Source organism: Pholcus phalangioides, unplaced genomic scaffold (genome assembly GCF_987345545.1).
Source record: "Pholcus phalangioides strain wild (caught in Gottingen) unplaced genomic scaffold, Ppha-v1.0 ptg000013l_1, whole genome shotgun sequence".
Lineage (NCBI taxonomy): Eukaryota > Metazoa > Arthropoda > Arachnida > Araneae > Pholcidae > Pholcus > Pholcus phalangioides.
Window position 1 is genome coordinate 27,737,360 of NW_028301606.1, and position 144,179 is coordinate 27,881,538.

Consider the following 144,179-nt stretch of genomic DNA (forward strand, 5'->3'; position numbering starts at 1 on the left):
ATGTTGCCAGACTATATTTGATTGCCAGCGACTGTCTGTTCATATCCTCCACGGACAGAGCTTGGGCCATGTCTGGTCTTACAATGACTGTCTGCAATTCAAAAGAATGCAATAAACGGAAATACTATCCTCCAGTAAACATCCTTTACGAGGTAATATCCCTTGCGATCGAATACATTGTATACCCAACCCTTCACAAACTCACTATATAAGACATTTAAATTCTAGTCGCGAACCGATCCGATTTACTTTCAACCGATTTATTCTTCTTCCACATTTTTTTATTATTATTTCCCATCCAAGAACTTTCGATAACTGTTTCCGTAATGGCATCGCATCCTCTCGGCATATGTTGCAATAAATGGAAATTTCCCCTGCACAAAGCGCCTCTTCTCATGACTTTATAACGCATCTCATTGATACTGTGTATGGAAATCGACTGGAAAAATACAAAATAGTACGAAAAGAAAATTTTAAAAACTTGGAAACTTCATATGTAGAGCATTATGGGATCTTTATATACGGGGTGATTATAAAAAAACTATCCCGACATATGGGCCCCTAACTATAATACCATTCACAGAAACTGAATGAAATTTTGGCATAAGGTATTTTGAGGTATGCGCTCAAGAATGATATGGAAAACAACAGCGTCACTCTAACAGTTACGGTTACAGTGAGAAAATTTCGAAAATATCAAATGGCAACACCAAGTTTTTTGTATTGGAATGCGATCTCCATACTGAAAAACACTAAATAGCGTTGGAATGGCACCTGTAGCACGAAAATCTCCGGAGCTAGGCAAGGGAAAAGTAAAAAGGACTTTGCCGTGCACCAGAGCATTAATGTTCGTTTCATTCGGCTGAGATCCCAGCCTGATTAGTCCTCCACAAGGTCATGTGGAAAATTTGTGAAACACAATAAAATGCTTTATTTTATGCTGCTTCTCTGTCCTTATTGGTTGTCCTCACTTTTAGCCTATCTATCGCCGGTGATTTTTATGCTACAGTGGCCGTTCGAACGCTATTTAGGGTTTTTCACGATGGAGATCACATTCCAATACAAAAAACTTGGTGTTGCCATTTGATACTTTCGAAATTTTCTCACTGTAACCGTAACTGTTAGAGTGACACTGTTGTTTTCCATATCATTCTTGAGCGCATACATCAAAATACCTTATGTCAAAATTTCATTCAGTTTCTGTGAATGGTATGATAGTTAGGGGCCCATATGTCGGGATAGTTTTTTTATAATCACCCTGTACATATATATAGCTTTAACAATAATTTCTAAAACGATCATGTGTAATGTATATATTACGGTAAATGTGATAAATATCGGTTATTATACATAACTAGCTGAAGTAACCGGCGTTGCCCGGACTCAACGATTATTTTCGGGGTCACTTGTTTCATATATTTCGGTGGGGGAAGATGCAGCATCTAAAAGGTGTACATAATTGCAGAATTCAGGATAAAAACACTTAAATGGCAGAAAGAGTTTTAAAAATATTTCCGAGATATAATTTTTGAAAGAAATAATTCCAGAATAACTGAAAGCAATAATTTTATAATTATTTTTAGTAGTCTCAGAACTATTGGAATAAATAATTGCAGAACTACTTCGGAATTTATTTCAAAATTATTTCAGAATTATTGAAAGAAATTATTTCTGAATACTGTGATTCAAAGAAGTAAATAATTCACAACTGACAAAAATTTATAATTGATGAAAGAATCAATTTCATGATTACTTTTGGAAATAATTGCACAATTGGTTAGATAAATATTAAAATAGAATCATTGAAAATTAGTATTTAACGCCGGGTATTCTTAGGAGTACAATTTCTGCGCCGGGTGCAGCGTGGAAACGCTGATTGGTTAAAAACTTGAAATTCAGGTGTTCTTGACCAATAAGAGTTTTCACGCCGCTTGCGCTGTAGAAACCTTCTTCTAGGAAAACCTGGCTCGAGGAAAGAAATATTTTCAAAATAATGAAACATTCTTCAATAATTTTTGGGGGCCATGTTTTACTCGGGTCCCGTGGGCCCATCCGTTAAAATGCCACTGTACATAACATTAAGTCCTTGTGAATGTGTATACCATCTTAATAATTCTAAATACCACAATGAACGCCAGAACTCTGCCATCGAACTTATCCCGTTGCCGAGCTATCTAAATACCACAGTGTGACTTAATGGCCCCCGCGGGCTTCATAGAAAATTCTAATTTGGCTAGCAATGTCTGAAAGGTTGAAGACCCCTGGGCCTACTGTAATCACTTACGAATATAATACCAAAGCTGTATTAGAGCTTTATGATATTTTACGAATTTTGAGAACATTATTTGAGGATATCATCTCGCCGAAATCGTGTTGTAGCCTACGCTAAATTTCAATTTGGAGAAAAACGTTACAAGGCTGAAGAAATTCATAAGTACGAGGGTCGTTTAATAAGTAAAGTAAAAAATGGCGTTTATATATTTATTTTTTAAATTCTATTTAATTTTTTCAACTTAGTCTCCTTCAAGCTCAACACTTTTTTCTCTCAATGATGTTCAAATTTTTTTTATCCCGTTAGAAAATTACATTCTCTTTAAAACTCTTCAAAAAAGTAATTTACATCTCTGCAATGGTCTCTTCATTAGATGAACAATTTTTCTCCATCAAGCAAAACTTTCAACATTGGGGTCAGGAAAAAAGCAGAATCCCCATTTCCTCATGAACGCATTCGAATTCAGTTTGGATCTGGGCAGCTTGTGCAGCTATTTTAGATGAAAATGTTTTTCACACTGCACGACACTTATCATCATGCTTTTCGGAATAACTGCTACAACCCGAACTTGGAGATACGACGCCACGAAATAGATCACAAAGCTTTTTTTGTGCTCTAACTTGTTGTGACAGGTTTTGAAGAGTGATACTTACGGTTAGGGCCGGTCCTAGAAATTCTGCCACCTGAGGCGAAAAATATTTTCCCACACTAAAGATACGAGTTTACCTCTAAAGAGGATTTCGATGACTAAAAATGTGCGAGATTAAAAACACTGTCATAACAAATGTGAGGAAAAATGCCGGCCTAGGCGGCTGCCTCATCACCTCATTCCTGGCGCCAGCCCTGCTTACGGTTGTAGTCACGGCCTCCACATCTTGGAGCAGGGCCTCCAGGCTGTTATCTTCTGCGGGGACCTTACCAGACTTTCACGGGGCCTTTCTATAGTTAATTTATAACGTGAAAAAGGAAATAATTATGAGAAATGTCCCGGGCTCGGGGCAACAGCCCTGTCAGTCCCGCACTTGTGGGGACCATGGTTGTAGTAATTTGAGTTATCGTACTCCAATTTGAAAGGGATTTACCTTACTTATCAAACCATCTACGGATGTTGAATACTTGAAGTATGCATATTAAACTTTCATATGGTTCCCAATCTGAATCTTCTCAGAATACGCTTTGAAATATATCCAACAGTTTTTCACGTTTTTTTTTCTCTCTTTTTTCAATAGACTATATATTTTGAATCGCTTTTCGTAAGAAATCTGATATCGAGTAAATTCCGTCATCGAAACAGTTTCATAAACCTCTTGTACAACGAGGAAATTTCCCATTCCTTTTGAAGCTTTTCCACTACGAAACGCTCATGATAAAAATCATGTGTAACATCTGCTTCACAAAAGCCGTTCATGTCGTAAGAAAACCGTTCGTAAAACTCTCCGAGGACGTAAATGCATACATGAGACGGGGCAGCAATACAGAATCGGCTATGTGCCGAACAAATCTGGAGAATAGAATCGCTACTAAACTTCCATGCAATAAAGTAGACTACGGTGCGTTAGTATAGTAGTTGGCTATAACGGGGCATTACGTCAAGGCTATTTCAGCTCGATAACATTCGTGAATCCAGCTTTATTGCACCATTCTTTCGTAGAAAGTGTGGGGGGGGGGGTAGGCATTATAACCCCGGAAAAAAATATATTGTGCCCTAAAATTAAAAACCCTATCATGCTTCGATGCAAGCGGCATCTATTTCTCCAAGATATAACTAAAAAATGCTTACAAAAAAGAACCTTTTAAATATGTTATACGTAGGTATTTTCGAACCCACGAAAATCATTTGACAGTATTCCTTTATTTCTTGCCGGTTATTTACAGAGCCGCCCTTTGGGGTGCGTGACATGTGCGGTCGCCACGAGATTATAGTTATTAAAGTGAAATATTACACGTGTGAATTTTTTTTTTTCAGTTAGTAAATCAAGGTGTTTGATCTCCAAATAAAAACTTCTTAAAAATGCTAGCTATTCTTCTTGAGAAGGGACCTTTCTAATGAAAGGAAATTGCATTTGGTGCCCAGGAACCCCAACTCACCTTTTTTTCCTTATCCAGAATCCAGAAGAATTTTGTGCAAGAATGTTTACCATCCCAAATGCTATTTGTTTCTAGTTTGGAGCCGAAGGAACCCAGAACCTGTAATTAAACGAAGGGGGAGGAGAAGAGAAATTATACTATTGTCTTTCAATAGTTCTTAAATTATTTCTTTCATTCCGAATCTTCGTCAATGATAAAAAGTCTTCTTTCATTGATTCTGAATTTTCACGATTTTCCGAAACTATTTCTCTTTAATTTATTCCGAATTTTCCCTAATTCTGAAAATTTTTCTTCCATTATTTCTGATTTTTTGTTAATCTGGAATGAATTTTTTTTTTCTTCCATTAAATTCTGAATTTTCATACGTGATTGAATTGTTTCTTTGAATATTTTTCTTATTTCAATTCATCAATTCCAAATTTCCATTAATTTTTTTTTTTCTTATTACTGTTTTTATTGGTTTCAGAATTGTTTTTTTTTTTTTTCAAGAATTTAAAAAAAAAAAATAGTCCTGAATTTTTTCATCAATATAACATTTTCATTCATTTTCGTGTTAATTTACCATTGAACTGTGTGTTTATATTTTCTGTGCGGATATTTTTCGGGATTACTCTATATTATGCAATAATGCATGAATTTTCGTATGCCGATTTCCCTTGGATGTCAAAAATCGAATTTGGCCCGAAGTTTTGGACCAGCAATTATTTTCACACCAGGCCAGCTTACAGTAAGAGTGGCCATGCTTTATTGCGCCATTTTTTTTGTGGAAAGTATAGTTGGCCTTGCTGAATCGTATATCAATGATTCCAGCTCACAATATCCGAAGAAGTAGGGGTATCCTCCTATAGTGCGGTAAAAATTGAAATTCAATTGCCATTTCGCAACCTTAGTGCAGTTTGTATATGTATTGAAAACTGGTGGAGAATCAATATTTAATAAAGCTTCTCGAATAAATCAGACACAAGAATGAAATGAAAATTATATTTAATTACAATGATCATAAGGGGTCATTCAGGTATTACGTCAGCATCGAGGAGGAGGCGGGGGGGGGGGGGGTTTGGAGGATGCTTACGGTATCGACCCTCCTTTATGAAAATATAAAATATTTTTAATGGCATCTTGCTCTGTGCGCCAAAACAAGAGATACCTTTCGATAGTTCGTGGACACCTGAACAAACATTCTCCCTATTAATAAGTCCCCTACAGAGCCACTTTAGTGATCATGTTTCGTCGATTCAAGTATTCTGGAAAAGTGTTCGGGCCGCATGAGTGCTCTGGAGCTGTGCCACGCATGATTCAAGTGATCCGCGCAATATGCCGCGGAACACTTAAGTAATCTGGGAATGGGCCGCGTGTAACTTGAGTGATGTAAAACCGCATTGGTTGCCGCTGAAGTGCTCTAAAACTATGCCACATGTCACTCAAGGGATCTCTAAGTGTGCCGCGGATCACTTAAGTGTTCTGGAACTGTGCCACGGGTCATGTGAGTGATCTGTGAATGTGACACGGCCCTGCTTGAGGATCTGAATATGTGCTACGGGAATTGTGCCACAGAACTATTCAGAGATCTGTAAATATGCCGTTTAGTTCATTTTTACAAAATTAGGTTTGAGGGGAGCAGGCCACATCAGATAATCCCCAGGGCCGCATTTGGTCCGTGGGCCAAGGGTTTATTATATATGGCTTGTACCCACCCACCCCTGGAATCGGTTTTTCAACGAAGGAAAGGAAGGAACGCAAAGTAGTGTACCTACGAGCGGATTAGGACCACTGCAAGATCGGACCCCCCTAATGTATACGCGCCTTTAGAGGAAGGGTAGCAATGTATTTCTTAAAAAGGAATTTTAATTTCTTCAAATAGCATTTGAAAATTAACATAAATTGATTATAATAACATATAAAAGCATTTTTCTTCCGAGAAATTTTAATTTTTTTTTGAATATATGTTTGCATTTTTGATCGGCGGGGGAGGGACATGAGCCCTCCATTCCCCCTACCCCGCGTACGTCTCTGATTACACCAATATGTGTTACGAGGTAGGGGGCAGAGCTGATGAGGAAATTTTGCTGACAATGGGGGAGGGGGGGGGGGGTCAGAGTTTTTCGGACTTTTGCTGACAGGGAGGGGGGGTGTCAAAAATGCCTAAACATTTGCTAACGTAGTACTTAAACTAAATTAGGCCCCTACTACCCAATATCTTTATTTTTCATAAGAAAGTTAGCGCTCTCTATTGACTGAACAGAGAGAACGGAAATAAAATAATTAAACACACGTGTATTGAAGACAACTTAAATACTCGGAGGCCAGTACCTACTCTCAAATTTATTTATCTTTTAACCTAGTAACACATTTTCCAGTAATTTCAAGTTTTTCAATAATAAAAACGTTATGTGTATAGTGATTGATGTGTATTATCAGATGACGATTAAGAGGGGAAATTCGTTGAAATAATCATATTAAGCGGGAGACTTTAACATTTGTCTCTATGGGAGAAATTTTGGCCCCGGAGGATTTTATCAGTTTAAGTGGGGTATCCATTTATCGGTTATCCGATAAAGCGGGGTCGACTGAATCGTGTATAGGAAGGGCTACCAGACTTCCCCTTTTAGGAGGATATGTCCTACGTTTTAGAAATTTAACACTTTTGTGTTCCTTTTTAGGTATCCTGAATTATTTTTCTTCTTTTTTTCCGGATTTTTTTTTTTTTTTTTTCATTCTGAAACGTATTTTCCAAACGTAAACTTCATTGGAATTTTTTCTCAACCACATGCATTTGTTTTTCTCAACCACATGCTTACACACTTTGACCATTCGCCGTCGAAAATTCTCGGAATTCAAGAACTGAAATTGCCTCCAAGCAGAGCTGGTGCTATTTTAACCACAGCTAAGCTTGACTTGCTCCAGAATAACATGAAAAAGACAGTCCGGAGAACAGCTCTTGAAGAAGAAAACCACTACGTCCGCTTTAAAGAATACTGACCATTGTTTACTCACCAACAGCTAATGCTGTATGCTGAAAAGGAGAGGTAGGAGAGAGGGGGAGGGTTATTACCTCTTCCATTCGGAAATAAAGCAAAATAGGATGCAAACACAACCAGGGCCCTGGTCAGCGGAGGCAAGCACGCATTTTGGTGCTACCTTGTAATGTTGAAGGAGAGGTTAAAGGGTGAAATTTGTGCCCCCTCTGGTTCGGCGCCCGGGGCACCAGACCCACGTGTGTCTCCCTCTAGTTGCGGCCCAGCAAACAACACACAATATTGATTCCCAATGACAATTTTTAAATCGCTTCTATCAAAAAAGCAATGCTCCCGAAAAAAACCATTTTCAGCGCAAAGAAAGAAAAACTCTCATCATGTTTCAGGTAAAGTAATAAAACTGACCAGACAGAAGGAACAATTCATTATAAGCAAGGGGAAGACGGTTCATTATTTGTTTTTTTTTCTTTCTTTCTTTTTTTCAACTCGTAAAGTTTAACCATACCAAAACATCGATATATTTTTTAGTTCAGCTATTTGACAAGTATCATCTTCCACCCCCATTTTAAGCCTAGACTGAAAATTTTTGAAAAAAAAAAAAGTTTTGTCGGTATAAAGTCGAGTTGTCAAAATTGTAAAAAATGATGTTGCCAAGGATGCGTGCGCAGGCGTCCTCCTTTCCAAGTTTTCGAATCTGGTAACAGTGGGTATAGGCATTACCAAAATATATATATATATATATATATGTAAACCTATTGTTCTCCAATAAAACAAACCATTTCATGTTTCAGTGCATGCGCCATCTATCTTCCCAAATTATAACTAAAGAAAGCCTACAAAAACGACACTTTTAAAAGTATCACAGTCGGTTACGAACCTACAAAAATCTCTCAGTCCGCGTTATCGTTTTAATTTCTGGTGGGTTGTTTGAGATGGTTCCGTCTTTCCAAATGACTTCTCTGTTAATTTAGCAAAACACCAGGAGTCTAACATTTTTTTCTCTAAAGAAACTCTCGAAATTATGATGACGATACGAGAAAAATGCGAAAGGAGAAAACTGTATCTCACATTCTCGTTAAGTAGAGATCCTGCCATTTCGATTAAATACATACCTCTCTCTCTCTCTCTCCTGGAAAGTCCGCTCCAAGCCACTGAAAACGATAAAAATTCTTGTTGCGTGAAAACTTCTCACAATTTGGCGCGTTATCAAAGGCATCCGCTTGGATAGTTACGAAAAATAAAAATTTATCTTTGCACGAACAGGAGGCATTTTCGAGAGTACCTCCGAAGATTATCTCGGACCTCTTTTTGAACATTAACTTCTGTGCCGAGTAAGTATAATAACATGCCAGAGATCCTTGTTCCCTTAGTGACAATCCATATTTAGATTTTTAAACTGGAAAAAAAATTTACTCTACACATCAAATGCATTTAAATTTTTTTCGGCCAAAAAAATTATGCTAAAAAGAACTAAATTTTAAACATCTTTAGTAATGAGAGAGATAATAATTATTATTATTTCGACTGGAAACACACACACACACACAGCTGTGTTTTTAGCGTTACGTATTCGAAGCACAAAAAGAATAAAACATAGTGGAGATTTTCCTTGAATAAATTTTTAATGAGCTCTCTCTCTCTCTTCACGTTCGTTCTTCTGTAAGAAATTATTTTCGTTTCGTTGCCGTATTCACGTTTCCATAAATTTTCCAGAAAGAGGACAGCAAAAATTTCTATAGAAGTATTTTTCCCATGATGCTTTGGAACCACTCATTTCCCAAAACGACATTTTTTTTTCGCATGTAATTAAGAAAATATTTTTTTTTTTTCAAATTCTTTTTCCTCTCGTAATTTTTTTTTTTTTTTGAATAAAATATGCAGTTTGTGTTTTCATTATAAATTTTATATAATTTTTGTTTTCTCCTGAAACCATTTCCGTATTTTGAATAATGCAATGCTGAAAGATAACTAAATTCTCTTTTTTTTTCGTCGAATAGATATTTTTAGCTCTCTTTAATTAAATTTCTTAAGTTATTTAAAATTTAAAATTTGATTTTCTATGTAACATTATGTACCCCCCCCTTCTTGTTTTTTCACTATTTCTGTGTACCGGGGCCGCCACTAGGGGAGGGGTCAGGCGGGTCTCTTGCCCCGGATGTTGGACCCGAGGGGGCGCAAATTTCATTCTGAAACCTCTCCTTCAACATTACAAGGGGGCGTCAAAATGCCCGCTTGCCCCGGGTGACCAAGCATCTAGTTGCGGCCCTGCTGTGTACAGTGGTAATTGAATTATCAGAATAATACTACCATTTCCTCAGCTTAGGTTTGCCAGATTCCAAAACAGCCGCTGTGGTGGTCGAGTGGTCATAATGACGGACTCGCATCGCGAGGATCCGGGTTCGAACCCCACCGTCTCCATAGTGGTGGTCGGCTGAAGTTGGTTTCCTGTGGTTCCCAACTTCGAGGCGCAAAAACCAACCAATCTCCCCATTAAAAAGTCTCGCCACAGAGTGCAACAGGCCTGCAACGATTAATTATTCAATCCTTACACTTCACTCGTATTAAGAAAAACTGGTGGCAGATGGCAGCACTACACATAACAAGCATTACACAGAAACAAACTTTACGTCAGGTTTCACTACACGTACACACACATTCCCACATGTACCAATTCGTTAGAGGTTCCGCAGAGGAATATGAACGAGAGGTACATGTGTGGTTTAGTAGTAGTAGTAGTAGTAGATTCCAAAACACATCTCAACGATGTGTCGGAATAAAAGATTGATGGCAGCGTCCCCTAACATACAGGGTCTTTATAATTAAGGGAGTGCCACGACCCCTGAAGTTGAATTTTCAAAAATGACTGCAATTGACTTCAAAAATGACACAACAGGTTAAATAAAAAACAATAGACCCCCTTCCCCATCTGGAAAAAAAAAGATCCTTGGTGTAATCAAAATATTAAAAAAAATATTTAGTATTTTTTGTATTTCATAGATGGCAGCACGGGTTCCAATGTAGCAATATCATTTGTACTCGATATGTGAGGGAAAGCGTTTAAAAAAGTAATTGTTACCACAGATTTTTAAACTTGGACATGAGGATGCATGCACACGCATTTTCGGCTTTTTTTTACATATTTCTACACCAGATGGCATACAGTTTTGTGGCCTGTGGGCTATACAAATTTTGCTGCGCTTCACCCATTCTAGTCTAGTTTCCTTGACTACTTATCCCTTCAAATTATCCACCCTGGACTGTAGCCCGCTCAGCCGCCCCCCCCCCCTCCACACTGTCAATAGTCCCCTGTGTCTGTCACTCTTTTGATCGTTCACCTGCTTTCACACCCTGTAAGTCACTGTTTCTTCCCTCTAGCTCGTTAAGTCATTCATTTTGGTCACTCACATGTTTGCACATTATGTAGGTTAGCCATCCAAGTGGTTTGGATTGTTTTAAAACGACACTATCTTGTTAAAAACGCAAAACAAAGATCAGTTTTGCGAGTATCGGCAACAAGTAAGTTCTCTTCTTTGAAAGTTCTCTGTGTAGCAGGAGTTCTGTGTGTTCCATGGCTGAATACCAAGTGGAAATCCGTGCTCTAATCAGCATTGAATAAAAATATCGTCTTCTCAAAAGTGTTTTATTTCAGCAAGGACAAGCCCAGGTATTGTGTGGAAGGATTTCTACTGGGACACATTTCCCATCAATCATCCCCATTGATTTCTCAATAGGACATATTTTATTTTCCCCCACCCCCAAACTTTAATTCTTCTTAAAATGAGAAGAAAGTCTACTCTTTTAAGAAAGATATGAAACTTTACAAAGGGTTTATTGGTTACTGTTATTACGACAGATACGGAAAATACTGGCTGAGTGAGGAGATATAGATGTTTCAGGAAAGGAAAATTCCATAGCTGCGCTCACAGGGACTCAGGAAGCAATTTTTGAGGAATTCTTGAGCCCAATTTATGCATTAAAAATTCCACGCATGCATTTATATAGAAATTTTCAATAATTTTGAGACTCCTCATTCAACTCGGATCTTACTTACTTGGAAGCTTCTCTATCAAAGGAGTGTCAGGAAAATCGATTTCTATTGTGAATTCAGAGCTGTTCTCATCATGCATATCATCTGAAAGTAATGTAAGTTGATACGTTTCTATCTGGAAAGCTAATGCTCAAGTATAATAAGGATTCCAGACTATTATTACATCCTTGTTTTCATCAGCCAGTCTGGAGTGGATTGCTATTCCAATAAGTACAGCATAACAGCGATATTCTCTTCGTGAATCCAGCGTTTCGACTGGGGAATAGTATCTAGTTTACGAGCATAAACTCCATATTCATGTCATATTGTCTCGGAGAGAATGTATGTATGTATGGTAAATGCTATCTTCATGCATATAATATGTGAATTCATATGATACTGGTCAAACCATTCATTTTCATTGAGCCCCTCTCTGAATGTGAAATATTATTCCGGCACAATATTGTTCGAAGGTAGCTTTTATAGAGACTGTGATGTTGGGTAGGTTTCTCGTGTTTTCTTGAGTCATTTGTCATGAGAAATCCTTTGCTTTAACGCCTAAATTTTAGCCGAGTATCTGTCGAGGTGGGATATAAAGCCCTGCATAACTTTAAATAAAATTCATCTCGGTTCTTAGGACGTACGAGTTTTGGAAAATAGGTGAGAAAATGGACGCTCCTATCTCTCCCTCTCATTCCTTAACACCAGAGCTTATCAAATCATTCCTCCGCAAAATGAATTCGAGTGTAAAATAGCTCAACGCCAAGAAATCTCTCGCTCTGTGTGCAATCGAGTGCGTCCAAGATTAACCGAAGGAAACTTTACCGCAAAAATCGACCGTCCAATCCCAAATGCATACTCATATAGTACTGATTTCCTCCCCCCCCCTACTCACTCATCTTCACGCATATATAGATCCATCTCTATCTTAATTTGAAACTGTGAAGATTATGCTTGACGGTATATTTTCTTTCGAAGATCGCGCTCATCATATTTCTAGCAATAATGCTCGATCAGGAACTTTCGATGATCCTCAATATCCTCCTCAATTTCGAACAAGGGAAAAGCAATTATTCATTTTCTTGCGATTTTGTACTTCTACACACGCTACATTTTAGGCTTTACTCCAGTGAAGCGAGTAAATTTCTGGCTCGAATATATTCTCAATTATGAAGCTGATCTTCGGGTTTCGGTCGCAAGTGTTCAAAACATTATAATATCGCACACGATGAACGACAAATTTCACGAAATTGCACAAAAGTGAAGAAAATACTCTTTAATTTTTGAATTAGTGCAATTTGAAACTGTGGTAGTATTTTATTATCCAAGATGTTTTTAGGACAGGAATAAAATCAAAACTAAATTAAAAGTGTTCACATCTTCTGTATTCTCAACTCTTTTTTTTGTTCAGGTGGTTCTTGGACTTCCCTGCAGTCATTGATATTACGCCTTCCTAATGGTCTTACGCTAGGCATTTGCCGACTCGAGTACCCAGCTACATATTATTTTAGTGGTCCATAAAACATTCGAAAGGCATCTTCAAGTTGAAAAACAGAATACAGTCATTCAGTTGAGGCTGATCGATCATGGTCAAATACCTTGTGACCAGGATGCATTCCCTCCTCCTGTATATGTTACGGTAAATATGTGTGATAAATCGATAATAATGCATAATTACCAATTATCTCGGCAAGTTTGATAATTTTCCTACACATTTATCACCTTTACCTCCTAACCAGATCATGGCCCGCCGCTCCGTGTCAAAGAAGAAATATGAGCAGGTGGTCGAAGCAGGGCCGCCCTTACCAAACGTGGGGCCCGGTGCGAAAATCATAGCGGGATCAGAGGCGTCTTAATAATTTCGTTCCCCCCCCCCCCCTCCCCAGCCACGATTTCACATATTCTGTGGATGGAATAGTCTGCAATCTTTGGATTACATTATTTTCCTCTGGCATCCGGAAATTCATACACCATTACAAAGTATGCAGATGATGCGTGCTATGTTATTTAGGCGTTTTTATCGACAAGCAACTTAGCTGGGACGATCACATCAAGGAACAGAAGAGAAAAGCGTCACGTGTTCTTCAGAAGATGCGCCTGATGGCTGGACCACAGTGGGGACTGACACGGGCTCTGAGGAGATCCCTCTACTTGACAGTGGTTGAGCCTATGATAGCTTATGGAGCTTCAATATGGCATTCTCCCAAGGTCCAGATGTTCAGACGGCTCGATTCTATACAAAGACCCTTCCTTCTATATATCTCTGGTGCGTATAGAACTACACCTACGAATGCTCTTCAGGTGATCTTGGGGCTCCCGCCATTATCTCTCAAGATAGAATTCCTGTCACGAGTCACACGTCTTCTAAAGTTTCACAAGCCATGTCCATTGTTAGAGGAAACATTAGTCCCGGACGCCTTCGAGCAAAAAACTATAGGCTGGACCTCGCATCCTGCAGAATCTCTGCAGGCCAATCAAGTATTCCTAGAATCTTCGGAGGATGATACACCTGAGGAGAAATCCGTCGTATATTACACGGATGGCTCTAAACTGGAATCAGGTACAGGAGCTGCCTGTATAAAAACCGTGGGAACGGAGATCGTGCATAAATGGGCTGCTAAACTAAAAGAAAATAATTCAGTATATCAAGCTGAGATGCTCGCTATATTTACAGCAGCTCTGGATGCAGCTACAAACAGGAGGCAGACTGTAATAAGATCGGATAGCCGTTCAAGTCTCCAGGCCATTCTAAACCCGCTCTCTGAAAACGCAATGGCGAGAAAGATAAGGAGTATACTTGTATCTCACCCATCAATACGCATCTCCTGGGTAAAAGCCCACAACGGCCAGTGGGGAAACGAGCTTGCGGATGCGGCGGCCAAAGAAGCGACCAATACCGGAGTCTTTTACGACGAACTCTTATACCCAGCTTCTCACGCAAAATCACTCCTCTGGAGGGACATGATAGCAAATTGGCAATTACATTGGGATATGCCAGAGGCGTCAGGAAGATCAACTCACGAAGTTATAAAGAAAGTAGATACAAGGAGCAGGGGCTGGTCACGAGAGCTCATCTTATTTGTCACCGGTCATGGGCCTTTCCCAGCAACCTTACATCGCTTTAAAGTGATTGCCAGCGATAAATGCTCTTGTCTTGAGCCTGGCACGCCCCTGCACTACGCCACATGCTGTCCAGAAACGATGCCCTTTCACTTCTGTTCGCCGGCTGCCCATTTACACAGACCATGGATGCTTGGCATACTACGTCGAGAAGAATCAAAGGAAAAGATAAGAAAAATGGTGAAATTCCTTGAGGAACATCCCGAGAAGATAAGGGATCCGTCTCCTACAGCTCCTGCAACTCCGGTACCAGCGCCGGTAAGGAGATCGCCGCGTCTTCACCCTGACAGTGCGCTGGTGGCACTGTTTGCGAGCGAGGAGCAGGATGAATCCCAAACCTAATTAATGACGTCTCGGAGAAATTAGACTGACTGTATTGAACTGCCGGAGTGCAATGAGATGCTCTGCCCTTCTTGTCGTTTGATTCAATCCTTAATCGCTCAAATTTCTGATGGCGCCTTTTGCGATACGATTTTTATACAACTTTCCATAACTATTTATTATCCGTGCCCGTTGCACTTTGATTTAACTTGATTAATTTGATTCTTCGATTTATATAATTTTTGATTTGCTTTCACTATATGTAATCTTTGACGAATCAATAAATTTTGGTTTTACCGGAGATGCCCTGTTCCCCCCCTCGGGGGGGGGGGGGCAAAGTGCTTGCGTTGCTTCTTGCGACAGAGCCTGGGTGTCTCGCGGTTTCTCCAGTTTCTCCAGTTCCTGTTAGGACGTCATTAAGTTATAATTAATGCTATTCTTTTAACATTAATCATTCATAATAATGCATATATTACCTACTCTCATTTTTATGTTTAGCGTCAACTATATATCATATTAATAAATGCGATTATATGTTATTAAATGCCGTTAATTATGATTATTTGATTAAATATATATTATCTACAAAATTTGATATTTTGCAGTTGGTCTAATTATTTACACTATATATAGTTTTTTATATAAATTTTTCACAATCCCGGTACTTTGGGTCTTTTCATAACCAGAAAGTTTTTGGGTCTGGAGAAAGCTGATATCTGATCTTTTGGGTAAGTGGATATTTCCCTAAGATGTTGGTATTCTGACTCTTCAAGAGTTTGGAAGAGATTATTAGCCAGCTTTTGAGCAAAGGCGTGTATGGTGGGCATTCCTATATCGTTTCTTATGCTTCTATTCCTGATGAACTAATTGGCTCCCAGCATAGCTCTTATTGTTTTGTTTTGATATTGTTCTAATTTAACCATGTGTTGATTGCTCGACACACAAAAACAAAAAAATAAAATGAAAAATATAAATAAAAAAAACAATAAAAAAATTTTAAAAATATATATTTATATATATATTTATTTTTATTTTATTTATTTATTATTATTATTTTTGCGCGTACTACCACCTCAAAGTTTTTCCCATTTTTTTTAATCACCCTGTATATGCTGCATATGCTGTATATAAAGGACCTAATGAAATAAATTGTCTGAGAGCAAATAAAAATTCAGAATCGATGAATGAGAAACATGTATAATAAATGACAGTGATAAGTTCTAGACATTATGAAAATTCAGAATAAATAAAAGAAATACTTTCATAATTGATGAAAATTTGGTAAAGAAATTATTATTACAGTAAGTTCGGAGCCCGGTGCGACCGTACCTTGGGCATGCTGGAAAATATCACTTTTACCGGTGATTATGCATAATTCCGGATTGAATTGGTAAATATAATAAATATGAAAGAAATTATTCTGAAATATCACTTTAACCACTTATCAGTATCTCCCTTACATGATGGAGGGCACAACACATATTTTGCCATAAAAATTAAATTAAATGAAAATAAGTGTTATAAAGTTAAAAACGGATAAATTATTATTAGTCTTGTAACGTTAGCTTTCTTCACATTTATCAACATTTTTAAACATAATCAACATCACCGATCGAATTCATTAATCCTGAAATTTGTGTAACATGTTTGGCAAATTCAAGTAATTAATTGACGATTTATCACATTTGCCAATGCGACTCAGGGTTAGGCATAATCATTGGTAAATGTGATAAAAAGATATAATTTGTAAATCTCTGGTTATACATAATAAGAAATACTAACGGCAATAGTATGCTAATGTCATACCCAATCGTATGACAAACATAAAACGTTTGATAAAAAATTTTTGCGCGCTTTCTTTCGCCGTTTCAGTGAGTTCTAAAGGCCTATCATTTAATTTCCCCAATTATCTTTTAATAAATGTTAATTAGTAACTTTACATTTTGTGTCGTTTTATATAAACTAATCTTCGATTCCGTTGAGCCATCAAAATGTATCTAATTAATAACAGCAGTTTTGCAATTGTAATTCTTTAATATAAGCTCAACTAATCTTCCCTAAGACGAAAAAAACAGAATAATCATTCAAGAAAAAAAAAGGGGGGGGGGCAACACCAAGTATTAAAAATGTTATTTTCAATCTAGAAAAACGTCATTATTATTTTCCACTAAACAAGCATTAATCATGGTTTAGAATCGATAGAGAAAAAGCAGAAAAATGTGATAAGCTCTAACAAAAATAGTTAAAAAAAAAATTTTTTTTTTCAAAATCTCTCCTCTAAACATAAACGGAGACAGTATCGATAGAGTCAATTAGCTCTCGGTGTTTCCGCAATAATAATAATTAATGATGCTAATGCAAACATTAACCAAAGAACTTACTTCAACTATATTATACTGTCATTATACGCAAAATTTTGTTTTACACGACGCCTCATTTATTATTCTATAATCTCATTAGTTGTTAATAACGCATTAAATAACTCTCCACTTACATTTATTTAATTCTATATAGAAAAAAAGCCATTAATTTGTCCTCTGTAATTTCAATCTAAAAAAAAAACATGAAAAATTTAAATAATACGAAATGAAAGCTTCATGTTTAAAAAATAATGATTTTTATGACTGCTTGAAAATTTAAATTTTATTCATATTTTTGAATAAAATTGAAATTATTTTCGAAATGCAGAATTAAATTTTAGAGATTTAAATGGGACATTTCACTTTGAACAAGTTCGTCTTCATGAGATTTCTTTGAAAACGTACTGCAGTAATTTTTTTTCTGTTCTTTTTCAGATTCCATGCATTACGGGAGATGATAATGGTTAATAAATCTTGATGCGGCTAATCAACGGCTAAGGTGATTTATCTCGTTCTCCCTTAAATAACGTTAATCATAATTATCACTCAGCCACACTCACTCATAGAGAAAGAAAGAGAGGAGAGAAGAGAGATAAAGCAATTTCTTTAGAGATAACAAACATAGCCCTTAGGTTCCATTTTCTTTAGTCCTACCTCTTTCCTTCTTCGATTAGTTTTTTTTTTTCTTCTGACTTACGATAAATGTCCTATTCTGCGACATTCGCGTTCCTAAATAGCCGACCATGTGATCATTATTCTCTTAAGGCGAGGCCCGAAGATAGAAAATTCTCTTGTAAAAGATTATGCACGGAATTTTTTTCTTTTCGAATCCACGTGGAATGTCCATATATGATAATAACATTTTCAATTTCACGTTAAAGCATATCTATCCTCGCTTTCATATTGAAAGCGAAGATGATTAATAAAATATCAATTTTAACTTAATCTGTTCACTGAGTAAGTAACTAATAAAAAATTTGAGTATATTCTGATTCTAATTATTGATTAATTACTCGAAATTTCAAAGAGAAATACGGTAAATCTCGTTACAACGATACCCGATATAACGGTAAATCCCTCTGCAATGATATTTTTTTCAAATCTTGTTTAGGATCACCAATAGTCTAATGTTAAACTTCTTCCGATACAAACCGATATCCTTTACTATGATAGCCCCCCCCCCCAATTTCTTGAGAAGATTTTGAAACTGCTACAAGAATATTTTAATAACTCACAAAAAATCTCTCTTCAATATAGTTTTAAATTCTTTAACAGCTTTTGTTCTTTCGAGGGTATTTAATACCAACAGAATTAGTTGCACCATCTACCCTACTGAACTGTTAATAAGTCGTTGTGAAGCTACTTTCTGTGAAGTACACAAAAATGATGTGCTGTAAACGACTTTACAGTTTGAAACAACCAAATGAATTTACGAAAATACCTCTATAACGATATTTTTTTGAGCAGATTTTGAAACCGCTACAACGATATATTTTTATACTTCGCTCGGAAAATATCCTTCAATATATTTTTAAACTCGCCACGAATTCTGGTTCTTCAGAGGACGTCTAATATATTTGGTATCACATGATCACCGAAAGTGTTGAAGTTTTCGGTATCGCTACTTTTTGTGTTATACACCGAAGTGTATTGCAATAAACCTCTTTATAGGGGCAATATACACACATACACATCTAACTGAATTTTGTTTATCAACTAATCAATTAAAATATTTTGCGACGAATTCAAAAGTGCATTTTTTTGGTGGAACTAATAACACCGATTTAGAAAAGATGCCAATGGCAGCATAAATTTGATGACACGTGACATCATACCGCCTCGCGATGTAACGATAATCCTTCCACAAAGGTATTTTCTCTTCGTCCGCAGAATATATAGGGATTTCAATGTAATCAAAAAATTAAAATGTGTGTGTGTTTTTATGTAAATTTTATTTCAAAGAAATTTATATTTATGTGAGTCCAATTCATTCATTAGCTTCATTATTAAAGGTACGGTAATGACACTCTTTTGAAGCGATTTAATAATGCAATAATATTTAGAATCAGTGAGCTTTATTCAATGAAAATCGCGTCATTAAGCCAGCATCGGCTGGTTCGACTATCGACCGATCCTTGAGAAGCCTTAGACACACCATTAACCCGAATTAACCGATCTCTTTCATAGGACGACAGTCAATGTAAAACGTTTACGAGAGAGAAGCGCGAGAGAGCCTATGCATCCTAGAGAAATAGGACAATACTAATAGTCGGCGAGTTGAGAGATAATGAGAATATTTCTCCGTAATTATTCACGCCTGAAATACAGTGCCCATAAAAATCACAAGAGTAAATAAGAGAGCATCGTAAAACAGCAATCTCATTAAAAAAACATGCAAATATTTAGGAATACACAAAGCAAGTAAAATTGTCTATGCAGTTTCTTGAGAAATTTTCTTAGTAACATACTTTAGAGCATTGTATGTTGTAAAATTCTATTTAAAAATAATCATTGCCGTTAGGGAAATTTTTTAACAATATAGTAATTGGTAGATTTGGACTGGTTGAAATAAGATGGTGATATAAGATTAAAACATTTTTTCTACCAATTTTTCTAGTTACACTCCGAGAAATTGGGAATTGCGGAAGCATTGTTAATTCTTTAATGAGTCAACAAATTTTGTTTCTTTGTTTGGTTCAAGTATCTTTGCATAGAAACGTTCAGAACCGGTTCAACAAGCCAACATAAACACTGTAAATAATTCAGTTTCTGGATAAATGTCAAGGATGTTTTGTATCCAAGGAGTCGGTGGAAAAAAACTGAGCTGAATTTATTTGGCTTGAAATTGAGCTGGAACCAAGACAATATAAATATTTCAGAAACATGTAACGGAATTTTCGAAAATACAACAGTTGTAGTGTGTTTTTACATATAATAATTTAAAGATTTGGTTTTTGCTTGATTTGAGAATCGTATTTATGAATCATAACTTATTTTTATTTATTTTTCTGTGCGGTGCTACAAACCATACTAAAAAAAAAAAATCAAATACTGTGTCACATTTGCTATCTATCGACAAGCACGGAGAATTACGAGATTCCAATTTTGACATTCATGCTAAAACTGGACTACTGCCACCATCTAGCAATGTGAATTTGGACTTCTCTGAAAAATTTTTCCCTCAATTGATACAAAAAATTTGTAATGTGCAAAATCTATCAGAAAGTTGCAGTATTTATTCTACATGAATGATAGCTAGAATTCAAAATACTCAGTTTTTTTAACCATGCTCATATTAAGCGTTATATTCAAAGACTTCAAAACTGATAAATTTTTGAACAGATTGATTAATATTGATAAAAAAAATAAAATAATGAAATGTGTATCGGGGACAAAACATGCTGGGGTGAAATGTCGAAGGCAAAGTGTCTGTAAACAAGATTTCTTATTGGTTCTTATTTGAATAATTATAGAAACTTTACTCTCTTTGATCAATGCTCATCGATCTGTTCAAAAATTTATCAACTTCGTAGGAAATTGGATATGATGTCTTATATGAACATCATTAAAAAGAAATCAGCAATTTTTTTAATTTTAGCTGTTATGTATAGAATTGGTTTATGGAAACTGATCCATAGACATTTTGCTCTTAGCATGTTTCGTCCCGGTACCTACATTTTCTCCCACCCTCGCCATGTGAGTGACAATATAATAAGTGACCAAGTGAGTGGGCGAATGACCGTATGAGTAATCATATGAGTGGGTGATTTATGACCAAGCGAGTGGATGAATGACAGTATAAATGACCAAATATGAGTTTGAGTACCAGGGAGTGACCATATGAGTGATCAAATGAGTGGCATTTACCCCTGACATTTCGTCTGCACTGACTGTATGAGTAATCAAGTGTGTGACAGTCACTCATGCTATTAGGACAGGTGAAGTATACCAGGGACGAAACGTGTTGCAGGTGAAATTTCCAGATCTCAAGAAATCTATTGAATCAGACATTTATTATTTACAGCAGCGATTTGTAAACGGTTTGCTGTTGAGGTTAAACAAATGTTTTGCACATATTTTCTCCACATAAAAATTTGGTAAACATTTATAACATGAAATTACAAGCTTATATGTAAAATGTCAGACCACAAAACAGAAGATCACCGGTCCTCAAAGTGAAATATACATATTTACATAATATATATATATATATATATATATATATAGAAATCTCACATTTTCTCTTTATTTGATGTGGAAAATTTTTTGAATTTCAGAAGATTTATATCTTGAAAAAAATTCCCAAATGGGGCAACATACTGGCATACTTCAAACCAATTTCAGAGATGAACAAGTGACAAAGAACATTTTTCATCAATCCAAAATGATTATGAATTATATGAATGAATTTTGAATTCTTATCATCATATAAAGAAGAAAATCAGAGACATTCGAAGCTGAAGCAATAAATATGTATTTTACATTCGTGATATTCATTTCCATTTGATATGCAAACTGAGAACATCAGTAAATTAAAATAGTATCAAATGTGTCAACTAAAATTTCAATGACAAAATATTATTGCATTTCATTTTACTTCCTTCAAGAAATCAGATAAGTCCTCCTTCAGTTGCAGTAACAACAAATGTGCTATATATATATCCACATCAAAACATGTTACAGAATTTATTTTCCCAAAATGAAAAAAAAAGAGCATAAATTACATTTATCAAAATTTGCAGAGTAAAATGAAGATATGAAAAAAAATGAAATTCTTTTATTGAACAACAATTGATCAACTGCACCATGCATGTGCACGTTAGAATAATTTTGAGAGCATTATTAACATTGAAGCTCTCATACAGGATAGTAAGGAAAGTCCCTATATATGTCACATTTTACTGGGAGTACTATTGATCCTAGAGAGGCATACTTCCAATTAAGAAAGTATCCAAATAATGTCTAGACCTTAGATACGTCATTAATATTATAAGAGATTGTACATTAAAATAAAAACACTAACTTTTTATACAGACACCCTGTCCTCAAAAACTCAATTATAAAGTTGTTACTCTGTCTCTCCTGAGGAGAACAAAATAAATTCTGCATTTTTAGAGTGCACAATGGTATGGGATCTTGGAATGATAAAGTGATTTCTATTATCTTCAAAATAATTAAACTCATGACTCGTGATGAGCATAATTTTTATAGCATTTTATTAATATTACACTTTTCCAGTCATATACATTCGAACTTCTAAAAGGTGTTCAACAATACCAATTAACTTGTCAACTCATGAATATACATAACACATCAAAATACTCATCATATTCTCTTCAAAAGACATTATTTGTGTGTGTGCATATCATTTCAATCAAGGGGGATGTCAAACTTGCAGCTCAGAGCAGATATAACTGCAGCTCACAACAAGAACCTCCTCTTATCAACATAAATTAATTTTTTTTCTAAAATACTGTGGGGTACATTAATTGAAAGCATCTTTTGCTCACAATTATACAGAGAAACAACTTTGCTTATTATTTCAAAGTCAATTTCACTTCATTTTTTGTGAAAAATTATGTCACTTTCAAGTATTGGCGTATGCAGGGGGGGGGGGGGTTATCACCTTCCCCCTTCAGCCAAGATTATAGTGTTATTTTGCAGGAAAAAAGTAACCCCCCCCCCCCCAGAAGCAAAAAAACTGAAACCCTCCCCTCGAGAAAAATCTGTGTACACCTATGCTTTCAAGGGATGTGAAAATAGACCAATTTTCACGAATCTGCAAAAACCCTAAAATGTTTCATCGGATACCACTCTCATGTTTTTATATTCTACCCATGTAGCCCAAGAAATCTAAAATTTTGAGCACGCCCTATTCTGAACCCTGATGGGGCTTATACATTCACATCATCTGTACATGTGAATCGCTCTCTATCAATTGTTCCATTCATTACCATTGTTACCATTCCAATTGTTACCATTTCATTATGGTGTAATTGAAGCACCACTTAACCAACAAATCATTACGTTCAATCACCTCATAACAAGATTGAAAACTTCTGAGATCACTTTCCTGGTGAAACTGACATGAATATTTCTCGCCTTTTCTTTTGAAAGTGGTTTTTCTACAGTACAATAGACAAAACGGTAACATAAACTGCATCGATCTGTGACACTGTCATGATACTTATCTATAATATGAACATCTAACAGATACTCTTTCATCGTCAACATAAGAAAAGCAAAAAATTGCATCTCGTCAAATAAATTATCTATCCAAAAACTAGTATCATGAACATGACAAACAGGATACAAATTCAGTGGCCTAAACATGCAAAAATCACTGCTAGTTTTATCGTAATACGAATTATTGCTGAAAAGAACCTTTTCATTGAACACATGATATCTTAACTTTGAAATCTCTACAACATCAAGTTTCAAGCACCAACATATATTAGGTAATTTCGTGATAAATAAAAGTTTACCAAGATTAATTAAGTGGTCTCTATGGCCCATGCTACTTTCTGCAATGCTAAAATTTATATTTCGATACAATTGATAGCCATTATTGATTTCTGTATCAAATTGAGCATCGACAAAGAATGATTTGCAAAAATTTGTATCACATTTTACATTATCTTTCAAATCAATCTCAGATGTATATCCATCACACGAAATATCTCTCTTTCTTTCCACAGCATTGTAAGATGAAGTATCCATATATAATGGAGAGATTATACATGTACAGTTCTGAAAATCTGCAGAGCAGTTAATGCTCTCAACACCAACAATTGGAAATAATTTGGATAAAACTATCTTAAGGTCATTCACGACATTAGAATTATCAAAACCTATCAGCAAAATGAATTCATGAAAATAAAGTGTCTTTATTCCAGTGGCGTAACCAACAGGCAAAAGCGCAGACATTTTCAGAACAGTTTGTTGTTTATCTGAAGGTTTCAGATGTGTTCTAGCAAGGGCAGAATTTATGATAACTGAGTCTAAATCCATCATTCCCATCACCTCACAGGGTTTACAAAGAAATATATTTTGTTTGTGCAAATCACATTCAAATGCTTCCTCAATTTCTTTAACAGCATTGAAAACTTTTGACACTATCACATTTATTTCATCTGTTATTTCAGAAATTGGATGTCCAGGCTTCAACCAAGACCTGAAATAAAATAAAATGCTCAAGGTCAAATATCAGAACTAAAAATGGGGAAAAAAATCTACACTAGCATAATCTTTAATATACACTATGTCCCAAAAATTTATAGACTCATTTTTTCTGTATAAGTTTTGTAGCACATGGTGTCATGAAATATAATTTTTTCAATAATATAACAAGCATTTGATATAAAATAATAAAAAATTGTATTTGTAATAGTTAATTTCTTCAAGTTATGTGTCTCAAAAGTTTATGGAAACTAGTGATTATGTATGCAAATTCAAAACGCATAATAGTGGTGAACAAAGCTTGAACCCTATAAATGCAGTAAGGCGATATAAAGCGCAAGAGAGAGAATCTTTTGTTTACAAGACTGCAAAAGTGACTTAGCTTTCCGTGGACAAGTTTAACAAAATTTCGAGATTGAAGTTGCTAAGTAAACCCATTGAATATTATTCAAAGGCTTCAAATCATTACAAAAGCATAATTTATCGCGCTTTAGCCAGTAAGAAGCATTGCACCCGAGTGGCGTGGTGGTAAGATGCTCGTCTACCACCATGAAGATTGCTGTCACAGTCCCAGGTTCAAACCCAAGGGAGGATATAGATAAGATATTTTCCCTAACAAACTTGAGGTGACCACCGATTGACAGTGCCTTCATTTACAATCTATCTCATTAATGACAGTAAATTGCAATATAGAGATATCAGATTTGGTGTTTGGTGAAGTAGTAAGAAGCGTTGACATCCAAAATCAGGTAATGGAACACCTTGATCACATAATAATAGGTTGATAAAAAACAGAGTGCCTATCCAGGTGATGTTTGTTTGTTTGTTTGTGAATTACTCTGGTCTTTGGTTTAATATATCGCCAAATACGGCTTCAAGAACTATAACAACTTGTTTTAATGCTCATATGAAAATTGTCTGTCAACTCTCAAAGCACCATATTCAAACACATAACACACCACATTTTGAGAGGTTAGAGTAGGCTCAAAACCACATGGCTTATAGAAACGAATGCATCAGTGTTACTTTCAGTCATGAAAAAAATATAACATAGACAGTCCCAATGCAAATATAAGGCATTGTAGCAATTTGAGGGGGAAAAGTATGCTCATACTTTAGCAGACATCAGGGTGCATGTTCTGTGATGGTATCTGCGGCCTCCACGTTCAATGGAAACACATATTTAGCAATCCTAGGTAAGAGACAGGATGCAAAAAAATATATACAAGCACTATAAAATAATTTCATTCTTTTTGGTTAAATTTTAGGGAGGAGCAGAATTGGTGTTTTTCATCATGATAATGCTCCCATGTATATGTCATGTCAAACAAAGAGAAAACCTATTTCAAAATGAAAAATGTGGCTACTAGACTGATATCTACCAATGTCCTGATCTCAGTAAGGTAGAAAGTGTACGGAGCGTAATTACTCATAAAGTCTACTTCAATAGGCAACAGGCAGTTCAGCTTGGTTAATGCCTTAAAACATGCCATGAAAACTGAATGGTATAATTTGGGCCCACAACTCCTACACAGTTTACTGAAAAACAACTTGAGATTCTATAAACTTTTGAAACAGAGTGTATGGTCAAGCCCTGTTGTAATAAACATCATGGAACTGAAAATTTGTTTCACTATATTTAGTACAATAACAGACCATCCTATAGAATGGTACCTAAAATATCAATGAGCATTATAACCACAGGTTTATTATAAGCTCAGCTCATTATAATAGGGTTTGACTGCAGATCCCTAGAATTGACGTCTTTGTTGAGCAAATAACTGCATGAAATAAAAAATTATAAAATGATTGGGAATTTTTGTTAACTCAAATTCATGTGAAGTTAAAGAATATGGTGTTATCAACTACCAGTATAATTTGAACAAATCTGTCACTTAATGATATTATGTTAGCAAATCATTTTTTTAGCATGGATTATAAAAATCTGGTACGTTACATGTCTGGTACGTTACTTGATGCTTGTCACAAATCTAATATATGCCAGTCAATTCGGGGGAACTGTAACTTTGTTTTAAAGCTGTTCAAATATAAAGCCCAGAGCTTATGCAGAACCAACTGTTTGGGAAGCACTCTCGGTTTGGATGGGGTGCAGGAAATCTCTTCCAGAGAATAATTTAGAGTTGCCTACCTTTAAAAAGCATATAAAATCAAAATCAACAGAAAATGAAAAATAAGCAGAAAAAGGTATTCTATTTTGATGCTACAATTTTTTTAATTTTTGATTGCCTTGAAATGGAGGTGGATCGACTCCCACCCCCTGAATACACCTCTGGCTTTAGCTTATATAATTTTAAAAGTGAATATTTAGCTCTTGCAACTAATTCAAAGCCACAGCTTTTATTCAATGACTATTCTTTCTGGCATTCTGACTTTGAGAAATTCTAAATAATTCCTGGGAACATTAATTTAATTTTTAACCACGTTAAAAAATAAATACTTATCTTTTGCTGCAGGATATTTTCTAATGCATATAAGTAGTTATACATATGATAATGTTCCCAGATGAAATGCAAGTTAAACATGCAATCACTTTGAGTTTTCTTTTTATTATTCTTGTATGAGACCTATGTGCAGTGTATGCAAAGATGCTGAATGTAAGAAGCTGCAATATTTATATAAATACCCCCATCTGGCCTGATGGACAGCATGATGATAGGCCATCACCTTAATTGTGTTTATAATTTTGATTGCCCATTAAGGTAGCTTGTTTATATTTATCTGTTATATGCTTTCAGATTGATGATGGCTTATGTTCCAAGATGATTATATGACTTTATGTTTTTTGTTGCCAATGCTTCAATATCTCTCTGAAATGGAAGTGGGGTGTGTCTGGTGTTCAAAGCTCAACACATTTATATAAAAAACTTTTATTTTTCTATGGTCATTTTCCAGTGTGGCTTATACTTCCCAGTAGTTTATTTACCATAAATTATGGTACATGTTTTATCAGTACACATAGAAAAATTCAAACCACAAGTGGATGTGAAATAAAAAACAATCAACAGCATAAATGAGTTATAGCCTCCAAAGCATCATAGGTAAGACCTCTTAGAAATATATATATATATATATAACTTTTATCATCATAATACGGCAGACTCTCCCTAATATGGCCCATCTAGTAATCCAGTATTTTTAGGCAGGTTTTCTTCCAGCACAGAAGAGAAAAACAGCAGAGGTTTATAACATTGGAATGGTTTTTTTTCAACTAACTTTCCAGCACGCTTTGTTCTGATATGTGTCAGATTAGTTAATTACATTTTTTATATTGGTTTCAAGCAAATGGTGCTTCCCTATTATTTTTGAAGTACTAGCATAGAAATTACTTGAATTACAGTCTAAGAATTCAAGTTCAATTTTAAGTTAGAAAAATACCCCATTTAGAAAAATTCTGAAAAAAAATACAAAATTCCTTTACCTCTGACTGAAGCAAGACTCAATCCAATCTGACAGAAATTTCTTTTGGTCTGCTCTTGATCTGTCGCCAGCCGTTTCTGGAGATGATATCAATTCTGGAATCGGTTCACCTTGAACAAATACAAATGTTAAGGCTCCATCAGTGCTGAATCTTTGATCTTTACCTCTATGGAAATTGTAAACCACAAATGTTTAAAATTATGACTATCTATCTCATTATTATTAACGCACATATTCATTGTTAATTTATTAACCACTGTCTTTTTTTATATATTCAAAAGGCTAAATCAAAGAGACTTCGAAACTTAACTCACAAATGAAAAACGGCTATATGAAGACTGAAAGTGTGAATCACACTGGTAGAGGGGATCGGGTCTAGTTGTAATAAGGGGCAAGTTGACATACAGCTTCTCTTTTCCACCATAGTGAGCATTGAGTGCTAATATTATCACTCTCAAACCACCTGAGGGTGTTGCATTATTCATTGTAGTTTGAGTATGATCAGAGCTCATATAGAGGAACAGCAAATTCCCTGATTTCCTGCCAGGAAAATTTATTTTATTCATTAGCAAGCGAATGACAGTATACAGTAGAACTGCTTTAACATGAAATTCAAGGTTCTACTGAAGTGTTTCATATTAACCAAATTTCATGCTAACCTATAAGCATGACGGAAAAAGAATTTTAGGCAAATTCTAATATTTTAAATGCATATTTTCCCAATTTTTTATGATTTTTTCCCCATTTTTCAGCATTTTCAAATGCATTAAAATTTTTAATTTTTTTGCGTATATTTTTAATTTTTAGTCTGAGCATACTTTTGTGTTGATATGCCTAGCTGTATTTTTTTGCCCATTTTCTGCACATATTTTTTATTTCATGTCATAGCTCGGCTTTTTTAAATACAAATTTGTTTTTATGTTTTTAGAATATTCCTGCTTTTTGTGTAAATTTTAGCTTCTTTTAGTGCATATTTCAGTGATTTTTGGTGAGTGTTTTCCCATTTTTTTTAGTGCACATAATACAGGCTCTAGCTATAAGCAATATTTTTAACATTATTTCGATATTGCAAGCTTTGATACAACTGATACTTCTTGATAGCCAATTGTAGTATAGGTGGGCTAAACTGTATTTTCAATGTGAATAATAAAAGGAAGACATCAATAAATGTTGCATTCTGTGGGGTATTTAATTTAAGGTGAATTTTATGTGTCGAACATTATTACTGTCTCCAAATTTAACCAATCGTAATTTCAGGGTCATTTGATAATAAAACAGATCATAGTAACCTGTATCCACAGCATATATAACCTTGAAAATCATCTCTGTTGAAAGTATGAACGTTCTTTAGTATCAAGTCGCCACTTGCTGCCATATCTGTGACTTGCCATGTATCTTGCCATTTCCGATCGGGGTTATCTACAGGTGTTCCACTTTGGCCTTGGCACAGAGTGACAAGCACTTTCCCCCCTACACAAAGTACTTCTACGGCACTGCAAATGATTAGAAAAACAATTTCATAATCAATTATGTATTATTGCGGGGAGGGGAATTAATTAAATGAATTGAAAGAAGGGATATTAGAGTGATTAATTAACATACAAACCTCTCACCTCGTAAAGAATTTTTTCAGCAGCAATCGATTCTGACCAAGCTTCATTTTGCCTTTAATGTGGGGGAAGTTAAAGATGACTGCATCATACTGGCATTTACCAATATCAGAATGTTCAGAAAGTCGAGTTGCATCAACACCAGTAACAATGATACCTCCTGCATAGAATAATTGAATATAACAAAATAATTGCTTCAATGGTCCATCGAGTAGACCTAGATATGAAATGTAACTAAATTGTTTGTGAACTGGGCCATGATTCCATAAACTAGGTGAATTTCAACTAGGCAACTTATTTCTCAACACCAAGGTTTCTAATAGATGGCTAGGAATTTTTAGATTTTCAACTTGTGAGCATCTTGCTTTTCAATTTTTGTGCTTGCAAGTTTAAAATCGCTGTCATGGCATTCATCACGGCCATGAATTTTGGATGTGATTGTTCAAGCTAATACATTAGAGTCTTAGTGCCAAGTTCCGGATAATTCAAGCTCTGCAGAAATTTTTCAAAAAATTTTTATTTAACCCCCTCCCACTTAAAATATATATTATAACTTAATATACTTAATGCTACATATTACATACACTAATGGCCACCTCCAAACAACAGACAGATCTGTCTGTTGTTTGTCTGGGAACATCCCAGAAGTACTCTCATTCTTAGTCATTCCGAGATTCTAAATGTCCATATTATGTAAGTTTATTAGCCATGAAAAAATGGTGCCTTTCTTAGTTAGTTTTGTCCATAACCAACAAAATGGGTAAAAAAAAATAAATTTATATATGTCTATTAGAAAATAACTATACAGTACATCCTGTACATCCAATGAATATCTTGAGCCTTTCCTTGGAGCTTATGTGCACTGAACAGGACCGTATATAGAGGATTGGACCTAACTCAGACCAAAGCTCACAATCGCTGACACTTCCACTAGGTGGTGACTTATCCGAGAATGATGTCACTCCCCGCTCTCCATACGAAGGTTTTCAACAGCTGGCTGATACGCTGATGATTCCCCACAAAGCAGTTGAATTTTCTCTCTTCCCTAAATATATCTTCGCATCAGCCAGCTGTTAAAAACTTTGCACAGATAGCAGAGAGTGACATCATCCTATGACAAGTTGCCATCTGGTGGCAGTGTCAGCAACTGTAAACTTTGGCTTGAGTTAGATCTGATCGTCTATGTACAGCCCTGTTCAGTGCACAGGAGCTTCAAGGAAAGATAGAGATATTTGTTGCCTTTGTAGTTTAGTTGTCTAGCGCATTCATTCGGAAAGTGAAAGGACATGGGTTCAATTCCCGCAAAGGCAGTTGAATTTTCTCTCTTTCCCAAATATATATTTGCATCAGCCAGCTGTAAAAAATCTTTGTATTACTTCGCTTACTCATAGGTAACTCTTTTTCTGTAAATAACAGAAAAAAATTCCATGATGGCAGTGATGGTATAGTACACACAAGTACAGTAAAACCCATCTTTTGCGGACACCGGCAGGACAAAATAATTTGTTCATAAAAGAGGGGAGGAGGTGACTGTTAATCAAGAGTTTGAAATGCATACTTGCATTACGTAACGGAAGTTTTTCTATGATCAATGGGTTACTGCATTAAGAGGGTCTTTACTGTAGAGCAGTGATTCTCAATCTTCTATATTCTATGGAGGAGCAGAGTAGGCCTATTTTTTATTTATTCATTAGAGTTACTGTTTGATTATTATTATTCAAAAATGCCTATAATTATTTTTTCCGAATTTACTGTTTTTTGTATTTTTTTCGAGCTGCCGCGGAGCCCCTATGGAGTTCACACGGAGCACCGGTTGAGAACCGCTGCTGTAGAGGGGCTTGCTGTTACGTGTATTTTAATTGTATTTATTTAATGCAAAATCTCAACCTATCAATCTTTTACATGGTTTAAAAACGACCTAGAAACAAATTAATGGAAACATCACCTAAGCTCCTTATAGCCCTCATGTTTCGCAATTGCACGTCGGAGAGCTCATGTTGTTCGTCGATGCACGTGCTTGTCATCGCGACATCTCTCAATTTTTTGATCAAACACAAGGAAAAAGAAAAATTCCCTTCCCCTACCAATAGCAAATTTTTGCAATTTATTATTTCCTTCAGCATCGTGTCCTATAATTTAATCGAGCTGGAATACAGTGGAGCCAAATTCATCGACCACGTAATTCATAACGACGAATTTAAAAACCGTTTTATTTTTGTTTACTACTTTTACTCATGTGTTGGGGAATATATTCCAGGTTCGATAAAAATCATAACTACTTGATAAAGTCGTAGATATAAGTATAAAGACGGTAAGAAATCGGCTAAATTAGTACATTTTGCGATGTTACCAGACATTTTGATGTCCTTCACTTGACCATATTATGTCAACAAGATACGGGACATTGCCAGAAAATATCGACAGCTGCGAGAAATATTGCCAGATATTGATTTAAAGTGCACAAAAGTAGCCAGAGATTAGGAAATCAAGAGTTCTGTCAGTCAAAGTGAATTTAAATGGTGTTTTACGTGAAAAACTTCGAACAATAAGACATTGAGTATGAGATCAATATTTGTAATTATAATCGTAACTGAAGTTAAAAACTTACGATTTTTTCCAATAGTTGCTTAAATTATGATAGCAATCATGTAAAAAGTCATTTTCGTTTTCAGAAAAATCTGAATCATCAATCCCTTAAAAGTTGGTCATATGGTCATAAATGTTTCCAATGGGAACCTGATGATTTTCAATCATGCTTGGGGAAAAATTACTAATTATAATTAAAAATTTAAGTCAATGTATTCAAACATGATGGTGGTTCATGACTTCGCGTCAGCTCATAAATAATTTAAATCATCATAACTTTATTTGTTTGTTTTATTTTGTATTTGGCGGCAGGACCACCGGCCATGATTTCTACACAAACACTCGACAAACGTCTTTTTATTTTATTTTATTTAACAACATTAACTTATCATTATATTGGTCGTTGCTCTCAAATTATTTAGCAGGGCGTCAAATTACCGTTTCATTTCGAATAGCAAAACGGTTATTGCATTAGCGGCTAATTAATAATAAAAACAATTAGCTGATTGGCAGATAGGTTAGTCAGCCATTTTCTTTTATTTATGTTTTGTTTTCCTGCATCAGGTATTCAATACTTTTCAATTAGTGTGAATGATAGATATGAGAAAGGATGGACCCCCATGGTATGGTCCGCGTCCATTTTAATGATCGGGATCCGAAGCTGTGATGGCGCATTCAATTTGGGTGGTGGGGGGGAGCGTCAACACTTTGTTTACGTCATATCCTTTCAGTAAATCGTAGACATCGATGGGGGTGGGGGACACTCCTATAATGCTGGATGTGTTTGATCCTTTTGGATTTCTTTACTTCCAATACGCTGTTTTGAGATCCTTATTAAGTAAGAACTGCGATGACAGATTGATATGATGCGAGCTTAAAAAAATATGTCCTTTTAAAAGGATTGTCGTTATATTAAGAGGAGGGAGTTTAATGTTACAATGAGGGCATTTCCAAACAGTCCTTGAAAAAAAATATCGTTGTAGAGGGATTTATCGTTATCAGTGGTCTGGCCAGCCGAAATATGGGTCTGTATTTGGGACCCTTCACAAAATACAAATCAGTGAAACAAATTTGGCATTTCATTTGTTTCCTGAAAATCACTTATTTTTCACAAAGTTGATGACCCTTATCACTAAAACAGGACCCTATACAAAAAAAAGTGAAGACCCCTATTTCTATGGATTCACAGATTTCACAGTACAAGTAAAACAGATGCCTCAACTGTCACCCTTCTGTGGCCAAATAATTTCTCCTTATATAATAATAATATGCATTTCAAACTCCTGATTAATGATCACCCTTTTTATATGGACAGGTCCCATCGGTGTCCATAAAAGTTAGGTTTTACTGTATTATTAAATCATATCAAGGGTTTACAACAAGCCGCATTTGGCATTTTAACCAGCTCCATTGACCACCAGTCCTATAATACACACATTAATATACAGTTTGGCAAGGCATGCTTTGAAGACCCTTTGTCTTAAGTCCTATTTACATGCATTAAGTGATTTAGTAGTTAACTAAATTTTAAGTAATAATGTATTAGTTAATTAGCCTACTAAATCACTTAATGCATGTAAGCAAGCCTTTAGATAGCCTAAAGCTCTGCAGGAGTCTGCCCCGACTTTTTTTTTTTTTTTGTAAGGTCCTGTTTTTATGAAAATTGTGCATATTTTTGTGAAAAGGGTCGTTTTGTGAAAAATGAGTAATTTTGTGTGAAGCGAAATAATCTAGTTAATTTATCACAAAAGAAATAAAATGCCGAAATTATGGTTTCGTTTATTTTTGTTTCATGAAGGGTCTGTTTTTCAGATCCAGAATTTTAAGTCTTGAAAATGGGCTTAAATTTTTGCTGAACAGACCCTTGCTGTCCTTTAAACCAGCTGTTTTCAAACTTTTGTCACCCTAATCCCAACAACGGTTATTTTCGGCTCCCCAGAATAATTTTACGAAGAATCATTTCAATGCACTGAATAGGTTCATATCAATGTTGACAGCTTGCCCTGATGTCTCTGACAAAGTTTGGCAATGCCTCTTGGAGCTTTAACACGTATTTTAAGAACCACAACTGTATCTAAGTTATTGGAATGCGAGAAGTTTTTAATCCAAAAGCGGCTCGTTGTCAATATGTCCTGATAAGCTTTTCGTAATTTGAGTATTGTTGATCCAAAGTGTGGTGTTTGTGTGACTCCTATAGAAAATTTGTGTTATCATATACAAATAGGTCGATAAGATACTCGCCTAAAGTACCAAAGGATGTTAAGAAATATCACAAGTTCAATATCAATTTGTTCTTGTCTGAAACATTCTTGATGCGGGGTATGGAGCAGAAATTTTGATAACATGACCACAGGGAAAGATTGCTGCCACAAGATGTCTTGCAGACCAACCTCTCCGAGTATAAAAATTCAGAAATGCAAAACGCTGCTGTTTGAAATCAGCATTAAACTGTAGGCCCCATTCTAGTTAACCTTCTGTGTTAAGAAAATCACTGTGATGTAACAAAAATGATCATTATAATTATTTTCACTATTTTGTAGACTCTCTGATGTGGCTCATATCAGACCGAAATCATCGGATTACTGCCTGTTAAAATAATTTTAACTTCTGCATACACACATGCAGTGACGTATTTTGATGGCATGTGTTTCAGCTCCCTTCAGAAAGTCGCAGAAAATTTCACTCCATCTGCTGTACCATTGGCTATAAATTATAGATGACCTATAATGACCGAAGATTATTTCCTCACTAACACGCTAATGTATATTTCATTCCTGGCAGAAAATTTATTGATTATTAGTATTTTTTCTCCCCCTCAAGGAAAATATGGTTGCCGAAAGCCCACTCAAAATGAATTATAAGCCCAATGCACCAGCTGGTATGACGGCTAGAGAACTGTGTGAATATGATGACCTGGTGACCAGTCTAGTCTTGGACCCTCACTTGAAATTCACAACTCACAAAATGAACACAAGGTAAGCTTTGATATTTCCATTACATGCTTTAATATTGCTATTACATATTTTGATATTTTTACCCACAATGTAGTTGTTTGTATCATTGTTTGTTGTTTGTTCATCTATCACAATTGGGCAATTCAAATATATATGCATTTCAATTCCGCTTTGAAAAATTATAAATGCTTTTAATATTGTCTTTCTTATGCCAGAAGTGTGAATGTGCAAATTTCCAAATCATGGAAAATGAAGTTTGAATGTTTATTCTATGAGCGTCATTTCTACTGATAAGCCTGGTTCCCAGGACAATTTCTGTGATTTTTTGTTTCTTTATACTACATATTGACTATAAAGGGGAGCCTTACAGCAAGTGACCTGGGGCCCCACCAAAGATCCCAACCCAGGAGTCCTAATGAGCATATATATACAGGGTGGACAAAAGTATGTAGGAACTTTAAAAATGAATAAAAACCGGAAAAATAACTGAAATAAAATGGTTTGTAAGGTTAGCATCGCTATAGGGTGCAGGAATTTTTTTAAGACAGGAAAAATAAAAATTGTGAAACAGCCGATTGATGGGACTGGTAAGAGACTGGTATTCTGTTCGTTATTTGAATATTTTTTCTTTGACTTGTGTATGGCAGTGCCACCTATTGGATGTTTTTTGAGGTTCTTCGCCCCCCTCCCCCCATCTTAAAAAAATTCTAGTGACCTAATGATGCTAATCTTGCAAACCGTTTTTATTTCGCTTATTTTTCGCTTATTTTTATGAATTTTTTAAGTTTCTACGGACTTTTTGCCCACCCTGTATATGCAGGATTAAAGTTTCACTTTGAAATGACCATAAAAAAAACTACTGAACAAAATGTTATCATACTTGTAAATAGTTTATAGGAAGTCATGGAATTCAATTTTCCACAAAAAAAAGTAAAACATCACCACCAGCGGGGAATGCCATAGTATGTAATATTGTTAACTGAAATAAGTAAGACATGATGACATTAGCTTAAAATGTTTTTAGTAGTTTCTAAAGCATGTTCAATGTGGCCTACACCATTTTCTCAAAGCAAGTTAAATCGCAATCTACGTTCTCATCAGTAGCTCTTAGCATATCGGGAGGAATGTTATGGACATGTCTGTGTATCACATTTTTCAATTCGACCAAAACCCCACAAACAGTTTCGTTTTAGAAACAATTAAAAGCATTTTAAACCAATGTCTTCATGTCTTATTTTGTTTAACAATATTGCATGTTGCACCATTTCCCCACTGGTGGTGAGTTTTTGAACTTTTTTTTATTCAAATTAAATCCCGTGACCTCCTGTAAACTATTACCAAGTATGATAACATTTTGTCCAGTGGTTTTCCTTTTATAGCCATTCCAAAGTGGAACTATTATTATATAGACCCTGTATTTTCTTATTGCCCCAACAAGAGCTTGAGGCAACCACCGATAAATTGTGCCTTAATTTCCAACCCAATTCATTATGGCAGCAAATTGTGATATAGCACTATGGCCAGAGTTGATATTGGTGTGTGTTAAGTAGCATAGAGGAAGCCCGACTGTACGATGTGAGGGAGGGGGTGCCATGCTCGCAATAGCTTTTTTTTTTCCTCATTACCCATTCAGCACAAAAAACCGTAGCCTGTTTACTTCATTTGGAGCCCCATTCTTTGGAGCTTTGGGCATAGTATAAATACTATTTCTATAACATACATGTTATATAAATACATGTATTTATGACTTTGTATAGATAACATTGATTTTCGACTTTGTGTTCAGATTTCGACCTCCAAAAGTGAACAGAGAAGAACTGAGGCGAATTATTACAGACTTCAGAAATGATAAGGATTATGAGAAAGCTTATGAAAAACTGGTGTCTGGAGACTGGGCGACAGCTTATTTCCATGTGAAAAGCAAACATCAGCTTCGTATGTTCAAAGAACACGTGAGCATTCACGAACATGACTTCACGGAAATCTAAAATATTTGAATCAATTCTGAAATAGTTAATTTGATATTTTTGCCTTCATTAATTTTTCATTGTTCTTTTATCTGCAGGTATTTCGTTATTTGAGAATTTTCGATGATGACGCTGGCTTTGAGGTCAAGGAATGCAAAAGGTACTCGCAAGAAAACTATGTTGGAGCAAAAATATGTGCAACAAGAAAATGGTAAATGTTTTGAACAAATTTTAGGCTCTGACGTCTGTTTTACATGATTTGTTCAGAAACTATCACACCCATAGTTCTTCATGCATGAACGAATGAAGCTAGTGAAGTGTGGTTTATTGCATGTATGTAGGCAATCCTAGTGTGCATGCTTAGATTTTTTTCCTGCTTGCAGAATCTGCCAGTTGGCAGCAGACCACTGATAAGTGGGGAAGTCTGAGTCCCGTCACACATATATTTGACAAAATGGCAGGGCATGGTAGCCTGGTCGATAAGATACTCGCCTAAAGTACCAAAGGATGTTTAGAGGTGTCGCGAGTTCGATACCCGGTTTATCCTTGTCAGAAAACTTTCCTGACACAGGGGTACAACAAAAAACGGTGACATGACCACAGAAAAATTGCTACCGCAGGGAGTCTCCCATCGAGGGGTTAGCGTGTCAACCTCTCGATGAGTATAAAAAACAAGCATGCCGTTCGGAATCAGCAATAAATTGTAGGTCCCGGTCTAATTAGCCCTAGTGCGCAGAAAATGACCTGGTGCGACAAAAATGATCAAACAAAATGGCAGGAAAAACTTGAACAGTGCTACTCCATTAGTCATAATGAAGCTGCGAATTGTGATGCAGAACCTCTTGATAATACCCCTTGCTTATGGTCGTGCTGTGCATAACTTGTGATGAACCATGCCACTGGAGTCATAGAAGACAGTCAATATATGACTTAGACATTGCATCTTATGGGGGCCAAATCATCAGTCAAAATGGAATGAACAGATCCAATGCTAATGCTCGCCTTGTCTAAAAGTTCTATGATCATGATTTGATGACCCTGCATCACCAGGGCCCTCACTTGGTCAATAACAACCTCATTTCTAGATATCTAAATCCTACGAAAAAGTGCTTCACTGTCCATCAATGTTTGGCCATGTTTAAAGCGGTTTTACAACTTCTTTATTGGTGTGGTGCCCATTTCATCAGCACTGAAGGTCTTTTGAATCTTCTGAATTGTTTCCACTTGAGAATCACCAAGCTTCACACAAAATTGCATGCAGTACAATTAAGGATTTTGCTGCCATTTTGTCAAAAACAATCTCACAGCACACACTCACATGGTAACAAACTTGCATCTCGAGGTCCTGGGTTCAAACCCCACCGACGCCACAGTAGTGAACCTGAAGACGGTTTTCTGTGGTTCCCAACTTTGAAACACGAATGCAAGCCAATCTCCTTGTTAAAAAGTCTTGCTGCAGCAAGCAACAGGCCTACAAACAGTACAAATATTCACTCATTACACTTCACTTCTGAAATACAGGTAGCAGCATTGAAAAATCAGACACAACATTAGATACACACTTGGACTGTTAAGTACATACGCTTACACTTCCGGCACAACTCATTTTGTAGTAAGGTGCCCATGCGGTAGACCTGAGTTGTTCTCGGTTAGAAAGGAAGAAAAGAAAGTGCTCGCTTATATGCACTTCCTCATTCATAAGGGGTCTGCCTGTGACTGGCAGCTTCTGCAGACAGGAAAGAAATTCAAGCCTACACCCTAGGATAATGCATATTTGCACCAAACCATGCCTCCCTAGCTTCTATCGTTCGTGCACGAAAAATTATGGTTGAGCACTTTTTGAACAAACCTCATAAGTATCCCAATTTTTATTCATATATGGATAATATTTTTTCCTGGGAGTCTTTTTTTCCATTCAAAATCTGAATAATATTGTATGGAAATCGTTCAGTTCTCCAGTTCACAAGATCTAATTACATGTGGTGAATTTTTAATTCCCTTTTTTTCCCAGCTTTTATGCTGAAAAGTTCTCACATTTATTAAAGTAAATGAAGCAAGCATTCATTGAATATAATTTAGTGGATTGTATCAATTACAATCCGTCCCTTTCATTGCATTCAATGGATCACAACCAAGTTTAATACTACAAGCCTCTGATTTTTTCCCCCCCATCAGGTGCAAAAATGACAAAATACCATATCTTGTTGGTTGTATTGCACAGCTTAGCGAAGAGGAAGAATCTTCTATGTTGAGACCTGGAGAGAATGACTTCAGTGTGATGTATTCTTGTAGAAAGAATTGTGCGCAGCTTTGGCTTGGTCCAGCGGCTTTCTTGAACCATGATTGCAGAGCCAACTGTCAGGTAAAACATCTTAATTTTTTCTGGTTTTTCTACTGTTTACCACCACTACACTACGTCAAGGCTGCACACAAAACATTTCTGTATATACCGATTCATTATATATTCTGCTGAGGAATGCATATGAGAACATGATGAACACAGTTTCAATGTATTCATAAAAAAAAGAATTCAATCAAGAAATATATTTTATTAGCTTCAAACTTTCAAAATATTGAAGAAAAAGAAAGAAAAATGCTCGCGTATATCCGCATAAAAAGGGTCACTGTGGATAGCTCATTGAGAAATTAACTGGCCAGTTGACTGGTTCAAAAGATATTTTTCTTCAAACTTTTGATATAACAGCTTCCCAATATAGCACCCATTTTTTATGGAATAATGTTTGTTGTTATAACAAGCTTCCGCTGTATGTTGCCACCTTGGGACCCCAAAAAGAAAAAGTTATGGTGTAAGCAGAGACATATTTGTTAGCATGGGAAGCAAAAAGAGCAGCTATGCATCGAGGTAGATGCTGTTAACCTCTATTGTTCGATTCTTCAGTCAGGAAATTTTTAAAAACTGACTGTATAAACACGATTGATGACTCAAGAGGAGTGAGGGTATTAAGCTGTTCTTCTGTACCTGAGTTGTATAGTCAAATACTATTTTGGGAAATTGGAATCATGCAGTTATAGAAATTTTTACACCAGTGTCCTTTTTTTATTTTTCTAGTTATCCTCTACTGGTCGGGAAACGGCTTGTGTGGAAGTTTTGCGAGACATTGAGGTTGGAGAGGAAATTGTATGCTTTTATGGTGAAAGTTTCTTTGGGGAAAAAAATTGCTATTGTGAATGTGAAACATGCGAAAGGTAACTTAATGAATATGCATTTTAACTAGTATAATTTTGAGTGACTATGAAAATCCTAATGAACATCTGTATTTCATCCTGTGTGTATATGATGCAAATGGATGGTCTAAGTATAAGAAAGTTTAGTTTAAAGAACTGTGCAAATATGCACACAGTATGGCCATCAAACTACTTGTAATATGATTTAAAATTGGTAGACTGTGTTTTATTTTGTGTTTCAAATTTGCATGGCATTAGACTGCTTATTGAATGTCCATTTTTTTTTAATTTTGCCTCAGACATAACAAGTAACGGTTAACATGAGCAAACAATAGATTTTTTTTCGCTGCTCGTATTAACTGAGTTTGACTGAATATTCAGGGTTCCTGACCTGGAAAGTCAGGGAGAAATGTAAAATATTTGGCAAAAGTCACACACACAGGGAAATATATGTTGCATATATGTTGCAAACATTTGTTAAAAGTCAGAAGAAAAGTTCAAGGGGGGGGGGAATTTTTTTGAAATTGGGAAGGTTGTGTATATATATATATAAAATTTTGAATTAATTCTTTCTTCTGGAGTCTTGGTCAGGGAAATGATCAAGCAGATTGTGTGCTGGGAACCCTGATATTATTTTGTAAAGTGAGCATCAAAACACTTGCTCAAATATCAAAAGAAAATCCTTGGATTTTTCTATTCATGTCAGATATACATGTTATATTGCAGACGAAAAACTGGTGCATTTGCTAGCAAAAATGACAAAAATGCTGATGACTCGCATAAAAATTACACTTTACGAGAAACCAACAAGCGATTATCAAGGACAAAGAAAGAGTCTAAAGTTATGTCTGAATCGCCCACAATTCGCAAGAGTATGAAAAGTGAAACAATCTCTAGTGAGTTTGCTTTTGGTTTTCTCTGAATTGTTCCTTTAATTTCAGTTGCAATACAGTTATTTTCCATTGGGAAGGTAATGAAATACTTATTCATCTTTGTCATTAATTTTAATGTATTGTGTAACTTTTTGGAATGAATTATCAGGTAAAGGAAGAAATTGGCAAACTTCAAAATATCCAAAAATGTAGGAATTTGGTTTTATGATTGATTTTTTTTTTAAATCAAGCATGCAAATTCAAAAAAGACAGCAGTTCATTTGAAAAGGCCTCTCCACAGAGAGCAAGCAGGCCTTCAACATGATACTTACATAATGTAAAAATTTGAGCGTTTACCATCTTCACTTCAAAATATGGATGGCAGATGGCAACACCAGCAAGAGCAAAAACAGTTCTCACACAACATAAACACGTTAGGGGGTACTGATTCCTTAGAAATTCTGCAGAGGAACGTATACGAGGTGCATGTTACGGTAAAGTAGCAGTAGTAGTCAAGCAGAGAATTTTATGTGCTGTAACAAGTAAATACAAGTTACTGTGTTTCAAAAACTTTTGTGTTAAATTAAAAACTTTTGTAGATTTTTTTTTTCTTTGTAAAACTTTCTCCCATTGTAGAATGCAACATCTTAGAAAAGGTTTATCTTTTTAAATAAACACTTAATATACAAAAGCAAATGAAACTGATCAGTTTCTTATTAAAATACTTGTTATAAATTTATGTTTATGTTCAGTATATCAAGATGTGTAGTATATTTCAGACTTTGACAAATCCCAGGTGTCAGGTCGTCACCGTGATTAGAAAATCAGTATTGTTCCTAAAATTTTCTATTTGGGATTACCAAATTGAAGTCTATGGATGATACAAAATCTTCTGGTATTGTTACATTTCATCGTTTAAAATGGAGTGAAATTATGTTTAGTTCCTGAAGGGTAAAAAATTATGCTTGGCTCCTATGAAATTTGGCTGGTGCCTAAATATATTTTGTTTGTCAAGCACTGGTTTATTTCTTTCCTGTCTTTCTCTCACGAATTTAAGTTTGGGATTTTAGATAACTCATTTTCGTAATTTTGGATTCTAACTTGACCATAAGTCCTTTTTTTCAGCACAAAAAGATACTCCATTACTGTTGAATTTGAATCTTGAATTCTTAAGATAGAAAAAAAAAACAAAAGAATCTACATTTTAAAGAAAAAATATTGTTCATAGCAGTAAAAGATTAACTTTTCATTTTTCAGATCAAACAAAAATAATAAAAATTGCTATCAAAATTAATCTTTTGATTCATTGGCAGTTGCATTCTCAATCAACTCTCATTTAAATAATGGATTTTTAATTAATTTTTTTGTGCTCTGTATTAGTTATCCTGGGAGTTACATTAAAATAGTCAACTTTATACACTGCGCCTGATGTTCGCATAAATATAATTAAAAACCCAGTTATGTAAAGATATGAACGTCATGCCATACGAGTTGATTGGGTTAAGAGGCGAGATTGAATATTATGAATAATAGTACATTAATTAACATGAAAAATGTCTATGTAATGAAATACAAGAGTCATAATTAATCAAATCATAATTTTTTGTCTTCAATAGTTTATGTTCAGAATTACAAATATAATTTAAATCCTCTGTTTTTTATCATTTCTCTTACCCACAAAACTATTTAGTGCTGTATCTCATCTAACCAGAATATTTTCAACTGCACTAAGGGCATAAAACCAATATATTTGTTAGAAATTTCATATGAAATGACCATTTGTAAGCAAAATTAAAAGATACATTACAGTAGTTTTAGGGGTAATCAAGCTCATTTTATTCAGTCATGTTTAACCTTTTGCGGTGCATAAAAAGTAAATAGTTTCATAATTCATTGTAAAAGAAACATTTTTGGACAAATTTTCACACTTTTGGGGAGGTAAGTGTTTCTGTTTTTATCTCTTTATAGCTTTAAAAAGTTTGATGTGTAACCTGTGGTATCAAACTTGATAGAAATGACCAGCACTGTCTTCTTACTCTCTTGTTTATGTTATTGTGGATCCCCCAATGTCAGGGAAGCTTGGTTAGAAATTCTATGCTTAAGGGTAAGTAGGTTGTGTGAAGGTAGTTTGTGTTTACTCGAATTTTCTCTTTTTCCGGGTACGTTTTCAGATGAGGGGAAAAATATGAAATTAGACCATCTTTATCAAAATAGTCTTTGTGCAAAGACATTATTTCACTTCAGAAAGTTCATGAAATCTGCATTTGTGGAACAGAGACTTCTGTTTTATGTGTGAAGTTTTTTTGTTGTCTAGTGCATTATCAAGTGATAAAAGTAATTTTTCTTTTCATTTGATAGCCTTCCTGAAATCATTCTTATCTTAACCAGTTACTCATATATTTATTATTTGGGATAGGATTTTATGATCTAAAAAATAGACAGAATATGTTTCATGAAAAATGCATCTTATGCCTTAGAAAACTAAAAATATGCCATAAAAACCTAAACATATGCCTTTATAAATAGGCTGACCATATTTCCCCGAGAAAAATTAGGCAATGACAATCATTGTCAAATATGATGCCAAAGGTGCAGAAATAAAGTTGCCGATTGGTGCAGATGTCGCCAAAAAATTGCCAATCATTGCTAAAAACTATGCCAACGGTAAGTAAAAATGCCAATTGTTGCTAATACTGCCGAAAAATAGCCAATTGTGGGAAATGAGGCTAAGGAAGAGAAAGCTTGTGGGAAGTGATCCCTCTTTTGTTCTGCTAAAATGCAAAAAAAAAAGCTTTAAAAACATGGAAAAATATAGCTTAAATTCTGAAAATCATGAAAAAATCCATCATGTAAAAATAGCAAAATATGTGAAGTCTAAAAAAATTTGCAAAGTCAGAAATTCCAGCCCTATTTATTATATCGGCACATTCATATTTTTACTTGGTTACTGATAGCATGGGTTTTAAGATATAATCAGATTTCTTTTTTTTTTTTCATTCTGATAAAATTACGTTCAAAAATGAAATAAATAAGTGAATATTGTTTTTTATTGCTGTCTGTGATGGAATACTTTTTTTCTGGTAACTTGTTTTTGAACCAAAATACTTAATCCAATCAACATATACTTTATGCATTAGGAAAACACAATATGTGAGGAGGGGAAAAGTATTTCAAAGAAGCCAACTTAGTGCTTACTGGCAATCAATATGTTGACAGAAATTTAGCACAGTTATAAAAGATAATGATTGTGGCAATAAATTAGTTCATAAAAATCAATGTTTTTTCTGTAACCAGATGTTTCTAAATCTAACATTTTCTGGTGGGGGGGGGGGGTGGCTAATTGGGTAATGTATATGTATAAAGAAGGGGAATGTAATTTTCTGGAGTGAGGTCTAGTTGAGTGTTTTGTTCTGTCAGAAAAAAAAAAAGTTTCTTTTTTCTCTTTCAACTCTTGCGTTATGTTTTTAACTGCTGCCGTTCACTGTGGCGAATGACTACTCACTTCATGAAGTGGCTAGATATTATTGTTATTACATGCACTTAACCTTGTAAAATAAGTCTTATTTCAAATTAACAATGTCTATTCATTCCGTCAAATAATTATTTTATGAAGAATAAATGAGAGGAAATTTGTGATGTAAGAAAAATATTCAATGTGAAATAAATTTTTAAGAATGTAAATGATTTTCATCTAGATTTTGTCATGTAAGAGACTACTGCAGTTGTTTTCAAAGTTTGGTTACCTGCAGCTCTCTTTTTTCAATTCATGAACCTCTTTAAACTATAAATAGGCACACAAATCAATAACTTCAGATTGCTTTGACGCCTCCCTACAAAGGTTGGCGATGCTTGTAGAAGCTGTGATGCACACCGAGAAACACTACTCTACTGTATTGAAAATATTCCAAGTTTTCTGATTATGCAATGTCTACCCATTAGCTGATCTAATACGACCAACCCGTATCTTTATGAGTTGAAGCTATGTATGAATGTATTCTGGATATTTTCATAGTTTGATGAAAACCATTGGTGTAATATCCAATTATCCTTCAAATGTATAGAATAATAGTGTTTCAAAAAAAAAAAATCAATTTATACAATCAAACCTTGTTATAACCAACTTAATGAATATGAAAATCCAGTTGCTATGTCAGGAGATTCCGGTACAATATGATTTAACAGTTACTTTTGCTAAAAAAATTCAATCCAATGTTTGGATGTTTGCTACACCTGATCTCAGAGAAAAAATCTCATGTGGGATAAGACTAAAAATTTGTTCATTACTTAGAGATTGGCTGTAGCATTTAGTTACCTCTGTGTGTGTTACAGATCAGTTTCAAATTTTTTATCCAGGTTCCTTTTCTAATTGCTCTGAGTTTCCTGATATTCAATTGAATTTTATTTTGTATAATTTCATTCAAGATGTGTGCTTTATACCTTGTTTTGAAGAACATTTCTTCAATCAAAATATTATAAATTATAAAAAACTTTTAGTATTCTTTGTCTCTAATGCTCTTCATTATTACCTTCTAGTTCGGAAGATGAATCCTCCTTCTAGAAACTCGGTGGCAAGAGCAGAAAATACATCAAGTGTTGCAAAGAAAATTCAGAATGCTCGTAAATGCAAATCAAGTATTAGGTCACAGAAAAAAACCCCTAAAGTTGCTGGTGTTGCGTCGTCCAAAAATTCAAAAAAGTCAGTTGTCAGACGCAGTCCTAAATCAAATCCGTTGAAAGCAAAAGTACAAATCCAGGCTGCTAGTGCAGATGACTCACTGCATGTCACTAATAAGAGCCAAGTCAGAAAGAATAATACACCTATAGCAGCAAATAGCAAAAATTTTGCTGATGATTCACCGGGAACTAGTGGTATTGAAAAGAAATCTCCAGTAGATGGCAAAAGTGGACTGCCAAATCCTGCAGCCATGTTGACCAGAGGTCAGGTAAAAGCCTCAGATTTATTCCATCGGAGAACATTGCGAAGTTATCTCAAACAGAAACCTCTGAATCGGAGGCCATTAAAAAACAAAATCATTAAGAGATCTGTCAAGAAGACAACAGATAAAGAACTGCCCATTCCCAGACCTGTTGCCAGTAAAGTTGCGAAGAATTTGTTTACTGAACATTGTGAAGAATCTATGAATTCAGATACACCCAGTTATCAGGAGGGCACATCTATAGATATGATGACCTCTAGACATTCAGATAACTATATACAGCCAAATCAGCCTCGAAATTGTAGACGAAGTTCTTTGGTTGTTGCTGAACCCTCTGTCCACTTTTCAGAGGATGTCAAACCTGATGTGAATATTGCTAAAGACATGACTGTAGCCAGCCTCGAGGTCAAGACCAATTCTCAGCAGTGCTCTTTGGGGTGCTTGAAATTGACCATTCGAGTGAGGGGCAATCCTGCTGATGATGTTCAACCATCAGTGTCACAAAGCAGTGCTTCTCTACCATCAGTTCAAAGTGAAGGAATGGTGTATGAGATAATACCAGTTAAATGTGATGGAAAGCATATTATTTCATCTGCTGATGGTAATGATGAAAATAACAGAAAGCGACGCAAATCAAAAGCAAATGAAACACCTATAGTAGATACCTCAAATTCTGCTGATCATTCTGTAAATATTAGTATATCATCACCCTGTTACTCACGTTCACAGCAGGCAGAGGAGTCATGCCTGTCTATGAGTTCACCCATGAAAGCCGGAACTAAAAGATTAAGACTGATCTTGGGTAACGATTCCATTGATATTGATATCCCCCCTTCCAAGAACAACAATGGCAATGCTTCCTAATAATTTATCTCCCAAAGCGGAATGTAGAATAAGTTGATAGTCACTTATTGGAAATGGTATTTCATATAAAACAAATGTGTTCATCTGCTAGAGTGGATTGTAACCTCTAGTCCATTTTGATACCGCTTTAGTGTAACATGCCTCTCCACATCATTTGTTTCATGTCGTTTCTTGATAAATTAACGGGTATCTCATGTGAAAAAGTATCTAGATATAGGCATTCATTCCATTTCTCCGAGCATGCTGGCCATGTATTCCATCCAGTAAGACTAGAAATAAGTAATATTATTGAAGTATTTTCTGTTGGATATTGTGGCTTAACTGATTTTTTGATTAAATGGATAAATGTGAATTTTTCCTCATCTGCACTTGTATAGTAAAGTGTCTTCTCTGACAGCACATATATTTTTTAATACCATCTGTGTTCTAAACTCGTAGTTTTATAGAACATTCTCTGTATGTGTAATTTGAGCATAACAAAATTGTGACCAGCACTGGGTAATATGTAGAATGTAAAAGAGAGTGTGTGTATATGTGAAGTACTTGTATCTGCTGCAATTTTTTTACTTTGGGCTTTGTGTCTGCTGTGTCTGAAAAAAGAAAAATCTGTGTTGCAAGTTAAAAGGCGAGAAATTTTTGTGAGGGAATCTAATATTGAGTATTATAACTACTACAGGTTATGCATATCTTTTGTTTTATTTCTTGATTATGGTTTTGAAGTTTTTGTATTGAATTTAATTGGGAAACATTTTCCCCTTATATACACAAGTTATTTCATTTTATGGTTGTTTTTTTTTAATTGTACTTATATGAATATATTTCAAACTTGTAAGGAAAAAAGAATTTTATATAGTTGATCAATTTTGTGTTATCAGTCAAAAAATTTGGTTTTTTTTTTTTCCCAATACACTGCTTGGCCAAAAAAATTTAACATTTCACTTTACTTGAAAACCTTAACACCCTAACAATATTCTACTTCACCCATTGTACAAATGTTGTGATCTGGAACTGTTTCTGTTGTTCTGAACTAAGATCATCGCTAAAATCAAATCTGCTGAGTATTTTAGCATACTTGATGACCATATCCAGTGGCATGTTGAATACGTGAACTTTCCTAAAAAAACATGATAAAGTTCAATTTCTTCACAAACCTTCATCTTATACTCCCAAAAGCTGGTACCTGTGTCTTTGAATAATTAGTGCTTTTGCTGGAATCTCTGGAAGAATTTTGAGAAATGGGGAAAAAAACTCTTTCCATGTTTTTCCAACTAGTTTGAGAATTTTTTACCATAAAACATTTTCGGTCAGTTGAGAAAACATTCTGCTTTGGGGGCTGTCTATTTTTACTTATTAAGAACTCTGGGTCTTCAACAACTGGGTACTACAATACTTAAAAAATACAAACTTATTGGTAAACATTTTCTTTTCTTAAGGTGATGGTATGTTCCAGAATGGTGATGGCAATTTTTCTCAAACTGTGAAAAATCTGTTTAAAGGACTTGAGTCATCATTTGAAATCTTGGATTGTCATTTGGTAAGTCCCCTCATAAGTTTAATCGAGCATCTGGGTTACTTTTTTAGAAGAAGAGTGTGATTTTTTTCTTCAATATACTTAGGAGTTTCAAACACTGATGCAAACATAAGTGTTGAGATGTTGCATGACCTCATTAAATTACTGTCACTGCAAATGTATGTTTAATTCCTGTTGAAAATAATTTGATGAAAGAACAGTGTGTTCAACTTTTTCTTTGGTCAGGCAGTGTATTTGTGATGAAACAAAAAATTCTTTATAGAAAATATTGTCTGCTCCTTTGTATGAATTTTAGTTTAATTGTTTTGAAGATTGAAGACCCCAGTTGAAATACATCATAATTTTTTTTATCATTTCTTACCATGAATGCCTGTTTGTGTTTGAGTGGTAAAGTGTAGTGTGATTATTTTCAAATTTTCATTGATCTCTTTCTCTGTGTGTTAACTTTTCATTTCAAAATGAAGAGTAAATGTTTTTCCCCAATATGGTTTGTGTTTTTATGTGTACATTGTGTGTTGTGATAGTTCTCTATTTTTTTTTCTATTTTTTTTACTATTGTTTGCATTAGTTAATTGAAATATTGCTCAAAAAAATTGTTTGATTGTTTTGTTGATTATTGTTTTACTTCCTGCTACCCTGTTTTCATCTATTATGATTATTATGTTAAGATTTCATAGCACAACAATATTGCTCAAAAAATTTTTTAGTTTCTAGTTTTTTTTTCGTTGTACTAAAACATCTAAAAGATTATTCTTTTTATTACCTACGCATGAGAAGTAATGATAAAGCATAAGAAAATTCCTCCAAGCATAGGCAGAGATAAACTTCAAGGGCTGTTGGGCACAATTATGATGGATGATGCCAGTACATAATATATATCAGATCAGTTGGTTACATCATAGATGCTGGGAATCACTATGCCCCTCTCTTCAATATCTCTGCCCATGCTTCCAAATTAATGTTAGATGTATGTCTTCCCGTCCCCCTTATTGATAATAAAAATAGCCTTTCTTTGTCTGATAAATCTATATAAAACTACATTATATTATAACACTAAGCCTGTACTGTAAGATCTTTATTATTCATTTATAATTATTTATTCATTTGTAATGTTTTAAGCTTCAGCTTTTTTATTGTTTGACCTTTTATCTATCATATCATGAAAAATAAGATGAGAATAAAATTATAAATATAGTGATACAGTTAAAACCTGTCTCCAACGGAATCGCAAGGGACTGAGATTTTTCCCCATTTAACACAGGTTTCTGCTTAATAGAGGTTCAATTGATATAATGTGTAATATAATATGAGGGTCGCGTATGTAATTGAAGTACAGTATAATAAAAGTTAAACTAATTAATTTAAATGTACATTATTTACTCTATATTTACTAAATATTTAGATTTTCACAGCATCTGTATGAAACTTCACCCCCACACCGCCCATCTGAAATGACTACATTTATTGTTTTTGACCTTCTCTGAAATTTTCAATGAGGGTTTCAATATCTCTCGTGTCAGGTTCAGCTTTTTTTTTTTGCTTTTTTTTGTACATTGTCGTCTATATTTATGTAATCCTCAGCACCAGAGCCGTAACTAGAAGGGGGACAATTTCGCTGCCCTGACCACTGTAAAATTAATTATTTTCAAATGTAAACTTAGCCACCTCCTGAATTTTGCTGAACGAAAAATTGCCCCCTCCCCCCTTCGCCTTCTATAATTCTGGCCCTGCTCAGCACTTGCGATCATGGAAAGCAGCTTGCATACAATTTTGTAAGTCATTTTGACTTAGAAAATTGTATGCATCAATTGTATATCATTCAGAAATCTAACCATTTCACTGATTGTTACAATTTCAAAAAGCAACTGCTTCAGTACATGTGGCTTTTAAAAAAACATATTAAGTATGGTAACGGGTTTCGTTAAAGGGTAAAATTTTCCTTTCCGTTTCTGTGTTAGACAGGCTCTGTTTAATCCAGGTTTTTAATGTGTATTTTGGCATTAAAATCACAGGACCCCGATTTTTCCCCATTAAAGGCAGGTTATCGTTCGATGCAGGTTCCGTTGGAGATAGATTTCACTGTATTAGTAAACAATTATATAAATTTTTGGTATGTCATTCTAAATACAAACACAAATATTACAGCAGGCAAATTGCTTAATGAGTCCCCTTACTAAAAATACTGGTGTCCCCTTGTCAAAGCAGTTGATTGATGATGTATTACTAACTCATGGTCCATCATGTCCATTCTACTGAAAATTTTGAACACTTTAATCATATCCCCAACACCTGAGTTCCTCCACTGTAAACATATTCAAGAAATCTGGTTCGGCATGGATGTTTATCAACACTAACACATTCCCTGGACAGATCTTACGGATCTCTTGGAATTCTTTATCAAATACATGAGGATTACATTAAAAAAAATCAAGTCTTTCTTCATAACTCAAGCCTTCATGCCAGCAAGAGTATGCTCTTCTCTGCACCCCCTCCGCCTAACCAAGTCTATGTCCCTGTGTAGGTAATGTCTCCAAAACCTTATGGCATACTCCAGTCCAGGACAAACTAAGCCTTAAAAAAGCAGAGTAATGACTTTAGGAGAATGTGAAGAAAACTTTTTAAGAATGAAACTGAGCATTTTAATCTGTCACTGAACAATGTTGAGAAAAGCTAAGCTGTGAATGGAAATTCCCAAATCGCTGATCCTAGTTTCGTTCGGATTGGTAATTCCATTAAACTCATAAGTGAAATGGGTTGTTCGAACCAAAATGAGCGACCATGCTGTTATAATATTCAAGTTCATCTGGAGCATCTTCCTATTCCTTGGATTCTTGTTTACCCCTACAAAAAAATCTAAAAGTATTGTTTTTAAAACAATTACCCATTACATAAATTATCTAACCTAGTGCTTTAAAGTACTGCCAGTAGATAAAGGGTTAATGTATTTTGAATCAAATAAACTTACGGGGATGTTACAATTCAATTATTTTGATCTAAAGTTATGTCTAGTTACCTCATTCTTTATCTAATAATATTCAAATTAGTGCAAATGGTTTTCATATTTTAATACTAGAATGTTTGAAAATGATATATGTCCAAAGTTATAGTTTTTTTTTTATATTCTTGTGGTATTGACATGTGTATGATAGAATTTTTGGAAATTTCACAATGATCATATTTATTTAATACTTTTTTTGACATGTGCATTGTTGCACCTATAAATCTTTTTATTAGTAATGTGAACTACTAGGATTTACAGACACATTCTCTACTAAATTTCATTTCAATCAGATTAGTGTCATAAAAAAAATTTTCTTTATCATTATATTATACAAATTGATTATTATGCATTATAAAAATTTACATTGTTTGTAAACTAATTTGTGATAACCAGTTGTTCAATAAGTGTTGGCCAGTCATGCATACGAAAACATAATCCTCTTTTATAAAATATACCAGTGGTGCCCCAATAATCTGAAACAAAATTGTCAGAAGTTGAATTGAATTCCAAAATTCTGCTTGTGGATAAAAGTTGGTGCTATATCCATGAAACTTGCTTATTATGGGAATGAACAGCTCATGTTCAAGTAAATTACATCAGAGAATGTCTAACAGCTTAGTATTTCTGGGCTATATTGGAAGATGTGTAGTCAGCTGTGCTTATAACAATGATAGTTAATAAGAACATTTCATTCTTCCATTTCTTTTACACCAAACTTAACTTTTTAGTTTGCATGGGGCATTTGAATACTGGCTTGGGGGGGGGGGGGGTTAATGAATGACATTTTCCGATTACACATGAAATTATATTGCTATTTGATGTGTGACTGCCAAAATTGTTGAGGTTAATATTGTTTCTGAAGATTTTTGTAACCTACATTTATTTTAGATATTTTTTCTGTTTGAATGTTAAAAAAATTATTGAAAGCTTAATTCATGCACGTATTTTGAGAAAAATTTCCTCATATCAGTTGAAGTTTCATTTGAATGTTAATATCACAGAAGGAAAAAATGAAAAGGGCAAATATAAAAGAAAAACCACAAAATTTCCTACACATTTTCAACATGCTCTGGGTGCCATCTTCAAAGAATAAATATAACCACTAATGCTTGCAGGGATGGTTACATATTCTCTCAATTTGTTTGATTACCAAATCTTAACTCTCAATTTCTCAGTGGAAATTATACATCCGTTTAAGTCAGATGTTGTGGTCAGAACTTGAAGCGTGTTAGGAATTTAGGTAATAAAATTAGTGTATTTCATTCATTGATTTTTATTTGCCTTTATTGTTATAGTTTCTTTTTTCATTATATCAGGTTATTACTCCTCCATGCTAACTATAAGCCATGATCTTGTGTCAAACAAATTCAATTGTATATATTCTTGACTGTGAAAGTATTACAAAATCTGCTCAAGTTCAAATCATCATGACCCAATCTTCTAATGTATCTTGATAGTCTGGCTGAATATGCAAGGAACAAAATTTAATTTTTGCTATCGGATGTAATTGTTTTTTTATGTGAAATAATATATATTTATTTGAAATAATCTAATCCTCGCATATCCCAGAGAGTATGGTTTGGTCCAGAGAATTTGAATAATTGTAATCACGTTCCAGATTTCAAATGGGAGTGTTAATTTTAGGAGATACTTATTTCCACTTTGAGCTCTTCAAAGTCTGTTTATGGGTATGTTGAAACTGAACTGGTCCTTCGATTAATCCCTACAAATATCAAAGTGACTCAGTTTAAATATTCTCTGAACAATGGCTAGTTATACTGGCTCAAAGTTGAGATAGAGCATACTTGAAAGTTGCAGTGAATAGGTTAGAAGACTGCATCATTAGATGTGACACTTTCTTATGAAGTACAAATTCATTTATTGTATTTATTATATGAATGATATCAAAATACTGTGTCTACACATTTGTTGTTTTTTTTCCCTATACCTCATAAAGTTTCCTTCATTGTAAATCATTCATGTTCGAATGTGCGCTAGGGACGAGGCATTTCTCTTCATTTGTTATCAAATTATTATTTAGGTGTTGAGAAATTGTGACTTTTTTTAAGGGTTTAGTGCAGTCATTTCAGTTACTCAGTGTACATTTGTCATGATTAAAGGTGTTTTTTTTCTGTATAACTGTCATAATTTTCAAATTTCAATGACCAGTTGTAGTGAGAATTAGACTTTGATTTTACGAGGGCTTTATCAAGCGAGCATTGGGATATTTAAAGGTGTTTAATAAGTCCGCAAAATATATTCTTAAATTTCAATTCAAGGCACCCTGGGCAAATGTTTGATTTTGATAAAATTGAATCAGGCTTGTCATAGTGGAGAAACTGACGATTTGTCAAAGCAAATTACATCTGCTGAGCAATGTGCCTTCTATTTTTTTTAACCTGCGTGGACCTGTTACTATGTGCGCAACATTTTGATATCTGCGCGGAGTGACAAAAACCATGCTTTTCATACTATACAATGCAGTAATTTCTTGTGCATAGACGTATTTTTAGCTGTGCAGCTTAGAGGGAATATTGCTGCCGAGTCTCCCCGCAAATACCAGTTTTGTGCTCCCATCTACAAGACTCCCGAAAAATTCCTCTATCTCCCGAACTTTGTGTGATTGGTATTGCCAAAAAAGAATCCCTACTTTAGGGATTTTTATTTCCCTCAGAACGACTAAACGGGACTAGAGTTTACCATGAAAATCTCCCTGCCTCCGAAAATGACGTCACCGTTTAGGGTTCCCAGCGACTTTGAAAGTCGGAAATATATGCAAATAAATACAAAAATTCCGAATTGGGAAGGTTAATATTTTGGTTTATATTTCATCCGGAGATTGGAACTGCGAACCCTGCAGTCCTAGAGTAAATTGTCGCAAAAAAGTTTGTCTTTTTGGCGAGGAAAAGACAAATTTCGTTAAGATGACCTGTCTTGAATGATCATATGTCCCGTTTTAAGTGTCTGTCCATTAACCTCTCGGAGGTAATGGTTTGAACCACTTTTGGGCGTACAGGCGATTTTTTGCCGGCGTGATTTTGAATTGAGTGTAACGATGATAGAGGTAATTTAACGTACCAAGGGCGTAGTGGGGGGGGGGGGGGGGAGAGACTTGGGTGGTCTGCCTTTTTTTTCGGAAAATCCCTTGTATTTTGAACGAATATACAGTGTCCCATAATTTCAGTTTAAAAATGCATAGAAATTGAAGGTATGATTAATTGCAAAAAAAATTCTCTCGAAGCGGGTGGTTTTCTTTTCTACAGTAAAAAAAATCATTCCATATTTTTGTTGATGGAAGGCGCTGCGCGAAAGAAAATCACTGGAAATACGCAAATCAGAGCCGTGTAAAATACAGGGTGTACGATTAACATCTTGTTTCTGAATTTTCCGTGACTGGCGCTATTTACTATTGGTGAAGTTGTTTTAGCCACGAATCATCGGCTGAAGTTATACAAACGTTTCGGATCAGGCCCGTAGCCAGAAATGTCGTTCGGGGAGGGACCAAAGTGATCGAACAATAGATCGAGAATCAATAGTCGAGTGGTCATAGTTCCATTCCCGGGTTCGAACCCCATCGTCGCCACAGTGGTGGTCGGCTGAAGTTGGTTGTCTGTGGTTCCCAACTTCAAGGCGCGAATGCGAGCCCATCTCCTCCTTTAAAAAAGTCTCACCACGGAGAGCAACAGACCTACAAACAGTACAAATACACTTCAATCACATCACTCACTCCACTTCTGAAATATAGATGGCAGCACCGACACAACACGAAACGCTCAATAAAAGACTGTTAGGTACACACACACAGTTACACTATCACCCATAGATGGTGATAGACCTGAGTTATGCTCGGTTTGAAAGAAAGAAAGACCCGAAGTCCCCCTTCCCCCTTCGGTCATAGAATACAGTCAAACCTCGTTAGTGCGTCACCCGGTTAACACGTCACTCCGCTAACCGGGTCACTTTTTGGAAGTCCCAATTGTCCTCAGGCAGGAATTGGCTCAACTATGGCTTACGCCGTTTAACAAGTCACTCCGCTTACTAAGTCATATTTTTGCTCTCCCAAGAGTGACTCATTAACGAGGTTTGACTGTATATTGAAGAGAAACTTGGGTCCAATCACTCCAGGTGGACTTCTGTGCAGCGCGTGGCTTCAAAGGTGGAGTCGACCGATCTAATTTATATACAGTCACACCTCGTTAGTGCGTCACCCAGTTAACACGTCACTCCGCTTACCGGGTCACTTTTTGGAAGTCCCAATTGTCCTCAGGCAGGAATTGGCACAGCTATGGCTTACTCCGTTTAACGAGTCACTACACTTACCAAGTCATATTTTTGCTCTCTTAAGAGTGACTCATTAACGAGGTTTGACTGTAATATATGAATTGACATCATCACAATCGTGCCCCCCCCCCCCCCCAGTCTTCCAGGTCTATCTCCACCCATGGTGCAGCGCCATCTATCAACAATCTGAACTATTTTTTCTGTACCAAAAAAAACATTTCCCCCGTGAGAATAACTTTTCCTCAAACCGCGTTTATATATACCTATGACTTCCATTTTTTAATGGACACCCTGTATTTGCGTGAAAATTTTTTTCCCATTCTCAAGATCAGCTATGATAGAAAATCGTCTTTTATTTTTGTTACAAAATTTACAGAATAAATTCAACATTTTTTTTTCTCCATCGCATCAGTAAAAAAAAAAAAAAAAATGTACTTTTTTTCAATTTTTCAACATTTCATCTTTCCTCGGTGCAAAGAATGTAAAATGTGTGCTCGTAAGTGTATATCTACTGCATAATTGTCACTTCACTTTCATAAGCTGGGGGAAAAAAACCAGTAATTAGTTCTGTGGTTGGGAGGGGGCTGGGGGTTAAATCATGTTTCCTCTTTTGACATATGAAAAGGGATCCGGTGTTTGTATTGTTTCATTCCAAGGAAAATAAATTATCAGCTTTCTTTGATAGCTCATCCCATTAATCGATCTTCCACTGAATACTGTGGTTTTCCTCTCTGATGGCACTTTATTCACTTTTACGCATGTTATGATCTCGAGACAGTTCCGGCACGATTCCATTATCGTCACTGATTCACGTCGGTCGTGAAACATCATTGGTGACCGTAAATTAGAAGTTAATTAGTTGTGTGTGTGATGTGCTCTTTCTTTTTCTACTTATTTAGCTGCTGGATACGGATAAGCAAATGGCACAAGTTGCGGTTGGGCCGTGATCACTGGCACTTCTTTGGTGCTGGTTATGGTGAGGGTTGTCGGATAGACTTTCGAGCTCGTGACCGTCCTGAATTTCGTGCTGAACCCGTTGTATATAAGGGTGTAGATCCGCGTGCTGTAGCTAGTCGCCGTGGTCGCCGTCGTGTAGGTCGTGGTCAGCGTTCGGAACTGCTGCTGCTGGGGCGGTGTCGGCAGCTGACTCGGCGCGATCAGCTTCTGTAGCTGCTGCTGCTGCTGGTAGGCCTGAGTGTTTATGTAAGGGTGTACTTTCGTCACGGTCGTCGTTACGGTGCGCTGTTTGGTCGAGATGGGATCCGACATGGTCCTGTACCTAGTCGACCTGCCGTCGTAGAACCGTATGACTTTCGTGCTGTATATGGTGTCGGTCGTCAAGAAAGTAGACGTTTGCGTGACCGTCGAGTACAGCGTCATCTGCGCGTTCAGCTGTTGAAGCCCCAAATAGACCGCGGCCAGCGGGTTATTTGATAACGCTTGCCCGAATGACAGGATCGGGTTACCTAATCCGTTATTGGTAGCCGGTATGGGAACTGCGGCGATGGAAGGTTGCAGGATCTCCGGAATCACTGCGGACATTTGTTCCGGTGGCAGTTTCTCGACGATCGATGGCTGGACGTTCGCGGCAACGTCGAGAGCCGTCACGTTGTCCGTCACCAATTCGATGTCTGACTCTACTGTATGTGGAGCCGCTAGAACCGTGTAATCCGTCGGTGGCAGAGTCTTATACGCTGTGACGATCTTCATTATAAATAAACTTTCCGTGAGGGTGTGGTAAGTTGTCTGTGTTCCGTCGTATACGGGAACGACGGATGTCGTGTGAGTTCTCTCCGTCGACGTGAACGTCCTGGAGACTACGGAATGCGTAGCAGGAGCGTTCTCTTCAGCTTCGTTATCGTGTCTGAGGTCGTCGGAAGGTGTCGTCGTCGTCATTGCGGCTTCGCTGTCTTCTGTGGGATTGATCCTCATCGGTACTGAGGTCGTTATAGTCAAGGTCCTGATGGATTTCCTTCGACCGACGTGTAGAGTGACCTTGCTGGTTATTGTAGTCTCCTGATACACGACGTGAGCTGGATCGACGTCCAACAGCATGTCGTCTTCTGTCGTAGTCTCCAAGCTCATGTCTTCATCTTCAGGTTCGTCATCGGGATCCATCGTCTCGTCTACAGATGGCGTCGTCATGTCACCGTCCGTCGAATTGTGGCGCAGCGTCAACTTCACTTTGAAGCGATTCAGTTTTACCTGCAATAAATGTTCATGTCAATTGGAACTGACGTATTGGAAGAAATTTAATATTCTGAGAATTTCACTTTCAATAAGAGGAAAACTATTTGTTACTTATATTTATACCGTCGACCACTTTCGAGTTGATGCAAATCCCGCCAAACTTGTGGTTTAAAATATATGTGTCATTTAATGTTGGCACTGGAACGAATTTAGGTTTACTTACAGTCAGTTAGCGTCTTGGCGTCCCCGGGGGGTTGCGGAATGACGGATCGATGCATGCCATCGCGTCAGCTTAAGCAGCGAGCCATTATGTTGAAATATAAGCAAATTGGTGTCACCTATAACGAACGATTTTCTTATCCTACCTTTAATGGGCAACCTTACGTGCTATGCGAGACAATGTGATCAGTAAAATCCGTTTAACGGCGAGTGACCTAATGTTGGAAAAAGCGTGGAGCCTATTTTTTTTTCAGCGCAGTAAAAGAGAGCGATCAATAACGCTCATGGGCAGGCCGTCTTAACAGCTCCATCCCTACCCCACAGCTAGTAATACCAGCTTACCAATATTCATTCTTGCTTTTGAAAATCGCACCACTAAATTTTATTATCACGAGTCACCCACCCCACAAGGGCCATGCCAATGCAATGGTGGAACCATGCGACGAGCTGGTTATGGTCTCAATGTAAGGCCACCATGATCACCTTTCATTACAAACAACACTAATTACAGCAAGGTAGCAGGGAGCTGAATGTTACCAAGGTGCCATTTCAATGATTTACTCAAGAGCTTATGATGTCGTTAAGTTGACCCTGTGAATAGGGGGTATATAGAGTCATCTCACCCCCCCCCCCCCACTTTTTTTTAGCTGCTAGTGGAGTTTACAGTGTACCGATATAAACTTGCTGTAAAGTCCATTTCAGGAGTGAACGATACAGGGGTATTATATTAATTATACTACATATTCGGAGTATTAAATTCTACTTTCGTTCGATAATTAATGAACGCATAAGCACATTCATTAATCAGATGAGAGAACTAGGAAAAAAGAGGGGGGAAAATAACTTTTTCTTTTCTTTCTTTACCTACTTTCAATACGATTTCATTTCGCATTCTTTTGGGGTCATCTCTCGAACGGAACGATGTTTGTTCTCCGAAAATGAACGTTGGCTGATCGGAATTCCGATTCGGACGCGTAATTTACTGAACGAAAGGTCATTTTCGAGTCATCGGGTATTTCGATACTTTCGCAAGAAACGATCCTTACGAAAGGCGCGCGTGATCGAAATTTATAAACACAACGTTTACAAACACTCGTTTCTTTTACTCCTTTTTCGAACACAAATCGATATTATTTCAAGGCAATATATATTAGGTACGATCAAATAGACAGATGAACAGTGTGGGCGCTTACTTCACATTTTGCATGGAGTTTAGTGTAATGTTTTTGTTTAACGCAATGTCGGAGATGTTACGCGTTACATCACTTGCTACTGCTTAATCGTGCATGCACATTCTTCTGGAAAATATTCATGAGGATGTTGAGTCGAATGTTACCGAATCTAACGAATCGGTATATGCCGGAATGTGTGTTCTGATTGTATGTGTAGCTCCTCGTATTTATGTTGCCAGAAATATGCGTGCTTCGCGTTCTACTGGTGCGCTGCCATCTGTCTTTCACATTTCAAATTGAAATGGTAAAATGCCAGAATTTCATGTTATGCAAGTATAAGGTTCGCTTGCTCTCTGTGGAGAGATTTTTTTTCAAATAGGAGACCGGCTCACATTTGCACTTTGAAGTTGGGATTACATCGCGCGTTTCGCTAGAGGAGTTATAAGAAGCAGTTCGAGTAAGCTAGACATATCTCCAATTCGCACGCACAACCCCAGTTTGATAATCGGCGCCTCCGGCACCCAGACACCATATCTGTCTGTTATATGTCTGTCACCATATCCCACGATCAGGAGTGGTATGTTCCTTGGGTGTACCTTGTCTCGGTCGTTGGTAATTCCTCGAAGATTGGCTAACGACCTCTACTGACTGAGTTCGTCAAAGGACTCAGTGGTGTGTTAATAGAAACAACAATTTTGGGCTGCTTTAGGATTACCAGGCACCCCCCCCCCCAAGTGCTCAGCGAACCCCCCACTAAGTTTATGGAAAGGTGGGTGAGGTGATTTGAATTTAAGACTTATAGCTCGTCTACATCTTAATACGATCAATGTTTAAGAATGTTGAGTGTGGTTGTGTTTTACCATATGGATTACGCTAAGCTTGTTTGTGAGGAATGCTTATTGTGTGTTTTACAAATGCTGCCGTTTGTCTTCCGAAGCAAACAAGTCGGCGAGTTACTTTGCCGGCTGTATCACGCGAGAAATTTTTGAAGCTCGGGCGTACTAGAACACTCGCCTTACAATCCGAACTGGTCGTTTCTAGTCATTTGCCCAGAACAGCGTATATCAGGAATCAACATCTCCAACTCCTACTAGTGATTTTGAAGGTGTGCAGAGGTGTGGATGATGCGGCACAGCGAATGGAACAACCCTGCTGCAGGTTGTATCAGTTGTCATTAGGAGGTCGCTTAAATCTGATTTATCTCAAAAGTGGCGTATGGGAATCCTAGAAAAGTATACCTCATCAAATTATATCGGTTATCAAGAAGAAGATAACCGATGAATGTAATTTATGTGATTTATTTACCATCATGTTTGCGATTGTGAATAGTTTTTACACTTGTTCTCACTGGTGAATGATCAATGCCCGTGTGCATAAATTGTGTTCAAGCCTCCAGTGATTGAAGACACAATTGTTTTCTTTCATCAATAGGTTTCAGGTTTCCAGGTTTGGTAATTGAGTTCCCCTGGCACAATGCGCTTACATCACCTAGTGTGACAGATCCTGGGTATCTCTCGGTTCCTATCGCTCTATCATTCATTTTCTCCACTCCCTTTCTTAAAAAAAAAAGTTAGTCTCAGACTCTGAGAGAGAGAGGTGTGAAACACATTATAAAGAATTGGTAGGTGTCTTTTTAGAAGCAGTGGCGTCGGAAACGGGGGGGGGGGGGTATGGGTGCTCGGCCACCGACAGTGATTTGCAGCACGAGATGGAGTCCCTTCAGAATCAGTTCAGAAACCAAAAACTCCCTCGCAAAGATGAAGCCGAACTCCCACAGGTCTAAAACACTTCCTGCGCGCTGTCGAGAATATATGCACATACACCGGCTGATAAAACAGTGGGATCTCTGCCTTCTGTTCTAACGAAGTTACTTTTAACTGGTTCGTGTATCTGTCGTTAGTGCCTCTGATTACCTATTCATTTTGTGAAGACCTTAATAGATCAATTTACTCACCGACTGTGACGGTCGCCGAGGAGCTGAGAAACGAGTCCTCACGGTGGACGACAGCCTCAAATTCGAGCTTTTCAAGAACACCGTCTCGTAGTCCTCGTCGGTGGCTGTACTGCTACGTGAGAACGTCCTTGACGTCGTCGACATTTTTAGAGTTGCGAGATCCAATGTTGGCGTTTTTTTACCCGACTGCTGCGACGATTTCTCAGTGTCTTCGATCGCACTGAACGATGAACTCAGTTTTGGCGATGACGTAAATGATGATTGCAGCTGGGGTCTGAACGTATTTGTCTGAGGTTTACCCGAAGCGCTTTTCATCACCCAAGACGCTCTGCCATGAGTAACTGTTGGAGTCACGGTGGACATGTAGGTTTTAGACTTACTAGACGTTGTTTCCGGGGAGCGTGAACTTGTCGTGACAGGTAAAATGCGTGACGAGGTAATGGGTGTCGGGAAGTACGAACTTCTGCTTGGTGTCACCTGGGACTTTACAACGGGCGTTTTGGGACTGTTCGACGTTGAGATGGTTGATTGAGGAAGTTGCGATGATGCACTGGTGGGCTTGAGTGATGGTGAGTACTCAATGGACTTTGTAATTGTTTCACTCGTACTGGTTGGTACTGAATGAGTTTCAGCAACTGGTGAATGACTCTTTGTGGATGTCAGTAGACTCTCCATAGGTTTTGTGTCCGTAACTGATTCCAGAGACGTGATGGTAGATCCAACACTCCTGTAGGAGGGTGTATAAAAAGTTTTTGGTACAATAATTTTCGAAGTGCTCTGTAATATCTGCGCATATTTGCCATCGATGTAAGTGCCTATCACTTTTGTTTCGAAGATGGTCGTCCTGCCATCTTGAACCCGGGTACCGTCGAGGACGGTGACCAGCCCGGTCGGATAATGGTTGTACGTCGACGAGTCTTTACGCGCCGAAGACGTTTCGAGATCGTTGTCGGTGTGGGCCGTCGATGGAATCACCGCGTTATCGGAGATGTGCTGCAGTGCATTCGCTTTGTGGTCGAGGTGAACGAGGTCGCCTATGATATCGGATTGCAAGGGGTCGTCGGACCGTCGGGTGAAATCGAGCTCCTGCATCTGTGCGGGATCAGCGACGTCTCTGGATTCGAGGACGTTGCCGTGAGGTACTATGAGGTTTGTCGACAACACCGACGGCTTTTCGATCGGTCTCGTTGTCTGTTGGATGTTCTCCACGGTCTTCGGTAAGTCGGCTGCTGGAGTGAAAACAATGACGGTCCCACCAACTGTCGTCTTGAAGTTCAAGAAGCCGCGGACAGTCACCGTTGGAAGACCCACGGTCGATTGTAAATCGTCCGCCTCTTCGCATCTGGATATTGTTATTGCGACGATCATCAGCAAAACTGCAAAATTATAGCAAGAAATTAAAACAATTTTTTTTTTAAAAACCAATAAAAGATACTGAAATCACTACACCTTTTGTTTTAAAACTGGTTTTATCACAAATAGCAAAAATATAGTGGCCATGCGTCATTTTTACACAAATTACAGTTTTTGCATCATTTGAATAATTCTCACATTAAAACTTTCCGTTTTTTGATAGATTCTGGAAAAAAAAGGCGGATAATTTTTCAGATAATGAATCCACGAGAAACAGTGACGCACCCTAACCTTGTACAGCAATTAGATAATTAGTATATCTAAATTGATATGATTGAAGTGTTCTCTTTGTACGCAGCGTAGCCCCAGTTACTTACATTCCGATTTAATAAAGGAAATTTCTAGCGGATGCTAAAGTCAGTTTGTTTTTGTCTGAGGGGATCATATCTCAACTCATTTGCTTCTAATTTGTCCAGCCTCGATTTCGGTTTCTTAGGGGGCCCATTTCCAAGGTCAATGTATTCGCCTGAGTTTCTTAACCCTTTCTTCCTCATGCATGGCTTCATTCGGAACAAATTGTTTTCTTGTCGACCCTGTGCTAACCAATGCCCTCATACATCCAGGAGTGAGACCCTTTCTATGGAATTTATTTCGTAGTAAATTTGTTGCGTATACAAATTTTATAAGCATTGTTGATTTTTTTCTGTAACCCCTTGGACGATACCCGTCAGACCCCTGTTGTTGGAGATTCCATGGGTAGTTCTATACTATTACTACTTAACCGTACTTTGTGTGGCTCCCAACATATTTATGTTATCAGAGTTGTGTTTGTTTCTTATTTTGCGAGTGCTGCCATCTCCTCCATATTTTGAAGTGAAGATGGTAAATATTTGAATTTTCATGTTGTGTAAGCATCATGTTGAAGGTCTGTCTGCTCTCTGCGGAGTGACTTTTTTTTTTCAAGTGAGAGACCGGTTTGCATTATTTGATTCACAGAGTCTGGAAAATTCAGGAATAGCTAGACTCAAGGAATCGATTGAATTGGATGATTAGAACCTCGTCTGGTCTGTTCATGTTCTCATAATTTCGCAGTGGAAAACGTAACATGTTTCTTCAATGTCTCAATATTGAAATAAATAAAATAAAAAACAACAACACGTGCTAAACACAGTATCTATATTTTGTATTTAACCGGCGATAGCCAGGTAGGACCGATAAGTAAATCCTCAATTTTGACTGTCATTATCAAATTCCTGGACAAAACACGTTTTCTACTGTGAAAACTACCATTTTACCCCGATTTGTGCATTTATTTATCATTGAATATAGATTAATATCATCCTCAGAATATATCACTGACCCTCACTGAACCTCGCTATGCCGGGAACGAACCAAATAGGCTTTGACGTTCAAAAAGCTGGCGTCCCCAGATTTTTACGACATGCCGGATAATGCGGAGGAATATGGTAATTCCATAACGAAAAATGCCTCTCTCTCTTGGAGTTTATGTACGAATATCCCTTAAAATTAAATTTTCCCTTTTTCATTAGTTTTGAAATACCCTGTATACGCATTAAAAATGCCCGAAGAATGAGATTGTCCCACATACAAACATTTATAAGGTGCATTATTTCGAAGCTGGGACAAATCATATTAAAGATCTTGAACGCTCTAACCTTCGTTATGCGAAGGAAAACGTCGTATATATACGATATTTTAAAAAAACCACATCCAGTTTATATCCGGTAAACCAGATAAACGAAGAGGTAAAAGATAAACTAATAAAAGTAAGAAATATAATGGCCACACCCTTAAAAAAAAGACGGCATTTAAAAAAGATCTGCCATCATTTCTCTCTCTACAATATATAAAAAATAAATAATATATATTTTCTCTCTCCATTTTCCTTTACCCCCTTCTTTTCCGTATATTTTACGTGTATGCTTAATATTTTTCGATCGTAAACATGGCCGTGCCCTTCCCCAAGTGTAAAGAAATGAATGGGCGGGACGGTTTTTCGATGGGAAAAATAAAATAAATAAAATTAGAAGAGGGAAAAAACATATATTCTTCGTGAATAAAACGGGCACGCTCTGATACAGCAGTCGCCTTAGAGCGTGCGATCTACCGTGAAGGCCATTTCGCAAGGTGATGCGCAATCCAGAACAAAATTCGGCATCCATGATGTACGAGAGACGTTGTAGATGCTGAGATTTTTCACACGTACGGAGTTTCTGATGTTATGTATATCCAATTTTTGGATCGGAAGTAAATTCTGAATTAAAGTAGTTTTTTTTTTTTTTAAATAATTATAACACACACATCCAAGAAAGTTTGTGAGTGTGGTTATTACAATGCTGAATTTAGAGAGCCACATTTCACAATTTGCCAGTACTTCTTATTTGACGCTTCTCCAGAACATATCCATGTGAAAAAATATATTATTGGACGTGTCCTACACCATCCAAAAAAACTGTCAAATAGTTTAGCATGTTAGTTAAAAAAAAAACTATGTGAACAAAAATGCTTTATTAGGGGCCGTTCAAGTATTACGTAAGCAAATTTTTAGCCATTTTTGACAACCCTCCCCCCCCCGTAGGAAAAGTAAGCAAAACGCTTACCCCCCCCCTCCTCCCCCCCCCTTTGTCAGCAAAATTTCGTCATCATCTCTGCCCCTCTGAATCCTAACTCATATTTTCATAAAGGGTTGTTGATGACGTAAGCAATATCCAAACCCCCCTCCCTCCTTGTCATCAAAAGTCAGCAAATCGGAAACCCCCCCCCCCCCCATCGATGATGACGTAATACTTGAGCGGCCCCTTACGTACGAATCTAATGTAAATGAACAGAACTTCTATACAAATACTAGCTGTTACCCGCGGTTTTCGCTCGCGTGAATTTGCTAATCCGAAAATTGTTCCGTGAGACCCCCTCTAGGGAACGAATTTTGAGAAATCCCTTCTTAGCGAGTCTTTGCATAGTAAAATGAAGATACTGACCGAATTTCAAATTTATAGTTCTAGTGGTTTTCACTCGGCATGATTTCTTTACATAGCATTTCAACCCCCTTATGACCCCTTTAGGGGTCGAATTTTGAAAAACCCTTTCTTAGTGGGTTTCTACTTTATAAAATAAAACTACTGACCGAATTTCATATTCATAACTCCAGCGGTTTCGGCTCGGCGATGATGAATCATGTCATTATATATATATATATATTCCAGTATCCTGTAAGTGTTAATGCGGCCATTTATCTCATCAACCGCCGTCGTAGAGGCATGATTTAAATTTAAGAAATGTTCGAAAATTACCCTGTATCAGTTTTAAGAGTGAAAATACAGTGTGTCACAAAATAAGAAATCTAAACTTTTATACGGTTCCCCCTTGCCCTCTAACTTCCAATTACGAAGTTGTTGCCCTGTGATCTCCTGAGGTCAACAGAAAAAATTACATGTTTCTAAGTGCAATATTCGCCAAGATTATTGGAATTTAAAAATTGGAGAAAAGTTATGCCAGAACACCAAACACTAGCGGCCAACGTTCCTTTCCCTCACTTATGCTGTCCTTTCCCACCTTTTCTCAGATTTTTGAATTCGAATATCTCAGCGAATATTGCACTTAAAAACTTGGAATTTTTTTGTTTTGTTATCCTGAGGAGAGACGGGGCAACAACTTTCTAATTGGAAAATTAGACGTCAATGAAGACCGTATGAAAATTTAGATTTCTTATTTTGTGACACACTGTGTTTTCACTCTCAAAACTGGTACAGAGTAATTTTTGAACGCCTTTTGAGCGTTTTTTAAACTGAAACTATACCGCTACGTAGGACGGTTGATGAGATAAAGGCCGCATTAGCATTTACAGGACACCCTGTATACATGGAAGGACTCCGTTGATTCTAATATCGCGGATCTAAAGAAATACATTTCTGCCGCTGACAAAATCTAGCTCAAGGCAGTACCTAGAATGGGTGGGGAAAGGTCCACACTGAAAGTATAATACAATGATCCCTCAGCTAACGAACGCCTCAGCCTACGAATTCTCCGACTAACGAAGGTTTTTTTCTTTGTGATTTCGCTGTCTCGGCTAACATTAGGAATTATATTTTGAATCCCGAATGAATATATATTGTCACAACGATTGTATGTATTGCAAATTATACGATATATAACGATATTTAACGAATGTATATTATACCTTACGAAAGGGTCGCTCCTTCCCGAATTTTCTCCGGCACGACCGCTCCCTCCAGGGCAATGAGCTAAATCGCGTAAGCGACAGATCCTGGTCGTGATCTGTCTGTTCTGTTCTGCTCGGCTAACGAACATTTTCGTAGACGTGCTGACATAAAACAGTCGCGTCGTGAATTGAATTTTAACGCCAGTTGTATCAGAATCGATGTCACACGAGTTCAAATAACTCATGCCCACCTCGGAATCTTCGTCCAGATGCACCACCCACTTCTGTTTCTAAAAGTTTTTGAATCATTTCATGTAAGGAAAAAAAAAAGGGAGAGGGGGGGGGGGGTTCCTATATGTTTTCAGATCACGCGCTCTTTTAGTGCAAGACTCTTAGCATCAAATTGAATAGTCTGAACATTCTAGAAACTCTTTTATTTCCCATCTGCATGTATCAGGCACGGAAATTAGACGACCAAATAACAAATGGCGGTGTGGATGGACACCTGCGAAATCGAATGTGTTGTCTCAACACCTATTTCAGTGAAATAACGATGGTGTCGATTGTATACATAGTGTAAAGTATATAGAAGGATCTCTTTAGTACTTCATCTTCCTGTAAATTTTTATTTGTCCAATTTTGAAGCTGTTTATTTAGCCTTAGGTCAGTTTTTATATTTTTTACAGAGCTCTCTTTAGTGTTTTAAAAAAAACTTATGGCAGAAATTGGAACGAACCAAATGATTTCCCGAAGAAACCTATGCGAAATCACGTTTCGGCTAACGAACGTGATTCCGGAACGAATTATCTTCATTGGCCGAAGTATCACTGTAATCTGATCCTTAAAATCAACCATTTTCTGAAATCTCGTCAGGGGGGGGGGAAGGGGGAGGAATTCTCAAATCCTAGAGTCACCTTATCCATGTAGCCTCCAAGCAAACTACTATTCTGGGACCTAAGCTAGCTGGAAGTATCGGCCTACCAATTTACATAGTTGCTCCCGAAAATCATAGTATTAAATGCCATTATTTCAAATGTTATTTTGACCATTACGAATCGGTTTTGGCTCTGACCATGAATCATCTTTAGCTTCGGTCAAGAGTCATTTATCATTTCTTTGGCTCTAATCGTAAACTATCCTTGGCGTCAATGGATCATCTTTGGATTTAATCATAGATATTTCATCTTGGGATTTGATCATGAACGAATGGGTCATCGTTGCCTATTATCATGGATTTCATGCATTACGACATTGAATGGCGAGTAAATCTTGACCATGGCCCTCGTGTTGAGGTTTTAAATCATTGACTGTATCTGGCTTACATCTGGATATCCTCTTTTCAACATGATGTAATGTCTCAATCGGATTAGCATCAGATATCACGAAACCATCAAAATATGTATACATCTTTAAGGCATGGGCGAAATCTCAACGGAATATGAAATGTTCATCTCCAAACGAGTCTAGAAATCTGGTCATATTCATCCGAAACCAGTTCATAAAAAATTCAGTTTTATGCATTGCCCCTGTAAAGTTGTTTTTTGTGAGTTTTGCGTCTTGCACAGAAAGTAGTGATAGCAATGACTTCGTCAGCGCTTTCGGTGGTCCCATGGTTCTCAAATTGCCGATGTTATTAGACGCCTTCAAAAGAGCGAAAATGAATGATGAGAAAAAATACGTAGTAGAAATCCGTTGTTTGAAATTAAAAATGAATTTGAGCAATATATAAAAAAATATATATCGTTGTAGCGGTTTTTCAAAAATGACCTAAAAATATCGTTATAAAGAGATTTATCGTAGTAAACGATATCGGGATATCGTTGTATCAAGGGGAGTTTAACATTGGACTACAGGCAATTCCAAATAAAATTTTTAAAAATATCGTTGAAGAGGATTATCGTTATATCGAGTATCGTTGTAACGAGGTTTCACTGTACTTGAATGGGCTTTTTCGCTTCACTTCCAGTAATCCGACGATTTGAACTCTGGTCCTGATACGCGCCGGATTAGCGAGTGTACTGCGTACTTACGCACCGTAAAATCATTAATGTTTCTAATTTCAGCATTTTTGTCAACTACACTCATAAATATTTGTGGCTATCGATATACAGCAAACTCAATTGGAAATAAAAGTATAAATAATCTTTATCTCTAACTGCCAACTAGACTTACGTAGCCTATGGCCAAACATCAAAACTCAAAGGATTATGCTAATGATAAAACCTCGTAGACTAATTATTTTGACAGCACCATTAATTATCAAGGAAATCTTTTCATGTGCAATGTGACATGTCATATGATAGAACTTTTGTATTGAATTAATAAGAAAATATATTTACACATTGTCATTTACGCATGGCTTTCTTTCTCCTTAATGATGTGGTGATTTTTTTCTAGTAATGCACAAGGTCATTTATGGAAACATAAACTCGAAGATTAATAGTTTATCCATTTTCAATCCAAATGAGTTCTATCAAATGAGCGACAAAATGATGCATTTTCCTATACGGAAAAATTTAGTTTCACGTTATTCATTATTCAAAGTGGAGTCTTCGATGTACGGAAACCAGCGCAAAAACTGGTATTGGGCATCAAGTGTTGCCTTAAGAATTGATTCTTTACAATCACTCTTGATAAGGGCATTCAATTCTTCATTTCATTTACATTAATCTGAATAAATTAGTAGAAAAACTCAAAAATGGTTTTGCATGGCTCAAAATCTACATTTTCATCATTATTAGTATTGACGCTTTATTTCTATTAGAAATGCATCGGCAGTCACTAATAAGAGATACGCATAAAGCACAGTAGGTTAGAGAGAGAATAATATAATTTTAATATCTCGCTATGTATCCATGGATATTTGTAAATATACAAAATGATAAAAAATTAACTGTATCATCATTATTATTCTCTGTATAATGATGGTAACGTCCACGTCAGTATAATCAAGAAACTATAAAAAAAGTCATTGGTATTGATCCCGTGCGCACTACACATTAAAACAATAATTTCAAAAATATTGGTCAGAATTTACTCGATATTTTCGTGAAAGAACTCCAATGGTTCTAAAATTTTCGTTAATAACTAAACGTGAGTTTGAAGCCAAAATTATACTAAAAATAAGTTTTAGAAATAATGAATGAAATTTATAATCATTACGGAAATATGGGTACTTCCTGATGAAAGACAGGAAACATGTCTCTAGCAAACATAACTATGGAACCAAGAATAAAAAGTAATTTGAAATTCCTTTTTTTTTTGTTGATAATGTGTCTAATAAACCAAAATGATTCGGGACATTTTGTTTATGGAGAAATTACATTATACCTGCTATAAGTAGACTAATGTCCGCACGTTTGTACGCTTAGGGAACTCGGGTAGATACGAACTTTCCCTCTTTTATTTCTCTTCTGGGAATATTTTCGCGTACTTCTTCACAAGCGTCATCTGAAGCAGTGGCTCTCAACTTGGAGTCAAATGGCCACATTGCATTCCTGAGATATCCTAAGTAGCCACGGGTGAAAACCAGGGGAATGGGAAACTCCGAATCGTGGTTAATGGGTCTACAGTGGACTGCGAAAAAAAAATTCAACTGCGAAGAAATAAAGCTTTCAAGTGGAAGATGGTGGGAGATATATATACTTTCAAAATCCTGGTGTCCATAGAAATAGAACTAAACGCATAGGTTCATCTGCGTAAAACCCTGGTCCTCATGCCCATAGAAGGACTACATGATCAGATCTGGTACAATGACCTTCGTGATTACGTATGCAAATATAGCAACTGTTACTTCCATCTGAGAGTATGGTGAATCAGAAAGTCACTGGTGGGAACCCATGATGATGCGACGTCTCTGCATCTCCACAAAAATATTGGTAAAAATTTGCTTGATATTTTCAGCTCACTGAGCTCTAGCTCGGGGTAGACGCAGATCCATAGTGATATGAACATATTGATATGTCGGGGGGGGGGGCAATACATATATATATTTTTTTCCTTTTAAACCGAGCACAACTCAGGTCTATCGCCATGGGCAATTTACTATCTAGTGAGTTGTGCCGGAAGTGTAAGTGTGTGTACCTAACCGCCAAGATTGCATATCCAGGGTTGTGTATCATTTTTCAGTGCTGCTGCCAGCTATATTTCAGAAGTGAAGTGAGTGAAGTGTAATGTCAATACTTGTACTGTTTGCAGGACTGTTGCTTTCTGTGGCGAGACTTTTTTTAACGGTGAGATCGGCTCGCATTTGCGCCTCCAAGACAATGTGGGAGGTCAGAATGTTCCCCCCCCCACAGCCTGGTTGACAAAATTTTCCACACTCAGGTTCACAATGTTTTTGTTGGGCCATTTATAGCTACTATGATCCATACCTATATGTAAGGCTTCTTTTCAAATTTCTCCCCAAAGTGAAGGTACGTGCGAGGAAAAACAAAAAGCCCCTTTCTTCAGTTCTTGGTCAGTTTCTCTCAGTTGACCACATTCACAGTTCCTCGGCCGGAACACTCACAATGGATCTATTGAACGTACCACACATTAGTATTATAATTCGCGTAACACACATTAGGCAGAACCCAAAACCTCACCATTCTTGAATTTAAAAAAAAAAGACGGGGGATTTCATTTGATCATTTTTTGTCGCCCCAACCACGGCCATTTTCTGCAAACGAGGGCTAACCAGACCAGGACCTACAATTTATTGCCGATTCCGAACGGCAGGCTTGTTTTTTATGCTCGTCGAGGGGTTGGTGCGCTGAGCCCTGGATTGGGGACTCCCTGCGGTAGCAATTTTTTATGTGGTCACGTCGCCGTTTCTGTTGCACCCCTGTGTCAGGAAATTTTTTTCTGACAAGGACGAACCGGGTATCGAACTCGCGACACCTCTGCACATCCTTTGGTACTTTAGGCGAGTATCTTATCGACCCGGGCTCAGGGCCGTCTTAAGAGCATCATGGGCCCCCGGGCCAATTGATTTTGCTGAGGCCCTACCAAACAAATTCTCGAAAATTTCAACCAGGTCTCATTTTTGTGAGGCCCCTCTCACAAAACCGCGCGGGGGATTTCAGCTTGAAAAGGGGAAAAAAATCCTATTTTAGAACAGTTGCAAAAAAAATGCATGTTTCGACATTTTGAAACCTGTTAGGTGTGAAAAAAGAAAAACGGAGTTGTCCCGTTTCCATACTTCCCGTTCGATCAAACGGGTCACCGTACTTTTGTCCGGGATCTTTTTTTTCGGATATACACAAGCAGTTATTGTTATCAGAAACTCCAAGTCTCGATGTGATCATATTAAGTGGCGTGCACTGTATTGCTTTCTCAAACATATCGCTAGCCAATTGCAGAGTACATTTAATTACAAATTTATGTGCATTCATTTACTTGCCGTGAGAAGGAAAATTTAAAAATGGACTGTAACATAAAACCGTTAACTTGATCAAAATTATTTCATTTCTATTTACGTAAAAATTATTATTATTCATTCACAGAACGTGTACAATAAAAAAAATTAAAGATAAATTTATGGTATGAGGGGGACAAAACATTGGGCCAGTAACCATTTATGCCGTCGTGTTAGACAAGAAAAAAAATGTATGGGCGTAGAAAACAAGGCCGTTTCAACCAGAAAATATGTCCTTGCTTGAATCTGATTCAATAATGAAGGCGTTGACCAAACACAAAAACCTGAGGAATTTTCATATTTGAAGTTCCTTCTCCTTAGCTTCTCACAAGATATATGTCTAGCTCGGAATAAATATATTGTAGTTATTTCGAGAAAATGGTTTTCGAACAATGGCAGCCGGTGGGGATGCTGCTCTCTTTCCTTACTTACATCAGCCTTGAATCTGATTGTTCATTTGTTATGCGTAATGCTTTTTCTCTGTTTCCCTGAAGGTTACAAGAACCACTGAATCCCATCAAGGAACATATACACACATTCCTTTGGAGAAAAGACTACCTTAAATATAATTAACACGGAGATAAGAATGTGGTTTGAGATCCTGAAATTCTAATTAACATTCGTGTGAACACAGAAAATTTACTAAGTTACACGCCGCACTTTTCTGAGTAGAAATCCACGACTTTAAAGAATATTCCTCATGTAACTTTCTCCATATCTGTTCTCATCTCCATATCTCCATAAATTCAACTAACCAGCATGACGCGCGCACATTAATCTTATCGAATGTACCAAGCCGAGTAAGGAATGAGATCCTGTCCACAATGTACAATAATTTCTTCTGAATCAGTGAATGATAAGACACACACTTTCTCAAGGATCGTGTTCGAAATAAATGGAGTATTGTTCCATGTAAAATACAATATCAGCGGTCGCATCGAAATAAGGTCTGGAAGATTAGAAAAGCGGAGAAATGACCATACTACGACCGAGTCTGGTAGTAGTGTGTGCCGATACTATCTCAAGTTGCCTGAAGGTAAGACTGAGTGCCCATCTGTAACGAAAGACAATACCTTTCGCTTTTCCTTTGAGACACGTGTCTTATTGAACACTGCATCGATTCGACAGCCGTTTCATTTTCGATAAGAATCGTAATAATTACGAGACTGAATAAATTTTGTCTCTCCTAAACAAGAACTTCTTCGGTAGATAATATCAAGTTCTTCAGGAAAACTCTAGAAACTCAAGCAATTTTGATTTCAAAAATGGATGCACGAAATATTTTTGAATTACAGCATTATGGGTGCTATAATATTTGGTTGGATACTTTGATCATTGATATCATTTTTTCGTGTTGAAAATTTGTCATATCATATAGATCTTCCTAGTTACATTGTAGATGGAATATTTGAAGAAATGAAATACAGTATTTTATCTGATCGAATTATATAAATAGCATAATGCCTTTCTTTATTTGATGGTGAGTGGCAAATAAGCAAAATGTATTCATTTTCATATATAACGAAAAATTTAAATATAGTTATGAGAAATATATTTATACCATCTACATGCAAAGAATGTCTGTATAGATAATTAAAAATTACATTATATAACTAAGGGGTAAATAAAAAATACGAAATAAACATCAGAAATGAAATAAAAATCCTATTTAATTCACGTAACGTAATCAAAAATCGGAAAATCTAAACATGAACGTAATACATTTAAATAATAACACACAATATGTGATTTTTATTTTTCATTAAGTTAGCGTCCTCTATTGGCTCAACAGAGAACAAAAATAAAATAATCAAATGTACATATTGAAGACAACTTGAACACTTGGAGGCCAATACTTACTCTCAATATATTTTTCTCAGCTTAGTAACATATTTTCCATCAATTTCAAATGTTTCATTCAATATAAACATTATATGCATAGTGGTTGATGTGTGTTAACAGTTGACGTGTAAAGCTTAATATTTGATTAATCGTTGAAAAGGCATTGAAATTATCGTATTAAGCGGGGAACTTTAATATCTATGGGAGAAATTTTTTGTGCCGGAGGATTTTATCCGTTCAAGCGTGGTATCCGTGCGTTTATCCATTGTCTGATTAACCGGGGCCGACCGTATTTAGGATTCTAAGATGGAAAACATTAAAAAAAAACTTAGAATTGAAGTCTAATTTATTGTGAAATAATTTCTTTCATTAATTATCAATTCCGATTATTTTCAAATATATCACTGTCAACAATTCTGGAAAAGTTACTGATTAATTAATTATTTTTTATTAATTCTTTAATTAGGCTTCACGAATCTATTTTGCAAATTATTCTCAAATGATTTATTTTAACAGCTCTAGAATTTTTTTTTCATTTATACTGAAATTGTTTCTTCACTTCTACAAATTGTTTCTTTCATTAATTCCGAAACATTTTTCAATTAATTATAAATTTCCCTCAATTTATAATAACTGTGAAATTAATTTTTTTCTCAATAAATTTTGAATCCATTTCTTTCATTGAGGTTTTCAGAGTTTCTGTTCATTTCTTGATATACCGACTTTTTTATTGAAATACAGTTGAATACCGTTCAAACGAACTCCAAGAGACCGGAGAAATCACTTCGTTATAACGAAATTTTGTTATAAAGGAATTCCAGGTATTAGCATTGTTCAAATGTAAAGTTATTTGGGGCGGGGGAATTGGAAGAGTTTTCGTTACAACGAGATTTTTTCACTGTAACAGAGTATTCGTTAAAACGTGATTCAACTGTATATGAAATCACAGGCCCTTAAAACGTATTTGAGGCCCCCCCCCCCTACTCATTATAATATTAATTTAAAAAGTGTAAAAATTTACTGGTGAATCTGGGAGACATCTCACTTCGGGCTTCATTGAATATATTTTTTTTTAATTTAATCGTCTTTCTATATTTTTAGCTATTTTCTAAAAAAGCTTCTTGCAGAAGTCAGGCTTTGAAGATCCCTGCTTTAGATATTCTTCTTTCCACAAAAGATAAAATGATTAAAAAAAAATTTAAGCTTCTCCAACTTCTCATCGAACTTATTATTTATATAAGTACTGTAATTATTCAATGTACAGTACCTCTGATTTGAAATATCTACCTAGAGAAAATTTTTTTTTAAATCGAAATTTATGCGTAAAGTTTTGTTGTCTCTGGAAATTTGATAGATTTTTATTGATGTTAGAAATAATTGCGAACTAGCTAGTCAAGATCAGCTACAAATGCTCATATATTAAGATCGATCAATATCGCAATAAAGGTAAGGTGAATAGGTCAAATCTATTCAATGACCTTATAACTAATATTATCGATCGAGAGAGATAGTTATTCATCAATGCATTCTGTTTTTAGACTGCACACAAAGTGTACACACACACACACATACAGCGTTTTCTGGATTCAAAGTGTTAACCACGTGCTTTTAGTTATTCATTTATTTGGCTTTTTCTCCACTTTTCAAGCTCATGAAAGCAATTAAAGTTTAATTAATTATATATGTTGCTCTGAATCTGGGTCACTGAGAGGAACTCGTAGAACTAGTTGAGTTGTCCGTGCAATGCAAATGGACGATTCTAACGCCTCAGAATTCAGTTGCGGGGAATAGAATACCAAAACAAAAAAGGTAAAAATATTTTTTGGGAAGGTCATTCCATGATGGCGAGGGATTTGATCTCTTTCAGCTCTTGCTCGAAATTGAATTATCTTAAATCATGATCTCAATTAGCTAAACATATATGAATTGGTTGGCTATTCCTACGGTAAAAGAAAAAATTGTTATCCGCTATATTTTACAAGATAGTACCGATTAAAATATTCAAAATTTTACACACTTTACCTACCAAAGAATTATTAGCAGGTGTCCGGACACCTACATATATCTGTAAAAGATTATTATTTTTTTAGTCGTGGACGTTTTTCGCGGTTACAGGCCATGTTTCCACTGCCATGATAGGAGGGGGGGGGGATTAGGGACCAGATTAGGGCCAGTGGCTCCTAATCTGTTGTAAACAGGCCCTTCGGAGTAACCAGCAACGAGGGCAGAAGCGAGTAAAGCGTGTTGTAAATGCATTTCTAACGATTAATCAAGGCTTCTGCGCAATTCTTGAGTGGGGGAGGGGGGTCAAACACGCGGCTTTCATGCATTCCGTGGTGTACGCATGCCCTTTACGTATATCTGGGCGTACTGATATGAGCTGGAGCTAGCCTCCCTAGTGTTTCTGCGAATGCGCAAGCGTAAACGTACTGCTAGGGGTACGTAACACACGCCTTCTGGAATTTCTGGGGGGCTACGCAAGCCTTCTGCGTATTTTTAGGGGTTCTTGAAGCATGAATGGTTGGGAACCATAGTTTTAGACCAGTGTTCTTCAAGCTGTTTCACGGAAATTTTCTAACGATTCACGAAATATTTCGCAGAGATTTTGCTGCAAGATTAGGAAGCGCTGCATTTTGGGAAGTGAGAAAGATCCTTTTGAAATTTCTATTCTTATTGGGGGGGGGGGGGGGATATTCAGTCGTATTACCAAAAGCCATAATAAAAGCAGAAGCAAAAAAAACCACACAGAGTGAAATAGAAGTGACGTTTCTGCGCTTCGTATCTCACAAACAGCACTAGTACATGGTATTCTGAATGCATACTGATATGAATTTTATATATAAATTGGTTATATGTAGCATAAAAATAAAAAAAATGTATGACATCATACTATGTACAATTTATTGCATGCTGCACACCGGTTTAAGGCAAACGAACAATTTTATTTGAAGAATTATATCAATTGCTTTGTTTTTATTCCATAGATGGCAGCAGGAATCCCCAACGCAATTGGTTTCTTCCTTTTGCAATGCGTCAAAAATATCTGCATGAAAGTGTAGTAACCCGGATTATGGAACAAAAATTTACACCGTTGTGTATCATAAAAATAAAAACATATGATATCATATCATATACTACTACTATACTTTCATACTGCACACCGGTTTAAAACCAACAATCCATTTACTTGAAGAGTTGTAACAAATGGTTTTGTCTATATTTGATAGGTGGCAGCAGGGGAACCTGCAAAACGATTTTTCTCTCTCACATGATAAAATATAATAAGTTAGAAAGAGTCAGAAAATTCTGCTCCTATTAATATTTTTTCAGCGGTTCGTAAGTTATTTTTTCCGTTTATGCCGGCCCACGAAAATGTTTATGCATAATTTCACTGGCCCGCAAGTAGAAAAAGATTGAAGAAAATGTTTCTAGGCAATCATCTCATAAAGAGATCGAGAAGACAGATGTTTTTCTTCGGCCTAAACACCAACAGATCAAGAAAAGGAACTTTCTGAATGTTAATAATACTGATGTAAAAACTTATGTATACTATAAATAATATTTTGATTAATCTACTAACCGATAATAACTAATGCATGAATTAGTGTGATTTTCAATTCGAAACACAGATCAAATAATTTATTGGTGAGATATATAGATTGTTAAATAATTCCACTCTAGTGGTTTCTCGATAAGCATTTACACCCGAGGACTTATTTCTCTATTACAGAGGGTACCAAGGATTCACTTTTTCGGAAATTTAAAAACGGCATTGATTAGTATTTTGCAGCAGGGTAGCTTTGCTTTCAATACTCAGCATATCTCTGTAGATATACAGGGTGGACGAGAAGTGGACTGGACAATTTTTAAAAAATGGATAACAAATCCACCGATTGACATAAAAAGGTGCAGTTTGCACTAAAACACATATCATGGCCTAGAATTTTTTTTTTTTTTTTGATAAATTAAAAAGTTCAAATTTCACTAACAGATTGCGCTGTAAAACGATATACTTGACATAGCACATAAAAGGCAACACAAACAGTGCATAATAAATGTCTATGACAGTTTGCGTGCATAACATTATCTCATTGCAATATCAGTGCTCTTTTCAGCTCCGCCTACATCTATTGCATTTTATGTGACGTGTCGAGTTTTCTGTTTTACAGAGTCACCTGTGAATGAAATTCGTATTTTTTTTTTAGTCTATCGAGAAAATTCTAGTGATGAAAACTAGAATCTAGTTCATGATTATTTTATTAATTCTCTCTTGATTCTAATTAAGAGTTTGTAATAATATAATGCCTAATATTACCATAGAGAATGCAATATCAAGTTAAAACTATTACTTTTAGCTTATTCAAGCTAGTTCTAGTTTTTAAATATTAAAAATTTGTAGTTTTTTCTAAATTGTAATAGTGTGTTATACAAAAAAAAAAAAAAAAACCCCAAAAACCATTCCGAGTGTAAATGCAATATATATTTTGTTTTCACGATGATGAGATAATGAAAGATTCGCGATGATGAGTGATTGAATTTCTTTCTGGAATATATTCATTGTCATGATTGATATTCATTAATACTATTTTTATTTTAGAAAACAAATGTTTCCCCCACAATATGGCTCTAATCATGGAAAAACGTGCGCTATATAGTGAGGAAAGAAACTTCAAATTTTCAACAAATTGTTAGTGCAGATATCACTGCAATCGTTGACTTGGCAAAACACTTTCAATTGTGAAAAAGTTTTCAAATGCCGTGAAGTTACTTAAAATCTCAAAATTTGTTTCAGGGGTCGTGAATACATCTAAAATAAAGAAATTTATTTTTTTTACCGTCCCCCGTGAGCGAAAACTTTCAGTTATTGGAATGTAGATCCCGCTCTAGTCATTTTAGCAACAAAAAAAAACTTACTTTTGAACGCAATATTTATCAAGATATTAATTATATAAAAGCACTATGTTTTAGCAACTCATTACTGTGTTGGCAATCTTTCACTGTCTCAAAAGCTGTCATTTTTAGGGACTGTACAAAAATAAAATTAATCATTTCTATTTTTATTCACAATAAATAACAATTATATTTTTTTGATAATTACAGAATTTTTACAATTTTGAATTTGATTTCCGTTTTGCGATTTGTGGAAACACACCCTCAATCATTGGCGACAAGTGCTCAAAACTTTACCTCTGTTGTTCAAGTCAAATACCTCTGTTGATATAGCATTTAAAAATATGCAATTATTTGTAAATGATTTCTCAGAGCCTCATCACCATTTCCACTAATTGGTAATTTTAGCACAAAGGGTGTACATAAAAAGGTAATTTTTCTATCGTTTTGTGATTACGACCTCTAGGGAAATATAAAAAATTTTGAGTTGTCGCACGTCATTTGAAAACTTTCTGAATTTTAAAGTATGTTTCTCGGTTAACGGTTGCAACCAAATTTGGGAAAACAGCTTGTGCATGGTCGATGGTAATGTTAATAAACAATAACGCGCTATTCAACACAAATAGTTGAGTAACATCTCCATGTGTGTGTGTGGAGGGGAAAAATATCGGTAAATCGAAAATAGTTAATATCTCAAAATAGTTAAAATGTTGAAAATCCCATCGTATTAACCTACATAGAAGCTTCTCGCGTGATCTCACAATAGCTGATAATCTAGCTGACCCGTAACCTAAAAACCGAAACTGTTATCACTTGACTTATCTAATCATCAATAGGCTCGAGTCCTTGAAAACATAACTCGTTAATTAATTATCCTTTCGCCAACTAAATCCTCTTTCATCGTTTCTTCATTGGTGGACGCCTTATCTCATTTCCGAAACTGGATTATACCTCTCTGACTTTTTTTAAGAACTTCCTTAGACAATGATAAAAAAAAAAGAGCTGAATTCATTTATCAATTTTCTTTCAGAATTAATTTAAAAAATTACAGGAATGTAATTACGATAATTAATTAACGACCCTATCGTTCCCTCGAAAACGGATGTTTTACAGTCGACGCTCGATATAATGAGCACTTGGTACTGCACCCGTTCTATTATAATGACCGGTACGGTAAGTCCCAATTTTTTTACTATTCATCCGATGTTATTTTCATCAAATATATACCGACCTACAAACACAATTCAATCCAATACAACGTCCAATAACTCTGCATGCCCACCCACTTGAAAAAAAAAACATCCATTTTTCAACTGCTTAAATTATAAAAAATAAAATGAAGAATATAAGTTTTTATATTCTGTCCAAACGTGGATTCTCTTAAAAAGCTATCTTTTCCAAGCGTTCGATATAACGACCTCCCAATATAGTGCTCTTTTTCTATGGGATGATATGGGTCGTTACTACGAACGTCGACCACATAGGATATATCAGAAAAAATTTGAGACATCGTATCGGTAGTTATAGAGAGCGTCCAATGCAGAACAAAAGAAATTGATCCGAAATAATTGTATGGAAATTCACTTAGATTGAAATTCTTGACTTTTCCAGTAGAATAAAGGGTTAAACAAACTGAATATTTTTTGCTAAGAATCTAGGAATCTACATATATATATACAAGTTGTATATATATATGTAGATTCCTAGATTCTTAGCAAAAAAGATACATACAAGTTGTATATATATAAATGTTAATTTTTGTATTTTTCTATAATAATAGTTTTTGGGAGATTTCACTATCCCAGAACAATTTAGATTGACCTATTTTGCTGATCATTTTTTATATTTTACTTGAATTCGATAAATGACCGTGGAAGTCCCATAAATTCGTAAATAGTTTAAAAATTCATAAAAATTGAAGAGTAGTTAGTACATTTGAACGCGGTTTGTGAATTTATTCGAAGAGAGATTTTTTTTTTTTTTTTTTTTGGTATAGGAAGAAAAAATTCAGTTCAAATTTTCATCGATAGAGGACGCTCAACAAAAGAAAATCACTGGAAATGGGCAAATCAGAGTCCTATAAAATTCAGGGTGAACGATTAACAGCTCATTTCTGAATTTTCCTGTTACTGTCACTTACATAAGATTTTCATTGTTAAGTTGACATTGGTGGATAAAGCATTATTGTTGAAGTTGTTATTCCCGGCAATGAATCGCTGGCTAAAGCTTCATGAAAGTTTCGGACACGGAAGAGATTAAACAAATTTCCTGGTCCAATTAATCCTGCCAGACATTTATGCAGTGTCCACCACCAACAAAAATTTAAACTGATTTTTTTTCTGCACTAAAAAAATCGCCCTTCGGTGGAGCAACATTTTTTGCAAAAACCTCATCCAAACATTCCAATTCTTCCAGTATTTATGAATCTAAAAATTCGGAAGTATTTACGAATTTATAGGACACCCTGTATTTCAGTGATCTTCCCGTGTAGTGAAATGTTAGATTTCGGAATATAATTATAAATTATTCAAAGATATCTATCATTGTAACTCGAGGTAATTTTAGAATAGCCATTATCTTTAGATATTTTATAAGTTATGATGGCGCAATCCACGTGAAAAAGTGATTCTAGAAATCCTTTTCCTACGGTATACACAAGGCAAATAACGTTATAAACTTCTCCAAAGGACAAAATAATAATAAAAATAAATCAGCCATCACGGCCAATCCGAGATGGTACCCAGTTATTTTCGACTCCGAGAGTTGCTTCACACGTACGCACACTTAAAGAGATTCCAGTAGCCATAACACATATTGGAGATATCCTACTGAGAGGGAGACAGAGATCCTCTGGCCATTTTACATCATATAATCCACATGTGAAGTCATCATTTTGGTCGAAAGCTTCGCCCTTGACCACATTTTTTCCTTTTACTTGAGATAGAGACAGGGCTTCATTCACCTATTTTTCTTTATCTCTCTGGTTTTTTTCTTAAAATGTTTCGTTACTTCTGTATAGTTTGTACTTTCCACATTTTCTTTTCAATTCATTATTCCCATTCAGTGAATGCAGGTTTTTTTCCATGAGAAAAGAATATTTCAGTGCCCATAGGTCATCGAGTTCTAGGCTTCGGGTGGGTTTCTGATATAGCGGAAACAATATCTACTGATTATTCACGATAAAAATCGGGTGTTGTAATATGGTAATGGATATTAATAAGATACGATAATTTCCATAAAAATTGAAAACATTTTCCTTAAAACCTTCCAACTTTGTTAGATAAGATTTTTTTTTTTGAGAATATTTATAACTTTTCATTGCATTTTATTTTTTTAATGGGTTTTTTCTCCTTCATAAAGGGTTCTAAATTGTTGAGTGTTTTTCTCGTAAATTTTGGAGCAAACAAGAAAAGTTAAAGACATTAGCATTCAATATCTCGCTCTCGTAAAATTATAGTGAAACCTCCCGTAATGGGCACTCCCCTTTAACGAACACCTCCCGTTAGCGGACACTTTTCTGATCCTTGGTCCCGTGGAGTAAGGCTTTAATGTATTTCTCTATTTCACTCACCCGTTAGTAAAATCAGTAAAATTAGGCGCAAACTCTTAATTATTTTTCCGAATTCTAATTTATTAATTTTTGTTCATAAATCGACAATTTATCATAGGTGATTATGTATAATTCCACGCTCGTATTGGCAGATATGATGATCCGTCAATTAATTACTTGATTAACTGCACATAACTATGGTTCAGGATGGGGATTCCGAATGGTAATGTAAGTTTTGTTTGCACATGTTCATATGTGTGAAAGAAGTCAGCATTAAAAGACTGGTGATTGTTTTTATATCTTCTTTTCACACGTGTTTTAATTTGATTCAATTTTTAGGGACAAATTTGTGAATTGCAAGAAGAAAAGGTTATAAATTTTTCCATACTTATCAAATTTTTCATTTTTATTTGGGAATCATGCATAATCGCAGGTAATAGTGATAAAAATGTAGTGAATTTCAAATTAAACTTTCTTTATCCAGACAACTGGTGATTATTCGCAGCAATCGCACCAATGTTGACTTTTACACACACACACACACAGTAACATATACATTAACATTAAAATTTATAGGAACCCATTGCGACCGAAGCCAAATGTCGTATAAATGTGAAAGTCGTATAAACAAGGTTCCTTCGTGTATCTTACCCCTCCCCTCCCATTTGCGGACAAAATCTTTTGGTCCGATTGGTGTCCGTTATCGAGAGGCTCTACTTTAGTTGGTTTGTGAGAACCGTTTGATCATTGTTTGGCAAAGCATTACCTTGATGGTCCTTGCATCAATAAAAACAAACTCTAATGCGATCCGAAGGTGCATATGCAGCCTCGAATGTTTGATAGCACATATCGAAGCAAATCCGTCGGAAAAATATATTTGTTTTTGGCCGCAAACGCGACATGTGCCTCCACGGGTGATCTGCTAACCAGGTTTGCAGATATATGTCATAAATATTTAAAAATATTCCCTGTATAAATATTGAAAATAATCGATTAAAATAAAAGCTAAAATCTCAATTGACTTTTAACTCAGCTGAAACACGTGCTTGAGGAAAAAGAAATAGTTCAGAACTTTTGAAATGACTAAATATAATTACATAGGGTGTTTTACCAAAAGCGGTCTGAAGGGAATATAAATTCTATTGTTAATTTGGAAATTCAAGTGAAATATGAAAAAAAAAATAGCATTAGAGAAAATACAAAAATTCACATTTTTAATATGGGCTCAGTCGAAAAAAAAATCTCAACATATAAATTTTATGCCTCTGTTTATTGTATCAAAAGAAATTTATCTCGTGAAGTTTGGGTAAAATTTATTAATCGGTGTTAAAAAAATTAATCAATTTCCAAAGTTCTGAAAATTTTTGGGACGAATTTAATAAAATTATGGCATAAAAAGTGACAAAAATCAAGACTTTCAATCATGAATATCACAACGTATTTCCTTTCAATTAATACCAGATAAATTTAATTTGTTAAACTAAAAAAGTCACAATTTTATTAATTTACTTTTTGTTAAATTAGGCACCTACAATAAAAAATATTATATTTTTTAATAATTATTGTACATAAGCACCACAACAACAGTTGAATTCATTTTTTCCCCGCTGATAATTCTTATAATACTTTATTTCAATTTTAGAACCCACTTTTAGAATTTATATTCTTTTCGGACACTTTTCGTGAAACACCCCGTATACAGGACGAAAGTTTTTCAATTTTCTTACAGATGATTAAAGATTGTTTGATAGCTGAAGAATAAAAACAACTCATATATTGTTTTCGTTGGCTTTTTCTTCTTCTTCTTCTCATATTATGAAGTAATATCTCTTTACGGAAGGGATAAGAAGCTCTTCCTGTTTCTTACGAAGTTGAATGGGAACTGAAAATAAAAACACTAAAAAACTGGAGAGACAAATTACTTACGAGAAAGAAAAAGACATTTAGGAGGAAGAAAACTTTCACTCTGGGGTCAAGCATCGAATTCACGTGACCTAAACAACAAGATGGTGAAAAGAAAATGAAAAATAAAACAACAAGCGTAGAAAAATGTGAAATATCTTCTTCGCTCTTCCTCTTCCGACATCTATTTTATCTTCTTAAAGTAGACGCTATTCAAAGGGAAATAATAGATCCCTACGTCATGAATTCGTCTTGCTTTTTTTTTCAATCAACTTCCATATTATTTTCTTTTCCCTTTTAAATAGTGTTTTATAAATACTTTTTTTATTTGGTTTGTTGATCGAAAGATTTCTTGGTTAGTTGTTGCTGTTGTACTAGAATAACTCTTGCTTCTGAAACCGATTGTCTTTCTAAGAGGATGTGGATCGAAGTCTTGACAAGGATTACTTTGTATTATGTACTATTTTAAGCTTGTTTAAAAAAAAAAAAAAAATCCGTTAAAATTAAAAATAAAAAGTTTTCTTGTTAATTACAACAAAAATGAAGCTATGAATCGGTGCTATGCAGAGATGTATGTACATAAAGTTCCTATGTAAAATCCATAAATGAAGATCTCGCTAGTTCTACTATATCAGTGTTTCTCAACCTATGGTCCGCGACGATAGCACAGGTAGTGCGCAGGCAGACTTGATAATACAATTTCAACTGAATGAAAATTCAGCAAAATTACAAACTCTGAAATTACTGAAAAATGACTATTGGGTGGGAAATGAAGGGCTTTTGGAAATCGTAGTTAATTGAAATGCGTTTAACGGCAAAATTGTTGAACGTAAAAAATACACGAGAGGGGAATTTATACATTATAGCCATAATTATCATTAAGTTATGAAAATATATTTACTTATGATTTTAGCAAATATAGTAAATTCAAATGAGCTTCGTTGAAAAAACGGGACAGTTGAATAAAAAAAAGTCTGAACGGTCAAAAATATGTGGAAATCCAAAAAAATATCCCGTAAAATACGGGACATGTATTCATCATACTCCTGTTAAAATTAGTGGTCCGTCGAATTATTTCAGACATTTTGGTACAGATAAGTTGAGAAATGCTGTACTAGATTATATTAAGTACTACTTCTGGTTTTCTTAATAGTTATTTTTTTTAATTGTTTGCTAACGTTCTATGTTCCTAAAAAATTAAGAAATTTTTATTAATTACAAAAAAAATTACAGCGAAACCTATAATCGATATAACGATAAATCCCTTTACAACAATAAATTTTTTAAAGTCTTGCTTGCAAATGCCTACAGTATGAAGTTAAACTACCGCCTCTCAATAGAACAGTAAACCCTCTACTACGTTATTTTTTCCTAGACAGAAGAATATCGTTATATAGAGGTTCCACTGTATTTCTTTTGTTGAAGCACTTGAATTGTTTTTCCTGAAAATTTGATATTCCCTTGGTTACTATCACTAAACTGAAGAATTAGAAAAGAGATAATGTAAAGGAAAAAATAAGCGAAATCAATGCAAATCTGAATTTAGTCTGTAAAAGGTTAAAATTGCCGATGCGAAGTTTTTTTCTTTGTTAACTACAACAATAGTTAACCTATAAATCAGTACGTAAAAGCAAAGCAACACTATAATTTTCTACAGATAATAATTATTTTCCTATCATAATATGGTCATTCGACTGCTCGCGACTATCTTTAGTTATACGTTATCTTTAGAGTTCCTTATTGAGTTCTGAATCCCTCTAAGTAAATATTATTGATTGAGACGAATTCAGATTGGGGATAAACAAGACGTCATTGTGAACCATACTAACCTTGACCCTTAAATACGTAGCTTTGCTTATATTCAAAGGGTTCTTTAAACGTTCATTAATACAGCCAGTTTGAATTCAGAATTGCCTTTGCACATAAGATGAGGTCATATTCTTTCCATTTTATATTTTGAATTTGCTGGTAGATGTCCCATTAACGACAAAAATTAACGACCCAATTAACTCTTTGTTTGTTTGTTGCAGAGTATGTGTGGGTGTGGTTTCACTAATCTGTTAAAATGTTTTGTTTGCATTTCTTTTTTTTTTACCTTGAAGTTTGCGCACAATTCGTGTTTTTTTCCTTACTATAATTTGAATCACAAAGAAGGTATTTTTTAACAGTGGAACTTGATTGATTCGAACGTGGTTGATTCGAATTTCGGGTAATTCGAACTTGTACGAACTTCCCTTGAATTTTCTATCTAAATCTTATAATGTTAAAATTTCGTGCTTTATGGAAAATTTCAATTTTTTTGGAATTTTATTTTTTTGAAGTTCGGGAGGGATAATTATGGCGCCAGTATGAGCACCATCGTGAAGGTTGTTGTCAGGGTCCCGGGTTCGAACCCAAGGGAGGAAGTCCAGTTCACTTCCAGTCCATCTCACTAATGGCAGTAAATTGCAATATGGCCAGAGTTGGTGTTTGGTGAAGTAGTATGAGCAAATGTACACAGTGGGGAAAATCTATAAGCAGTCAGGCATTGCTTCTCTCGAACAATTTGTTCAGTCTTTAAAATTTTTTAAAACTTGAATAATTCAGGCGCAAAGTGGGTGCCGTTTTTTTTCGACCTTAATTCCTGGCTCGAGCAGCCATACCAACATTCTGTCCGCTGAGCAACGTGTAAGGAATTGTCGGGCCAGTCATGAAAATAATCACCAGGTTTTATGACAACTTGTAATAGGAACACTATTTAGTGATGTCAGAAAAGACTGTCCGTGTATAAAAAAACTCCGTAGTGCATCAAAATTGTATACCACTCGATATGAATTGTGTTGTTCGATCTCTGGAAACAGATTTTTTTTCAGAACAGTTTCTTCTAACAAATTCTAATGAAAATAGATATCCCCTAATAGAATACAAATGATCAACAAAATTTGGATTCTCGTAACTGATGTAATGTACCTCCAAAGTCATCACAGTAATGGTCAGCTGAGGTTTGTTTTGTGTGGTTCCCAACTTCGAGGGGCAAATGCTGGCCGATGCCCCAGTAAAAAAGTATCGCCACACAGAATTATTCAATCTTTACACTTCACTCATAGTTAGAAAACCCGATGGCAGCATTACACGTAGAAGTTCCGCAGAGGAATGTGGACGAGGTGCATGTCTGGTTTAGTAGCAGTAGTAGTAATTTTACGGATCCAGCCAGTATGGATCGATTGGATGATTCAGACTTTTTTGGTGTTCCCTTGAGCTCCGAATTAACCAAGTTGAAAGTAATATTACTTCAATACATTTATTTTATGGGGGATTTTTGAGAGGCTCTGTATAAGCGATACAATTTAAAATGGACTTTTTTCAAAATGATTTTTCGGCTTTCTCAATGCGTGTCATTAACTATGGAACAAATTATTAGCTCGAAAAAAAATTGAGCATTTAAGGATCAATTCCAAGAAAATTATTATAATTCTTTTTTTCTTTTTGAAGGAAGAAAAAGTTTTAAATGGAAAAACGAATTGCATGAAACGGCAATTTCTATGTCTTCAGCAACGGCTTAAGAAGTTGCGAAGCGTAATTTCCATCTCGTTGATCTAATGGAAAGTGTGAATGTGAGAGAAAGGTGAGAGTGAAAGCAACTCCCTTATGACATGACACAGTTCCGTTGCACTTTGGCTTTTTGATGACTGCTGCAGGGATTTTGCGCTTTTTTTTGCAACTCTTTTTCTCTCCTTCTCTATTAGGTCATAACAAGAGGGAATCTTTTTCGAATGGAAAGTTCGACCCCGTTCTGAATCGTGAAGAGTTCATCGCGAGGATCGTTGTAACGATCCAAAAGAAAGCAAACGACCCGCCTTAAAGATACACCTCGCACGAAAAATATTATGGCGCAAACTTAGCCTGAGAAATAATAAGAAACTGATATAACACGAGTTAATAGTTTCAGGGCACTTACCGGCCGCTAATCACGAGAACAGCTTGATTAATTCATGCAATTAAATAATTGAAACGGCATTAAACTCGTAATCGTTATCACACAGTCATTAATTTCACTGCCCGTGAGCTGATTGCGACATTTCTCAGGTGCGTTCAAAAAATAAATCGACTGTTAGTTGCTGGACATTGAATTTCATGTGAAAGAACTGTTATAAAAACGGATTCTTCTATCATAAAACGGATGATTCCAGTGTTTTTAGGCAGTTTGGAAATTACTTGAAAATACTGAAATGAAAAATCGTAAGCATTTTGATTTGTCCAGTGAGAAAGCGTTCCAATAACTTACATGAAAAATTCATAAGAAAACAAAAATAATCACCATTATCTTCATGCGTATTGATTTCTATACCGATGCGTACTGCATGTTTCATCAATAAACATGAAAAACAAATTTAAGAAAAATATTCCCGATATTTTGCGTCATAAACTAGGCCAAAAAATTACTTACGGGCAGAAGAAGAAATAGTAAGAAAAGAATAAAACTGAATAATGAAGTAAGAAAAAAAAAGAGAGAAAGATATGATATGATAGTAGCTAGGCCGGCCTATGTGTGTGTGTGTAAAGAAGCAGTGACGTAAGGAAAATAAAAAAAAAACACCATTGAGACGAGGTCGCGTTAACACTGAAGGACGACTGACGAGTTTTTCCGTATAAACGAAAGGTGAAAGCTTAGACATGACCTATATTTGACAAATTTCTCTGATGGATTATACTACTTACACTGCTTATCATCATTATCATCAGCATATATCACACATATCACAACAAGACCAAATCGCTTGATCAATAGTGGAATAGGAATCATTCTGGTAATGCTCCCGAGTGAATCTGATGCTTTTAAATCATGGGTTTCCAACTGGTGATCCGCGGAACCCTGGGGTTCCGTAACAGCTTTATTAAGGTTCCGCCAAATCAGGGGTTCTTAACCTATGGGTCACCAGGTCTTCCGATATGGGTCGTTCAAATCCACTAAGACCCAGGGTCTCTTGTGCTAGGGGGTTCACAACCCAAACTTGATTCGCCGGATCTTCCGAGAAGGGTCCGTAGAAATTCATTTGCAGATAGGGATTCTTGAGCTAAGAGTCACTACACAAGTTTGATTTTCAAAGGCTTCCGAGATAGGTCGTACAAATACACAGAGCTCTTGAATTACACTTGTAGTACAAACTCTTGCTGTGACTACTCACACTTGATTCGTGGGGTCTTTCGAGAAGAGTCGTGCGAATACATTTACAGCCAGGAGTTCTTGACTTATTTGTCACTACACAAATTTGATTCGCAGGGCTTCCGAGATGGGTCTGAAAATCCACTTACTGCCAGGGATCCCTGAGCTATGGGTCATGACTCTAATTTGATTCGCAGGGGCTTTTGAGATGAGTCGTACCAGTCCACTTAGGGCGGTATTCACCGACATGGTTTAAACTATAGCCACAATTTTTGATAAGAGATCAACACGGATTGGTTAAATTCAGGTTTTTAACCAATCTGTGTTGATCTCTTATCCTAAAATTGTGACTACAGTTTAAACCATGTCGGTAAAAAAAATACGGCCCTTAGAGTCCTGTTAAATTTCCACTGAGTTTGGAATCCAAATAATCCCATAGGTCATAAAGCGGATGAATTTGTTTATTTTGGGTCGCGGATGAAAAATGTGAAGAACCCCTGCATTAGATCAAACGCCACGGAACCCTTAAAAATCCTGGAACCCGGAGAGCTTTCAAAGGAGAAAAATTTCTTGTTACTGATACTTGTAAAGCTGTTCTTTATTTTGAAATCTAACGAGATAGTGTGTTGTTGAAAAAGAATCGGACCACTCGGATGACTAAACATCTTAGAAACTAACAGTAACATTATGGTGTTTTTTTTCTCATCGAATTTTCGAACGTGAAGCTCCAGAAGTTCATGAATATAATTTTCTGTTTCATCAGAAGATAATAATAATATATGTTACGTATTATTATATAAGGAACCATAATATATAACTAAAGGATGTTTTTTTGGAATTTTTCATCCATTAGAAGTGAGGATTCTTGAATTGTGTGTACTTTACGGGACACTCACGGCCATCTTCACTCATGACTTCCACCCGGGTACGGCACGGGACCCTCATTTGTATAAAGGCTTCCACGACGCGAGTGATTATATACTTGCGAGCACGGGGCAAGGGGAGCCTCCACTATAAATCTTTGCTAACTTTTCTGACACAACTCTGCTTCTTTTGAGGTAACGGAAGTAAGGTGCTTTGCATCAGTCTGGGGTTGTGAGCGGTTCTATCTATCTATAAAGGCTTCCACAATTGGATCTAGTACAATGATTTATAACAATAAATATGTAAATTAGGAGGTGGTGCCTAAGCCCTCTTTCATTTTGCCCTGAAGCTCTGATGCTCTCGAGACGGCAATAGGGACACACTAAAAAATAATCGAAAAATCGGATAAATAATCGAAAAATTTGTTTGGGTTTTGTAGAACAGTTGCATTATATCATCAAGGGTTCCACGAAACAGCCTTATAAATAACTATCAATGGTTTCGTGAGAATTTTTACGTTGGAAACCCCTGGTCTGAATCCTTTAAAAGCATATACTCTACCAAGTTTTTTTTTGTCTGTAATAATTTACCACTTCACTGAATATATTTTCATTTCCTTGAATTTAATTTTCAAGTTCAAATTTTAAACTATTATCAGTTTTCCTATTAATTAAAGGTGTCGGAATCCTTACTAATCATAAAATGAATTCCTCAATATGGTCGTTGATTTGTTAAGACAGATATTTACGTTTTAGAACCAAGATATTGTCGTTATAGCTCGATAAATTGCATATCAATTATTTTTCGTCGTTATTCATTGCAAGAAAATCTTGAACGGCCCAATCAAAAGAGTCCTAATTATTTTAGATTACATAGACTTTTCCAAAGATACCCTTTTCTACTTTGTCGTCCATTAAAAACTCTTCTAAAACTAAGAACTTCTAAAGATAGCTTTTTTTCTGTGAACTACCTTCAATTGAAAAATTCTTTCACAAACAAGAATTCCTAATAACATATTTTTTTATAATCACAATCTTCATTCAAAAAAAACTATGAATTAACAGAGACTTTTCCAACAATACTTTTTCTCCTATCCGTATTCCCTATTCAGAGAGAAATTTCTTAATTAACAAAGATTGCTAAACACAATTTTTTCCCCCCATCATAAAAAAATCCTTTATTAACAGAAGTCTACCAACAATATTTTCTTTTCTATAGTAATCCTCTATTCAAAAATATTCATTCACTTCCCCGACAAAAAAATTTTCGTACTGTGTTGTTTCCAGAGTCAAAAATCCATTAACAAGTAAAAAACGTTTCCAACAATATCCTTGATATAACATGTTTTGGAAACAAACAAAATTTGTTTCACGTGAACTAAAAGAAAAGAGAGTAAAGTTACAAAAATATATTAATTATCAGTTGTTTTTAGAAATACAGTCGGCTTCAAGCTCGGGTATCAAGCATCACAAAAAAAATGTGGATGAAATTGAAGAAGATTTGTCGAAAGAAAACGGAAGCTTGATCAGAGAGCAAACGGAAGAGGAAAATCAACTTTCGACGGTGTCGACTAATTTTCATTGCAATGTTTTATGCTGAAAAGCCAAAATATTATCAATCAACATCGCCATTCTTAGGCAAAAAAAATGAAGGAAATCACCACAGATTTTGAAAACTCCGAAAATATAAAAACATAATACGATAATTATAATTTCAATTTAAAATTTCATTTTTTCTGTTGATTTTCTCCTCTCAGCATTGAGCTAATATGCTTTTTGAATTCATTTCGTCCTACATAAATCACGCTATGTATTCTACCTGTCAATATATTCATGTTGATATTGATATGTCATTACGAACGTAGTAATTGACGAACTACAATATTGAACGTAGTTTTGTATTTAATTCATTCTGCTCTGATATATATATATATATCTCTGCTCGGATAATATGAAAATAATATGAAATATATATATATGCAGTATATTTTTTCAATATAAAATCTATACAACAGAATGAAACAATACAATTCAATTTTTCTCCGCATAATCGGATATTATGCACTGGAATCGCTGATATCCTTTTACGCGGTATATTTTCCGACAATATTTTCTATTTATATTTCTTTTAAATAATGTGATATAAACATGTTTAAAAAATTTCCTTCTATCGCATGAAACATTAAGATAACAATTCACTTCAAAATTTTTAACTAATCAAAAAAAAAATAATAATAAACACGACACAGGTATTTTTCAGTACGTTTATCCATAATTCTACAAATATTCGAAATAAATCGAATATGGAATTTTTAAAATCGCATTCATCTATTCATTTATAGTTGAAGTTATGGATGGGTATGGTTATGGAGACGGTCCATTATTCGTAATTGCCAGAAAAATAATCGATGAATTCTCTTTTCACGTGACAGGGAGAAGATACCACGTGTATATACGAATAACAAAGATCGAGATAGGGAACCTTCACTTTCATTTCAACCTAGTGGCTGACTATTCGAATGAAACGGCACAATTTTTGGCATCGCCATTTCTAAGATATTTAGGGCAACAGGGTTCGCACCTGACCGAATTTCCTGGGCGTACCCGAAAAAAGTAACGAAAGTGAACAGTTCAAGAACTACTCCCGAAACAAACAAACAAATGAAAAAACATTCTAGTTTATTTTCGTAATTATAACTGTCATAACGCATTTGTTTAAACCGTTGAAATATAATTTCCACGCGTCAAGATACGAATACTCGGATTCATGAACGCATTGCTCAAGATGCCCACGTACGTAAATGCCCCCATGAGTTCTCATTTTTTTAATGAAATGAAAAAGAACATTTTTCCAACTTTAAAATGTTAACGTGTGCATTCTCATTTACCTCCAATTTTTCAGAATTCAGTTGAAAAATATGTCTACACGGAAGAAAGAAGAAATATGAGTTAATACCGTGCTCACGATTAATAAAATTGAAATGAGGTTGTTCACATGGAAAATATCCCATTCATATCATATATTCCATCTCATTGTAATTCTTTGCATATAATGATGATTGGTCGCATGTCTATCGATCACCGTTGCCTATGGCCATTTATAAAACGCTTCAAAAAATAACAGTAATAGTACTAAATCATCATAATTCAAGTGATTTAAGCATATGCCCAAACCAATTCAGTTTATTTGATGTAAGTAATCAATGCGAAAACTTCGTTATTTTTATATTTTGTATGATATAATTGGTCATCGTCAATAAAAAAAATTATCTTTTTTTCTCAAATGTGAAGTCGCAAATTATTTCCGTTACATTTCCTAAAGTTCCGTTACATTAATTTCCATGCGACTTTATAGGATTTTTTTCACGTAAGGCACAGAATTTTTCTAACAGCATCCTTTTATAAAATAATGATGGTCAGGAACATTCAGCAGAAACTTAAAAAGAATGTATTTTGATTATACATGTATACTTTTGTTCATATAGAAATTTAAGTGTAAGTTTTATACGGTGTTAATTCAATTTTTATGTAGAAGGGAAAAGTCAAATTATTTCATAAGAGAATGTTTTTATATAGTTTTTTTTTTCAAGGTACTTTAAATTTAGGAATTTCTAAAGTGTTCTAGTCGAAATAATTTTCATACAAAAAAAATAAATTTTGTTTTGCGGCTTGATTTTGCTTCTCAAATCACTTGTTTGGATGCTTTCAGGAGTAAATTGTTCGATAAAAAAAAAGCTCAACTTATGCAAATTCATAATATATTACTTGCTTAATACCAAAAGCTCTTAAATAAGAAACGTTAGTACTTTTTTTAAGATACAAATTTTTAAGGATATTTCTATCATTAAATTTGAATGTTTCTCTGAGAATACGCTATGGAATTTAACTGGACATTTCTTTTTATTTTCTTTTAAACGCACGCTTTACTTATATACGTTGATAATTTCTTCTAAATTAAGTTGTTGAAATTTTGATATGAAGCGAATCGAACTATATTGAAATATTGGACTAGATTTTATAAATTTGTTTTATAAGAAATCGATAAAAGTAAACATCAGGGGAAGACGCCGAAAATTGGTTTACAGGATGTTTAATTAAAAGTGTTCGAAAGGATTAAATATTTTAGTGTTGATTTTCTAAATTAAAGGGTAAAGAGAATGACCAGCATAAAAAGAGAAGTCGAACTGTAGTAGTAGCACCGCCGTGAAGTAGTGGTTGGGGGAACTGAAAACTCAAATTTGAATACCGTTTCCAATAAAATAAATGTCAACCACTAATTTTGCACTTTTTTTTTTAGTGCTCTAAGAAATGAGAAAGAATGATTGCCCGTGATTTATCTGGATGCCAAAAGCGTAATATTACACATTTCTACTTGAACATATATATGTATGTATAATACGGGTATGTAAATTTATATTTTCTATGTTCGGTAGTACAAATATACATCTTTATTCCAGAGGTAAAAGACAACATGTCACAAAAGGGAAATTTTACAGGACAGCCGTTTAAAGATTTTTTGAGTACGTATTTCTATTGAGCTCCTTTGTTTTCTAATGTGAATATCTCTGTTACTTATTGAACTAGGGCACAAATTTCACTCACATTTTTGAATTAAGTGCCATGTAATATGTTTTTATATCCCTCTCCCAATTATCATATTATAAAAGTGCGCAACCAATCACATTTCGATCGTCTATTTTTCTTTTTTTCTTATCTATTCCTATATTTTATTTTGCTTTTAAGATCAACTGAAACAATTTTATTCTTTCAAAAACTCTTCGTAAAGAAACCCCCGCATATAAACGAGTTGTGAAAAAAATATTGATTTTTAACTCATTTACTTCCTAAATATGAGACGACATTGAAGATAAATCGACCAAAAATATCCATTGAATACGAAAAACGTGAGAGGTATCATTGAATAGGCATAAGCGACTGCCTAATTTCAGAGACAAAAACTTATTAAATAAGTATATAAAGCTCGTCTTACATTGTAGGGTCTATGTGGTCTCAACACATTAAGACTGTAGTAAAACCAATTAGTAAACAGAAACAAATTAATAACGTTTACATACCATAGACGTTCAGCAAAAATAATCCACACCTTCTTATCTTATGCGTATCCATGGCGTAACGAGTTTTGTTGTTGATATTAATTATTATTTTTTGAATATATTTCAGCACAGTCTACAACGTAGTGTTACGATCATCTTGTCGTTGGCGCGAAAACGTTTCAGGTAGGGCGAGACGCACAAAGCTGCAGCAGCGTCCTCTTGCAATCACTGGGCCGGACCTGCATCACGGTTTTGTTTTGGACGCGCTTCTTTCTTCACTGTTTCTGCTTTTACCACAGCTGTGTAAGAGTGTGTGTGAGAGAGAGAGAAAACAAAAAAAAAAACAAGTTTTCTACTCGGACTACGAGGCTGGATATTACTAATCTCTTTGCTCTATAACGGGTTATGCGCGCGTCCTTTTTTCTTATTCTTTTCAGACTTTCCGGTCAGAAACAGAGCTAGCGGAACGTAATGTAAACTAGTACAACACAATACCATTTAACTTTACTCTTCAAAGAAAAAGGAGATTCTTGAAGGAAAAATTCTTATGAAGATGCGCAATTCGCGCGGTTTCGATTTCTATCTCTGGAAATTCCGTTCGTGCTTTCTTGTTTCATTCTGATATTTAAGAAAAGAAATCAATGGAAGGCTCTGGTACCGTTATTTCCCGTAAATTAGACGCGACTTGTATACATGAAGTTCGGGTAGTATGGAATGTATCACTTTTATCTTTTTTGGATTATTCCAATTTACAACATGGTATATAGCGTGTCCTGTAAGTCTTAATTCAGACTTAATTTCATCAACTATCCATTGTACAGGTATGGCTATAGTTTGAAAAATGCTCAAAATGTGTTCAGTAATCACATTACCAGTTTTGAGAATGAGAACAATGTGTCAAAAAATAAAAAATCTACATTTCTATACGATATCTGTGTGTGACGTCAAAATAACGTGCTACCTTCTACAATATGGGGAATTTTTCTCTGCTGAAAAAAAACTCTGTGTACAGGGAAACATTGGTAGTCATTCTCAGACGCTAAACGTCCACACTTTGCAAACTTATTCACTATGAGGAACTGGTGGTTTTTTTTGTTACATTTGTTCATAACCAATAAATGGGTATTAAAACATTTATAAGTAAAAATGTGCCTTCTACAAAATATTGGAAATAAGTACATACAGCACAGTATTATATATCACATGTAAGAAACATCATTGAACTAAAGCCACTGGTGTCACTTACTAAATAAAAAATACAACTGTTATGATTTTTCGATTGAAATCGGCGAAAGGTTTCTGACTTATGCGCCGCATAGAAAAAGTCAGTGTAGTATGATATTAATAAGTATTTTACGAGCAATAATATTTATTATATTGTGAAGTTTGCTTCAAAATTGCAACAGATGTTGTTTGTAGGCGGTAAATTAACGTTGATAAAACACGCAGAATGTAGCCCCTGCCAAGAAGGATAGCCTTCAACCTTGACTGTTCACTCGTATATCGGGGTGTGCCGTGAGACCTTAACTGCTCATACCCCCTCCCACCTTCATTATCGCTCTTCCAATTAAATTCAGTTGAAGCCATGGTTGGTATAAGAGAATAGGGATGATAACAATTTAAGAATCATCTCACACCATATCTAAGATGGCAAAAAAATTTAGAAATGTGGCTGGAATCTTTACCCCGAGAGTTACTGCTACTACCACAGGAACTAATGGATATTATACACAATGAATATATCTAGAAGATATTGCTTTTGTTATCCTGTGCTTTAAATGTGTTTTTTGTTATCCACGAAAGTAAGGCGTCATTTTTAATGGTGAATAAGTTTGCAAAGTATGGACGCTTAAGGTCTGAGAATGCTTCCGTGTTCAGAGATTTTTTTTGCTGCGCAGAAAAAAAATTCCCTATATTGTATAAGGTAGCATGTTATTTTGTGATTGCACACAGATATCGAGACATCATAATTCTGTGCGCAGAGAAACAACAGGCCTGTGTAGGTGGAATAGAAGAGAAGGTGCTCAGTATCTGGGGAAAAAGGTTAGGGGGGAACATTTCATATAGAAGTAAAAATTTTCGTTTTCCCGCGAGCATCTCGGTGCTTTATGGACACCACAGCCTAGACCTAGGAATGAGATCTCTGGGGGGCCTTCTGTATGAAGAATGTATAAAGAGTTAAAATAAATAAATAAATACATATATATATATATATGTGCTAGAGCCCTGCTGTGCTTACACATGTGTGTGTGTGGAGAGAGGGATCACGGCGTTCATTTAAACCATCAAAGATGGATGTGTGCTTGATTTCGCACACAGGAGATATTTACTGACAACTCAGATGACATGTGATTCAATGATTTTTGCATCATGATTATTTCAGTTTGTCCGAGTTCTTGTACGGGTGCTATTCTTCTTGTGATGGTTACAATCAAAGATCTTGATTCGTGAATATGCCTCCAATAGGCTCACAGGGTTCCAATCTCGTACATCATAATCTCTCGGCACAAACCCCCCCCCCCCCTCTTTCCCTGGCATACGCATATGGGGTTTTAAAAATTTATTACAGAAAGAGGAAGTCGAAATTTAAAAAAGAATACTGTAAAAATTTTAAGATAAATTTGATAATGCCTAACTTAATGGCAGGGCATATGTTAACCATATATGCTAAGCCCATGGCCCATGGACAAATGTGGCCCTCGGAGTCATCTGATGTGGCCAGGGCCGTCTTAAGAGTATCATGGGCCCCCGGGCCAATTGATTTTTCAGAGGTCCTACCAAACAAATTCTCGAAAATTTCCACCAGATCTTATTTTTGTGAGGCCCCTCTTCGCTTGAGGCCCCCGGGCCGTGCCCGGGTGGGCCCATGCCTTAAGACGGCACTGGATGTGGCCCGTCACCTGAATGAAAAAAATGTGAATTTTTCTTAAATATTATCATTTTGGTGATTATTTTTTCAGTTTCTCTCCCGAAGGAAAAAACAGATTTCTTTTTCAGCTTAACGAAGATCTTTTGGCCGAAACTAGAACAAGATACGAAGATATGATACAGAGGCAACAAAAAAGTTGAATATCAGGTTTCTTTTTCAACTCGTTGGCCCTGAAAGACCTTCTTGAAGCCCTATCGGACCTAATAAACAATAGGAATTATCTAATATAAACGATAATAACGGTAAAAAATGAACACATTTAAGGTATATATTATAATTGCAACTGAAAAACGAGCAGATAACGTGTAAGTACATTGATCCAAATTATCAGTCGTTCCAAGTGATATCTGATTGAATATGGAACAAATAAAAAACACTCATTTCATCGGAATTTCGACGCCTTTGTCATTCGAAGGTTCGACGCCTTCATTACTCTCTGGTAATTCCTATAATGTTGCTCAGGTGGACCCGGTTATGTTAAGGTCAACTTCGACAATGGCGACAGTCGAGGGAGATTATATCTCGCGTAATACAACGATTTCTGTAAATTACCATTAATTATTTCTTTGAACTCAATCAAATTATCGATTATTTTCATATTATAACTGATCTTGGAAACTTAGTTCTTGTCTAATTAACATATAATGCATTCGAGAATGATTTCTTGTAATACCGTTCCTCCTGGAGACTATTGGAACCAGTTTATGGTATTTATTTTCTGATTAATGTCTGATTTATTTGAAAGTAAACGAGATAGAAATCAATAAATAAATTATAAGTCTTATTTGAAGCGTGGTAATTAAAATTAATTGACTACATGTTTCGTCTAAATTATGATGAGAGTCATAAGATTTGTCTGAATTGAGTAAAACTAACTTCCAAGGGTGTTAAAGGCACGCGTGCCTTATATCAAGTCATAAGATTCCCTACACTCACATGAAATATACAGTTGCAGGTTCGATAACAATTGATTCTATGTATTACAGCCAGCAGTAAACTTCACGGAGAAGTATAAAATTTCCTCTAACGGGATAAGCAAATCCGCGGAAGACGACATTTGAGGAGTTTATTTTCAAAAGGACCCTCATTTCCATTTTTTAGCTAAATTTGCAGTAATTTTTCTCCGAAATGGACAGCTTTTCAAAACTAGAAAATAGCCTGCTATATAGGACTGAGTGAGTAGTGTCAGTCTACTGACGGGTGCTACATTGGTTTGAGCCACAGAGTAAGAATATCTTTATCTATTATTATATCTTTAGTCTATGGTCTGAGCAGGGAGCATGGACCATAGGGAAATGTAAAATGCAATAAAATAGCCCCAATTTTTCACCTGGGGGTCAAAAATTGAATTATTATTCTTATAATTTCGTAAATTTCTCTCCCCTAATCTCATTAAGATATGATTTGGTGATGGTCAAGGAAGGATGACCTTCCTTCCATTTGCACCAACTTGACCAAAACTTGTCTTAATTGATCTAGCCTATATAACTTCAGTAATATCGTTTCGGTATTAATGGTACAATATGCAGCATAAAAAATGAGCAACATGCAGTGTGAAACTATATATATATACCGGTGTAAATTTTATGTGCCAAACTATCGGTTTATATGCATTAATGTTTATGCAGAAATTAATTTCGCTGCAAACTTGAATATATAGTGGTCAATTTCATGGTAACCTTATGCGCATAGCATTTATACCGCTATGCAGCAAAAAAATAAAAAAATTTGTTCCATACCACATTTTATTCAATTTAATGCTGCAAATCGGCTCAAAACCAGCGACTATTTTTAGAATTATAAAATTTCTGTTTTTATACAGCAGAAGTCCTAAGACGTCTTTCGGTGCCCGAGTGGGCACAGTATCTTCATAGTGGAAGATGCTCGTCTTCCACTATGAAGGTTACCGTTAGGTCAGGGTACACGAATTCAAATCCGGCCAAAGAACATCTCAGAATCAAGTTCTTTACCTACCGACCCTGGGACGAACCACGATAGATAACGCCTTCATTTCCCAACTCCACTGGTTGGACATTGCCGTATGACCTGACCGGAGTTGGTGTGCGGTAAAGTAGCAGAGGGGTCCTAACTTAACGGGATTTCTCGTACTTATTACAGCATTGTACAAGTATGAAAGTACAGAGTCAGTAAGTCAGGAAATTTTTCTATCTCTTTTTCTTTCAAATTATTTTTCCCATTTATGCCGGTTCACAAAAATTCACATAATTTCAGCGATCTACAATTAGAAAAAGGTTGAAGAACGATGAACTAAACTGTATATATAAGGCCCAGGTTTTGTGTAGTCAATAAGAAATTTCAGCCATTGCCTTGCAATTCGCCTCTATAATGCCGGATGAAATTTTTTTTCAAGATATCCCGGTTTTTACCGATGAATTTGCATTGTCCGTCTCGGATTTTTATTTGTCCCGGCTTCAGTCATATGTTCTTGCCACCATTCTCAGGCCTGTGCCTACCAAAGTCCGGTCCCGTACCGTAAATGAGTTATGATTATATTAGCGAGGTGAATTGTAACTTGGTGACATTTTCCGACGCCAACATCACAGAAAATTAAATTAGCGGTTTGGCAAATTTTAGGTAATTAATTGGCGACCATATTCATTATGAGTTTTAGTATTTCTTTTAAAACATCAATTAAAAATATATATATGTATATGGCTTTCTATATTTTTTATGCATATAAATCAATTTGTTTTTTACATTTTTTAAGTAATCAAGTCCATTGATTGTATATTTTGAAGGCGTGTAAAATGTTGATAGACGTCAATCTATTATTTAAGTTACATATATCATTATATCATAAGACAACCATAAATATTCTTATGGGCATTGTATAATATTTCATCATGTATATATATATTGTTTGTAATTGCATTTTCAATTGGGTTGCTGTATTTTTGAAATGTGTCTCATCCATATTTCTTATGGCATCTTTTTCTCAGCCACCTCGTTGGGCATTTTTCCTGTTGTGGCGTCGTATATGTAATATTTATCATTACCAAGCTAATATTATATGTTCACCGTTATGTATCTCATAGGGTCTTTTGATGGATTTCTTTTGTTCTTCGCTTTATGTTCTGTAATAATAAATAAATAAATGAAATGAAATACATTTCTAAGAAAAGTTATTTTATTTCCAATGAAATACTCCATACCATACAAAAATGCGGCTTTTACAAAACAAAAATGATATTTATCTGTCCTCATCGCTGAAATATTCTACAAAAATGTTTCAAATACTAATGATATAATAGAGAAAAAAATTGCTACACAGTTTATATACACACATGGTGACTCTGACCGAAAGAGAGGTTTTTGGAACAAAAATATAAGAACACGTGTATTTTTTCCCCATATAGATTGACATATAAACGGAAAATGATACAAAAATTTTAAACATCTGTGGTATTTAAAAAAAACGGAAATAAGGCTGGGATTGCACTATAAAAGTTTTAGAAAAGTTCTTTTGTAAGACTTGACAAATGCAACCAATAGGCGTATCGTTTGCATTCGAGAGAATGTAACTAATAGGCTTATTGATTGTTTTCTTTTTTCATGTTTTGTAAAAGATCTTTTATCAAACTTTTATATCGTAATGCCGGCCTAAATCAAAGTTCATTTCGTTCTTCCTGTAGGCTACTGACATAAATGAGTTGTATTTCAAAACACATAAAGGTTCTCTCTCTCTTAAGGATGAAATATTCGATAAAATACACTAATGAATAGAGCAGTTTTTTTTTCTAAACCTTGATGTTGACCTTCCTTCCACTTGTACCAACTTGACCAAAACTTGTCTTAATTGATCTAGCCTATATAACTTCAGTAATATCGTTTCGGTATTAATGGCTGTTGCCTTGAATCTTCCAGCAACGTCATGAGTAGAGACACGGCAAAAATCAATGCGATTATCTGCAAAAGAGCGAATAAAAGATGTATTCACCGGATGCCGAGACGCCATGTTATAACATGCTTACCATCGAGTTTGCAGACAATATATATATCTACCTTTTTGTTTTACATAGTATGACTTAAATAAATTTTGAATAAGATTCTCATTGGTAAAGGGACCGCCATGAGTATGCGTTCGGATTCGACATTAGTCCAACAACAGAGGATGGTACATCAGAAGATATTGCGTGAAACTGAATAAAATGAGCTACACAAACTATGTGTCGACGAGAAAGGTCTAACGCCGAGCACGACCTCTATGGTTCTTCCAGTTTATTGTTGGCATGAAAACGATGTTGCTTTTAAACCGACTTATCTTGTTTGGACACGGCTTTCTGAGATCGGTTGTTTGCAGAGGGAGAATATTTATGGTTTTGCCGCCTATGAGCATAATGAATTTTTCCGCCCTTCTTCCATTCTAGTCTAATTTTCTTGATTGCTCATTCCTCGAATTCACCGCCCTGTGCAATAACCCGCTCGGCCCCTACCTTTGTAAATACTGTCTTTAAGTCACTATTATGGTCACTCTCATGTTGCGTACAACTTTTGGTCACTCTCATGTTGCGTACAACTTTTGGTCACTCTCATGTTGCGTACAACTTTTGGTCACTCACATGCTTGCGTACTCTCTTAGTCATTCACATGCTTGCACACCGTTAATAACTCATAACAAACACACTCATAACAAACACACTCATAACAAACACACTCATAACCTTACTCACTATTTTGGTCACTCACATGCTTGCACACTGTTTTGGACACTCACATGCTTGCACACTATTTTGGTCACTCATATTATGGTGATGTTATTATATTATGTTTACTAATTAAATTTAAAATTTATCGTTAAGACCGGGGTTGGCCGTGATGAAGAGAATGGGCACAACCACCCAGGTTCTCTAACATGCTCGCGCACTGTTTTGGCCACTCATATACTTGCACACACACACACTCTGTCACTCTTTTTATGGCTCCCTATTCATGCGTTGATAATTGGTTCTTTTTTGTCATTTTGATGTTGGCCATGAAATGGCCCTCAAGGCAAAGTCCCCACGTTCAACTTGACTTCCATTACTTCTCTTAATTGTAGCAGTTGGGTATTTGAAAATAGCTACTGCCTATCTGTATAATTGAGGGTAAAAAAAAGACAAGGTATGACAAACTTCAATGGAAGATGGATTGAGAGAGAAATTTGATACCATGTCTGTTTCATGGCAAACATCAGAATGAAACAAAAAAAAAAACAATTTAATGCCACTGCCAATGCGGTGGGATCATAGCGTAATAATAGTAGTATATCTTCAGTCTATGGGTGGGATAAATCTGGTCGCATGACAAGCGACCAATTCTAGCAAGTCATATTCAATTAAGACAAGACAAGCTGGTCTTGAGGTTACAGCGTTTTTCCATGATTCAGTCGGTCGGAGCTGCCAATAATAGTTTTGGTTCTTTTGAGTTTGATTCTCAGTCAGTTCAATTTAATATCTCCTGATGATACTGTGACACATGCAAATTGTCGTGCTGTGACACATGCAAATTGTCGTGCTGTGACACATGCAAATTGTCGTGCTGTGACACATGCAAATTGTTTGGTGTGACGTGTACATCTGGCGCTGCAGTCCACCTGCATATAAACCGGAATCAACTTGGAGAGGCATGGATGCTATCTACCTCGTTCTTCTTCTAGCCACCACATCCACGCTAATCGTACTGATCATGTCGATCGCAATTCTTAATTTCATGTAATTAATTATAGACCCCAATACAATAGTTAATCGTTGAATGTTCAATTGTTAATAGCTTAATAAATAGTTGGTAACCCTTGAAGTTAGTACTTTCAATATGAGTCATACACCAGAATGCCAATCGCCAGTGTAGGATCATTTGATCCTTTTTTGTCGTTTTCTGTACACGACAGTCCCTCAGCACCGATGACTCTTATTCATTGAACTACGACCATGAAAACCTAATCGGTTTCTTAGATAAGTTTCATTTCCAAAATGTTGGAAAAGAATTGTAAAAATTTTGATAGAAGTTCCTTCAAGTATGGACTTGAAGCGCTATCTGAGAAGATTTTGTTCTTACCTGTATCAAAACTATTCCAAGTGAGAGTCCACCAATGAGGCCAGCTTTTTGCTCAAGATATCTTCTTATATTCTCGCCACAACCCTGAAATCGAAGATCGTCAATAAATTATTTTGTGGTAACAATAATGTGCAGAGAATTAATTTACCTGTATAAGAAACTTTCTTGATGCACTTGGATAGGGTGTCCCATAAATTCATAAATAGTTTAGAAATTCATAAAAATTGAGAAAAATAGGTACATTTGAATGCGGTTTTCGAAAACGTTATCCTCACAGAAACGAATTTTATTTTTGCACAGAAAAAAAAATTGTTAAAATTTTTGTAGACAAAGCCGCTACACGAAAGTCCGACAGAAGTGATTGGAGCTGAACCTTTCTTCAATCTGTTCTATGTCAGAAACATTCGTAAAGCTCCAGCCGGCGATTCTGTGGCTGAGGTAAAACAACTTCACCAATAATAAAATGTCACCATCACAATGAAAACGTTATGTATTACCAATAATAGGAAAATTCAGAAATGAGCTGTTAATCGTACACCGTGCATTTTAGGACCCGGATATGCAAATTTCCAGTAATTTGATTTCGTGCAGCGCCCTCTATCAACGAAGATTTGAATTTTTTTCCTGTATCGAAAAAATTCTCCCTCGTGAGAATACATTTTTCCTCAAACCGCAATCAAGTATATCGATTCCTCCAATTTTATGAATTTTTAAGCTATTTACGAATTTATGGGATACACTGTACACTGCTTTCCAAATATTAAATACGATATGCAAATTCGTGAAGTTCATAGGGTAAAACTAGGAAGAAGAGCGATTACAATATGTAATAATCAAATGATGTATCTGATTGCGATTCACTTACTTTTCAAAAGCAAGTACAACGTTGAATATATAACGTCTAATTATGCAACGTTGCAACATGTTGCATAATTAGAAATTCGGGATGTGTTGGGATTCCGAAGTATGTGTTTTTTTGGCTCGTTCAGATTTTGGTAATGTCGGTTAATGAGGGGAATAGCGATATTTATCCGAAATTCAATCGTTGTGGAAACAATCTCACTGAGCAACGTTAAAATTATATGAATAATTTTAAAAGAAAAATATGTTTCAGAATTATTATTATATCTTATAACCAATTTTTTGGAATAATTGGCAAAGCCAATGATGCCATCTGCGCCGTTTGTCACCGTTACGCCTTCCCGTACCGATCCAATAGGAAAATGTGAAATATTACTTTTCGAAAATTTCTGGATTCGGGGGTACATCAAATATTCCAGTTTCAAATAGGCCCTAGTGTAGAATATGGGGGAACAAAACCTTAAATGCTGACGAGAACGCCTCTTATCACCTTCAGGTATGTTTCCAATCACTAATATGACTGATTTTAATTTTTTTTAACCTTCAAAGTGGCATTCACGAGATATCTCGCCTCCTTGGAAGCATTTTTTTTCTAGCATCGAGAAGCCCAGGTATTTTGCAAAGTTGATTTCTCAATGGAACACTTTTCCCTATGCCACTATCTTTGCACCTGCTGAAAAATCGGAAGAAAGTCTACTCCATTAAAAAAATATATGGCATTTTTAGGAGAGTTTAGTGATTTCTGCTGTGCAGCTTAAAGGGTTAAATAACAATATGTAAGATACATTCAAACAAAATACTTCCTCAAAATGTTTTAACGTGGAGTTTTGAAATACTCGGTATAAAATATATCTATGCTTATCATGTTTATTTCACATATTCCAATATCATCACTCAAAAAATATGCAATAATGCAACGTATTACTGAAATATACGGTATTAGATATTTTCTAATGAAGTACTTAGAAAAAGCTCGTTGAATTTCGGTTTGTATATGCGTTATTCTCACATATTGGCATAAATTGTGTCTTCAGCAGTTTACATTAAATATATTTGGCATAGAACATTTTTTTCGTCACTTTCTATCAGCATTCTTACCTTTTATATGTCACAACCACATTTATAATTTTTTCATCAATAGATTTTTTTAAATTCGCTTGAACAAAATTTCATTTCTTGAGAAAATATCCTTCTCCTGACTGTCTTCAGCGCATTTTCCGAATTTCACAATAACTTTCTTAATCTCAAACAAAAATATGTCATTATTATTTTCAATAATATATGTATATTTTCATATTTCATCTTTTTTTCTAATTTTAAATATATTTTATTAATAGTTTATAGCCAAATAAAGACTTTCTCCATCTATTTATGGGATTTGGAAAATGCAGGTGGGACAAACTGGTGTTGTTGAACTTGAACCAATCTAATTTTGTATTGGTAAACAATAATGTGGCCTTATCATGAAATTTCTTTCAAATCAATTACAAATGGAAAAATTACTCCTCAAATTGGATTTATTCAGAAAAAGAAAGAGGCGAGTGTGTTTTTATTGAATGCATGTTCTCCTGGTATTTTTTTCTCATAAATATGCAATTGAAAATTATTTTCACTTTACCACATGTTTTAGTTATTATACAAGGTGTCCTGTAAGTGAGTGCTGATACTGCCTTTAATTCATCAACCGTCCGTCGTAGAGGTATGATTCCAGTTCTAAAGAGTGAGTACCAGTTTCCAGAGTGAGAATACAGTATGTCACAAAATAAAAAAATATAAGTTTTTATATGGTCCCATTGTTCTCCAACTTCCAGTTAGAAAGTTGTTACCTTGTCTTTTCTGAGTCAAAGAGAAAACCCCCATTATTCTAACTGCAATATTCACTGAGATATATTGATTCAAACATCGGAGAAAAGTTATGAAAAAGAACAGCAAAAACTAACGGACACAACGCTCGTTTCTCTCATTTATGCTGTCCTTTCCCAACTTTTCTCTGATTTTGAATTCGAATATCTCAGCGAATATTGCATTTAGAAACTTGGATTTTTTTGTTGGCCTCAAGAGAGACAGAGCAATCTGAATTTCTAATTGGAAGTTAGAGGACAAGGGAACCGTATAAAAATTCGCATCTTTTCATTTTGCGACACATTGTATTTTCACTCTTAAAACTGATACAGGGCAATTTTTGAACGCATTTTGAGAATTTTTTAAATGGAAAACATACCTTTACGACAAACGGTTGATGAGATAACAGATACATTAGCACTTACAAAACACCCTGTATAGTTCTGCTACATCCATTATTTCTGAAAAGCACGTGTTTTTAACATGCTTAATTTTTTATCACTCAGTGTTGCAAAACATATAAACATGTCTTTCTCTTGGCATTAAGTAACCAGAACGAAGGTTCGAAGGGATGGGGGGGGGGGGGGGTATTAAAAATTAAAATGATCCACAGAGATTTCTTGGTTGCAACATCAAGCTGCAGAAATTTTTCATCTAAAGGCTTTCTTTGAGAGTGTCTCTCATGCTCTAAGACAAATTAGAAATCGGTTGCTCCCCATGAAATTGACAAATCTAACGTGAAACACAAATAAAAAAAATTAATAAATAAGTAAAAACGACAATACAATACAACCGTTCACAGTATCAGTGCTTGTGCAAATTGAAAATGATCTACCAAAATAGATGAAATATGTTACGAGTGTCATGCATAAATATCAAGTTAGTGCTGAAGTAAGTAAAATGCCCAGTCGGATTTGCCCATCTCTTACGGCCGTATTCACCGACATAGTTTAAACTACAATCGCAGGTTGAAGGATTAAAGATCGACACGGATTGGTGATTTTCATCCTGAATTTAACCAATCCGTTTCGATCTTCACTTACGATTGTAGTTTAAACTGTAACGGTGAATACCACAGTTAACGTTGTTAAACTTGAATCAACAAATTATTTTTTGAACATGAATTTTGAGCAAACTCCGCTGCTTACAGCGGGTAAAGAAGTGTCCCTAAGAATATTTTTTTGCATTTTTTTATTTGGCATTTATATATTTTTCATAATTTGTTTTTTCATTTCTTGTCCAATTTCGTGAGAATGACCCATATATTGATGCCTTTAAAAATACGTTAATCATATATATTAAATTTTAAATTAGTTCTTGATAGTGTGTTCCTTGAGTATTTCCAGTCCTTGAATATTTCTATTTCCACTCTAAAAAAGTCGTAAAAAAAAAACATGGTCCCGACGAGAGAGAGAGAGAGAGAGAGAGTACTTACGTGAATGTAGATATTGTTCGTCCTTGGATTACTGCAAGACGGTGGTATATCATCCAAAAAGAAATCATCCTTGTCATATCCACCGCAGCATTCAAGCTGTAGAAAACGTTACATAGATGGATATATTTGATTAAAAAAAAGCATCTTGCTCATTTTCTTTAAGTTATGTAAATTATAGATATGTTTTATTAAAGAATAAAATTGACGTTGAGGAATATTATTTAAAATTGCATCGTCATCAAAACGACTTACATGAAGTTGAAGAAGTTCAACGAATCTCAAGGACTTGTCGTCGTTTTTACTCCTCTCTATTTGGTCTTTGATCGAATCCGTGAGAAATACCTGAAACTGGATATTGAATATTTTAATAAAGCGTTTTCCAACCCTACGGTAGATTTCATTCTAATCAATAAAGAAAATTATTAAGTTGAATGTTAATTCCGTAATTTCCGGTGGAAAGCACTATTACTTGTTCAAAACATCTATATCCGAAGCACGGAGCAATTTTGTTGATACGGTGTTTACAAATAAGTTTTATTCCAAGAATTTCTTTGCAACTAATTCAGAAATTTTTGGAAATAAAAAATTTTTATATTAATTATGCTGTAGCTGAGAGAACTCTTCCCTTCTTGGTACATGCTAAAAATTTTACAGAAATGTAATAAATACTCAGATATGTCATTCATGATTCAAGGGGTTGTGTAGTTACTAAAATAAAAAACAACTTTTACACAGTCCCTCTGTGCCCCAAACCAACAAAAAAAATGCCACGTTTCCAAGTTCGCTGTTCAGTATTTATTGCGATATTAGAATTCCTAAAGCGGAGGAAATTAAAAAAAAAAACCCCTCTAAATACGGAAAAACCGTTTCACCCGTATTTACCGCTGTTCCCCCTCCCCCCCCCCAAATCTCCCTCGTCCTTTTGAACTCGAATATCTCAATGAATATTGAACTGTGAACTTGGAAACGTGGGATTTTTTTAGCTGACATCAAGAGAGACAGGGCAACAACTTTCCAATTGGGTTTCGGGGCACACGGGGAATCTATAAAAAGTTTATTTTTTTTAAATTTTAATAACTATACAATCCCTTCAAACATGAATGGCATACCTGAGTACTACACGTTATTTAAAAACATTTTTCTATGGAAGTATACCTCTGGGATCAATGGGTCACCAGTAAAATACCATACACCCTATTTGCTATGCACCCTGCATATCATTGTCATTAATGAATATAATTTGTCATTATTTGAAATAATGACTGCAATTAGTCAGATTTGACCCCAGAAAACACGAACTTGATGTCATGTACAGTGGCGTATTAACAGGTAGGATAAGGGGTCAATTTTAACAAGGGCCCTAAATTATTTAACAAAAACATTTTATGATAATTCTATAACCATACTCCATTTTCAGCCTAAATTATTTCTTTCATTAAAAGGTGTATTTCAGTATTTATGTGGCATTTCTAAAGGTACATGCCTTTTTCTTGGATGCCGACATTTCTCTCCTAAAATGTATGAAAACAGAAGAGGGAGGGCGATAAAGTGTTTGGGCCCCACAAATTTCAGATATGTTGAAAAACGCGTATTTAATAAGAATGTCATTTAAAAGTTTACTCATATCGTTCCCGTAATCAAACTGATGTCTTTTCAATCAAGGTATATTACAAAATTTATAAATCTCTTTTATACAGGGTGTCCTGTAAATTCTAATGCGGCCTTTATCTCTTCAACCGTTTGCCCTAGAACAGGCATCTTCAACCCGTTGCTCGCGAGTAAAGAATCCAGAGTGCTTGTGTTCGATTTCATGCTCGCGAGCACTTGGTTAACGTTACAATTAAACACTTTGCACAAATTGCATTCGAGGATTCAAATCAGCCTGATTACATGCATTCGTATGTCTAACTTGCTGTAAGGGTGCTCTACTTTTGATGATTGGTATAGGCAGTGCTCGCGACTAGAAAAAGGCTGAAGACCTCTGCCCTAGAGGTATGGTTCTAACTTAAAAAATTCTCAGAATATGTTCAGTAATCACTCTGTATCAGCTTTGAGACAAAAAATGCAGTGTATCACAAAACAAAAAAAAACCAAAATTTTTATATGGTCTCCTGTCCTCTAACTTGCAATTAGAAATTTTTTGGCCCTCAGAAAAGACAGGGCAAAAACTTTCTAATTGTAATATTCGCTGAGATATTTGGATTGAAAAATCGGAGAAAAGTTGGGAAAGAACTGCAGAAATGAGGGAAAGAGGCGCTGTCCGTTAGTTTTTACTGTTCTTTCTCAAATTTCTTCCCCTTCTGAATGCAAATATCTCATCGAATATTGCATTTAGAAACGTGAAACATTTTTGTTGCCATCAAGAGAGACAGAGCGATAACTTTTTAGTTGGAAGTTAGACCAGAGGGGGGACCGCATAAAAATTTATTTCCATTTTAGTTTACGACACACTGTATTTTCATTCTCAAAACTGGTACAGGGTGATTTCTGACCGCATTTTGAGCATGTTTCAAAGTGAAACCACACCTCTACGATGAACGGTTGATCAGATAAAGGCCACATTAGACACTTACACGACACCCTGTATATCCATCGTAATATGACAAAGTTATTAAAAATCCCATATTATGAATAAATTTATCACTATTTCAAATAAACGTCATAGGCTGATCTCTCTCTTTACAATCAATATATAATGGAACATTAATTGGAAATATTTATCTTTCTTGTTCCGACGTAATATCGAGCATAATGAATATTTATGGTGTGAATTATGTGGGTGTAATTCCTCACTCGCCTTGAATTATATGCATTGTATAACTGTGCAAAAACTCCATTTATGTTACAGAGTCCATTAAGTCTTTCGTGATGTAACAATTGAGAACGTGTTCATACGGTTGATGCACGACCCGCCTCTGCATATTTCTGTACACAATAATAACTCCGATACGTTAGAAAATGATAATATCAGCCTTGAACAAATCGAAACATGTTGTCTGGCATAAACGTGGGCGTTTTATTTTAAGCTTGGAGCCGGAAGTTCGAAGTGAAGTAGATAGACTGTTTTCATAAATTATTTTTTCAGCATAATAATGATTTTAATCTATAACAAGTATCGCTTAGTGGTCATATCTTTAAATCAACATTAATGATCACTTGAGTGTATTAAGTATGCAGAAATCTGCGAGAATTACCTTCTCTCCATCGCCATGTTTCCAAACAAGTCCAGCTACGGCGAGTTCAAAGATCAGTATCATTCCCATTGCGGCACAGTACTGTCAATATAAATGATAGTTCATAAATATACATCTGTCGGATCATAATAAGCAAAAAATATCATAGACCACTGATTGATTTTCAAATTTTTGTGACCGCGGAATGCTTTCACCGCTAAAGCCGGGTTTTTCTAGGAGGAGGTTTTTTGTGTCGCGTGCAACGTGAATCGCCCAGAACGGCACGCCGTCCACTCACCACTAAGAAAAGCAGTATGACTGTTCTCCTACCGAGCGCAATACGCCTCGCGACAGCGCTTCACGTCGAGCGTGATTGACGGACTGCTTCTGGAGGAGTCAAATGCGTCGTGCGCCGCGCATTTCGCGGATCTTCTCTTCTTGTTGTGTTTTCTTTCCCTTCTTTTCTGTCGCCCTCTTTTATTGTACAAAAATGCGTGGATGTGAAGACGACAAAACAAATTATGCACCATGCTATGAAAACCCAAACGCGTAGCGTCATAAAGCTACACATTACTGCTGACATGAAATAACCCCATTCGGTTCACGCGGCGCAGAAGAACCCGCTCCTAGAAAAGTAAGGCTTTTGTAAAACATGAGACCGAACACTAATAGCCACGATTCACTGTCGTTACATACAACCTTGTGATAACCCACCCACCCCCACCCCCCAAGGGCAAGGCTGACAGGGGACTAGCTCTGGGTCCGGGAAAATTGTTATCATTTTATGGGGTTTTTTTCTCAGTATAAATTGACTATACAGGGGGCTTAAGAGAGCGGGGTTCCATGTTGATAGCTGATCGCGGATGTAAGGAAATTAAGCAATTGTAGCGAAATGCTTATTCAATGAAAATTTTTTGAGCTTTCAAATGTTGTTATTTAATTACACAAGTGTAAGATGGAATTTAAATTTCAATAATTTGAATTCAAATTAAGAAATTAAGAACATCGTGGAAACTCACATGCTTCGTGTAACACTGTTATTCCATTACAAGAAAAAATAAGAATGTAGTGAGAGTACACCATGTGTTACTAATCCAGGGTTCTATGTTATAAGTGTATTATATTCATTATTTAGTCGTATATTTGTCTACTAATATTACATTTCTAAAATTCTATTTATTGACGAAAATTATATGATATACGTATATCAATCGAGTAATATTAAACTATTAATTACAAATATTATTGCCCCCCCCTTTCCCAGCGTGAACTAGCAGGGCTTCAGTCCGGTGGCCCGAGAAAAATCTCAGCATTTTTGTTGTTTTTTCCGCATTACGAATTCACTACGTTGTGTCACTACTACCCCCCCCCCCCAAAGATCTTAGCCTAACGGCCCGAATCCGGGATGTAGGGTCATGCTATCCAGTGTCCCCGCACTTCCCAGAATCCGCTTCTTGTCAGGTCACCCACCCACGGCCAGAATATTCCAAAGACCTCTCTATAGTAAATTTGTAGTAAAAATTAATAATCAGATTGACATCCCAGAGTGCAAGAGCTAGAGTCATCTCAGCCTATTTCATATGCGGACTATGGCACTAATTGTCTAACAGTTACCGTAACTATTATGCATCGATAACAATTATTTTATCCATATAATTGTTCGTAAATAATAATTATTCACACATTAGAAGCAATAGATTGCGATCCGATAATATATATTTTTTCCAAAAACGCAATGAATTAAATTAACCAATTATTTTTCTCAAGTTCAAGAAAATAAAATTCATTAATAAAAAAATTGGTAATTTTTTAAAGTAAATTTCCGAATAGTTCCTATATTGGTAAGAGGCGTATAAATTGCTCGGTTTTTTAATGATAGAATTCATTTTACTTTTACGAGTTCCTATGAAATGCATTTCGCGTGAGGGCTGATTTTGTGCTGCCATCTGTTAGACATAATAGCAAAGTTCTCGAAAATGTCAAATTCACTTGGTTAGTCCAAAAAAATAAATTACTTTTTATGCTTGCGTTTTACATAAACATGGTCTTTTTAACCCTTGACTTAAGGATGACGTGGGGGGGGGGGGGTCTCGAGTGCTTAGGGAGTCCCGTGATAATAAAATCCAGATGCGTGATAAAGCTTTTCGAGAGCAAGTATCTGGATAATTAGGTAGGCTTTTCATCTAGGTAGGGGCCCCCAAAACATCAATTTGCCTGTGTCCTATGGTGCTCTTAAGACTGTCCTGTCCATAAAATCATGCTTAAAAATTGAAGTTTTCAACTTTTCTGTGCATAGGAGCACATGAGGGGAGTAACTAGACTGGGGCAACCGGGGCCCAAAACCGAATGGGGTTCCTCACAAAAAAAAATACACTTATTTACACATAATATTTCCTTTTTAAGGGGGCTCCTCAATAAAATGTCTGCTCTGGGGCCCCGAGAAGGTACGCTACGACACTGAACACATGTGTACTTTAGCAAAGGCGACGATATCAAAATAACAAAAAAAAAAATTATTTTTAAAACTGTTTCTCCATTATCGGTAACGTTTGGGTCGTTCCTGATCTCCAAAAGGGGAGGAAAAACATGCCCCAGCCACAGATCACTGAATTTTGAATGCATTTGAAATTATCAACTAATTAATACGCTACGTAAATATATTTAAAAAAAAATTAAAATCGTTTAATCATCACATTGGTGATGTCCTTACGAAAAATAATGCGCAAGGGCTGTTCATAGCCGCTCCACAGCATCCCATAAATGCGATCAGAAGAATTATAGCACCAGCGACGATGGATATGTAGCATGCTTGGTAGTACTGGGTGATGTTCAGCGATTCGTGGTATTCGTAGAAATCGCTATCCGACCTCACCCACACTCCGATTCCAAGAAGGATGCCGCCCAAGAGCTGAAATAACAAAAGATTAGACCGGAAACTATTGTGTCGTATTCATGACATTAATTCATAAAACATTCTTGATGAAGGCATGCAGAAATGCAATTCGGAAAAGAAAAAAAAAACATTAAACACATTCTCTTTACTCGCTATGATCATTCTTTACAGAAGACAGCCGAATCCCGTTTTAAGGAATACCGTTATAGCGAAAAAATCTCGTTTTAACAGACATTTTTCTAATCCCCCAGATAAGTTTACATAAATACAAATACAAATGCCTGGAATTCTTTTTGTAACGAAATTTCGTTATAATGAAGTGATTTATATTCGGTCTCTTGGAGTTTGTTATAACGGGATTCTACTGTACTTTCATATATTTTTCTTAACAGATTTCTAGAAAAAGAATGAATGAATAACAAGTCATAGAAAAAAAAAAAGTAAATTTATTCAATATTTTTCCTAAAAATTTATATCATAATAAGGCATATTTTTCCACGCTTTTCCAAAAAGAAAATTCTTTAATTAAATTACACAGTATTTACTCTAGATGCTGAGAATGAATTTTCTTCGCGGTGCAAAATGTCCAACTTATAAAGGTAAACATGTGGGATTGTGATTAATTATTCAATTCTGATAATTCATTTAAGATTTAATTATTAGAAATTAATACGAACTCTAATATTAATGAAATAAATCAAACTTTTTTTTTTAATCAATATTATAATAACATCGATTTTTTTACTCGATCTTTTTCCTTAAAAATTGGAAATCGCGAAAATTTTTCAGGAAAATAAGACGTAACGTTTTGGTATAATTAACGAATGAGCTTGATGATTAGCATATTTATCTCATTTAATTAAATAATATTTTTTTGTATGATCGGGTTTCATTTTTTCTTTTAGATTCAATTGCTTTTCTTATTGTTCCAAAGCTGAAAGTTCTTGGTCTTGTATGAGAACTCATAACGAACACTTTTTGTAGAAATTTTTAAAAGGCAAAATTTTTTTAATCAATTTTCTTCATCAAAGAAATCAGAGTCAATGAATTATTTTTATAATACTTTTTTTTATAGAATTCTTCAACATTCTTACAATGGAATTAGTCCTTATCCATGACCCGTAAATATGAGATGTATTTTCCGTATATTTTTGGTTATTCCGACTTTTTCTTGCAGAACCATCGCGTTTTCACCCTTTATTTCAATAAAGTTCACTTCGATTTTAATTTTCACTGAAATCATGAATAAAGATAACTTCTATAACTTATAAATTATATTATGGTAATCACGCTATAAATATTCGTCTTCCATACTCATCATGTTCAACGTTCCCTCCGGTAATTTATTTTAATTCACTGTGAATTGCAGTAGCCCATTTTCCGCAATTTTCATTTTTTAGTGATTTTAGCATTAATTGAAAAATGGTTTTTTTTTTGGGCATAAGTAACATGTCCACCAGGTGTCACTGTATATGTATCTGTTTTGTGGGCTTTGTAAGTAAATTGAGCATAAGATCTTTTTGTGACATTGAAAACCGTCCCCTGAAATGTGCTTTTTCTGTCATACAACGCTTATTCGGCGGTCACCGCAGACGAACACTTTTTTGCGGAATGCCGAGCGGCCGTCTTAGAGGAGTTTCACTGTTTTTATAAAATTCTTGATTATAAATTTAGTTTGGATTAAATTCAATTCAAGTAGAAAAGGTCTCAGTCTTGGATTCTTTGGTCTTACATAATATCAAACCAATGGATGGGTTATCTGTTGGGTGTTTTATTTGATCATCAAGGGGGCTAGGAGAAGAAAATATTATCCGGAGGGGGTCATGGTCTTAAACCGGTTAAGAATTACTGATCTATATCAGGATGAATATTTTGTGTGAAAATTCTTTACAAGTACCTTCCTTTTGTGAAGTTATAGCAAACGGTGTTTTGGGAATTCAAGGATTTTTTTAAAACATAAATCTGAATGTTTGTAATATTGATGTATCATAATAGACATTCTAAACATTGACAAACTTCGTTTTCTTTGCCTACAAAATTCCCAAACAACCAAATAGTCATGACACCGAAAAGTTAATTAGCCAGAAACATATAGGATTTTTTGGGGAAGCTACAATTATTCAACATGGTAATACGAGACTCCTTACGGTACTCTCTCGGACCAGATGTGTGATTTTCATTCCTTGTTGGCCCTCTGAATGACCATTATGAAGGTTACATTTAGATTTGAAAATAATTTTGTTTCCGTGTAGTTCGGCTGTACCACTCCACAGATTTCCACATTTCTGGAATGTAAAAGCTCGTAGCGAGATGGGAATAAAATTTCTGGATGACCAGAAGATACTTGGAAGAATAGCATTGATATAGTCAGTTTATCCCGCATAGTCATCGAGAACTAAAATGATTTCGGATGATCCCTGGGTCCTCTTACTGAGATTTTAGTACAAATGGACAGTAAATATACATGTAATTAACCCTTTGATTGGAAAGCGCTGAAATATCCAGAGGAAAATTTTTTTGAGGGATTATATGTTAAGTAAATGAATGTACCCCGAATGCTATTACATGGCAAAAAAAAAATTGTTAATATTAAAAGAAATATACGGGATGTTGCACTTCAGTTATTCATACGATTTACATAGATTTTATTAGCATAAAAATGCCATTTATTATTTGCCGACTTACTTTTCTATCACTGTTGAAGAGAATGTACAGCAATAAGTCTCCACCACACACGGAATTTCCCTCCAAAATGCCAGGGTCAAAATTCATTCTCGCTTGGTTTATTAAGAAATAGGAAGAATGTATACCTTTAGCCATTCTGCTGGTAATTATAGAAGCTTCATGAACAGCTCACAAGTGAAAATCGAATGTCGAGGAGTTGCTTAGAAGCATCAATGCAGAAACGAGCTCAAATATACGCCTTTACGCGAAAAATATAAAAAAATCTCATGTTTTGCTTGAGAGCAGTTAATATTATTATTATTCCCAGATATAAAAGAAAGTTGCGAAACACGAAATACAATTAATTTGTAGGAGAAAAAAAGAAATTCTTTTAATATTTTGTGCTGAAAAATGAATAAAAAACAGTAAGCCGTTACAAAATTTCGGCATTCAACGTTTCCGGTAATTAATTCTCATTCTTTACAAAATGGAATACAATATTATCTTCTTTTGTTATTGACTCTTACATGAATTATCTTTCTCCTGAGATTTATTTCATTTAATTAGTTCTTTTTCGGATAATTTACCCTTTAGAAAACAAATTATCTCGGATATTTCCTTTTTTTTTTACATTTTGGAAATGATTCAAATTATTTCTAAGGGGAAAAAGCTTCGTTACGTTGAAAAATGAATTTCTTTAAATTGGCTTTCGTGAAATTTACATTTTTCCCCCTGAAAACTTGTTTACGTTAAAAAATACACCCAGTAGTATTTTAGATATTAAGAATTCTACTTTTTCTAATTAACAAAATTAACTTTCACACACACATAGAGAGAGAGAAAATAAATTATCAAAATTTAATTAAAATTTCGAATTCAAATTATCTTGGTGTGTTTTTTCTAACTTCTCATGGAGAATTCCAATTCGAATCTAATTCGTATCTGCGTATGTATTGCACATATATATTGAAAGCCTTATTGAAATTTTCGTTTTAAATAATTCAGATTTTGAGAGATAAATTCAACTTTCCCCATTTGTGGGTAATTTTCTACCATATTGATAGGTGGGATCGACAAAAACCGTGTAAATTGAATTCGCGTCAGTTGAGGTACAGTTTTGCATATAAATAATCAGCCCCGCGCTTAATCAGATATCGACGATTCCAGCATACAATATACGATTAAGCATGGAACAATTCAATTGGCATTTTACAATGTTAGTACAGTTTGTATATTGAGAACTGATGGAAAGGATAAATATTCAATAAAACGTCTGGAATAAATCAGGCATCAAAAATGAAATGAAAAATGTATTTGATTACAGTGATCACAATACCCTCAAGTTTTACTTTTCATAAGGAATGTTAGCGTCCTCTATTGACTTAAGAGAAATAAAATAATTAAGGTGTACGCATTCAAGACAACACTTGGATGCCAGTACCTACTCTCAAATATATGAACTTTTTTTTAAAATCTCATTTTTTAGTAACGTATTTCCATTAATTCCAAATGTTTTCATTAAATAAAACCATTATGTGGTTGACGTGTGAAGCGTAATATTCGATTAAGCGGGTAAACGTAGTTGAAATTATCATATTAATCGGGCAACTTGAGCATTGTCTACATGGGGAAATTTTGGAGCCGAATGAATTTATCCGTTTAAGCGTAGGGTATGCGTTTTCCGTTATTCAATGATCGGGCCGTCTGCACATAATCCTTTCTCTCAAAACGAGCGCAACTAAGGTCTATCGCCATGGGCAATTTACTATCAAGTGAGTTGTGCCGGAAGTTTAAGGGTTTGTACCTAGTGTTGTTACTGATTTTTCAATGCTGCCATCTACATTTCAGAAATTGAGTGAGTCAAATGTAATGATTGAATCTTTTTTTCACCGTTTGTAGGCCTGTTGCTCTCTGTGGCGAGATTTTTAAACGGGGAGATCGGCTCGCATTCGCACCTCGAAGTTGAGAACCACAGAAAATAAACTTCAGTCTACCACCATGAGGTGCAGGTGAGGTTTGAATCCAGGACCTCGCGATGCGAGTCCGTTATTATGACCACTCGACCACCACAGCGGCCATATAAATACTACATTTATTCATTGGGATGAAACTTTTGGAAGGACGCTGTTTTTTTTTACTACGACGGTAATGTATGGTACTCTTGGCTATGGCTTCATATAAATCTAAATTGCGCTGTGACTGCCTTCTGCACCGGTAAAAAAGGCTGTATTCTTCTAAGATCTGAGAAAATGAAAATCATGTGTTTAACGCTTTAAATGTTTTGGTAACACCTAGCCGCATGGAAAGAAACGAGATGCTTGTATTTGAAGGCAAGAAAACATTTTCCATCCATAATTTGAAATTAATTGAGAGTTACAGGGGCCCGATATTCACTGTCATCAAAGAGCATCACATTAAAAAAATTATTTTTCAAACTGGTGGTGGACTTTAGAAAATTGTGACTTTATGAAATTGTGACTTTCATTCATTTCAAAATCCCGGCAAAGTTTTCATCTTAATGTACTGTAGCCTCTCGAAAATCAGTGCAGTTTCATTACATATCACGTTCTGATCGAATAAAAACAATTCTTTACTTATCATGCAATAATCTCTAGTATCTCGGCAGTAATCCAATGGTTATGATTGAAATTTCAGAAATGTTCATTATTCCACAGAGAATCACGTAACTCCGAAATCTAATAATTCACTAGCGTAAGTCGGGTATTGCTGTATATATTTCAGGCAATTTAAAATAAATTATGGGGAAAAAGCTGATTTAAATACAGCAAATGTATAACACGTAAATACGAACTCCTGAAAAAATCACTATTTCCCATAGGGTATTTTCCTACTCGTAGAGGTTCATCTTGAAGCCATATCCGCCATCTTGAATAAGGAGTCTTAGAAATAAAAATACAGAAATAAATTTCAACACTTACCCAAAGAATTAGATTGAAAGTAAAAATCACGACTTTCATGCATGTTGTAGCCTCATCCATTTCGTTGTATATAACTAGCATATATGTAAATGTATCCTGTGTTAATCCCAATTAAAGACGTAGATTGCGTTCCCGTTTTTTCCACAAATTTTCACGAACCAACACCCAAATCTGAGTAGTTCTTCATTTCGTAAGCGTTACGTAGCCGATTTCAATCAAGGTGTGTATGTGTGTGCTTGTAGATTCTTTGTCTTTTCCTTTGCCCGAAGTCTTATCTCGGTTCCGACATGTCAAAGTCCAACAACGAGTAGAAGCGCCTTATACCTTATCTGAGGTGGAATAGGTGAGTTCGTCTTATATACACACACAGTAATGACTGATAATGGCTGAAAGATATTACAGAAAGAAATATCTTGCAAGAGAGAAATATAAATATTTTCTTCATGGGCTGAACTTGAATCATGAAGATGTTTGACTCATACAGTTTTTTCCAACGGATTGTGAAAGAGCATTTTTTCTTCTCTAAATTCACCAATGATCACGAAATATTAGATGATTTTGCTATTATAGTACAGACATTTTGTGACTACAAGAGTTAATTGAGTGGGATGTGTAGTTATAAAGTTTGATGTGAACATGGCTGATCATGAAATTCGTCTTTCACATAACAAATCGTTTCCCAAACTTTTCGTTATATCTCATCCCCCCTTTCGTGAAAAAAATTATTTCTCATCACCCCCAACTCAAGTTCACTCATAGGATCCTATACTAAAATTATAGCTTTTACCGCTTCTCTACACCATTTCATTGCCCACTTTGGGAAACACTAGTACGGTATAGCCATCTGTCTCGATGTACGTGATTTTTATAAGTACGTGATACGATAATATAAACTACACCGCTTTCTAAACATTAAGCCGAAATCCTGACAAGCAAAAAACCCCACCATCAAAATCCCGTCAAGAAAAAAACCTGACTATTTCTATACTGATTTCTGAAAATTGAGCATGAGATACGAATTCGTAAATAGCGAAGTTACTTGCAAAATTCATTGGGGGAGGGGTACATTTCTAGGAGGAAAAAGTGATAAGCAATATACTAACATCAAATACATATCTCATATTGTGATTCATTAAATTTTTAAGAGCAGTTTATGTTGGATTATCAATATTTGAATTATCCATAAGAGAATAATAGAATTCCGTACTTTGGCCGAATAAGCAATTATACAATTATTGATAGTAGTTTAAATTTGAAAATATATATAATAAAATAATAGCTTTTAGTAAAATCGTTCTAATTAGTCACATGCACATATTTACCGAATTTTCCAATGCCATGGTCAAACACAATTTTGGAGAGAAATTTCATAGAGGAAAAAAATAGGAATTATATACATAAGAAGACTTAAAAGCTATTATTTTTCCCTCTGAAGATCGATTCAAGTATAGTGATTGCCGATAAATACGTCGCGTCAAGAAAAATTATCGTATAAAAAAATTCCTTAGAATCGCCGCATCTTTTTAAGGAACTGTCCACGCGATTTCCATTTAAGAAACGAAAAATACCATCTCATTTAAATAAAACTTAATTTTATGCGCGTTTCAACACTTATCTTTTAAATTTTCATTGAGAGTTACATATTATTACTGATTAAACATTTACAGTGAAAAATTTACTGTTTTTCAACATTATTAAAAAGAATACATAAAGAAATGTTGATAAAGTTCATCAGAATCCCTCCAAGTCAACATTTCAAGAAAAAAGTCACAAATATTACGATATTATGTCATACACTGGAAATGTAAATTTTGTTAGGAGATTACACATGAAAGCATACTACACTTATGAGAATAGGAAATAGCTTTATTTGTGTCTAAAACCACAATTTTTTTGTTTAGTTTCAATATCACAATCAGCGGGTTCAAGCGTTTTACAATAAACATCAGCATTTGCATGTCATAAGTATTATCTACACATCACAGGAAAGATAAAATATATGCTCGCAAAACAACGCAAAATATTCATAAACGTTTAGCATTTATTTAAACTTTTTTTGAAAAAATACACAAGTATCATTATTGTTATTAATATTGTCAATGATACAATGACACGCCGGTGAGAATTTCAACTTCATACTGTATTTATTTCATTTGTGCGATTTCCTTCATCTTCTGTCTACATGATATACAAATAAGGTAGTTGTGAAAATATTTTCACACATTATGTTTTGTATCAGCACATATATTCTTTGATTTCATGCAATACATTTTCAATTAACTCCACGTGACTTCCGTTCATTAGAACGAAGATAAAACAATTTCGTTTCCACAAAATACTATACACAGCTTAGACACTTTCATATTTTTCATATTGCGTATTAATAGACAGTAAATTGCATAGTAGCGTGATATTTATACAGCGAAGGAATCGTCGATTACCATACATGCTTCCACAAAGTCCGCCATTGATAATTATTTTCAAAAACTTTTGGCAGAAATTGATATGTATGGAAATTTCAAGAAGGTTCAATAATTTTAATCGATCTATTCATGGAAATTCCAACGATCCACCAAGCAATATTCAAGAAAAAATTAGCCGATCAAGCCATATAATTCCTTTAATAAGATAACAAAATATCGGCTCTATCTAACCATTTTCTATAATGGCATATTACCTCAATGCTGCTGAAGATGTCATGGAAATTTAAAAAAAAACCAAACTTCAATAGATATTATAATCATGATGGGTGACCATATTTCATCGAGACGAATTAACAATTAATAAATTTATAAATAATTAAAAATGTTAAAAGATAAATTATATTTAAATCCTTGATTTCAGCTAAGATGATCAATTTCACAATTTATCTAGCGCATTCTTAAAATTACAATAAGAAAATAGTAATAAATATAAATATGAATTTGGTGATAATAATAATAAACAATTATCATGCAAATTATTTAATAAGAAATCCTCTAGTAAATGCAACACTTTTGTAGTGAAAGACACGCAACGTTTCAAAACATTTAAACTAGGGGTGTTTGAAAAAAAATGCTCCTTATCTGACAAGAAACTCAATTTTGAGAAAAGAGCATTTGAGTGGAACATATTAGCATATATAATGCCTCTACTAGTAGTTTACATTAAAATATTTTGAATACAGGTAGAACAAAAACGTGAAGAGATTTAGACGCAGAAAATTTAATAGTTTATGGAAATCGAAAAATTCGAAAATGTCTTTTTCTGGAAAGTTTGCATGCAACACCCCCGCCCCCTTAAATACTACTGCAAGAGATAAAGGGTTAAATACTAATCATTGTGAAATACTGTAGTTCATGAAGTTAAGATATTCTAAACTAATAAAAATCATAGAATCACTGAAAGAGGTATCATTCAAAAAAATCGTTATAAGTGGCTTGTTTGAAAATACAGGACAAAATGGGACATTTCAATACGAATTAAGACCGGAAATAAGTAAAAGGTTTGGACAAATTTCGTTAATTACAGGGTGTATGGTCACCATATCATGAGCATGACAAATAAAAAAAGAAATATAGAATGCAACCAATATAGAGAAATTAAGAAAATTTTAATTCAAATATTCAAACTCAAAGATTTTATAAATCTACAGTGCAACATATTCTTCATTATCAATTTATAATAAAAAAAAATGACTTCATTAACATTTTTTCTTCAATAATCGAAAAAAAAAGAAAACAAACTTCATACCGAAATTGATTCGATGGAATGAATTTTATAGACTAAGATTATATTTTTTTTATTCGAAATGATGTTTAGAAAAATATTTATCATTTACATAAACGTAAAAATGACCAATGAGATTCAATCGAGCTTTGAGATCCAATAACACAGAATAAAGGTTATAAATAAAATAATAATAATAATAAATTACGATTTCATATAAAATGTATCCGAAAATCAGATCTGTATGAAATTTTGCATTGGTCTGACATCAACACGTTATAAAACCATTCGATATACAGTACATTATAATAGAAAAAGAGTTCTTTTGTGTGTTGAACAAAACAACAATACAATTTATAAGTGTGTTTGTGTACGTGGCAGTGGCAACATTTCGGCAGTTTTTGTATTTTTCTCACAATGAATAATAATATGTGTGTGTATATATATATAAAGAGAGAGAAAACACACAGGTTTGCATCAACGGCTGTGATTTAATTAATAATTATTCTTCATCAATAGCAAACGAGAGTCCGGCTGATAGCTTTATGCAGGAGGAGGACTACGGTAGTCCCGATCAACCAGTAAGCGGGTTTTGACGATTGCGAGTTATTGCATAGGTCAGTGTCGCAAGTGCACCTTATCTTCTTCCATCCGATGGCTTTGCTTTCCTTACAAGCACCCGTTATGGCCTGTCCTTCCCGGACGCAGTTGCGTCTCCATTGTTCTAACATGTCTGAGAAGTAATTGGAAAGAAAAAGACGATAAAATTATAATTGCCTAGAAATTTATATAAATTGAAAATTATTCATACTATTTAAAATTGTACTTTAAAAATGGACATAAATCAAAAGGTTTCATAAAAACCATTTGCGTCGTATTGTATGAAGACTTCGCATCCCATTGGACATTCGTGCACGTAGACATGCTCTGGACGAAAGTTTTCCTCTGTACATCTGTCGGTCCTGTTGTTTTTGTCTTCTGGTGAAAAACTGCATACGTAGCACCTGATACTCATACCTAGAAGCAATGAAATTACTGGTGATATTTTAGGCCCTTGAAAAAGTTTAATCAACATTTCCGATTAATGCTTCAATAAGATTTGATTGAATCACTGCAGAAAAATTTAAGTTATTTGCTTATATGTTAGTCTACTTCATTAGGACTAGGAAATACGCGATACTGCCGATTATCCCCAAAATAATCGCCAGTTTTTCTCATAAACTATTAAACTTTTAAACTATGATAAAAATTTCCAATTGGGGGAAAATAAAATGTTAAACCCAATTAAAAGAATGAAATTGTGGATATACAGTACTTTCTTGCGTATATAATCTATGGATTATTGCATTGAAGAAACATATTCTTCACGTACAGTGGAGTTTATATACACCACTGGGCACTGCCTGCAGCTTCCCTCTCTCCCGAAAGTTTAAAACAGAAATAAGTATTTTGAAAAATTTAATTTGAAAAAATAACTTTTACAAAAATTCATTGATGGCGTACGCAACTGAGTAAAAAAATTTCCATTTTTTTTTAAAAAACATGACAAACAATCCCTTCATTCCTTAAGATTCCGTTACTGATGAATGAAATTTTCACACGTGGATTACCCGCAGGAAATCACGGTAGCTAACTTCAATAATTTTTTTAACTTCAAAGACAAATATTTACTTATATTTAAAACTATGACGTTATGGAAATAATTAATATCCACGATTTCAGTAAAGGTAATGGATAATCTATGAAGTTTTTCAAAAATACAAAGCATTTTCATCAAAATGTCGAGACAGCAAAAAACTCGAAAAATACGGGAATGTCCCGTTAAATGCGATATGGTCACTGAACTTACATCAAATGAAACATGATAATTTGTAGAGCATGAATGCGCTATTCAATGAAATGAACTAATATAAATATCTATATTCTTACTTTGCCTGACGAGGTACACAAGAAGAACGATCAACAACGTCCAACAAGTAGTAACGTCCATTTTGACTCCCCACAGCCTAGAAACATAATAAAACAATCAATCTCTCTCAATCCATAAAAAATACAAATTTTTCAATTTAATAAATCAAAAATCCAATACTGCCAAAGCCCGACATTGGAGAGTTCGCGAATTGGCCAATTTCTGAATTTCAGGCTTTGTCCAGCCAGTTCACGAGGTGGCCGGAGATCGCCGGTCAAAGTCCGATAACAAAAGACATGATTCGGGGTCGTCGCCAAGTTGGCATATTCTTTCCTGATAATTATGTCCACGTTAGCTATGGCAATCCACCAAACCGCTGTGACGATCCGTTAATCTTTTTTTACTTCTTAAAAATTTTACAGTAAAAACTATATGTCTACATTATTATTTTTTTATAGTTTTCTTCTCTCAAATTTCTCTTTTTCTCTCTCTCTCTCTCTCTCTCTCTCTCTCTCTCATCACACGGGGATAATCTAATACAGCTACTATATATAGCCATGTATCGCACATTGGCGATGAAAAAAATAATGGATTTGGTGCCTATTGGGCCATCTTACATCAGCACATCGATCTCTGGCGAGGGATCTCCGACCACTTTTTACCACCGCGATTTGGCCGTCCAAAGCGCGAATCATTCCCCAAAATCGGACTTTGACCAAAACTCTCGGCCAGTTCGCGAATTGGCCGCACACTTCGAGTTTTGGCAGTAACATACACAAGTGTAAATGCCTCCGATTCGGGTAATTGAACTTAAGTACATCGACACCAGAATTTTCTAATCTAACTATTTAATTTTGATTTTAAAAATATGTTATGAAACGGAACAGGTGGTATAATCAATAGTAATTCACAAAGAAATGCTTCCAGATGATACGAAAGATCGTAGGAGACCCACCTCCAATAGCACACGTTAAAAATAAGAACTGAAAGGTATATAAACAGAAGCGTGACCCTAAAATACGACGAAAGATCGTGAGAATCCGAACAACATCGACTTCGATATTCGTTTATTGCACCACGGCGACAGGTGCGTACGAACACGCCTGGCAGCCGCAAAAGCGCTTGACCAGCGTGACTGGTCCACTATCCGCCAACGGGATAGCATTCGTTCACACGACCGCGGAACAAGAATGGAAAAGGCCAAGAACAAGAAAGATGTGTATGTGCCTTATCAACAAAGATCAGCGTAATAATAATAATAATAGTAATAATCATCGGTTTTTGTACCAAACGGTCATGATATGATCTCTTGAAATAACAAGCTACGAAATGCGTCATCATTGTATTATTTAAAAAAAAAATAGCATCATATTCTGTAGACATCATTTCTACTCTGGAAATTTTAAATCTTGATTATGATATTGTACAGGGTAATTATGTCGCTGAAAGCCCGAAATTATTTACTTTAGCAAATCATGTCACTGTGCTAAAGCTTTAGAATTTATTTATGTCACTCCCAGTGTCCGATCTCTGATGAGTTGTCGAGACATAGGACGTTGACCTTGGCATGTTGTGTGCAGTTTATGATAGGAATCTTCAACCTTTCACTGCTGGAAAAATTAAAATTTCCCATGAAGCCCACGGGCCACCAATTCATACTGTGGTATTTAGAATAAATTTTAAGATTGGCAGGTACACAGCGACTTAATGTAATAAGTGTGGTGGTGGCGTCTTAACCCACTTAGGATGGGCCTCAAGTTAAGTAAAAGTTAAACTTCCTCAAACTGATGAATAAATTTTCTCTTAAAAAATTTTCTTCTAACATGAATTTCCAATCATTCTGAAATCGTTTCCTCTGATTAAGTCTGGAATTGCTTTTAAAATAATATATTAGGAATTATTTCTTTCATTAAATAAGAAATTCCATCAATTATTAAATATGTAATTTCATTTAAAAATGAAATAATTTTTCATCAATGACGAAATAATTTTCGTCAATTATGAAACAACTTCATTCTGAGATTGTTTCTAAAAGTGATTCTAATGCGAATGTAATTCAAAAGTGTAATATATGAAATCAGTGGTTCCCTGATGCAGGCTCGAGTGCTCCCCTCTCCCCGCATTTTCCACGAATTAATGATGAGCTTGTTGTACTTTCTCCGTCAAGAATGGAAATTTACTATCAAATGAATGTGGGGGGGGGGGGGGGTACCAATGATCTTCTTGGACTGAAGGCCGTTCAAGATGAAGTTGTCTTCGACTCATACACCATATCAACGGTGGTTTAATGCTATTTGTATAGGCGAATATGTTCAGAGATACCAGTGTATCTCGATGTAATATACAATGTAACACGTCGATAATTTAACATGGTAACCAAATTAAAGCAATGTTTTTCAATTAGTAATTAGCTGAGAACCTTTAAGTCGTAAAAAGTGCTATGCCAGTGCTATGCCATTGTTACATTTCTTCTTTGCTCTGAAACATATCCCGCGAACCCCAAAGTAACCATTAGAAATCACTATTTAAAATTATACTCATTAAATATGAATCAAATTTAAGAAGGAAGGAATCAAAACTTTCCCCAAACGTGAAATACTTAAAAATATACGAAAATGAGAAATTCTTGAAAAGCGGGATTTGATCTTACGATTACGAAATTCAGAAACCGAGACAACGAAACGATTATCTTTCAAGATAATGACAATGGGAGATAAATTTCTAGATGGTAATCATCTAAATCAGCATGTTTCGGTGTCCAAAAAAAGGGGAAAGTATAATCAAGTTCCATAATGAGCTCCTCCGAAAAGATTCCTCTTATTCAAGAACAATACATGACGCCGAAACAACGAAAGAAAGGGAGAGATTCTACAATGCGATATGAAGTCACTCCGAAAAATATCTCACAGATGTTAAGTCAGTCATTCGTATCTGCTAAATGACACCGATGATGACTTATTATCCTCGGTAATGAAACCCGTTTTCCAAGGTTACGGTAATTCATACGAATATTCTACTTATATGACATCATCCAAAGATCGAGCTCATAATAAGAGGTAGGCATGTCTAGCCCATATTCGCATTCGTAGCAGCTGGATGAAGCTTAACTATAATGATATGGATGAATTAATCCATTATAACCATATCGAGTGACATTTTCAAGCAATTAGAGCCCAGAAGTTCGGGCAAAATGCCCTAAATGCTTATTTCGCCCATTTTTGATCTTTTTGTAAAAACGCTTTTTTGAATTTTTCCTCTCATTCATGCTTATTTTAATATTGCTCTAAGTTTATTCGTGAACTTCAGAGGCCTTATTCTGCAGAACTTGGATATTTTGAGCATGGAGAACTTGAAAGATGACTTATTTAAAAATCTCTAACTCTTAGTAGTAATTATTATTAGAGATCCCTCTCCCCCCCCCCTGTTATAATGTGCTCCCTTTCTTCCGTTAATTATAAATGCCTTTTTAGTGCTTATTCGAAGCATTTTTATATTGCCTATTTTGACCATTTTTAATGCCTAAACTTCCGGGCCCTACAAATAATATACTTGGCTATTCTCTATTATCTGTATTACTTCTGCTTAACTCTATTTATCTGTGGCAACTTTACTAGGGGTTACATCTAGGAAAAAAAAAAGTTATGATACAGGATCAAGGTATTACGAACACTCAAAAAGTTTCATTGGCAACCCCGTCCAAATGAACTGATATACTTGCGCTGACAATCTGGCCGTTAGTATATCATGCCCATCAATCATGCAAATGAGGATTTTTCTAAAATTTTTGAAATGAAAACCCCATCATATGCAAACAAAGCTAGCAGATTTGGCAGAAAAATTGGTTTTGATGTTTCGGGGATGATACCAACAGTGAATGCGCCATCGGTATCCACATACACGGTAAAAAGTGAACTAAAAAGTTCGTTTCACCTCAAATAGCTCGTAAACATTTGCAATAGACATACTTTCAATTAGAAAACGTTTTCAAACAACATGCCTACTTTAAAGGTGTCAATAATTTTATTTAAACTGGGAGTCTTGAGTCCAACAAAAAAAATTCTGTGTTTCCAAGTGCAATATTGGCCAAGTTAATCGAAATCAATTACCGCTGAGCAGCGTAACAACAGTCTTGTCTCTTAACCACTTCACGTACAGGCAAACTTGGCAAGAAATTTGGATTATCTCTATTTATCGAATCGGCGATAAATATGGTAACGTTGTCCTAATCTAACCACACGTTAGAAAAATGAAGAAGGAGGAGGGAAAGAAAAATATATAAAAGGAAAAAGTATAGTAGGTAAGAGGTAAATAAGGAGTCTCCTCTTTTCACCCTCACCTTCGTGTTCTCTGTCGCTGTTACCTGTATGTAGTAGAAAGATGCATTATATGTGCGGGAAAAAAAATGCTTTGTGATGGTGAAGAGAGAGGAAAGACACAGAGAACTTATTTGAATTTATTCCACTAGAGTTTGGACGTAATATTACGCACGTGATCATAAAGACGTTAGTATATGCTGTCCTTTCCGTCATTTTCAGCGATTTCCGAATTTAGAATTTGCGCTATTTAGCTTGAGTATGTCATAAACCATTCTTGTAAATTTCTGAGATGTTCTAAGTTGTTTGAAAGAAACGTGTACTCCTTAATTTATACTGCTAAAGCTTCGAATTCGATTGGAACGATTGTTTTATTTTTATTTTTATTTTTTTGTACTCAGGTGAGACGGGGCAACAACTCCGTAATTTGAAGTTTGAGAATAGAGGAATGTGTATAAAATGTAACATTTTTTAACTTGATACATATAAGACCCCTCGTAAAATGAATGTCATAGGATCACCTATACATACCTATCTGTAATGAACACGCTCTTCGAATATTTTTTTCTAATTGAAAGCTAGTTTTTGAAGACAACGGTTCAGGAGTTATTTGAAGATAAACGGAATAAGATTTTACCCTGTATATGCAGTACAATTGATGTACGAGACTTCATCCCCCAGAAATCTGTATAACTTCAGCTCTCAGCAGTCTTAAATATACTACAAATGTGCGCTCACATGTCTATAGGACTGTAAGTCGAAATTGGTACAAACAGTACCTACCATTCTATGTATAAGGCCGGTATTACACTGTAAAATTTTGATAAAGTCCCTTTTATAAAACTTGAAAAATCTAACCAATAAGGTTATTGGTTACATTCTAGAAAATACAACCGGTGACCTTCTTGGCTGCATTTTTCAAGTTTTATAAAAGGACTTTTACCAAACTTTTATAGTGTAATACCGGCCTAAGAGTATTTACGGAATTTTATTAAATTTTCTGGACGCAATACATGTTTCAGACAGAGTGGCGAACCTTGTGGCAAGGCGGAGGAGGTGGCAATAAATGTTTAAAATACCCCGCATTGCTGATACAGTTTCTCGAACCATCAAGACTTTCACGTCAAGAAATTGATATTTAACTGAAAGTCACTTTTACCTAAGCTTTTAAGGAAAAAAATGTGAAAAACTCAATTGAAAAGAAAGGAAAAAGGGCGGCGTGGAAAGTAAGATATGGCGTAAACATCGCCAGAGCCTTAACGACACTTAAATGCGAGTTTCATGGGTTCAAAGTTTCGCGAAAAATGTGTTCAGAATTTTCTTTTTATTTCTTCAGCGGAAATTTGAATACCTTCAACATTCTTTCAAAAAAAAAATACTCGACATCTTTTTTTTTTTCAAGTTTTATTTTTTCTTAAAGTTTTTTCTGCCATTTTAGAGAGTATAAGCTAGAGGATTACGGGGCAAAAATTATCTTACATGGAAGTGTTTCATCAATAATTTTTAGATTAGCATTTTTTGCTCACTAGTTACGCTTTCATATGATCACATATAGAAATTGTTTAATAATCTGTTTCTGTTCAAGTCCATGGCGAATGAATTTCAAGAGTAATTCATAAATTCGTGCATTTTTTATTTGTGAAATTAATTGGTTTAAATTCAATTACGTACTTCTTAGAGAAAAACCTTTTCCTCAGAGAGCAACAGGCCTACAACGGGACAAATATTCAACCACTACACCCCACTCATAGTTCGAAAAATAGATGGAAGATAGCAGCACTATAACAAGCGTTACACAGAAATAAACATACTTCCAAACAGAAGGATTCTTACACCATCGTCGTTATGGGAGCCGAAAAGGCCGGAAAAACAGGTAAAAATAATTGTTTTTCTCTTTTAAACATGAGAGAATTTCAATTTTGATTAAATATTTTCAATTTAAATTTCAATTTTAATTAAATATTTTCAATTTCAATTTTAATTAAATATTTTCAATTTCAATTTTAATTAAATATTTTCAATTTCAATTTTAATTAAATATTTTCAATTTCAATTTTAATTAAATATTTTCAATTTCAATTTTAATTAAATATTTTCAATTTCAATTTTAATTAAATATTTTCAATTTCAATTTCAATTATACAAATACAAATATATAGCCACAACAGGCAAAATGCCCAATGAGATATCTGAGAAATTAATGCCCATAACAAATATGAATGCCATATATTTCTGAAATACAGCAAACCAATTGAAAATTAGCGCATTCCAACATATCCCAATTATTAAGAACTTCGCAGAAGAATATGGATGAGATGCATGTGTGAGTGGTTTAGTATTAAAACCTTTCATCTCGTCTCATATATTCGGAAAATCTAAAATAAATTTCTAAATGCGCATATTGAAAGATACGTGATGCCCAAGAAGGTTGGCCAACACGAGGTCAGTAGCAAAAAATATTGCTCAAATAATTTGTCAGGTAATTTAATGTAGATAAAAAAATAGAAACAATCTCGTTGCTACAATTTTCAGTGCTCAATAATTAGTTTCAGCCCTTCTGTTACTCATATCCGAAATTCGGTTCAGCTTCCTTTATTTCTGATAAGGGAGGTTTTTAATATATGCATTATATAAAAACGCATCAACTTAGTTTTAATTTTTTTTTTGTATTAGTAAATTTTAGAAGTAACAAATACAGGGAGAAACAACACCGATCGATCCTTTCTCATGGTTGTACCTCTACAGATGGCGCTGGGTCAACCAATTTTCCATTCTCGGGGATGATCGGGGCACCAAAATAATGTTTTATTATGAACCCAATTTTATTTTTTCTCGTCAGATGGATCTTTCATGATCCTGAACGTGGATGCTGTTTTATCCACGGCTGTGAAATTCTTATTTTGAAATTTGTTCAAATAAATTTGGCTATGCTGAATATTATCCTAGAAAAATGCATGATTGCATTCACACTCCTGGCGTTACATAATTTCTCCTATAAGAAATAGCTTGATGATATCCACAAGCAGCTAGCAAAAACTTTTACACTGGGTACAAATTTAGGAGTATAAGTTTTTTTCAAAAAAATTAGAACATTTCAGAAATTTACAAGAGTAGTTCATGAAATGCTCAAGCTGGATAGCACAAATTTACAATATGGTGTTATATAATTTTCATTTCCCTCACCTAAGAAGTTCTTTTTGAGCATATCGATGGCCAAAAAGTTTGCGTAAAGTATAGATTGAATGTAATTTAATGTCAAATATTATTTTTTATTCTTTGTTCCAAAAAATTAGAAGATGCTGAAATTGGTTTAAAAAAAATTAGAACATCCGACTTGAAATGAATTATTATTATTTTCAAATGGACATGATCTAGTTTGAATACGTGTCGTACGTGTTATGGTGAGATAAATTCAGTTATATTATACATAATAACCGGTTTTTATGCATAATCACCGAGCGTTTTGGCAAGTTTCACAAGTTTCCCTAAATTTATCACCTTTTACAGTAATTATGCATATTCCCCTAGCGTAGTTTTGATAAATTTCCTTAAATTAATCACTTTACCGCCGATTTTGCATAGCACCCAAGTGTCATTGATAAATTTAATAAGCACTAAAAAAAATTATTATTTTTACTGGTGATTATGCATATATCTAAGCGTCGCATTATTGCTGAACATGATAAATCGTACTTTATGATCTATACATGAAAATTCATACACATATTCTATAACTATATCGGGGTGCGATCGTAAAATTCGTTATCATTGTATCGGGGTCCGCCTATATTCATCACGCATAGTCTAGGACCAGACATTACCCAGGCTCTGTCCCGTAGGAATGTAAGACATCATCATACATGCTAGACGCATTAGAATTTTTTTTTTCATATTTATTAAATTCACCAATTACACTAGGTTATTATGAATAATCGCAGATAAATGTGATAAATTTCAAGTATTTATAAAATTTACAAACGACACTTGGGTATTATGCATATCCGCCGGTGAAAGTGATAAATTTATCAAACTTATCAATCGTCTTAGTAATTCTGATAAATTTATTAAACTTGCTGAGACGATTGGTAAGTATGTATAGTAACCGATTTATCACAGTAACTGTGACATATATATATTCCCTGATTACGTATATAATATATTCCCTAATTTCTCCCGTAATATATTCCCTAGAATAGCATGATTTCTACCCCTTAGCTGTGGAATACGTTCCAAAAAGTGCTTAAACAATGGAAGTCTATTTTTCCATGTTTAATTTCGGGCATTATGGCAATGAAAAATATAGACAAACTCAATTTGACCTTGAAGGTTAAAAGACAAAAAAACGATTTTTCTCGTCAAAAAAAGTCTATAATCACAGACATTGTACTTTTCAGTTGCCCGGCAACACCGGTAAGGGGTTAACATTACGGGTAAAAAAAAGAGCATTTCTACAAATGGAAAATTACGTTTGTATTTGCTTGAACAGTATGAGAAAACGCGTGTTGATATCGCACGAATGCATTATGCTGTGGTCATCTTGGGATACTGACCATGGATTTTACGCATCAAGAAATTGAATCGATAATTTTGTTTGAAAAAAAAGAGGGAAAAGTAATTCATTTTAAGAGGCATTCAATCTACTTTATGCAAATATTTACCACCGATACGCTCAAGGAAAAACTCTTAGAAGATAGAAATGCAAATTACAGTTACACTGTAAATTTTGACTTTCAAGTTTGAGCATTTCATTAACTTCTACCGTAAATTTCTTGGATGGCCGAATACAGTGTTTCCCAAAATGGGTATTATAGCTCCCTGGTGGACGATGAAATGGTCCAAGAGGGCGATAGAAAAGCTGTGAGTATAACAGGATCCTGCAGATTCAATGGAGTCGGGGGCGAGGAGAGGAAAAAAAATTCTAAAGAAGGGGGCGATGGAATAGAAATAAGCTGGAGATACTAAAAAAATTAATGTTGAATAATAAGAGCAAAGTAATTTTAGTTTGAACTATTTGGGTAAAAGATAGGAAATGGAGAAACCGCGAGAGCAGTAGGGTTTCTCTTCCGGGATCCTGCACCTAAAATACAACCGGGAATTTCCCGGGAATGAGTTCATTTTCCGAAATCCTAATAGAAGAATAAGGTTGAACCAGATCACATTTCCGTACAGAGTTAGATATGCCTAAGAAATTTTTATCACTAGAAGCATGCATTTTAAAAAGCTGCAACTGAAAAATTTCACATAAAATTAATCGTATTAATAGATAAATTATTAATATTAAACACAGTATGTTTAACCCTTTAAGCGGCATTGACGATATATCTGGTCATTTCTTGCCTCTTATTTTAGCATTCACAAGCCCGGATATTTTGTGATGGTGAAAAAGTTTCGTGCAATTTGTCGGATAATAGTAATCTGCAATAAATAAGCTACTTGAATTCGGTCTTTTAATTTTGCATTCAATTTAATTCACTTATTAACCATTTAAGCTTGAAAGCGTCTTATGTCAGTATTGACACACATAGATATATTGTAAAGTTGATTTCTCAATGAAACACTTTTCCCTAAACCACTATCTTTGCATCTGCCGAAAATCGGAAGGAAAACCTGCTTCATTGAAAAAATATGGAATTTTACAGGGAGCTGCGATAATTTTTCTAATTAATGAGAATATTATAGTGTAACAGTTTAATTACTAACCTCACCCATAATCAAATACTGCAGTATTTTAGGCTTAAAATACTATTGACAATCCCCGGGATGCATTCACCCCACCCCTTTCGGACACGTTGACTGGTTTTTGGAGTCTAACCTTCTATGAGAAGAGAACAATTTATTTCTACACTTATACGAATCAATGTATAAGCTATTCAAATATTAACTTAATTACATATTAATTAAATACATAATTATTAATAATAGCAGTTAATATACTTTGAATATTAATAACTTTTTGATATTTTTCAAACTTTATCTGCTATACTAAATGCCTCTTAATTTACTTAAATTGTTCACATGTTCACGATAACGGAAGGGAGCGGTAGCCCAGGTGGATAAGATACTCCCCTGAAGTACCAAAGAATGTTTAGAGGAGTCGCGAGTTCAATACCCGGTTCGTCATGGTCAGAAACTTTTCTTGTAGGCCTCGGTCTAAGTAGCCCTCAGAAAATGACCGTGGTGTGGCGAAAGTGATCAAATGATAACCGAATCCCGAGGTTGAGAAAAATTCGGCAAACGCTAATCCCTAAGTGTGTGTCCCATGGGTGTTATTTCAAGTAATCTCTGGAACATGAACATGGATATTATTCAAAGATTCCGGCAAGTACAAAAACCGTTGAGAAACGCTCCCTCCAAATTTCATACGTGATCAAAATGAATATAAACAACAGGTAGAGAGACGTTGACTTGAGAAAAATCTATTCACATTTGCATACACCATTTAATATGATTCTAGTACGGAACAACTCCATCTATTGTTGGAAGATCTCCAACAGTTAATCTTTCAAACTCCGAAAGGGAGCAATTCTTTGAAATTCAACAATTCATAATTTAAAATTTTTTGGGGGAATGAATGCAAAAAAAAAATAATAAAAGCAATTTAAATAAAGTCTCAAACAGATGTCACGTTTCTATAATTTTTTTCTCGGGGATTCAATATTTAAGATAAAATGTCTCTTGTATAGATTAGGATGGGGGAAAATTGGAAAAAAAAAATCCTACACAGTAATCTCTGACTTTTCGGAGGAAAAATAATCGATCCAGGTAATTACGGTGCGTAATTGAGGGGAGAAATACCAACCCCCCACATCACTCTATTCAGTAAATATTTGTGGCATCGTACATACGTGTGGCAATTTCCTATCGAGTAACATTGAACGGGAAACTACTACATAGACAGAGAGAAGCTGGAAGTAAGTACGAAAAAAAAATAGCTCAGCAAAACGGTTACCTCAGTAATCAAATTTCGCTTCGAAATCGCATTTGTACTGATGGAACAGCAGCAAGTACCATGTTATTTGATTTGTAGTGCGGTAAAAAGAAAGAAAGAAAAAATCATTCTGGATCACACACATCGGGTTTGGAGAGGAAAAAGGTATAGATTCCCCTTTCTCCCTGTCTGCTTTTTCTATGCACTTCCCAATATTTGTTATACAGCATTATAAAAATTGTCTTCATTTTATGTGTATTTAAAATGAATTATGTAAATAATGCGAAAAGAGCTCTAAAGATGGCCGAATATTTTATGATATATATTACTAGGGTTACCAACTGTGTCCTCCTTTTTTTTTATGTCATTCCAAGCGTCCCCTACGTTTCGGAAAATTCGCCCTCGTTTCGTCTTTTTCACGTTTTTCCGGAATTATTTTTTTTTCTAGGGAACATTTTTAACCCCACTACGAAACATGTATTTCTTCATTGATATATGAGTGTTTTTGTGGTTTTCCCCCAATACGCATTCACCAATAGCTGTCGAAATTCCCAGAGTTTTTTCTGTTTCTGCTATTTTTAGCACTTTTGTTTTAGACCTGGGAGACATTGTTGTGGCCGATTTTATTTGTCGGAATAGTGACGCCATTTATTGTTGAAAACTGGAATAAATGACGTCACTAATGGTGTGCGCGCAGACGTCCTCCTTTCTCAGTTTACGAATCTGGTAACCCTATATATATATATATAACCATACTCGGTTTTTGCGTCAGCCGCTCTTATTGTCGAGTGGTCATAGTGACGAACTCCACGAATGAGAGATGATCTTCCCGTGGAGAAGTCTCGCCACTGAGAGCAGCAGGCATCTACAACGATGCTGTTATTCAATAATTTCACTTCACTAATAGTTATAAAAATTGACGGCAAATGACAGCACTATACATGCCCCACCGTCGCCATAGTGGTGGTCGGCTGAAGTTAATTTTCTCTGGTTCCCAACTTCGAGGCGCGAATACGAGCCGATCTCCCTGTTAAAAAGTCTCGCCACAGAGAGCAACAGACCTACAAACAGCACAAATGTAATTCAATCATAACACATCACTCACTTCCCTTCTGAAATATATAGATGGCAGCACTGAAAAATCAAACACAACACTACATATGCACTCAGACTGTTAGGTACACATACAGTTACACCTCCGGCACAACTCACTAGGTAGTAAATCTCCCATAAATGGTGATAGACCTGAGTTGTGCTCGGTTTGAAAGAAAGAAAGAACTACACATAACAAGCATTACACAGAAACAGACTCCACGTTAGGTTCACAACACAATACATGACAGCTTCTATCATGGCTCCAAGTTTTATTTACTACCGCCTGCTGAAATCCCTATTGAGAGAGAGCGGCGGGTGAGTAGGAGGTGAGTGCGTCAATTATTTTCAGGCATATTTCCCATAGAAAATGATGTTAATGAACCTTACTTTACGACGTCGATGAAGATGCAACGACCTCGGATATAACAATTTTTCATCGCTTTTGTTCTTTCCGGCAATGTAATTTCTCAACAAATTCCTAGAATTGGAGCTCAACACATTGAGGGAATGTTGCCCTAATGTTGCCTAATGTTGAGAGAGAGAGAATTTGGGTGTTTTTTTGTATGTCTGATGCTCCGACTTGATCATTGACATGTCCCGTATTTTTTCGTAACCTCTCCTTACCCCCGACCACAATCATTTTTTTTTTAAATATTCATTATTCATTTTTACGTTTTCCCCAAGCGGCTTATAAAAAATAAACGAATAAAAAATCTCGCTACTACCGCCATCTGGATAGTCATTTGCTAAAGTTAAGAGAAACTACCGGTCTTACTTCAGCACATCACGTCACAGTGCGTAAATAAGGAAGGAATGGTAGTTTCTCTTGTGGTGTGTGTGTGTACGGATAACGCGAAAAAATTCGTATGATGTGGCCCGCGACAAATAAATTTCAAAACCATTCAAGTGGCCCACGAAATATTATCAAATCATTGAAGTGGCTCACGACACATTTACACATCATTTAAGCAACCCCAGGCACATTTACAAATTACTTCACTCAAGTGGCTCGTGGTTCATCTGCAGATTACTTAACTGGCTGGCGGCACATTCCCAGATCACTCGAGAGGCCCGCGGCAAGCTTAAACATAACTTAAGTAGTCCATGGTATTTTTACAGATGACTTTAGCTGCCCTCGACACATTTCCAGATCATTTAATTGTCCACGGCACACTTTTAGATCACATACGTGACTCTCGCGACATATTTCCCAATAACTGAAGTGACCAGCGGCACATTTCCAAATTACTCAGTGACCAGAGGCACATTTCCAAATCACTCAGTGACCAGCGTGGCACATTTCCAAATCACTCACTCGTCCGGGTACGTTTCCGAACCAATGAAGAGGCTCGCACTTCAGAGGCTCAGAAGTATTTCACACCTATTGATGCTCGACTTATTCTTTATTTAGAAGATTTTGATATATGAATTGATCTGGGGGAGGGGGAATGCTCAAGACCAGTGGTACAAAATACTGTGTGGATGCTCTGGCACCCACTGCCGTGCTCCCCAGAAGGTTGTACTGAACATAAACTGAAGACCCAAAAAAACTGGTACAGGCATGCGTATGCAAATAAAGAGATATGGAACCAATCAGTGTCGGTGCTGCGGTGGGCAACGCCTATATAGCACAACAAGTGTCTGGCATAGTTGTTAGATCGGTTACTGCTGCTACAATGGCAGGTTATTGAGATTTAAGTGAGTTTGAACGCGGTGTTATAGTCGGTGCACGAGAGATGGGACATAGCATCTCCGAGGTAGCGATGAAATTTGGATTTTCACGTACGACCATTTCACGAGTGTACCGTGAATATCGGGAATCCGGTAAAAAATTAAATCTACGACATCGCTGCGGCCGGAAAAAGGTCATGCAAGAACGGGACTGACGAGAATCATTAATCGTGACAGACGTGCAACCCTGTGCCCGAGTGGCATGGTGGTAAGATGCTCGTCTACCATCGTGAAGGTCGTTGTCAGGGTCCCGGGTTCAAACCCAAGGGAGGATATAGGTAAGATATTGTCCCTAACGAACTCGAGGCGACCACCGATAGACAGCGCCTTCACTTCCAACCCATCTCACTAATGGCAGTAAATTGCAATATAACGATATGGCCAGAGTTGGTGTTTGGTGAAGTAGTAGACGTCCAACCCTTCCGGAAATTGCTGCAGATTTCAATGCTGGGCCATCAACAAGTGTCAGCGTGCGAACCATTCAACGAAACATCATCGATATGGGTTTTCGGAGCCGAAGGCCCACTCGTGTACCCTTGATGACTGCACGACACAAAGCTTTACGCCTCGCCTGGGCCCGACAACACCGACATTGGACTGTTGAGGACTGGAAACACGTTGCCTGGTCTGACGAGTCTCGGTTCCAATTGCTTCGAGCTGATGGACGTGTACGGGTATGGAGACAACCTCATGAATCCATGGACCCTACATGTCAACAGGGGACTGTTCAAGCTGGTGGAGGCTCTGTGATGGTATGGGGCGTGTGCAGTTGGAGTGATATGGGACCCCTGATACGTCTAGATACGATTCTGACAGGTGACGGGTATAGTCCACCGACCACGAGATGAATTTTCGCTGCGTCATGTCACGTCACGTTGGATGATTTTATTCAATTTTTTTTTTTGGTAAAACGATTGCACATCGAGAAAAGTTCATTGGTGACTGAGCTTTCACGATTGACATGTCCTTCTAGGATAAAATAGAATCGTTTGAATCGTTTGACGTGACATGACGTGCCGTAGCCAAATCTCATCTCGTGGTAGGAGGACTAACGTTTTTTTTTTTATACGTAAGCATCCTGTCTGATCACCTGCACCCATTCATGTCCATTGTGCATTCCGACGGACTTGGACAATTTCAGCAGGACAATGCGACACCCCACACGTCCAGAATTGCTACAAAGTGGCTCCAGGAACACTCTTCTGACTTTAGACACTTCCACTGGCCACCAAAATCCCCAGACATGAACATTATTGAACATATCTGGGATGCCTTGCAACGTGCTGTTCAGAAGAGATCTCCACCCCCTCTTACTCCTACGGATTTATGGACAGCCCTGCAGGATTCATGGTGTCAGTTACCTCCAGCACTACTTCAGACATTAGTAGAGTCCATGCCACGTCGTGTTGCGGCACTTCTGCGTGCTCGCGGGGGCCCTACACGATATTAGGCAGGTGTACCAGTGTTTTTGGCTCTTCAGTGTATATGCACCCTTGCGTTAAACAGTCTCGTAATCTTCGAGGATTCCGCGTGAACTTGGAAACGTCTGCTAGGGAACATAACTTATTGCAAGGTTTCCGCAAGGGCAAAAATATTGAGGAAACGCTGTTGAGACGGGACTAGAATACAAAAGACCTCATAAAAAGCATTTTATTCCATCGTATAAGCTATTTTAGATGTATGCACGAGTTAATTATTTTTTTCCCATCATATCATTAAATCTCTCTCGCGGTCTAGATAAGGCAAAATGTGCACTCAATCACTTTTGAAAACATCAGCTGCGAAGGAGGGGAGATCCATCGAGAAAAAAATGCCACCGAACGCAATCCTATGTATCATCTCTTCCTCTCTCATTTATCCTATGGATAATCTCCCTTGTCACGAGAGTTTTCGTGACAGTAGTTCTGACAGCACAGGACACGCCTTACCGGAAATTCTGGAATGTGTTCACGACTGCAATTATTATTGTTATTATTTTCCATAGGATATTCGTATTGAATGGCAATGAACTTGTTGAAAGCATATACCACAAACATTACACAAGTCACAGAATTCATCTCCTCAGACAGCGAAGAAACTTTGGGAATCCTCTTGATGCGCGTGCGGAAAATTCATCGTCAGCAATTCACCGACAACAATTCGCAACCATTCAATTCGTAGAAAGGAAAATTACTCGTTGGGAAAATTCATTGACGGGAAGTGGGAGAGACAGTTAGCCAGTGAGTCAGTGAATAAGTAGGCAAGTGAGTGAGAGATAAGTGAGTGCGGGAGTTAGTGAATGAGCAAATGAAAAACATTTTTTGTCCCACCTGGTTGAGAAAAAACGATTTCTTACGAATTTAAGTAATTAATATCAAAAATATTGACGAGGTCTCTGCACTTAAGGTCCCTCAGACGAGTCCGGATAGGGGTCCATGCATTGACACCGCACTGGTTAGTGGTAAGTGAATGGATGAATAAGTGAGTGGGCAGATGAGGAAGTGAGTGGGCAGATGAGAAAGTGAGTGAACAGGTGAGTCACTCATACGTCCACTCACTGATTCATATTGTCACTCACTGACTCATACGGTTACTCACTGACTCATACGGTTACTCACTTGCTCGGTGACTCGCTTATTCGTAAACTCATTCTGTCACACTCACTCGCTCACACATTCACTTACTTTATCGATCATTCCATCATTCACTTAATGATGATGAATTTTCCCCGAAGGGATTTTTTTCGGACGGTGAATTTTCCTATCTTTGAATTTTGTGTCGGTGAATTTTCCGTAAATCCTCTCGATGACGGCACGGGGGTGGGGGGAACCACACAGCTCCAAAACTCGTCACGAAAAGGTACATTGATATCCCAATCGAAGTCAGTAATTCACTCCGAGACTAAAGTCGTTAGTCGAGGTAAGTTGATAAAATTCTCTTGTAAAGTTTCTCTAGTGAAATCGAACGACAGCTCATTGTATTTAACGACGAAATCACCAATTTTCGTTAAAACAATTATCAAACGTGGAAAAAAAAATTATCTGTTGCGGACAGAAAATGGTAGGAAATTGGGTTTTTTTTTCTGGTGAGAAATAAAAGCCACCACAAATCTTCGGTGAATTATAACTATTTCACGAAAAAGTATGTAAAAAAAAACGTTGAACGTGAAAAACGTGTAAGGAATATCTGCATTTATAGTTAAAATTGTCATGATATAATTTACGAGAAATAAATATATATTAGCTTAACTATTTTCAGTTGAGAGACCGCAAGTTGAATTAAGCTCTGTTGAAAATACTGGGCATATGGTCACCATATTTCTTTTTACTTCCACATGGAAGCCAAATGGAAGCATTCTGCTTTAAAAGACGTAACGTCAATTTTTATATCGAATACGGGATGTCCCATAAATTCGTAAATATTTTTAAAAATCATAAAAAATTTAAGGATTTGGTATATCTGAATGTAGTTTGAGAAAAAACGTTATTCCCACGAAGAGAATTTTTTTTTTGGTACAGAAAAAGAATAATTTTTTTTCAATTTTTTGTCGATAGACGGCATGGCATTTAGTCCGGTAGGAGTGGGGGGGGGGGGGACCTGAACCTTTTTTCCAATTTCTCCTGCGTCTGAAACGTTCATAACGCTTCAGCCGGCGATTCGTGGCTGAGGTACAATAATTTCACCAATAGTGCTTCATCCACCAACGTCAACATCACAATGAAAACCTTGCAAGCACCAGGAAACCGGAAAATTCAGAATACTGTTAATCGTATCAACACCACCTATAGAAGGCATAAGCTTGTGACGTCACTGAAGAAAGCCATTTCACCTATAGCCATTGGATATACTGCAAAAAAAAGGTAAAGATATCGCATGCGTCGGGGCCTACTATATCCAATAGAGTTTCATGCGGAGGCCTTCTGTGTGTAGTGTTGATCATACACCCTGCATTTTATAGGACTCTGATTTGCATATAGGACTCTGATTTTCACATTACCAGTGATTTGCTTTCGCGCATCGTCCTCTATCGACACAAAGTCGAGTTTTTTTTTGTGGCAAAAACATTCCCCTTCGTGAGAATGACTTTTTCGCAAACCGCATTCAAATATATATATCAATTCCTTCCCTTTTTTTTAAATTCTTAAACTATTCACGAATTTATGGGACAAGCTGTAGATAATCCGCATTGACAAATTCAGAGGTATTTCTTTTACTTATAATATAATTCGCGGATTACATGAAGAAACATACGTTAAGTCTCTTATAAGACTATTCAAGATCTTTCTAGGGTAAGTTCTGTCTTGAATTCATATCGCAGTGATTTCTTTTCAACAATAAAAGTTCAAAAAAAGGAAATTTAGGAATTTATTACATGAGGTATGGATGTAAAATAGATTCTTTGAATAAAAGTCTATTCTTTGAAAAAAAGAACGACTTCCATCACACA

General features: G+C 35.5%; 6 protein-coding genes across 7 annotated transcripts in view; 2 read left to right on the top strand and 4 right to left on the bottom strand.

Annotated features, from left to right (window-relative positions):
* Positions 1-13,453: 13,453 nt before the first annotated feature.
* LOC149078893 (uncharacterized) lies at positions 13,454-17,631 on the top strand. The gene is made up of 2 exons (XM_089240464.1): positions 13,454-14,488; positions 17,599-17,631. The coding sequence occupies exons 1-2, from the start codon at positions 13,454-13,456 to the stop codon at positions 17,629-17,631; spliced, it is 1,068 nt and encodes a 355-aa protein (XP_089096590.1).
* A 3,143-nt stretch (positions 17,632-20,774) lies between these two features.
* Positions 20,775-31,601, bottom strand: LOC149078894 (ferredoxin-fold anticodon-binding domain-containing protein 1 homolog). Of its 2 annotated transcripts, XM_089241081.1 has the most exons (6): positions 31,336-31,601; positions 29,394-29,550; positions 29,070-29,273; positions 27,782-27,946; positions 25,457-25,534; positions 24,215-24,337 (listed from the first exon to the last, which is right to left on the bottom strand). In XM_089241081.1, exons 1-5 carry the CDS (start codon positions 31,511-31,513, stop codon positions 25,468-25,470), a joined length of 771 nt encoding a protein of 256 aa, XP_089097207.1. In that variant the 5' UTR covers positions 31,514-31,601; the 3' UTR covers positions 24,215-24,337; positions 25,457-25,467. The 2 variants fall into 2 exon arrangements, with proteins under 2 accessions (XP_089097206.1, XP_089097207.1); XM_089241080.1 differs by lacking the exon at positions 25,457-25,534 and having other exon boundaries at positions 20,775-24,337.
* Positions 31,602-32,354: 753 nt separating this feature from the next.
* LOC149078895 (uncharacterized) lies at positions 32,355-53,403 on the top strand. The gene is made up of 8 exons (XM_089241082.1): positions 32,355-32,493; positions 34,797-34,951; positions 36,717-36,882; positions 36,996-37,108; positions 39,073-39,259; positions 39,968-40,104; positions 40,810-40,979; positions 45,489-53,403. The coding sequence occupies exons 2-8, from the start codon at positions 34,803-34,805 to the stop codon at positions 46,754-46,756; spliced, it is 2,190 nt and encodes a 729-aa protein (XP_089097208.1). The 5' UTR covers positions 32,355-32,493; positions 34,797-34,802; the 3' UTR covers positions 46,757-53,403.
* Positions 53,404-56,447: 3,044 nt separating this feature from the next.
* Positions 56,448-95,563, bottom strand: LOC149078896 (uncharacterized). Its single transcript, XM_089241083.1, has 3 exons — positions 95,301-95,563; positions 61,105-62,480; positions 56,448-57,774 (listed from the first exon to the last, which is right to left on the bottom strand). Exons 1-3 carry the CDS (start codon positions 95,350-95,352, stop codon positions 56,461-56,463), a joined length of 2,742 nt encoding a protein of 913 aa, XP_089097209.1. The 5' UTR covers positions 95,353-95,563; the 3' UTR covers positions 56,448-56,460.
* Positions 95,564-101,338: 5,775 nt separating this feature from the next.
* LOC149078897 (CD9 antigen-like) lies at positions 101,339-120,324 on the bottom strand. Its single transcript, XM_089241084.1, has 7 exons — positions 120,070-120,324; positions 114,284-114,481; positions 111,595-111,675; positions 108,653-108,748; positions 108,401-108,496; positions 104,263-104,346; positions 101,339-102,135 (listed from the first exon to the last, which is right to left on the bottom strand). The coding sequence occupies exons 1-7, from the start codon at positions 120,148-120,150 to the stop codon at positions 102,046-102,048; spliced, it is 726 nt and encodes a 241-aa protein (XP_089097210.1). The 5' UTR covers positions 120,151-120,324; the 3' UTR covers positions 101,339-102,045.
* Positions 120,325-121,914: 1,590 nt separating this feature from the next.
* Positions 121,915-144,179, bottom strand: part of LOC149078898 (uncharacterized) — a 47,734-nt gene continuing 25,469 nt past the window's right edge. Inside the window, exons 2-4 of the mRNA XM_089241085.1 lie at positions 125,707-125,783; positions 124,642-124,794; positions 121,915-124,510 (exon numbers count right to left, since the gene is read on the bottom strand). Of these exons, the coding sequence (XP_089097211.1) occupies positions 124,290-124,510; positions 124,642-124,794; positions 125,707-125,767 (435 nt within the window). The 5' untranslated portion in view covers positions 125,768-125,783 and the 3' untranslated portion in view covers positions 121,915-124,289. The remainder of the gene's footprint in view (positions 124,511-124,641; positions 124,795-125,706; positions 125,784-144,179) is intronic.

Bases quoted from the DNA above. Each gene is read 5' to 3' on its own strand.
- LOC149078893 (XM_089240464.1), top strand. From the start codon at position 13,454: ATGCGCCTGATGGCTGGACCACAGTGGGGACTGACACGGGCTCTGAGG. The intron at 14,489-17,598 runs GTGATTGCCAGC...GTTCTTTTTCAG, and splicing joins CAACCTTACATCGCTTTAAA to ATTCCATGCATTACGGGAGA.
- LOC149078894 (XM_089241080.1), bottom strand. From the start codon at position 31,513: ATGCTGAAGGAAATAATAAATTGCAAAAATTTGCTATTGGTAGGGGAA. The intron at 29,551-31,335 runs GTGATGTTTCCA...TATTCTATGCAG, and splicing joins GAGGGCTATAAGGAGCTTAG to GAGGTATCATTGTTACTGGT. The intron at 29,274-29,393 runs GTGAGAGGTTTG...AATCATTTGCAG, and splicing joins CTGAAAAAATTCTTTACGAG to TGCCGTAGAAGTACTTTGTG.
- LOC149078895 (XM_089241082.1), top strand. From the start codon at position 34,803: ATGGTTGCCGAAAGCCCACTCAAAATGAATTATAAGCCCAATGCACCA. The intron at 34,952-36,716 runs GTAAGCTTTGAT...CTTTGTGTTCAG, and splicing joins ACTCACAAAATGAACACAAG to ATTTCGACCTCCAAAAGTGA. The intron at 39,260-39,967 runs GTAAAACATCTT...TTATTTTTCTAG, and splicing joins ATTGCAGAGCCAACTGTCAG to TTATCCTCTACTGGTCGGGA.
- LOC149078896 (XM_089241083.1), bottom strand. From the start codon at position 95,352: ATGGATACGCATAAGATAAGAAGGTGTGGATTATTTTTGCTGAACGTC. The intron at 62,481-95,300 runs GTATGTAAACGT...ATAATTTTGCAG, and splicing joins ATTTTTGCTGAACGTCTATG to TTTTGCTGATGATCGTCGCA. The intron at 57,775-61,104 runs GTGAGTAAATTG...CATTTATTGCAG, and splicing joins CTCGGCGACCGTCACAGTCG to GTAAAACTGAATCGCTTCAA.
- LOC149078897 (XM_089241084.1), bottom strand. From the start codon at position 120,150: ATGCTAGTTATATACAACGAAATGGATGAGGCTACAACATGCATGAAA. The intron at 114,482-120,069 runs GTAAGTGTTGAA...TTGTTATTTCAG, and splicing joins CTTTCAATCTAATTCTTTGG to CTCTTGGGCGGCATCCTTCT. The intron at 111,676-114,283 runs GTAAGGACATCA...TTATATTGACAG, and splicing joins GCCCTTGCGCATTATTTTTC to TACTGTGCCGCAATGGGAAT.